This window comes from Diplotaxodon limnothrissa, linkage group LG2, assembly GCF_057381915.1.
Source record: "Diplotaxodon limnothrissa isolate DT_005_m linkage group LG2, D_limnothrissa_male_GT1.1, whole genome shotgun sequence".
Classification (NCBI taxonomy): Eukaryota; Metazoa; Chordata; class Actinopteri; order Cichliformes; family Cichlidae; genus Diplotaxodon; species Diplotaxodon limnothrissa.
Window position 1 is genome coordinate 36,111,332 of NC_140597.1, and position 105,756 is coordinate 36,217,087.

General features: G+C 40.9%; 3 protein-coding genes across 3 annotated transcripts in view; 1 reads left to right on the top strand and 2 right to left on the bottom strand.

The window, feature by feature from the left end:
- Window positions 1-7,784, top strand: part of tex11 (testis expressed 11) — an 11,086-nt gene extending 3,302 nt beyond the window's left edge. The window contains exons 10-29 of the mRNA XM_085372693.1: window positions 51-146; window positions 232-313; window positions 558-636; window positions 768-919; window positions 1,089-1,174; window positions 1,471-1,608; window positions 1,765-1,867; window positions 1,995-2,119; window positions 2,673-2,758; window positions 3,397-3,450; window positions 3,561-3,601; window positions 3,713-3,790; window positions 3,902-3,972; window positions 5,459-5,572; window positions 5,784-5,850; window positions 6,026-6,175; window positions 6,284-6,392; window positions 6,496-6,616; window positions 7,204-7,371; window positions 7,713-7,784. Coding sequence (XP_085228819.1) covers window positions 51-146; window positions 232-313; window positions 558-636; window positions 768-919; window positions 1,089-1,174; window positions 1,471-1,608; window positions 1,765-1,867; window positions 1,995-2,119; window positions 2,673-2,758; window positions 3,397-3,450; window positions 3,561-3,601; window positions 3,713-3,790; window positions 3,902-3,972; window positions 5,459-5,572; window positions 5,784-5,850; window positions 6,026-6,175; window positions 6,284-6,392; window positions 6,496-6,616; window positions 7,204-7,371; window positions 7,713-7,784 — 1,992 coding nt within the window. The remainder of the gene's footprint in view (window positions 1-50; window positions 147-231; window positions 314-557; window positions 637-767; window positions 920-1,088; window positions 1,175-1,470; window positions 1,609-1,764; window positions 1,868-1,994; window positions 2,120-2,672; window positions 2,759-3,396; window positions 3,451-3,560; window positions 3,602-3,712; window positions 3,791-3,901; window positions 3,973-5,458; window positions 5,573-5,783; window positions 5,851-6,025; window positions 6,176-6,283; window positions 6,393-6,495; window positions 6,617-7,203; window positions 7,372-7,712) is intronic.
- Window positions 7,785-9,334: 1,550 nt separating this feature from the next.
- On the bottom strand, window positions 9,335-89,637 carry dlg3 (discs, large homolog 3 (Drosophila)). The gene is made up of 24 exons (XM_085363227.1): window positions 89,354-89,637; window positions 88,380-88,511; window positions 78,316-78,401; window positions 73,263-73,373; window positions 39,586-39,639; window positions 39,032-39,082; window positions 37,778-37,902; window positions 37,223-37,392; window positions 36,929-37,065; window positions 33,708-33,852; window positions 31,876-32,020; window positions 25,314-25,470; window positions 24,636-24,738; window positions 17,606-17,720; window positions 15,256-15,432; window positions 15,071-15,146; window positions 14,356-14,455; window positions 12,845-12,886; window positions 12,584-12,634; window positions 12,399-12,500; window positions 12,139-12,311; window positions 11,911-12,020; window positions 11,733-11,824; window positions 9,335-11,347 (listed from the first exon to the last, which is right to left on the bottom strand). The coding sequence occupies exons 1-24, from the start codon at window positions 89,370-89,372 to the stop codon at window positions 11,241-11,243; spliced, it is 2,580 nt and encodes an 859-aa protein (XP_085219353.1). The 5' UTR covers window positions 89,373-89,637; the 3' UTR covers window positions 9,335-11,240.
- A 1,954-nt stretch (window positions 89,638-91,591) lies between these two features.
- Window positions 91,592-97,700, bottom strand: gdpd2 (glycerophosphodiester phosphodiesterase domain containing 2). Its single transcript, XM_085372704.1, has 15 exons — window positions 97,611-97,700; window positions 96,803-96,906; window positions 96,579-96,672; window positions 96,399-96,458; window positions 96,203-96,301; window positions 96,013-96,103; window positions 95,498-95,643; window positions 94,960-95,042; window positions 94,452-94,611; window positions 94,135-94,344; window positions 93,899-94,047; window positions 92,323-92,470; window positions 92,097-92,173; window positions 91,980-92,008; window positions 91,592-91,644 (listed from the first exon to the last, which is right to left on the bottom strand). Exons 1-15 carry the CDS (start codon window positions 97,698-97,700, stop codon window positions 91,592-91,594), a joined length of 1,593 nt encoding a protein of 530 aa, XP_085228830.1.
- Between the last annotated feature and the right edge of the window lie 8,056 nt (window positions 97,701-105,756).

A 105,756-nucleotide genomic window follows, 5' to 3' on the forward strand; every position in this document is an offset into this window, starting at 1 on the left:
CATTTAGAATTACAATTGTAATAAAAGTGATGTTAATTTCCCTACAATAGGCCAAGGCTTTGCGGCTCCTCGCCACTGTTTATTTGGAGTGGGACTGTGAGAAGTTTGCAGAGAAGGCGGTCAACGCTGTTAGCTTAGCAAACAAGGTAAAACATTAGGAATCATTTTTAGATTGTTATTTATATAAGCAGAGGAATCTTCAGCTTTTCAGCTAATTGTGTAATTTGACAGGAATGCGTGAGCACATATGGACTGTACTTAAAGATCAAAATACTCCTGAGATGTGAGTCATCAGACAGTGACTTCAGAGCAGGTTAGTTGATACCACAACCAGAACATATTGAGTTATTTAGACAGAATTTGATTGGTGCTGCAGTGGGTTGTTAGTCTCCAAAGTGATAAAACTGTGGGTTAGGTGTTCTCTTAGAGCTGTTCTGACTACAGTAGCAATAGATACTTATACCGAGAGCCTTGGAAAGAGTTAATATGTCTCTGTAGATGACTTCAGCAGAGTTACAAATGCACATTAAAAAGCATTTTTAAAAATTCATTTTCAGGACTTAATGAGATGCTGGAATCAGAAGTTTCTCTTGAGCTGTGCCTAAGCACAGTGAAACTATTAATCTCTGAAAAGAGGTAAAAATCTTTGTTTGTATGGTAATAATTCCCATTAGTTTTTTGTAGAAATATATAATACAGAAAGAAGCATCTTTTTTTTAAGTCTCAGGCATATTTTATCGATCTGAATATGTCTGTTATTTTTCTAGAGAAGCGCTGGCTTTTGAGTATTTGAAAAGTGTGTGTCAGCACTTTGAGACATCCCCTGACCTGGGAACTGCTCTTGTCTTGCACATTGAGCTGCTGCTGCAGAGAGGCAAAGAGCTGCTGGGCAAACAGAAGATTGAGGATGTTATCACTGGTACTTTATTTTTGCTATCAGTACTATAATAAATCTAAATTAAGACAGAAAAAAACTAAATTGCATGACAAATACTATATATTTATCACTGCGTATAGTATTAAAAAGAATGAATAATACTTTAAATGTGCTACTGTATTAGTATGATCATTTTTTTACACCCACATAGGCCACTGTACAGGCAAACAGCTGACCACACAGGCTCTTACAAGTCTCCATGTCTTGCTGTGGGATAAAGCATCCAAGTACTTTGAGGTACACATCTATTCACAATGCATTTTAGAGTCCATACAGACATGCATACTTATAAGCATGTTCACAATCTGCAGTGTTGCTTCACAACAGGCAGGTGGCCACAAAAAGGTCCACCTAACCCTTGTTAGGTATTGTTTGATGTTTCCTTATAAAACAGCATGTGTATGTTAGAAGTTTTCCTATAGTGTTAGTTCTTGTTTTCTGAATTTCCACCATAAGTAAGTAGTTTATTTAGCATAGGTTCAGTGTAGAGCTTTACTTTTCACATGGACAAAAGTTTAACTTTGTGTTTCCAGGCTGGAAGCTATTCTGAGGCTCTTCAGTGGTATAACTACTCCTTAAGTCTCTTCAAGGGAGGTCAAATGGAGCCCAACTTAGCCAAACTGCAAAGAAACAGAGCTTCCTGCTTCCTAAAACTTAAGCAACTGGAAAAGGTAAGAGAACTTGAGGCTGCTGTAGTTGGTAATTTTAAGAACACCAGTATTTATATGTCACTAGTGACAACTGAAGGTGTCCCTGGCATATTTTTTTTTACAGTTACTGCATGCAAATATGTTTTCATCTGTATTAAAAATCTTAATTTTTGTAAGGCCAAAGAAGCAATTAAGGAAGCACAGAGATGTGATCCAGACAACATTTTTACTCAGTTTAGCGTATACAAGGTGGCTGTGCAGGAGAATGAGGCAGAGAAAGGTACCTAAAAAAGATTACTTACTGGGACTGGGGCGCTTTATAAATCATACTAGTGTTGCCATAATAACAGCAATATTTTCACCATATTATTTTTGATGATGTGGCTGATTTATTTATTTTTTGCTAGCCTCAGGTGCATTGCATGCAATGGGACGTCTGTCCAAGAATCCTGTAGCCTGTGAGGACAGACTGCTGGTGTCGGAGGATGCTGCTTCCAATCTCCTGAGTCTGGCTGCTCAGATTGCTCTGGAGGTAGAATTTATCACAGGACTCATTGCTCGTTTCTGTACACCAGTCCTTCAGTTTAGGTCTGATTGAGTTATTATTACATTTCCCAGTCTTATGATGATATAGCGCCTCATCAGTGCTATTTGCAGCTTGGACAGAAACTGGCAGTTTTTGTGAGTGGGAAGTTGATGAGGGATTATGTCCTTGTCACTGAACTCATACTGGTTCCTGTGCAGAAGGGGCTGAGAAGAATAGCATCACTGAGAAGATGATCGAGCATGTTAAACCTTTCCAGGAAAATGTCAAAGCCAGCTGGGATCAAAGATAAAGCTTAAATATTTTTCAACTCTTGTTCGTGTAGACTTATACTGCAGTCCTTCCTCAATAGTTACATACTTTATACTATTATACAAAAAGAGGTGTGACTGTAACTTTCCCCAGCTATTATAATCAATAGTTTCAGTTATTAAATCAGCTTGAATTTTCTTTAGTGTACTATGTGATTCTGATGCGCATCGATAAGTATTGGTGGTGGGTGGCATTAATGGTGATGAGAAAGTTTCTAACTCTGTGACAGAATGGACAACAGGAAACCGCCATGAAAGCACTGGAGATTTTGTGTGAACACTCCAAAGATCAAGCACAGGTTCTGGTTGCTCTGAGGTATGTGAAAACTTAAGGATAACCTAAAAAAAAGAAGCAACATTTTAACCTCACTTTTATTAAAATAGTATCTAACATGAATGATATGATGTGACAGTATGTAGCCAAAAACAGATTGAGTACAGAGCCTTACACATAAGGCTGTTATTAAATAAACATACAGTTACATACACTCATCATGAGCACAAAGAACATTTTAATTTGGTACTTTAATAATTTGAAACCCCGAGTTAATATTCATGGTAACTTAAAAAAATAAAAATAAAGCTTCCACTTGTGAATAATTGCGTTTTTTTTTATTATGTGCTTGCATTCTTATTGTCTTGATTTGGATGCAGTCTTAGATACGTATACATTTGATGCTAATATCTAACTTTGCTAATGGATATCATGTTTGGTTTTTGAGATCTGAAAATAATGACTCATGTTTAAATCTCGAATTGGGTCATGATGGTACTGCGTCACACATTTAGTAGAGGTGGCTCAGAGATTGTATTTAGTCTCATAGTTTTCCACACACCTCTATGATCCACTGACCTATATTCCCTCACATTTTCACTGAAAGTATGTCTCTGTATAATACAGTTAGTAGGTGAAAGAAAGGAGGTCAACGCCAATTTCTTCATTCATCTTTTTAGGTGTTTGGTTCGGCTTGTTCTCTCCACAATAGAAAAATTGAGTGATGAAATAAGGTGAGGCGAGAAAGAGGGAAAATACCAAATGTTTTCATATTTCAAATTGATGCTGATTTAACTGAAAAAAACAACAACAGATCTACATTTCCTACATTCATTCCATGCAGTGATGTAAGTCTGGATGTCTTGCTGCCGCATCTAAAAAAGGGTAAGTGCAAATCCATGAGGGTTTAATTGCATTGTGAGTGGAAGTGTCTCAACTACAGTGTCATGTGTTGTGCGTCATAACCCTCGGATGTTTTCTTTGCCGTCACTTCAGCTCTGCAGACAATTTCACACCCCTCTCACATGACTGTCGATCAACGCACAGAGGAAGCTAACTGGTTCAGAAAGATTGGTGCTAAGATTCTTTCTCTTCTTTTCACTTCAATCTAACGTGGTGTGCTATGACTTAAAATCTTGCAGCACCTTCATTTTGTCTGTGTGCTCATGTGTGTCCTTGTTACAGCTTGGAACTTGGCTTTGCAGTGCGAGAGCAGCCCTGACAAAATGAGAGATTTCTTTGTGCTCTCTTACCAGGCAAGTGTCCTTTTTAGCTTTGTCAGGTGAATTAATCAATGTCTGCTCTATGTGGGTGTAGATCAAAAGCACCTGAACAGGAATAAACATTGCTTTATAAATAGAAACGTATCAGTTTACACTCACAATAATATGTGTTCCTTAACCTTAGCTTTAATGGAATACATACCATTACATTTGGATCTATAAAGTTTGATTTCTGCCAGCGATTTTCTCATGTCTGATTTACATACATGCCCTGATGCCTAAAAGTACCCCATATACAATTATTTTGATCTTATTTATAAGAAATTCAACTTACTAGTGGGCGATCGTGACTCAAGAATTGGGAGTTCGCCTTGTAATCGGAAGGTTGCCTGTTCGAACCCCGGCTTGGACAGTCTCGGTCGTTGTGTCTTTGGGCAAGACACTTCACCCGTTGCCTACTGGTGGTGGTCAGAGGGCCCGGTGGCGCCAGTGTCTGGCAGCCTCGCCTCTGTCAGTGCGCCCCAGGGTGGCTGTGGCTACAATGTAGCTTGCTATCACCAATGTGTGGATGACTGGTTGTATAAAGTGCTTTGGGGTCCTTAGGGACTAGAAAAGCGCTATACTTACTTTGACTTTTGGTTAAACGTAGTCAGAATTTAAATACAGTATTTTAGAAATACTTTCCTACATTATATGTACAAAACTATGGACCCACCTACACATTACACTTACATGAGCTTTATGACCACTGATCCCCTCTTTGCACCTATAGCAACTTCCACGCTTCTGGGAATGTTTTTTGCAAATGTTGGAGTGTGTCTGTTGGAGTTTCTGCCCATTTAACTATGACTGATGCTGGACATCACAGTCTCCATTTTACTTCAGTCCTAAAGGTGTTTGATGATGGCAGCGAAGACCTACCACACCAAAAATTATCCAGCCACACGTTAATGGACCTGGCTTTGTTCTTTTGGGAATAGTTATGCTGGAAGAGAAAAGGGTCTTTTCCAACCTCTTCCCATAGATTTGGAAGTGCAGAATTGTCAAAAATGTCTTTGTAAGCAGAAGCATTGAGATTTCCCTTCACTACTGCTAGGAGGTCCAGGCAAACCTCAAAAAACAACCCCATAGCTTTATTGAATTCAGTGAATAAGAGGTGTAGCCTAATACTTTTGTCCATGTAGCGTATCATGTGTTAGTTCCTTTGTCATACGTGCTTAAATGTCTATTCACTGTGTCTAAATGTCTATTCTGACAGTGGCTGTGCTGTGTTCTTATTCAAACTGTAAAAACTGAGTCTTTGCTGCCTACAAACGAAATGAACTACAAAAATATAAGCCCACAGATTATGATGTTACTGGAAGATTTTTAAAAGTTCTATTTGTCTATCTGTACTTTGTGCCTACCTGTCAGTCTCAAACTCTTGAAAAAGAGAACTTGATCTCAATGACAGAGCTTTTTTAAATAAAAGAATAAATAAATATTAAGGCTACATGTGTGTTTCTACATGAACCTATAGTTCTCCCAGCTGTGCCCACCTGATCGCACTCTCCTCATGGGCCAGAGGACATGTCTGCTAATGGCTGCTGCTGCTTCTTTGGAGCTCGGCAGGAAGTCTTCTCACCCTACCCAGGTGTGCCACCCACTGCCCATCTCCTACATTTAGCACACTCTCACTCCACATGGATGGAAATTTACCAAGACCAGTGGAGAGGAGAGGTGACTAACAACATCATTGGTGCTAGCGTAGGTGTTTAATTTGAATCCCCCTGCCTTTGAAAAGGAACTAAACACTAGGTGGCGATGATTAATCCAGAATGCTTTGCATGTTTGTCTGGTTCCAGGAGTTCACTCAGACTCTGGAGCACATTCAGATCTGTTCAGAGGTGTGGAAAACCCTGAAAGCATCAGGTGCATTTAGCAGCTACACTATTCAAACTAAAAGCAATTTTTATTTGCAAAGTGTAAACTATTTAAAACACAGAAAAGGAGAGTTAAACACAGTTATATGTTATTAAAAAGCTGACATAATTTTTTAAGTCTACTTCATGAAATTGAGCTATAAAAATGTATTCTCAATTTACAGGAAGCTTTCCAATGGACCCGACAGACTCTCTACTACTGCTGTATGAGTTTGAAGCTCGTGCTAAACTGAATGATCCCATAGTTGAGGCAATACTGGAGTCTGTGTTGGAGCTTGAAAGTGTTGAACCCAAAATGTTAGAGACCATGGCAGGTTAAAAAGACCCTCTATTATTAATCATGTCTGTGCTGAAATACCTAAAGAAACACATCAGTGTTTTCAGTATTCACTCTATGCTCTAATTGTCTTTCCTTTATGTAGCCTTGGCAATGGAGCCTCCAGCCTATTTCCCTCTGCTGTGCAAGAAGGCCTTGAGGGTTGCTCTCTTTCTGCACAAGAAACAACCACAGGCTGACCTGGCGCACTGCAGGCACAACCATCACTACCTTTAGCATTTCATTAATGAGCATTTTTTTTCTTTTTAGATTTTTAATGAATAGGTTATTGACTATTTTTCTGTGTCCTCATCTTAGCAAGTGTGTTCACAGCCTTATCAAGCTGTCCCTCCCAAGTGGCGTGTCAGAGGTGGAGGCCCATGTGCTCGAGGAGGTGTGGAACTACTACGAGGAGGCCCTGTCTATCATTGCAGCCGCAGTGAGTCAGCACCAATCACACACCGACATCCCTCGGCTCCCACCTCCTGTTCCCTCCAACAGGAATGCTCCTGCTATATAATTCACCCCCTCTTTTCCACTCCATGCTTGCCTGCTGTTCTAGAAGCCTCTTTTTATCAATGGGCTATCAGCCGCACTCCAATTAGCAGATGCTTCCATTCACCACCCCTTCCTGCCAATTTGAATGTTAATGCGCTGTACAAGTTGTCACACTGCCGGTGAGCTACAGCTCTGAAAGAGACATGAAATTATTGAGACATTATGCAGCTTTAGAGGCAGCGCACATTTCCCCTTTCATATTGAGTTATTACTTGAAAGATGTGGAATTCTTTGGATCAAAGTAAATGGACAAGATTAAAGTGTTGTGAAATATGAATGAACCGTCTCCACTGAGTTTGTTTCATGCTCTGTTTTTATGACTTACAAGCATAAGTAAATGTTAATATACAAATGGACAGGATTTGATGAAAGTTTACTTGGCATTTGCTGCCTCAACCCACTGAAAATGATTTGTACAAGACAGTAACCCAGGTGGCCTTTTGAACATCTTCCTGCTCTTCTCCGTAGCCGGACGACTTCCCAGAGATGGAGACCTTGTGGTTGCTGACTCAGGCTTGGAACACTGGGATTTTGCTGTACAGCTTGGCTCAATACCCCGAAGCTGAGAAGTGGTGTGGCCTGGCCATGAGCTTTGTCCGCCACCTGGGATCTCTACAGGAGAGCTATGAGACACAGGTAGAGGACTGGTGGAGAGAAGGAAGGGGATGAAACACTGGGTTGATAGTAGCTTAAATCATCCTGCTGCTTTGTTAAATACAGATTTTTGGCAGAATTAAATCTACATATCATTGTACAACTCCAGGGTTGCTCATCAAAATACACCAATTATAGTTTTGAAGTTAGCTCAAGGAACTTCAGAGGTGATCCTTTAAGTATTGCAGCTTTGTCAAGAGAAAAGTATGGCAATAAAACACAGTCTCATAAGGTTAAACTGGGACACAGCAATGAAAGTAACTGCTCCATTGTATAGAGGTATAAAAAGCTTAGTTATACAGCTGTTATTTATGTACCCACAGATGTCTGGTCTCTACAGCAAAATCCTGGACAGATTGGACAAAGCAAAGAAAAATGTCAACATGAAAGAATAGACAAACAGGTATAGGTCAGCTGTCGGGAGCCTGGTGCACGCCTGTTCTTCGGGGAAACCTACCTACGTTTATTCAGTTCAGTTTTCAACACCCTAACGTTCTCAATGTTATGAGAAACATTTACCAGAAATTCCAGTTTGGTATGTTCTTTTAAATTATTTTAACTGTGGTGTATTCTGGTAGACTAGTACATTCATTTCTGGTCTGATTCTTACCTGAACATTTGTTCTAAGCTCCTATCCATTTATACTTTTCCAACAGAAACTAAAAAAAAATAAATTAAATAAATCTACCACTGCAGTAGTTGTTTTTAAAGCCAATCTGTATCCCAAAGTAGAATAAAAGGCACATTAAAATCATATCTGAGTCACATATTTTATTTTCAAACAAATAAACTCTTGTCAAGTCCCAAAATAAAACCCAAACAAAAGTTGCAGGACTGTGTTCCCTCATGACTAGGACAGGGAAGACCATGAGGCCGAGTGTCCTGATAGGCTGTACTACCTGCAGTGACAGGAAGGAAACTACTGTACAATCAAAGGGTTCATGTTTGCAAGCACTTACTGCACAGATGTGCTATAACATAAACATATCATCACCCAAAAGTACAAACAAGAACCCTGTCCCCCCACCCAAAAAAATAAAAGTATATATGTCGTCATTTCTCTCATCAGAACAAAGACCCTCGTCAATTATACACACACAGAGGCATTCAGGTTCCATCTTATCACAACCTCAATGGAAAAGTGTAAAATGAAATCAAGTTCTTTGGGCTTTGACATGGCTGACTGAGGTATGAATACCACACACACATTGTTAACAGTCAGCTGTATTTCAACTAAACGCCAGAGTGGACCAATTCTAAACCTCTAATAATGTACTGATCAATGCTCCTGCTTCCTGTGATATTGTGTAGGTTTCTGCCTGCATCACTTTATTTTACAATATATTGTTTTTTTTTAAAAATCTATACACCCAGACACGTTCCACAAGAAATCACATGTAGACAGGCCCTACTTGAGGGAACTGAATTCCCAACTGACTAGTTAGTGTTCCAATAGGCATTTGAAGAGAAATACCAACAATACAGCACATTTGTATGGAAATTATATCTCAAGAGTAGCTCAAACTTTACTTACCTGACATTTGTGGTCTATAAAACATGTTTGTCCCAGTTTGATTCACACATGCATGAAGCACAGGTGAGGGGGATCTGCTGGGGGCTTATTTACATCGTACAGCTACCACACCCTTTGAAACAGTCTGCAAGCAGTTTATAAATGGCTCTGTTCCCTTCGGTAATTCCCTGAACTCTGGTTTTGACACAGGTAATGACAGCTGGTTTAGCAGTGGTGCCTGGCAGGTGGGCACACCTGTTCAGAAAATGCCTGCAGGTACAGGTGCTCTGTGGGTGGGAGAGAGCAAGGGACCCAGGGGTCTAGGTTAACACTTCTTGTTTGGGTCTGGCTCTCTGAGGAGAAAAAAGAAGTATATCCCTTTGCACTCTTCCCAAAAAAAAAAAAAAAAAAAAAAAAAAAAAAAAGCTGAGGAAGAAAGCAAAAGCGTTCACAGGGTCAAGGGCCACAGCACTCCTCCTTCAGACGTGCTCTCTCACATGCACACATTAACGTATAGTGCCAAGATATGCATGGAAGGATGGTGCAGGTCATTTCAATCCTGGTGACGCCACAAAGCAAACTCAAAGGTTACCAAACTGATGGCCTTGAACAAGCTCCCAGCCTTGCAGAAAAAAGACAGTACAGCCCGATTACACTGTCCACTTGGAAACAGCTTTAGCTAAGCAACAGTGCTTTTGAGTAGTTTGTTCACATTTGACAACTGTGCAATCGCCCAAACGTGGCTGTTCAGTCACGGGGAAATGGTATCTGTATGTTAAGATTCCTGAGCTGGCCAAGCTCACCCCCAGACGTGCCAAGAGCTCAACACAGTGCTTCAGCACCTGCCAACAATAGATTAAGAATTCATCGATTTATAGATGCACAAAGCGTAGGTTTTCTCAAACCCAACTTTAGTGTTTTTGGTTGGTGGACGGGGGAGGGGGATGGGGGGCAATCGAAAACAGGTTATAGTTACTCTAATATTTAGGACATCCAATACAATTATTGTCTTGTTCTACCCGTTTTAAGGCCACCATCATGGCGGCAGATACGACAGTACCGTGTGACCAATCAGAAGAGAATCCTCTGGGAAGGCAGAGAGTGTAATAGGGTGATCTGCTGCTCAACATGAGTTGGGAGGCTCTGGTTATCCAAATTGCAATCCATTGGCCAAATTCTTCTTTAATTATAAAGGAAGAGGGTTGAAATACAGGGGAGGGAAAGTGCCAACAGAGGCAATTTTTTTTCCTTCTTTTCTTAATCTATTGCACTCAAGTCAGGCCTCCTGACAGTTGGAGGTCACAAATAGGAAAGATTTTCCTCATCAATTGTGTTCAGCCTCCCTCACAGACAACAGGTAGTCACAAAACAGAATTTGTATTTGATGTAAGGCAGTTTGGTGTTTTGCAGAGAGCCCAGTTACACTTCTCTACCCCCGTCCTTTACACAGAGCAGCTAAAAACCACAAGCAAAAAAAATCCCACAAGAAAAAACAAAAAAAACAAAAACAAAACAAAAAAGGAACTAACAGCCCTCCAAATTGACAATTCTAGTGAAGTGTAAAATGTGTAGTTTTTAATATGTAGTAAAATCTCAGTAGGATTTCATCATTTATTTTGTGATTTCATAATATAAATGTAGAGATTCACAACACACTTCTTCTTGATCTGCCTCCCAAGATGTCTTTATCAGCTGCAGCACAGACAACTGGCAGATGACCAAACAGCAAGCTGGTTTGTGATAAATAGATCAGTTTGTAGGCTCCTCTACTAATTTCCTCAGTCATTATAAACAAGAGAGATGACTCCTTGAACAGTACCATCAGCAGGGCTCGATTTATCCAGTCTTTTTTAGAAAAAAAAGAAAAAACCCTTTATTGGTCTTCAACTTCTTGTCTTGCGTGTCTTTTATAATGTGATTTGATGAACATTTACAAAGTGTTCCAACTTGGTATGATTTGTCTCTGATCCCCTGAAACTTCTTTTTGAATCCCAACTCCTCTCCAGATTTCTGCAAAACCTTCTGATCTTCAGTCAGTCCCAGTTCACGAAATGTATGTATTCCTTTTCCCTTTTGTTTGCGGTTGTCAAATTCCTTTGGAATGGCATTTCCAGTCTTGAATGGATTTGTTGAGAAACTCATGCAGGGGTGTGCACAGTCACAGTAATGGTGATAAGACTTCTTTTTCATTTAGAGAGTAACATAATGATGACACTAAAACTTGATATGAAACATATCTGCAAAAAGGAGGTGAGGAGAGGGGCTATTTGGGCTTGGGTGGGGTCTCTGGGAGGCAGGAGGGGAGCTCTGTGCCGATGCAGAGAGGACGGCAGGAAGCTCAGAGTTTCTCTGAGGAGGGGATCCAGATGTAGGGCCCAGACTGCTCCTCAATGATTAGCTTGATTTTGTTGTAGATCTCCTCTAGTGAGTCACCCTGTACAATAGCTGAAGGCAAACACAAAGGGAGAGAGGTGTGTTATTTGGTTGCATCAGAACTAGAGTCCCCCCACCCCCCAAAAAGTAACCTAATCAAGAAATTCTTCTGTTGATCAATCAATTCAGTTGTTTTATGAAGCCAAAAAGCCAAATCATAAACAAACACACACCATCAGGTCATAAATAAAACTTAAAATTATGGATTGAGATTATTCACTGAGGTCATGGCTTAAGGGAGCTGGAGGGTCAATTTCCTATAGACTTACATACAACCACAGAATTCACTGACTTTAGACTTCAATGACAATAAATAACCAGATCACTGAGAAAAAAAAATCAAAACCTATATCCCAAATTGTAAGTACAAATATTTTTTGTTGGCAATGAGACTGACCTGTGAAATACTCCCCAAAGTCTTGCTCCAGTTTAACTGCCTTGTCAAAGACTTTATTGGCCTGCTCATATGTCTGCCTCTTATTCATCTCCCTGAAAGTGACAGTAGTTACGGTTAGTACGACGGACACAGACCAGCTGTGATCTTGATGACAGTATGTACAAAAGCTTCGACTTACATTAGGGCTTCAATGGATTTTGGTTTGATAAAGATGGCAATCGGATAAAGTTGTGCTTGCTGCAGTCGTTTTATGGCATTCCCAGAAACATCCAGAATGCAGTGTTTCCCCTGTAGGCAAGTAGAGAATACTTTAAAATACTCATAGTGGTGAAAATTTAACACTTTCTGATTTAACAGGCCACCCAATCTGGTAACCCAAGCTCACAGAGAAATGCTCGATGCCTACCCTCTCAGCCACAGTTCTGACAGACAAGATGCTTGTCCCATAGAGGTTCTCGTTGAACTGGCCCGCTTCAATAAACTTATTATCCTGGATATCCTTCTCCATTTGCTCTCTCGAGCCCACAAAGTGGTAGTCCTGGCCGTCAATCTCGTTCTCTCGCCTAGGACGAGTTGTATCTGCAGAAGTGAATGGAACAAGTTTATTTTTGTTGCTGCTATTTTGTTTAGCGTACTGTGTAGAGGTGTCGAGTGTTGTCAACTCACGTGGTACACACGAGCCAAACTTGTGGGGGAACTCAGAGATGAGGTCATCATTTATTCTGTCCTTCATTGGGCCCAAAATTATCACAGGTCTTGTGTAGTGGACTGAATCAAAAACAGAGAAGACAAGTGAGGATAAATGTAAAAATCTACAGCATGACAGATTGTGGAGAAGCGATTTCACTTACTTTCCTGTCGAATGACTGGCTCATAGGAAAGAATTGTGTCCTCCTGACCCTCTGTAACAAAAAAAATTTTAAAAAAATGAAATTTTACATCCTGTCTGAAGGAATTACATAAAGCTGCCACAGCTGATAAAACTCCAAAATGAAATATTAGGTTGCAGATATAATTTCACACGTACATTTAAGGACATCTACCGTGTTATTCATCTATGTGGGCAGAGTAAAAGAAACCAGAGAGACCATGAGAAATTAAAGGTGACTCACTCGAACTACTTTCGCTGTCACTTGTGTTGGATGTCAGGCATTCTGCAAAAGCAAGAGAGTTTCAGATCATTTTACAAAACCATAACCACAGTGGCATTCAAGTCAATTCTCTTCCTATGGGTGAAATTTAGTTTCACCTGCCTCAAAGGACAAAAAGGGGAAAAAGAAAAGCACTCTGTTTCTCAGCAACTAGGCCACATAAGAAAAAGGGGAATAACGAAAGCAGAAGTTTGGTTTGGTGCAGCAGCCATGCTCTGGCAGTATTTGGGAAGTGGTTTTAGGTGCAAGCAATAGGAAATTAAGTGCTTCCTGTGTTAACATCCCAAATGACCCACAATCCCCAGGCCAGTGTTTCCTATTGCTAGATCTGTGCCGGTGGCAGCTGATTTCATAGCATAGAAAAGACTGAAAACATACGGCGCTACACTGTAGAGAGAAGGGAGGCAGGAGCTGGTTGACTTTGGGGAATAAAGCAACACCCTGCTCTGGTGATGTATTGTAGCTCTGCGTGACCTTGTATGACAAAACATGTAGAAAAATGTTGTGAGACATTCAAAATAAGTGTAATGTTCACCCAGCCTCTCTTGGGAATGCTTTTTATTTAAAATATATATCCACACTGTGAATCTGTGTAGATGTGTGAGTGTGTTTTTTTCTGTGAGCACACAGGTTTGTGTGTGTCACTCTAAATTTTTTTCTTTTTTTGCATTCCCAGCTGGGCCTGCGGAGACAAAGCATTTTTCTCTGAGCTCAGGGGACAGCTGCTTGACACAGTACAACCACACACTTACTCAAACTCTTTGATCCATAAAAGTCATCGCTTAACCCTGGGAAGTCCTAGGTGTCCCGACAGGTGAGAGCAGAAACCAAGAGAAGAAAGCAGACAGGAAGAAGAAGAGGTTAGTGAGAGTTGGGGCAGGGAGAGAGAAAGAGAGAGAGGAGTGCTGTGTAGTGCTCGCCAGGCCCACTGACACACGGCGCTGTGGTACTCATTGTGCCTGAGCTCCACTTTGTTCATAGTAAGCCACGGCCTTTCAATTACACAAGCCCAATCCCATTAAAATGGGATTTTGACCTGTTAAGTGTAAAAGCTTCGGCCTGGTTAATGAGATTCTTCCTGTTGTGGGTCAGTGACTGACTGGGAAATTGATCAGGCCTTATATACAAGGAGTAGCATCACAGCATTAGAAGGCATGTGTGTTAATACAGCCGAGAACACACCCAGCTGGCAGCACACACAGTTAGAACACTCCTCCGGAGCCCACAGACAGACACACCAGAGAGAACCCCACATCTCCAGCTCAGTGGTGCTGGCTTGTGGCATGTGGGGCATCTCCCTGGGACAGTGAGAAAGGGATGAGAGTGATGCCATCGCACAAACCATCCCTGGAGGTGAGCGGAAAGATGAAAGTTGAGAAACAGAATTGAAGCATGAAGGGGAAAGAGGATGAAAACAACACCCCTCCCCCACCACTACCACCGCACACCCCAATCACACAGCTGGTACTCACGTTCAGACTCCAACTCCTGCACAATATTCTCCTTGCTCTTGTAAAACGGGAACTTGCGTGAGAGGTTGAAGCTTTTTTTGCGCTTTACTTTGACTGGCTGCTATTTGATGTGTGGGTGAGAGAGGGGAGGAAGGGAGGGAGGGAGGGGGGTTCAATGAGAGGGTGAAAACAAAAACAGAATGGGTTTCAATGAAGGTACTTCAACACCCATGCAAAATCAAACAAAAACAAATGAAATGTAAACAAACAATTCACATTAAATAATGAAAATGAAAGGCAGGTAATGGGTGGATATGAATGGCACATCAATGTGAAGGAAACAAGCATGCGTTTACCAAATTAAACATCTTCAATAAATTTAATCCTTGTACCACAGAAAATAATACAGACCAAAATTAAAGCTGATTTATGCTTCTGCAAATTACATCTGAGAGATTGTCGTCTGACAGACGTGCAGACATTTTGCAAGTGCACATTTCTTAATATCACTGAGTGCACGAGCTGTGGAGGTTGCGGAAATCTCTTCCTCTTCGCGGAGCCTCTGGGTAATCTATATAGTAATTCGAGAGCTTTTTGTGCTTGCTTCAGTGAGCAGGTGCTGGTCCCTTTCCCACACTCAGGGGGGAAGTAGGCCATCTCCCTGGGAGCCCAGCAGCAGCTCTGAAGACAGCCGCTCTGGCACCAGGGCAGGGAGCAGCTGGCCCTCTACACTTACCCTGTTAGACTCAATCATGCCTGTCCTGGCGTGGAACTTGACTGTTTTTAACCTGGCCCGCTCCTTCTTCTCCACTCTAGGGAAAGAAAGAGAAATATATCAAGTTCAGGCCGGGCATGAATAGGAGTAATCACATTAGCCTCGTCTGGCATTCGTACACCGCTGCAAATGAAGAGGAGTGATACCTTTTCTTGCTTGGAATGACCCCAATCTGCTCACTCTCTCCGTGAGGTGTGACAAGCCTCGCCTGCCACCACTCATCATCAGAAGCGTTTATGACATGAAGGATATCCCCATAAGAGAAGCTCAGGCCTTGGCTGGGCAGACAGCTGTCCCTCGTTCGATCGTAGTCAAACAAAGCTCTGCAAAAGCAAAGCCTTTGGTTACGCTCTTTCATCTTGTATCTCTGATCAAATTACTGTACTGAGCATTCGAAGTTGGCACAAAATGACAGTTCTGACTCTGCAGCATTACATAATTGCTCTTTGTTACTTTGTCTATTACTTCACATTGCTTGCATGTGGGCTGCGATTTGACAACATTTTAAATATTTGGTATTTAGAAACGCTTTAGCTGATACACAGTACTGTGCAAAAGTTTTAGGCAGGTGAGGAAAAAATGCTGTAAACAAAGAATGGTTTCAGAAATATAAATGATTGTTTATTGGCTCCAAATGTATTCTGCAGCAGGACAACGACCCCAAACATACAGTCAAAGTCATTAAGATGATCACAACATCATCGAGTGTTTCTGGGATTACATGAAGAAACAGAAGGACGTGAGGAAGCCTACACCTACAGAAGATCTGTGCTTAGTTCTCCAAAATGTTTGGAACAACCACCAGTCGAGTTCCTTCAAAAACCGTGTGCAAGTGTACCTAGAAGAATTGACGCTGTTTTGAAAGCAAAGGGCGGTCACAGCAAATATTGATTTGATTTCAATTTCTCTTTTGTTCATTCACTGCATTTTGTTGATTGATGAAAATAAATGATTAACACTTCCATTTTTGAAAGCATTCTTTGTTTTTTCTCACCTGCCTAAAACGTTTACACAGTCCTGCAGTCAGAGATGCCACTCATATTTAGTGACAAAGCCATATACAGTCACACTTGAATCCAACTCATTTATACATTCAACAATCAATTTTTAAAAAAAATGCAACAGAAAGCAACTTCAGACATTTACTAAGGCATGCCATTCATTTTCATTTGCCGTTGCCGCATACTTTCCACTTCAATAGACCACGTTTACAGTCCAGGTGCGTCACTAGCTTGTCTGACAGGTCAAGCCACAGCTACAACTGAATCTAAAACTACCTGCTTTACAGGTTTAAACTTCCCTTGACCCATAAGCCTATATCTACAGGCTACGCCATACTCTAGTGGACAGACAGACTGAGCTCAACATGCATTTTTCTCCTCTGTTCTAAAGACTTGAGCCAGTCTGCTCCTGCCAACTGAAACTGGGAACGTCAATACATAAAGACTACTGGTGAAACTGTCATGGTGCAATATAGCTTATCTCTTTGTGTGCTTACCAAGGAATCGAAAGCACCTTCAACACAGGCTGAGGAGTGATAATCAAATTCTTTCCTTTAGCTACTTTATGGTACCTTAACACAGACAGTGAGAGCACATGTGATACTTTCAGACTAAAAGATTCCTGAGACTGGGCTGGGTGGACATGGCAGCTCCCACATTAGCCGGCAAAACTAGATAGCTTTTCCTGCATAACTGCGGGCTTAGTCACCTGCACAGGAGCAGGCTAGGCTCTACATGCCTCACAGGAATCAGTGTATATGAGAGGCATTTCTCACGATACTCCTCTGACCATAACAGGCCTCCAACGTAATAACACTTATATACCTTCTGAGACATCCCGATAAGATCCGAGCTACTTTCAGGAGTAGCTTTAATCTGATAGTTAAAAACAACTGAAGAGGCGGCTTGGCCGTCAGAACCGAAAGGGTAAAGTGAAATGAATTAATGCTTCAGCAGAAATATGGGGAAGCATTTTTGACTGCGGCGTTGCATCACACGATCCTTTCACCTTGAGCCCTGCGACTCAATGCATTTATATGAACAGAAGGTTGCCACCTGTTTCAATTCCTAAATGAGCCTCAATCCAGTTTGGCAACTTGCCCAAAGTGTCATAACACAGGTCATCTCAACAAGCTCCCCTGTCAGTCGACATTAAACAAAGTCATTGTCATAGCAGGCATCAAAACAACAACAGGGAACGTCTGTTCATCTTTCTTTAGCTGGTGATGAATAGTGTGAACCCAGTAGCCTGAATTAAATGATGTCACGCGAAATGCTTAGCATAAAAAAATAATATTGTAACATGTGATCTATGACATTTATGTCGTGCTGCTACTGTCTAACAGTGTGGCCGATTTTAACAACACGTGTGTTTGGGCTTCATCTTCCCCTGCAGACGAGCTGAGGTTTGTTATGCAATAGTGAGATCTTAGAATTGCATGTTGTGAGTACAAGCATGAGTATGTGTGTGTGTGGGTGGGTGTGCCGACTTTACCTGACATATAGGGAGCGCTTCTCACTAGTGCGCAGGGAGCCTGATCCTGAGCTCATGCTGCTGTTCATCATCTGCTCCCTCAGGTCGTGGATCTTGGACTCAAAGCGACTATACTCTGCGTAGCGAGAAACAAACAAAAACTGTGTCAGCGGCGGGTTCTGGAGAATAAACTTTCCCTTTGAAGTTTTACGGTTAATGCGCTCAAAGTTAACTTGGTGCATTCGATCTTGAGTAAAAAGACCAAACGGGAGCATTGGCCTCTGCCTTCTTGTTTCACTACGGTATAATTGGAGAGCTGTGCCTCAGCCAGTGCTGCAGTGAGCTACAGTAAAGAGAGGAAAGGTTGAGCGAATCCTTAGGCTGATTAATGACCCCAGGAACTGATGGTTTATCACAGATCTGCCTCACACATCCAGTCATCTTTCATGTCAGGTGATTAATTACAGGGATTAATTAGGTTCAACACAGGCTCTTTAGTGTGGTTAAAAAAAGCGAAGGCCTCCAACAATTTCAAATGCATGACCATTTGTCATAGGTGTGTAAATCCAGTTGCTGCTCAGGAGCACAGGGATGATGTATGAATCCACCTGGACCTGCTCATTAAGAAAGCTCTCATTAGCCTGCTGTGCACAGCGAGCTCTGGGGCCGGGCTGCTGGAACGAGCAAGGCCACCGCACCATGCAGCACACTGCCAGATAAACAGAACAGCAGATGCATCCAGAAAAACAAGTAGGCTAAGGTGCTCATGTGATCACACAAAGGATGTGCTGGAGCAGTATAAAGACAGCACTGTGAACAAGCAATTTTGTCATTTAAATGTTTCCTCTACTCCAATGTTTCATGTCGCACAGCTTGCATATCCTCATGAATGTAGCTGTACGCAACTGAATCAAATTATTACTGCCATGTGATGAGATGGAATATTGCTGTAACGATGACACATCTATGCCCTAATATTAATTAACCTATGAAAGAACCAGCGGAAAAGAATCTCATCCAAATTTATTCCACATATCGAGTTGACTGGCATGCCCGCAGGGGTACCTCACAGCTTAATCATCAATAGCTGGCAACACTTCCTGTAATTTGAACAACAAGAGATCAAAGTCCATATTCTGTCAAACAAGCCTGGAAGCAGCCTTGAAAAACAAACACCTACACCTACAAAGATGATTTAGTTAGTCCAAGCTCGCGGGAAAAATTCTGAGCAGGTGCAAAAACAAGCTTCAGGTTGCTGATCTATAACCCCCTGCCGAAACCAAAAGGATTTTCAAAGCAAACATGGATCTGGCCCAGGCCCGGTGACAGCGCTCCACCCTGATCTCTGCTCAAAGGGTTAACGATACAACAGAGTGACGCTGCAAGGTGAGGTAACCAGACACCGCCTGACTGCCTGTAACCAACAGCAACAGTGTAGCACTCCTAGAACAGGGACAGCGCACACGGAAACAGCCATTCAGACTAGTCCACTTGGCTTTCAGGCACAGGAGAGAGGAGAGAAAAGCAGCACAAGAAGCTGCAGCTTGGGGAAGGAGGGGCCGAGGGAGAAGACAAAGAGTAGCTAAATACAGAGAGACCTGCTTTACAATGCCACCAACCTGAGAACTGTACCAGCAACTCAGGGCAAGTGCACATTAGACAAAGCTAAACGATTAGCTTGATCAAATTCCTAACAGCAAAATGATTCATTTAAGTTCAGTGAGCACTGAAGAGGAGCAGAACTACAATCAGTTTTAAGCCTCTGGGGGAAGATGGGGTGGGAACTATAAGATAACTACAATTTGCTGCCACACCTTCTTGATAATGGTGACACCAGAATACATGAATTCTGCAGTAAATCGGTGTACAGCACAACCCAGTAACTGTAACTGACAGGGGAAAGAAAAACACTAGCTATAATCAACTTGTGCAAAAAAAAACTAATTTCCGGCAATTTTGGAGTCAGGTCATATAAAACAATAAGGGAAGTTTAACCTGGTACACATTTGAAAGAGAACCTATAAGCTCCTATTTTAACCTCTAGCAGAATGATTCACGAGCCTTTAGATTGGCTGCCCCTCGCTAACAGAAGGTCTAAACAGACAGTGGGCGGGGCCTCTGTGCTCACAGCCAGAGCTGTAGGTATGAGACCATCATAACAGGAATATCTGCTTTCACTGACATAAAAGCAAAGTCATAGAAAAAAAACATGGAATCAAGAGTTTCGATGTGTTGGCCTCTACTCCTGTTTGTTAAGAGCACTGACCATTAATATCAGCATACCTTTAATATGTAAAATAAGGAAAAGCATTATAGCTCCCCCTTTAAAGCAAACAAACAAAAAGAGCAGGCTGTGATGGTGCTGAATGAGGGTCACAAACCTTCCACAACATCACCACAGGAGAACACCACCACTGTAGTGAAACCTCAGCCCTGTATTGATCGTTAGTCCTGCCTGAAATACCAAGCACGTGGAGCTACAGTAACGCAAACAAATCTTTCATCAGCGCGGCTTGACAGTCTGGATATCAGATGAAAATCTAATACAAATGAGAACAAGCTCAAATCTCCCATAACAACAGCATTTAAGCATGTGATCACTCACAAGTAGAGATGCAAATCAAAGCAATTTATAACTGTGTGCTAGCCATGTTAATAATCAGCCCAAGAGACAGTCTACCCACATGTTTTAGGGGGGAGGGGGTTAAAATATTACCTTGATGTCATCATGTCAAGGTAATTTGAGCAGTAGAAATCAATCCGGTATTTGACTAAGGCATTAAATAAACACCTGTAAACTGTAAAAGCAACTGAGTCACAAGCTTAAAAAAAAAAGAAAAAGTCATCACTCAAAATAGCTTCTCCTGCTGTTTCTCGGACACATGCTATTTAACAAATGACCGACAAAGCATAAAAGAAAAAACAAGAGCTCTTTCATTTCCACTGGCTACATCAAACATTACCAAAGAAACAATCTAACAGGAAATACTTTCAGAAAAACAGAAACAATCCACAATTATCTGATAAGACTCTTCATTTAAGAACAGCTATATCTGTCCGGTTAAGAACAAGTCAGGTTATTGATTGGGACATTCAAGACCAGCCCAGCTCTTGCAGGGGATCAATCCAACATAAATCATTCAGTGACATCTCTGCTCACAAGCCCATCTTTAGCCCAAAATTATAAATGTTAAATCCTGGTTTCTTAAAGCGATTAATACTCATGAGGTAGCCTGTATTTTTAGGAGTGACCCACAGGGGAAAAATAGATAAAAAAAGAGAGACACAGCTAATAGAAACTGGGACTATTCTGCACCTCTCACTCCCACTGCGTGTCCTCATTAGTCGAACAGCTTTTTTATTTTGGGGGACGGTCGCTTTGCTTTTGATCCAGTTATGCAACACAGCAAGCATGTACTTGTAATGTGAGTGTGCGTTATGTTGACAGGAATAGTCGGGCCAGTGAACGTGCACGCCCCCTTCCCCGATATTACAGCGTGGAAGGTACATGTAGACCCTGCCTAAAATATTTCTACAAAAGCCCATAATGCACACTTGTGAGTTTAATGAGGGTGCTCGGAGGGTAACATTTCCTTCACGGCCCTCCTCCCACTCCTTAAATGCAAAGATTCTGGAGTAATTACACTCATTGATGTCGGGGCAGGGCAGCAGTGTGTGGATATACACCCTTCACTTCCATCGCTTAATGTGAGTTAAAGGCCTGGCAGTGCTCCAGAAAGCCACTGAGAGTTGGGGGCCCTCCCACCACAGCTTGTGTGCCCCATTGTGGCTTCTTGTAGTTTCAGTGTTGGCCTTCGATCACAGGCCCATGGATGCTCAGGCCCCAGCACCACAGAGTATACTCCAGGCATTTTGCCTGGCACAGACTAGCTCTCACTCTCTCCACTTCCCCCCCAGATTGACTGTCCTTGTACTGCTCACTGGGGGTTCCTCCTGCTCCAAACTCAAATGAACATCATGTCTCACACACATACACACACCCCTTTAGGATGCCAGCAGAATTACTGAAAACAGATCTCAGGTCACCAGAGGGGATACAGGAAGTCAATCATTTGCCAGCACTCAACTTGTTCGTTTGGAGTAGTTTAAAACTGTATACAAACAGATAATTGTCTATCACGGAGTCACAAAGGGGGCACAGAACTGAAAGCAAGATTTGGTATGAAAAACAAAGCTTCTTCTCTTCTAACCACATCATTATTCAAGAAGCTGCCTGAATGACCCGACATGCGAGACAACATAAACTCACAGGGAAGAAACCCAACACCGCACTTTTATCGGTTTTTGATCTCAGTCTGAGCTTTTCATAGACTTTAACCCCAATCTAACTCACAGATCCCACTCCGACTCGGTTTCAGTGGCCTTGGAGAGTTACTGGACAGTTCAGGCTGATGTTTTATTGAAAGACAACGAAATATGGAGCGAGCATGCTACGACTTATGCCCCGTCACATTCCTGTCATAGTCCAACCTGAAAAGACATATAGACATAAAGCTCGCAATATCCTCCCCATTGTTGCTGCAGTATGAAGTGCAGCCTGTTCAAGTACACTTACAGAGAATGACTGAAGCACTAAGAAATACAGCCACAATTCAAAGCTTTAATTCAGCATTAAAAAGAAGGAGTGGTGCCATTTTTTTGAATCGTCTGCTAATGTTGGAAATAAGGGCAACACGTGAATTCTGCTTTTGTCAGCTTGGAAAAGGGACCTCTGGTCAGAAAGTCGTAATGCGCAGGTGAAGTCGCAAAACTGACACACACACCTGTTTGACCACACCTCTGTGCCCCCACCTATAGGTTTAGGTTACATAAGAACAGTAAAGCAAATGCTGGATGAAATCTCTCTTTGGGGTATTAATTACAACCTAAAGCGACTTCACCTACCTCCAAGTAGGTTTTACATGGAGTAAAAAGCGGTGGAAAGTCGTCAATGGAGTCCAGGTAATGGCAGCAGTTTAGCGTAGACATACTTATGTTAACCACAGTATGGGTGAGGCGATCATATGTTTGCCACTGTAAGGAATTCATATTAATGAGAGCAGGTATAATATCGCACCAAGGCTTCCTCGTGGCTTATGAATGAAGAGCTCACACTTTACTTTGTCCTTCAGGAGTCAAAGTACAGGCGAAGAGCAGCAAACTACGGGCCGTACTGGCAACCAACACAAACATGTTCTACAATGTAACTCACTCTCTTTGTTCGCTTTTCACCCCCGTCGGTGTTTGCCGACACCTTCGACCTTCGTCTCACCTTCGCTGGAGAAAACTCTGGCTATAATCTCGCTGTGGCTGCCGGTAGTTTCTTCATCCAGCCATTAGGGAGTTCATGCGGCTTCTGCTCTTCTGCTGTTGTATCCAAGCCCATCCCCCATCATCGCCCGTACTGGCTGGTAGACATAAAAGTTTGCCGCTTTCCACCTCTTCACTTCGGGTGCGTTAAAGGTTTCCCCCCCTCTGGTGTCGAAATGGAAGCGGAGCTAGCAACTTTCCGCTTAGTCGCCTCTTTCCATCGCTGTGCGGGTCTGTGTGTACAGACAGCCCAGAGTTTGAACAGGGAAGGACAACAGCGGTTTCGTTTGCCCGCCTTGCAGTTGGCTCAACACTTCGGGCTGCTGCTGCCACAAGAGCCGCCCCCGACCGAATACTCGCTGAAAGCCGGCCTATCCGCTGCGCTGCCCTCGTTTGCAGCACGATCTGAGTGCGCATGGGCCGCGGCACCAGGTAAACCCGATTGCACCATTAAATAGATATTTAATCAACATTGTTATAAAGCTGGGCTTGCGAGAGACATGTAGAAAAAGAACCAAAACACACGAAGCCGAGATATCGTGATTTTCGCTAAATGCTGTGAGTCTCAAAACAATCGTTCCTACATTTCCCACAATGCAATCCTCCAGTGCACTAGAAGAGGAGGGGGGAAAAGTACAAGACATGCCTGGACCACAGGAAATCGGAATATTTGAAAAGAAATAAACATAATGGAAGAAACATTATGGCACATCTTTACGCTGCACCACAACTGAAACATTTTATATTGAATAACTGTTTTGCAAAACAAATGTTTAGACTCCTTACTACAGCACAAGTCACAAGCTTAATCCTTAAATTAAAGTAAAACATCTCATGGTACAATATAATTATAATTATTCATTCTTTGTGTATCACTTTGATGTTCCTACGGGAGCTGATTATCTATAATACCACATAACAAAATTTATTAGCACATTTAAATTTTATAATCTGCAAAATAATAATTACCAAAGAGAAAGTAGCAATATTTGCATCCACATTAAAGTGCAGTAAGTGGTTGAATTACCTTCTAAAACTGGTTGCTCTCATAAAGTGGAGTTGAACATTATCAGATTACAAGTACTCTAGTTCGGGGGCTGGATTAGCTCACTGGATACAGCAAGTGAGTGTTATGCTGTAAGGCTATTGCAGAGGCCATGCCCTATACTGGTCTTTCTCTCAGCTTTCCTGTCATCTCTTCACTGTCGCACCACAAAACAGACTAAAACAAAAGACCCCAACATGTATTCAAATCAGTACTCTAGTTCAATTGCATTAGCGAGGACCACCAATCATGATATCAAAGGTTTAGGGGAGGAATATTTATACTGGATCTTGCTACAAGGCTGCAACTTTTTTCTAATTGGCTGGTGCTCTCAAACAGAAGGTTTGAACAGCAGGTGGATGGGGTTTCTGTGCTCACAGCGAGAGCTGTTTGCCCGAGATGACCTTATCAAGGATATCCGCCCTCTGAACTTTAGAGCGGTCTAATGTTTGAGCTCTCCAGTCACGGTTAAGGATACAAATATTTGCACTTATGCTGCCTTGATTTCATTTTATTTTTTAATTAGTCATTTCACATAAATAAGCACATTGCATTTGACTTAATATAAACTCCGAGGCATCACCATTTTCACAGGAATAGGAGCAAGATAACCTGAATGACTTATTTGATTTCAATGTAAGCCCCGTCTTGGTACAATGACATATTCACACATTACATGAGATTGTAGGGTCTTACCTTCAGGCCTGTATTGAGCAATGATGGTAACGGTCTGCCCAGCTCTCTTCAGTGCTGCAGCTGCCTGCTCATGTGTGGCATTCCTTAGATTTACACCATTCACCTGTTTAAAAATTAAATAAATACAATTTTAAAAAGCAAAAAGGGGACATTTGGTAAGAAAACTGGTTAGATTTTTAAGATGGCTGGAATCATGTGATCCTTGAGACCTATACAGAAAAACAAATGTAGCAAAGAACAAAGTCTATGCTCAAAATAGATGGTTTCAAGACTTACTAATAATAAACCGAATTACTCAATAAAATTAGTAAACAAGTATGAAAATGTACAATTTTTTAATGATGTCAGCTGATGAGTCATTAGTTATCTTTTCTGACTGACTCATTTTTTCCATACATGATGTAATATGCTGCCAGATTAAAAGCAAGCTGAAAATAAACCAGTCAAACACAGACTTCAGGGCAGAGGGCAGCTAAGCTCCCTAAGAGTCCATTTGGATTTAATGTCTTGCTCAAGGACATTTGTGAGGCAGATATTTGCTGGCTTTCTAAACACAGTCCCTCCTTAATGTTATCATCATTATTCTGACAGCAGGAGTTGGCTGAAAACCCCTCTGCCTCAGACTTGTTTTAGTTGTTGACGTGGGTAAACAGAAAGCTTGAAGCTAAAAATACTAACTGAGAGAATCCTGTCGCCCCTCCTCAGCTCCCCGCTCAGGTCAGCCGGGCCTCCAGCCAGGATGAAGGAGACGAAGATCCCTTCTCCATCCTCCCCGCCAACAATGTTAAAGCCCAGACCAGTAGAGCCCTTGTGTAGCACCACCTTCCTTGGCTCCCTGTCAAATAGAGTGGCGGTGTCAGGGTGAAGGGCGGGACAAAGAGTGTATAAAAAGAGGCCAAATTTAAAAGAGACGTGGCCAAAACTGGAATAGAATTAGCATGAACAGAGAGTACAGAGACTAGTTTGTTATGTCAATGATCCCAAAATGTCAAGTGTGTCCAGTTTAGGCAGCTACATGCAGCAGGCCTGCAGATGGTTTATTGTAGGCTCACTCTGTTTATATACTTGAATCTGAGAACTTTAAATAGAACATTTAAACGATTTATGTTCAGGACACCACTCGCTGGTAGAAAACGATGATTAACCATATAATAACCATGCATAAAAACCATGCACAACACTGTTAACTCATTACAATAAAACAAGCAGGAACATGATTGGGTCCAAATGCCTGTCATCTATTGGCTACATCTTATGGAAATGTACACACGTGTCAACACTTAAACACCCACTCGTATCAATGTACAATGAGCCGCCTCCTGCTCGACAGACCTGCTGAAGCTCTGCTTTAGCTTTACCCACTATGACTCATCCTCCAGGAGGCTATTCAGACCGCCTCAGTTTTAAGATGCTAGAGAGGCCAAACCGCTGCTACGGTCCAGGCAAAAGCCCTCTGAGAACACACTTCACACAAATGCAAACACACCCACACACACTCTAGGAAGCCCAACAGTCGACTCTCTCTCACTCTTTCACGCACACATGCCGCGCACGCACGCTCGCGCAGATTTTCTATACAGATGAACACATAAACACACATGCATGCACGCAAAATGCAGTTTCCTTTCTCAACAGAAAACACTGCATGGTTCCCATTAGTGGTTTTCTCTCGCAGTACTCAGCCTGCGGTCGACAGGAACAATTCCTGCTCCATCCCTAATGGCTGCGCTCAAAGTCGCTGCTAAGACCATTTTCCCATTGATGGCAGCAGAGGCAGCATTCCAGACTTTCAGAATCATACCCATGAGCAACTGGAAAAATGCTGGAGACTCCTGAATAGTAACATCGTGCTTAAAGAAAGACTGCTATGCATTTTAAATGAAGTGAACTTTGCAGAGATGCTAAGAGCATCACACAAGATAGATCAATATCCATATAGTAGACTCCTTACAAGCAATGTGCTTACAAAAAAAGATTCTGGTAAAGAGATTATATGACTGTGCTGATGAGACTCATAACATTGCTACATTATGCTCCAAGTTTTATCCACAGCCTTTTAGAATTAGCTAAGTGATAATTGCCTTTGAATATGCTAAAACAACTCACTCGCCTTCACACAAGTCAAGCCTAAAATAACCAGCTAAGCTAATTCATCTCAGCTTGACAAGGCACACAGATCTCCATGGTTACCTGAGGATCCAGAGCCGGTGCTTACTTCTGAAAGAGCATTTCCTAACTGTGCGTTCAGGCAGGCTCCTCACCAGCGACATGGAAGATGAGATGTTGACCGTGAACATGTTCGCTATGCCACATTGCTCAGCTCAGCACAGCATTACTCCCCGACCCCTCTTCCTGTCTGGCCTTCCGCAGTGAAGTGGAATACAGAATTAGAAACTCCTGGGATCTGGGCCTTGTGTTCCCTATCTCATTCTTGTGTGATGTGATGGGAAACAGCTCCTCTTCGGGCTGTGACAGTTGCTCGCTCCCTATCACTAGTAAGGCAACGCATTTAACCCTAACAGTCCCAAGCAAACAAAAAAACCTCTTCGATTCTACAGGAAGAAGCAAAAACCAAAACAAAACACTCTTGTCTCGCACCTGGAATAATTTGGATGGACTAGAGATTGTCCACGTTTGATCCTCTTTCAAGCAATCCCCTCGTTTCTGCTGGGATGCTACTGAAGATTCGGCCCCCCTCCAGTCCAGCACACCAGCATTCCTGTCTGTCAGCCTGGCCCTCTGGACACTAGGCAGATATATTCCCAGAAGCTCCTTGCTAATTTGTCAGAGTAAACAAAAGAGGAGCTCATGGACTGACTTTCATGACTTTTAGGCCTTTGATTTGACGCCCTCATAGTCTGTGGAAGACTTTTGACAGGTGCTTTTCTTAACAGTTGCTGCTGCTGCCCTCCAAGGAGGTATGTGTGTGTGTGTGTGTGTGTGTGCGTGTGTGTGTTGCTTGTCCATAGGATGTGAAGTGCTTGGTCAGTTACATGGAAAATGGGAGTGAATTCCTACATTTTAAAAATGCAGGGATCAAGTCCTCCCTTTCTATCACAAGACCTGCTCCCCCCATCCCATCCCAACTCCCTCCCACCCCTCCGCCTTTTTCATCCATGCCAGGAATGTAAACAGGTATTGAGCAGCAAAAAACCCTCTTCTCTCTGCCCAGCGGTTTCTTTAATTCAGAAACCACCCTCCCCTCCCCTCGCTATATTATCCCTCTGTGCTTCACTTTTCTGGCTGAGGCGGTTGCAGTGCAGTCCTAAAGCTCTGAATGGATATCTGGGCTGCAGGGTTCAGCAGGTCATGCTGCCCTGAACTCAGCCAAGTAATTGGCTCTGCTTGGCTGATTAATGGTGGACACTGCAGATGGATGCCATTTTCTCCACAGACAGACACTACCTATTGCAGCACTTTATCTCTCCCCATCTCCAAAACAGATTACATCAGCGTGTGTTCACGGGGACGCACCATCTTCCCTCTTCTTTTTCATTGTCTAAATTTTACCCATAGATTTTTCAGTGTCCACCCCCTTCTTCTTCGGGGTCTGCTCTTTTCCTTTAATTTGACAGGAAAATATTTATTCATTGCTAAGGTGATAGACTGTTCATTCTCCGTGCTTCTCACCGTGACTAAGAATAAAATCTGAGTAATAAATGAATAACACCTAAGTTGGGAACTCTGCTGTGGTTCTTTTAATTCTAAACCCCTCATTTAACTCGCAAACTAAAGGTCATTGTGTTATCCAGATTCTTGAAGAAAAAAAAACAGTCAAAGGTTGTGTTTCCATGTGTGCAAGAGACACATAACGTTACTGATTAGCTCAGCTGCTTCGACAGTACTAAGGCTTCTGTATTTACACAGGCTGTGACTAAACAAAGAGGCCAAAGCAGGAGGCATTGTTGCATACAGTAAGGGGAAAACATGCAAACTAAAAGTGAGAATGCATTTCAAAATCATGCCATAAAGTGTTTGTTTCCTTATTAACTTTACACAGAAGTCCTTAAGCTGAAAAACTAAATCAAAATATTTGGTGGGACTATAGCACCAATTCTCCTAGGTACACTTGCACATACTTTTTCAATGTTCTTTCAGCAACTTTGAAAACTTTCTTGCAGTTTTGTGTATTTAGACTGTCTTAGTGCCTTCTGTCTCTTCGTGTGATCCCAGACTGACTCAATGATGTTGAGAACAGGGCTTTGTCGGGGCCACGCCATCTGTTACAGGACTCCTTGTTCTTCTTGTTGCTAAAGATGCTTTTTTCCCCTTTTCTTGTTAATATTACTCTCACTTTATGTTTGGCGTCTTTATCAAGATGCAGGATAAATTTAGTGTTGATCAAATGCCTCTAAACATGTAAAATGCCTAAAATGTTTGCACAGTAATTTGCATCTGCAGTAAAGCCTGACAGGGCTAGTAGAGGGTTGTTGCTTGTTTAGTCATCTTGCGCCCTGTCACGACTGCATGCAGATGTATGTTTACACCAAACATGCATACTAATCTTTTCTTGAGTCCATTGTGGACGGAAACAAGGATTTAAAGGATTGTCTGATTACACCATATAATATAACATATCTCCAGAAAGGGGGGTAATATCAGATGGAGAAGGGGGTGTCGGGGACGTGTCTGCGATGACACCACTGAGGGGGATGTGCAGATGGGCAGAGGGCCGATATAAGCTCTGACTCATTCCTCACAACAAGTCTGCTCTACTTCTGTGGAAGCCTGTGCCTACTATAGCATCCATCTAAAATAACCCTTCGTGTTTGGAGCCAATGAGGAAGCTTTGGGGATTGGAAAGACGTGTCTGCCCTGTGCCCAATGGAGTAGAATGACGAGAATGATGAGATCGAGTGGTTTGTCATTTATGATGTCCTCAGAGAAAATGGCTTTTGATTCTGATACCCAAATGCATGCATGGTCACCATATGTTGGCTGCTCTCACTTGCACAGTTGGCTTACAACGTGTCCGGTGTTCTTGATCGATATGCACAGGTATGGCATGTGTCAGTGTCATAATTGCATGCTGCACTTTAAGCATGGCACGCGTGTGTTCGTGTGTGTCAGCGTACAGTAAGCATGTGTGATTGGTGCTGGCAGTACGGGTGATGAGAGGGGTAAGACCTGAGTGCATGGCCTGGTTTTCCCAGCGTGCATATGAATCATGACAGCTGCAGCACTGTCTGCTGCCCTGTACAGGATCAGGCTCTCTGTTTACATTTACATACATAGAGAAGCAGGCAAAATATTTCACCGCTCCTGTCATCCACACTAGCCTTCAGTTCGACCCTTCCTTTCAAACACCACATTTACCACAAGCATTTAGTTAGAGTAGGACTACAGTCACTCTCCTTTGCACTCACTGCAAGGCATATATGTTACACAATAAAGGTAAATTACATAAAAACAATGGTTTACACACAGACATCAGTGCAGTCATCCATGAAGTGATGGAAAATGGACAAAACTGTGGCTGTAGAAACAAATAAAAAGAAAAACATTCAATTAAATCAAACACCAGGAGGCCTTTTGCAAATTTGATAATGCCAAACAGAAAAAACCCCAAATGCAAGCCATAAATAATATGTATATTATGTCTTCAGCAGTAAGCACTAGCCAAAGTAGCTTTGGCTGGAGATATAGGCTTAGTTTTATCAATGCCTCCTGACAGATGGAATTGAGCAGCTTGTGGGAGCGTGAAGCCCTTTCGGCTGCACTCCTGCGGTGATGTGTTTGTGAAGAGCAGGTACGACTCCATTTTAAACTGCGGTGAACAAAGCACTACTGTTTGAGATTCGCACATATGAGCAAATTAGCAGGAAATCAAATATTGACCGAATGGGAGTAGGCCGTTTAAAATATGAAAAGCACAAAAAAAGCGGCAACGAAAAAAAAAGAGAAAAAAAAATGAAACAAAGGGCAATGACTATTGAGATTTTCTTTTCACTTGTTCTCTACTCAGTGTTCTGTTGATGCTTGTTTCTTGTGAAGTTGTGAAAGATAAAGTAGTGGTTCCAAATAAACTGAAAAAGCCTCAGCAAAAATTTACATGCAGACAGAAAACGAAAAGAATTCTCAACATAAATATCGCCTGCCTCGCCCTCCAGCTCTCCTTTCCTCCCTCCTCCCTTGGTTCATCTTAATCTTCTCTACTGCTATTTATGTGCACAGATGTGGCCCAACACACTACTGGTAATCCTGATGGGTTATATGCCCTGGCATTTTTCTAAGTGCCGAGCTACAGAGAGGAGGGTTAGCTAAGCAAGGTATGATGGACTAGGTTAGTACCTGCCAGAGAAGGGGAGTGGACCTTGGCACAAGGGAGCAGGGGAAGGACAGAAGCCTCTGTAGAGGGCCTGGGGCACCTTGCTGTCCCCAGGTTTGTGGATGACACTGTAAATAGGTTCAGCCCTGCTGTGGGGTACAGGAATCACAGTGAACGGGACAAGTGTAGGACACAAATAAAGCACACATACCAACAAAGATGCGACAAAATGCACATACAAGTCATGTAGACAGCTTGTACAAGGACATTACAAGGTGACGTAACACTCGGCCAGTAAGACAGCACACATAGACACCCGCATGCAATCACACAGACACACACACACACACACACACACACACACACACACACACACACACACACACACACACACACACACACAGAGGGAATATAGCCTCTTCCCTAGAGCTGTGGGTTAAGCTGACTCAAAGCCTCATGGGACACTCCAATCAACCCTCTATGAATGCTACTTCTGATCCAGTACTTGGATAGGAGGTCAAAGGGTAACACACGCTCGTAACAAGTATAAGATGTGACAAAAGACTTCTCTCAGCACACAGCTGCCACACACTGTCCAGCTATTAAGTAGTATGCACCATCGGGGCCTCGATGAGATGAAAACTGCAAGCTAAGCAGATTCTTTTGTTAATCAAACACTATAAGCTACTGTAAACAGGTGTATCCTTGAAGCCACCACAACAACGCTTGTACAAAAGCAACAAAATAGAGGCTACTGGGAACAAAATACGATCCATGTTAAATTAAAATAGTTACTTAATTTATAACCGTGTTTCTTTAATACAACTACACCAGCCAATACCAAAAAAAGCCAACAGCTGATCTCCACCAACAACCTGTGCTAAGACTTAGCCAAAGCTACGCTTATACAGCCTTATGAATGTCAGGTTATGGAGGAGGATCATTCATGGAAGAAGCCGGTCTTTAACGTACCTCGTGAAGTCTTCCTCCCCCATCATGTGGCGGGGAACGGGCGAGTACCTGGACGGGGTGACTTGGGGTGGCGGGTACACTGGCTTGGGTTCCATTCCCCCCATGTAGTTGTGGCTGACGTGGTTGTCCACCATGGTGGGGAAGGCTGGAGGGAGGGCCAGGCCAGTAGGGGGAAAGAAAGAATGATTACAACACCTGTGCAACAGGAGAACTGCACAAAACATAACTGCATAAAGCTGGTTAATCAGATATTACCGGCTCCTAAACGACAGCTTCATTACCACACCAAGACACTGCTTTATAATGATAATATTCACCCAAATATAAATATGATTTTTGTGTCTCTGTGTGAACCAAAGTGGGAACACAATGAAATAAACTGGGAAAAAAAGAATCCATGAGCAGATTAGAATACTTACTGTTATCTTGTTTTTTTTTAGCTCCATATATTTATTACTGGACTCTTATTAGACTGGCTTTGCATGATTCACAGCTCAAAATAATCCCTTTGTTAAGTATCTTTTACTGGAGCCAATCACTTCACCCATGGTCTAAAAAGAGCTTCTCATAAAGCCAGCTTTCTTCTGATTGGCTGTCCCTTGCAAACATAAGGTCAAAAAGGTAGGTTAGTGATGCTGCTCAACCCATAGCCAGAGTTGTGTGTTTAAAATGACCATAATTAAGATGTCCTCTTTCTATATGTATGAGGAAAAATCATAATTGATTTACCTTCTGGGAATGTACAGTACAACCACAGATTAGGGGACCCATGAAAAAGGGAATAATCCCTCTCTACATAACTCTTTATATCCATCTCTCTGGAGTACAGATTATCGATATAAGACAGTTTGAATTATATACGCCTCCAAACAAGTTTTTCTAACTTCTCTGTTTCTTTATAACTTGTCTGATCATCTGACTGCTTGTATTTCTGACCACATCTAACTTCTTATTAACTTCTTTCCTGCATTCCCAAAGCTTAGCAATTAACTTGGTGAGAACGATGATATTATTAGGAGTAGAAATAGTGGCCAAAACCACAAAAATAGGACCCAGGTTTTCCTTTAAAGTACCACTGGGACATTTTTTATAAGCTGGCTCGCTTTTTTATGCGAACAATGTAATCTATTGTTTCTGCTATATGTCTGTTGCAAAATGGGGAACTACCACTGACTAATATGTGAAGGCATGTGCCGCATTTTTCTAAAAACCTGTTTCCTTGTGCATGCACATAGCAGACAGATCACACACATGAACAAGCCTCTTTTTCTGAATTTACATTTTTAGCGTTAGCCGAGCGTGATAAAGCAAGTGAACTACTTCACTTGCAAATCCGGAACCACATCTAGATTCAAGGGTTAGTGAACTTAAACGCAGACGACTTCAAACATTCGGAACTTACAAAACCTTCGATAGCCCCATCTAATACTAAATCACTGTTGTGTGGAAATTTGAGATGCTGCAGCTCAAGATCGTGGGCTCTCATGAGCAGGTGGGATGTGAGAAACCATCCACACTCAGTGGGAGGCAGAGAACTGTGCTTGTTGTTGCTGTGGGAAGGATTGTGTGTCTGTGTGCGTGTGTGTTTGTGTGCACGAGCGTTCACTACATACACTATGTGGGTGTCTGGGCATAGCAGTTTTGGGGAGAGAACAGTGAACCAACAGAAAAATTCAGAAAACATCGCTGGTAAAGATGAAACTTTAAAAAAAAAATCATATAAAAAAAATTACTCTTTACCTTACATCTCTAATTTTGGAGCTTGCTGATTATTGATTAGCAAATTTACACTTATAGTACGACTACAAGAACAGGAAGAGGTAGATACGTACTGCTGGAGTAGTCTGGTGGGGCATACATGTCGTTCAAATGCACAGGTCCCGGCTTGGCCACCTTGAGGTAAACCATATCGGAGGTGTTCTTCAGCGCAGCTACTGCCTCCTCATGACGCACATCCTGTAGCACGATGTTGTTCACCTGAATGCGACGATAGTCCAGAAATCAGAAGAGGGGGAAGAAAAAAAAAATCTTTGTATCAACACCTGAAAGCCTTGTGTCTCCTGCTGCACTGTGACAACATCACGCATCACAGCAGTCATCACACCAGCCAACACAATAATGAATCATAGCTTGAAGGTATTATGAGATTTCAGTACATTTCAACAGCAAAGTGAAAGGTTGGTGTGCCGTGCAGTGATAACAGAGGTCAAAAGCAGTAGGTAGAGGTTTGAAGGATGCTCTGAATCTCTCTTTACTGTTTCTCTTTTAAGATTCAGGTCCCAGGAAATATGCTGCCAGTCAAAAGTTATTCCAGCAGTTTGGTAACATTAAACCAATGTGCTCACTTGCAATAATGCATTAGAGAACAGGAAATAATGCCATGTTTCTTGATCAGTCTATGATCTGTAGCAGCATGCCACAGTGCCACCAGATCTGCATTTTAACTACTGATGTCTTTGAGTTGACATTTTTCTTTTGTGTGCATTTCTTTCAAAGGCCAATTTTCTGCCTTGCCTGCAACTTCTTCAAAATGCAGCAGCACAGCTTGTTTAAGCAGACGTCACCCCAAATCCTATGTTTTAAAAGTGATTTTAAGATTTTACTTTTCAGTTTTAAACCACATCTAGGTCTCACCCCTAGCTACGCTGCAGAAATGTTGCAGCTTTAGATCCTCAGGTGGGGCCCTTCTGGCTGTTTCAAAGTCGAGGTTTAAATCTAAAGGTGACTTTGGGTTTCCCATCAGGGCCCCTCTGATTCAGAACAACCTTCCTGAGGAGAAGAGGTTTGTAGAATGTGGGACTTCTGAATGTCTATAGACTTTATCTGATGTCTTTTTAAAATCTTGTTTTTCAATTTCATTTTCTTTGTAAATATGATCTAAATTTTCTTGTTGTTGTCTCAACCTTGCTTTAATTTCATTCAGCTTTGTTTACTATGAGTAACACCACGTCTTATACCTCAGTATCCTGCTTCTTGTGTTTGTCAAACCATTCTTTTCCTTTTTATTTTGTGAAAAACTTCTTCTTATTATTAATGTTAGTAGTAGTAGTATTAAATAAAAAGACAGAAGCTAGGCTACAGAAGCCTAATCACTTGTCCAATCTGACAAAAAAAGGTCATGAATGTTACAAAGGTGTTAGAGAATTTCGTAAAATATATTGTGTTTGTATTTAAATAATGATTAATGACAGCTCAGTGATGAGTGCAGCGATAATTACTTGGACTTTTACTCATGAATGCTGATTAACGATAGTTTTTTTTGAAAAATATCTGCCTTTATCAAATATTTCTCTCTCATGCCCAGCTGAGGGGCTGCTTTATTGCCCCAATTCGTGACTGTGTTATTTTTCTTATAAATTATTCTAAGTGCTAATAATGTTGTCACATTTAGCTTAAAGTCACAGGATGTGACACCTAAGTAAATAATGTGATGTACCTAACATCTGAGCACTCAGTCAACCCAGTATATTTTAGTGCCATGCAAGAAGTATTTTCCACCTTCCTAATTTCTTTATTTTTTTAAAAAAAATATTTGTTACACAAACATATTTCTGATAATTAAACGAGTTTTAATATTAGACAAAGATAATTTTTTTTATAGTTTTTAAATGTTGATTTCATCTGTTAAGTATAAAAAACCTAACTGCATTCGAGTGTTTGTGATAACTGTCAATGAGTTGTTCACATCACGGAGAAGTTTTGACTCACTCTTCTTTGCAGAATTATTTTAATTCAGCCACAATGGAGGGTTTTCGAGGATGGACGACCTGTTTAGGGTAATGTCAAAAGATCTACATCGGATTTAAGTCAGGACTCGCAAACCTTCATTTTGTTATGATTGAGCCACTCAGAGGTGAACTTGCTGGTATGTTACTGATCATTGTCCTGTTGCATAACCCAACTGTGCTTAAGCTTCAGGGTATGAACTGATTGCCAAACATTCTCCTTCAGGATTTTCTGGTAGAGGGCAGAATTCATGGGTCCATCAATTATGGCAAGCTGTCCAGGTCCTGAAGCAGGAAAGCAGCCCCAAACCATCACAGTACTGCCATCATATTTGACTGTTGATATGTTCTTTTTGTAAAATGCTGTGTTCATTTAATGCCAGATGCAATGGGACTTAAACCTTTTTTTAAAAAAAAATCAGTTTTTTTCTCGCCAGCCCACAGAATATATGTTGGGAATCCTGAAGATGCTTCTGACAAATTTGAGACGAGCCTTTATCTTCTTTTCGGTCAGAAGTGGCTTTTGCCTTATGGCCATATCTGTCCATTCTCTTTCTTATTTCTAAATCATGATCACTGACCTTAATTTAGGCAAGTGAGGCCTAAAGTTTTTTAGATGTTGTTCTGGGATCGTTTGTGACCTCCTGGATGAGTCGTTGATATGCTCTTGGTTGGCCGGGCACTCCTGAGAAGTTTGCACCACCAAGTTTTCTCCATTTGTGGATAATGACTCTCCCCGTGGGTCACTGGAGTCCCAGAGCGTTAAAATAGCTTTTTAACCCTTCCAGACTGACAGATGTCAACGTTTGTTGCTTTTTGAACAAACAAAGCTTACTTTGTCTTCGGGTTCTGTTTAAGTGGTTTCTTGATTTAAGAGGTCTGGCAGTAATCAGGGCTGGGTGTGGATAGTAATGTGATTAATGCGATTACTCAGTTAATTCGTGATTTAACAAGAGGGTGGCAATTCCTATTTCCCACAGGACCAGGTAGGTTTGGATTACTTTTTCCCTTAAAAAATGAAATCATCACTTAAAAACGACATTTTGTATTTACTCTGGTTATCTTTGTTTAATATTAGAGTTATCTTGATTATGTAAAACAGGTAACTATGACAAATATGTAAAAAAAAAATCATAAAATCATAAAAGGGACAATTTTTTTCATAGCACTGTACTTGTCTGGTTATAGAAATAGCTTTATAGAATGACTGCAAGGAAAATGCTAAATATCTGTTTAACTTGCAAGTGAACCACATGAATAGCTAATGAATTCATTTGGATTCGAGTGTCAGATATGCGAGTGAGTCAGAGGAAGGTGCAGGCTCCTACAGCGAGCAGCCGGTCTCCGGTTTGCAGTCGTCCATCTTTTTGAGCAGCTCCACCTTCTATAATCTTGGTAATATAGATGCTGTTGTCTCCTGGGATATGTTGATTCCCAATCCCTCCAGCAATGCTGAATCCCAGTCCTAGGTGAATAACAAAGACAGCCAGTGCTTTAAGAAAAGGATCACCCCAGACTGCATGCTTTCATTCCAGGTCCTATTTGTAAGATTATGTTATTTATTACCTTTTAAGCAGCACTGCAATCACTTTCAAAAAGAATATGTTAACACTGACTCTAACCTTTGGGCCCTTTCAGCAGGTTGACCTCCAGAATAGTCTCAGGTGGGGCCTGTCTCCGTCGAACCAATAACCTCACCACTGGTCCTGCCTCTTTCAAGGCTTCCACCGCCCGGCTGTGAACCACCTCAGACACATCGACCTCATTCACACGCAGCACGCAGTCATTAACCCTGTGAAAGAAAAGGTTTAAATGTCACATGTAAAGTGCATGGAGTTCTGTGGAGTTTACTGACTGCATAAAAAAGGGAGACCCAAGCAAAGCCAGTATAATCAGAAACCTCAAAAGAACATGAAAAAGAACTTCCATATCATAATTTCTGCATGTTTCAGGCTTTGGTCTTCCAGTGAATCATAAGTCTGAGGAAGCACACAGAGCCTGGGGGCAGAGGGCTGTAGAAACTCTGCCTCCCACTCAGCGCTGCCTGGCGGGACGCAATGTTGGTGAGCGTTAAAGATGAGAGTAGAGAGGTTAGAATAGAGAGAGTATAGAGGAAGTAGTGGAGCTTAGTAAGAGTTGAAGAAATAGGAGGCAGCAGGAGGAAGACGGTAACTTACCCCAGCCGCCCATCCATAGCAGCTGCTCCTCCGGGGATGATCTTGGTGATGAAGATCCCTGGATCATCAGGAATGTGGGGATTGTCTATTCCTCCAGCAATGCTGAAGCCCAGACCAGAGTTCCCCTGAAAATAGGTTATGATTAACATTTTCAACATAATACGATAAACAGCAAACAAAGTAAGCTCAAGGTTAGTGCAATATATCTCTTTTAGTGTATTTAAATCATGTGATAGATGCAAAATGATCCAGAGATTTCTCCAGGCACTTCCTCATGCCCGTTTCTGTGGAGGCTCGTGTGTGTGACCGCACGTCCCCACGTGTGACAAATTGAAATGCCATTAGAAGAGGGAGCATGTACTCTATGAACCCACAGAGAGATATCTGTGTATGAAGTACATTAAAAATCTGGGGTAAAGATGAGCTCAGAGTCATCATTTCGGTTGCCTGATACAATGCTTCTCACTCTCTGCAGGAGATGGATACTGCCACCTCCTGCCGTCCCTGTCCCTGAAACGACAGAGGACCCATTTTGATCCAGCGGGACCAGGCACACTGCTGCATCTGACAGCCATGGCCACAGAGACAGGCAGCAAACAAGACAGCTGAGAAAAGACTTCGCTTTATTATTTTCTATAATTAATGAGCAACAGTCGCAACAAATTAGGACAGAGGGAGGCTGAGGCCTCCCAGTGTGCTGCTCTGGAGCCAAGAGGAGTACACTGGGCCTTACCACCAAAAGTTACACACCCACAGACCTTTTAAAGTGTGTCTGTGCATAGTTTATTTAAGCTTTCTACATGGAGAAATGCCACTTAGAGCGGAAGGGGCAAAGAAATATGCTGCATCTACCGTGGGTGGAATAATGAGAGCAGAAATGTACAGTATAGCTCTGCCAGTAAACCTGAGCCACCGCTGACAAGTTCAGTGGTGGCTGCTAAACAATTGCACAGGAAGGTGCTTTACATTTCTGGCGTCTGCTGATGACATGTGTATCAGGATTATGTAAAAAGCCATGCCTAGCTGGCGTTAATGTGGGTCACATAGGACATCACACTTACGACGTTGCTAATGCAGTGAGAAAACGCCTGTCTTCACTTGCATAAAATTTTATATAAATTAACAATCATTAAGATTTGTCTTTGGTATTCATTTAGACTGAGCTGCTTACCACCACCTAGTGGGGAGAAATCCATCAATCATCAGAATGAGGATACTGTGGGAAAAAATGCATCCACGATGTGTAAAACTTACCCTCTCCAAAATGATCTCTTCATATTTATACATCCCATCACTTCCATTAACCTGCCAAAAACAAAACACAAAAAATGAACAGCATGGTTAGTGACACCTCTGAAGACAAAGTATGTAGTTTGCCAACACGTAAGAAAAATGGGACGTGTACAAATGCTTCGGCAAAATCCTTCATTGTATGTCCAAAAATGAGAAAAAGATCAGACTGAATACGAGAAACCCAGTAAATCGGGATTAGTGTCAAAATATGGCTTTACTATATATATGAAAACCGCCACACATTCCTTAATGCTGTAAATGAGAGGTGCATTTCTTTCTTAAAATGCAAACGCTGTAAGAATACATGCGCAACTGCAGAATGCACAATCCCAACAAACGGGCAGAGTCAATAGGAAAATGGATGTCGGTCCACATGGCAAACAGCATGTTGCTGCCAGGAGGAGGCCTTTTCATCCACACACACTCGCAAACATACAAACATGTTCATGCACTGACACAGGAAGTGTGAATGAGAGGGATATATACTGTAACAGACAACGAGAACAGATACTTACATAAGGGCCTGCATCTAGTGAGTCTGCGTTGACAATGATGGGGGGAGGGTTGGCCTGTGAATATGAAGAGATACACATTATCTCAGTGTGTGAGGCTGGCAGCACGCAGACGTAATGCGGTACACACACTATCGCTTGGGAGCAAAATGAACGGATGCCACAGGAACAGGCAGTGAGTCTCCTTGGGAGTGCGACTGGGGAGAGAGATGAGGGTGGGGTGGGAGGGGTTGAAAGGGGGGTGTGAGGACTGAGAATGAGGACTGGGGCAGTGAGACTGCTGCTTATTAACCGTCACAGCCAGACATCCTGCGGTCACCTCATAAAACAAACCAGCTTGTGTTCCAGCTGTTGGCACAATACGTTTATCCCACATCTACTTCCACATAATGAAAGCACGGAGCATCGTCTAGAAAAATGCATGAATTTTGGCTTGGTGCGCTACAAGGTTTACGGAATTACACAAACTCTACACAGTAATCTCCTCTCACGTCTGTTATTCTACATGCAAACAGGTAGTTTTTTAATCTCTCTTTATGCAAAATATCTGTCTGTCGCACTTGTTTAGTGAACAGAAAATAACTGGTGCTTGGTCTGAAATAAACAGCTCATTTAAACGCATCATGATGCCAATTTTTTAATAAACTTTTTCACCTTTTTCAGTTGTCCGGACGCAACAGTTTAACAGCAAAACAGACAGAGAGGTCAGTAACTGCTTGTTGCAGGGTTACTGTCAAAAGTTAAGGGTCAAACAATTCTTGAGTACTATGATGGGTTGAATTAGCTCAAAATATAATGAATACAGACTCTAAAAGCTAATTTAGATTTCTTGGTAATAATTTTTAGGGAAATTGTTTATTCTCTTGTTTTTGTTTCCGTTAAGGCTTTTAAAAAAAGCTCAAATGTACAATAGGGAGCACGTCTTCCCAGCGGAAATATCAAAAGCAGCATTTAAAAAGCAAAACTCAAACAAGATTAAGTTTCACAGTCCAATTAACCTCCCAGCTCAGCTCTATTGTGCCACCTGGTGTTTCTTTGCCCACTTCAGGCATGCAGAGTGAAGTTTGATGGAGGGGGTTTGTGTTGGAGCAGCCGATGGCCATCCTTTACTTCTACTGATTTGATTGACTTGTGTGCGTGAGGGGGATGCAGACAGCGGTGCATGCAGGGCCTTATACTTCCAGGTCCAGCACTGAGGAGAAAATCCTTAGCTGTCTGTCCTAACACTAACCTCGCCAACCTCTCCCAATCTCACCCTATCACCTTACAGTGTACAGTGTTTAAGCAGCTGAGTTTGACTGATTCTGAAGACTTACATATTACACATCGCCTATCATACATCTTTTCAATCTGAACTGTGTTACTGTGCCATTTCCACTTTATAATTTATAACTACCTGGAGTGATGCTGCTCTACTGCTCTACAATATGAGCACATATACACAGATGTACATGATATATAATTAGATATAAGGAAAGGAAATTCAGGAATCTGGGATTTGGTTTGATAAAATGAAACTATATAAATTATTTTTTCAGTTAACTTCAGTTTGTCACATTCATGATATAAAAATCCACTTTTACTTGCTCTATTGAACAGTTACCATCAATTATTTACAAAGGCATGGATATTAAAGGGACACACGCGGGATGAATGGTAGAACAAGATGAACATTTTTATTTTGTCTTACTGTTTATATATCTACTATATTTCTTAGCAGGTCCTCAGCTGTCTGGGGTGATGCGCATTTTATTGTCAAGTCCTTGAATATACACTCACTCACACTTTATTAGGTACATATTGCTAGTACTGGGTTGGACCCCCTTTTCCCTTCAGAAACTGCCTTAACTGATCATGGCATAGATTCAACAGGGTGCTGCAGACATGATATCATCACATATTTGCAGCATGTTTGTTATCTGCACAGCCATTGTATAAATATCCCGTTCTAGCACATCCCAAAGATGATCTACTGGACTGAGATCTGATGGCTAAAAGCGGTTATCAGTAGATTGGTGCATAATTGTGGTTGTAAAGTGGTGGATATGGCCACAACAATACGTAGGTAGGCTGTGGTGTTTAGATAACTCAGTTGTTATTGAGGGGCCCAAAGAATACCCACCACCAACAACCTAAACTGTTGATACAAGGGACGATGGATCCACGCTTTTATATTGACTGAACCTAATTCTGAAACTGCCACATTAAGTGCAGCAGAAATAGTCCACTTTTGGTGACTTGTTGCCTTAGTACTTTAAGACTGTGGCCTTCTTCTGCTACAAGATGAGACGTGTATTCAGATATGCTCTTCTGCATTTCTTGGTTGTAAAAACTGGTTATTTTAGTTGCTGTTGCCTTCCTAACACCTCGAAGCAGTCTCCTCTGACCTCTGGGATCAACAAGGTATTGTTGATTGCCCGAGAACTGCTACTCACTGGATATTTTCTCTTTTTACAGACTGTTTTCTGCAAATCTTAGAGATGGTTGTGGAGAAAAATACCAGTAGATCAGCGGTTTCTGAAATGCTCTGGCTCCAAAAAGCATGCCATGTTCAAGTAACGTAAATCACCTTTCTCCCTCATTCTGATGATCACTTTAAACTTTAAAAGGTCGTCCTAACCATACCTACATGCCTAAATGCACTGGGTTTATGGGTTGATAGTTGCGGTGTAGATATTTGTGGTGATGAGCAGTTGAACAGGTGTACCAAGTGAAGTGGCAGGTGAGTGTACATCATGCTAATAAAGACATTTACTGTAAGATGTTAATCTACTTGAACAGCATTAAACAAGCCTCTGATTCAGGGTTTTCAATCAAGCTGCTTGTGGCTGCAACACATCTGTGTCTACAAAACAGTGGCTTGACACACACTCTTGACAAAAGAGTTCATCCTTTGATCAAAAGCGCCTTGCAAGATATGCATAATTTCATTCACACTTCTCAGTGTCAAGTTCCCTGGTAATGAAGGTAGGTCTCCAGACAAAGAGGAGCTGTAGTTTTAACCTGCTCCACTCAGTAATGATGTGCTATGACTCTGGACAGCTGTGGCCCTCCTCCTCCTCGTCCTCCCTCCCAGTCAGCACAATTGGGCCGTCGCTGTTATCTGCATATGGACTAACAGATGCTCACGTCTGTGCTTGTGTTTGCACATTTCTCATGAACGGCTTGAACTTTCCCTTCCCTTCATCTTAGACCCCAACTCAACAGAAGATTTTGGTGGTGAAAGCATGTTTTATGTCAGTGGCAGTCTACTGTGAATGAAAACCATGAAACCGCAGTTGACGAAACACAGCCTGGGGGCACCTCGGGGGAATACACTGGCTACTGTTGTCCCTTGGTGACTGACAGACTAAGCTACTGAATCCACTACTGAGACCACATGTGAACACACCTGTTACAGTATAATGCCTCCAGTGCTTATCGTAAGTAACACAGAAAACTAATGCTTCCCGAGGGGATCACCAAACCTACAACTCCGGCTGAAAGACAATAAACCTATCAGTGGTAAAAAATACAGCAGCATTATCCTGGCCTGGGATAGCTGCGTAATCCCTCTATCTGAATCTCGCATAACAAGCAAACAAAAAGGAATAATGGAAGATAATCTCACCCCGAGTTTGTTTAACATTTAGCAATTTACCCAGGTAACTTGGATTGGACTGGATTACTGCCCCGCCTCCCCCTGTGGACAACCTGCTCTCACCTCTATGCTAACCTCACGCACAGGAAACAAAACAGCTGGTTAAAGAAATCCGACCATAAAAGAGGATTAAAATACATAGCAGAGGTAGCATATAGCACTACCTGTGCTGTAATAGCCCCTTTAGAAGAACGACGTCTTACAGTATCTGGATTTTCCTACTGTGAGATGTAAGTTGAAAATCACACAAGTGAAGCGAAAATTCTGACTTTCTATGTCTATGCCTCTCCAAACACTCAGTGAGTCTCCTTGACACTGTAAAATCCACTCAATGTCTGAATTTTGCAGAAGAAATTTACATGGCAGCCACATTGGAGTTTTGTCTCGATCTATTATTTGGATAATTACATCCAATCCACGGGCATCTGCGTGTACACCTGGTACAATAAGCACTCTAATTATCACAATTCTTCCCACATGGGCAGTGTATTTTGTGTTTTTTTGTTAATAAACATCATTCTCCAGGTAAAAAGGAAACAACGGCATGACTGGTTTATTTTAATAATTTTTGTCGAAAAGCGGAACTTGCTAGTCGTAAGAGGTCATGTGAGGTGACCTTTTAACTTCCCGGGCAGATTGTTTTTTAATAATGTGCCCACAGCAGATGGCATTCACAGCTGGCTGGGGTCCAATCACATTGCAAGCCAGTTGATCTGATCACAGAGCTTTCAGTGAGCATTTGTACCTTTCATTTAAAAGTGCTTTTTCTCATCTAGAAAAGACACTTTGACGGTGGTCACATTAGAGTCGGGTTTCAACAAAAGCTCATTAAGGTGTATGAGTACGACTGCAAAGGACTTTTAACTCCAGACTTTAATCATTTATACAAACAGTTGCTGTTCTTTACATGTGTCCATTTACAGTGGTAAGTTCAGGCTGAAGCTTTAGCACAATCCTGCAGGGACACCCATACAAACAAGCTGCGATATGGACACAAAGACCTAATGCGCACACGAGGACAATAAGTCCAGACTGCCTCCCCAGCATGAGCTCCTTCCAACAAGTCCACACTGACCACCGGGAGCGATGATCGCCACAGTGCTTTCTTTCTCTCGCTCCCGAGGTTCATCTGTTCATGATGGTTTCCTATTCACCGATCTATCATCTTACTCTTCTGTCAGTTGCGACTGTGGCATCTGTCTCTTGTCTCTCAGCATCACAGAGCTTGTGTATCATGTTCTGGTGGCACTGCACCACACAGCACTCAACTTGGCTGCAGACCCTCAGGACAGCAAAGCTACACAGACTCCCAGTGAACCTTGGCAAGTGCAGGGCACAGGCTTCATCCAAATTGTTAAATAATCAATGTGTTCCCATGGTAACCAGCGCTCGCACAGCATTGGCCGGCAAACCGGCTTAGCCACCTCCCCTTGCTCCACCTCTCAGGGCTCTCGCTGTTACCTCACTGCAGTTTATGTGGCTCTGTGCTCACACATGCCCGGCCATAGGCTGGATGTGCCTGACTGCCTTTTCTACACACACACAAGCACATACACACCGCAGAGCCCACACACCGATTTAAGTGAATACCACAGCTTATAATTTACATGTCTATAAAGATGTGAACCCTCACCATTTAAGGCACAAATCCATTAGAAGGAATATTCTTTTTATTCTGACTATGCATACGTTTAATAGCACGCAGGCAGGCGAGTACTGAAAGGGAAAGGTTCCTTGTACAGGGTTAGATGAGATAATTGAAAACACAATAATATTGCAACAAATATGTTTATCAGTACAGCATTAACTGCTTGACTAGCACAAACTTGTCTAAAATTAACAATTTACTGTTTTATAGGTGATTTTCTTTACAGTTTTTACAGCTTTTTACTTTTTATTACTTCCTAAGATAAGTTAAAAGGCTACTGAGGGATAGTCATATCTACTGTACAAGCCTGAATAGTACAAATAAGCCACTCCAATACGAGCAGCAAAATGAGTCTAAACAGGTTTGCACATAGCCTCTCTTTAACATATAATTACTACTGTGGTAAACAAATGGCAAAAAAACATAACAAATATCAACAAATCTAATTTTAAATGTGTTGGTGAAGCTTGCATAACATATACGCAGGCAGCTGCCTCTGTTCAAAATAATCCAAAACCTTAGGAAGGTTTGACTGTCAGCATTACATTCTGTGCTTTTAAACCCTCATCTTCGTCATAGGTAGAGGGGGGAAAAAGACGGAGAGGCTTCAGCATGTGCACGGTGACAGCATGCTGACAGGGCAATAACCCTTTCCTCCTTAGCAAACATTTCCATATCAGTTCTGCTCTCACCAAGGCACGCTGACATGAGAGCTCAGTCTCCAGTGGTGAAATATGACAGTCAGCCCTGCTCAGACGATGCGCCCAGTCATTTAAATGCTTCAGCCGATGCTGAAGGAAGCTCTTCCCAGGCCTGAAGTCAGCGCTAATAGCAGATAGGAGAACAAGGTATGCTGTGACGTGCTTACGTTATCTAAAAAAGTAGATGCCTCTAGCTGTGCTGCGTTTGTTTTCTAGCAGAATGAGAGATGCAGTTGGTGCTGCTGCTCTGATCCTTCGGCTCTTATTGGCTTCTCGTAGGCCACGCTGCAGTCTAATCAATACCTGCTCAATTACCATGCGCCCAACATCTCATTCACGCTGTATCCCCTGTGCAAGCGGGAAGAGGGAGGGCGAGAAGCCAGGTGAGAGAAGAAGCATCTGAGAAGGCTGAACAGATGACAGCGAGAGATGTTTTACTTGCAGATGCTGTCAAAACTCAATGTCAGGGACAAAGGCGGAATAACGAGATGTAATAAAGAAAATCCCACAGCGGTAAAGGTCAACTGTTCCAGCTATCCCTTTACAACGGTAGCTGAATCCAGCCATTCATTTCAATAGGGAAATTAATTAGTTCGCACATAAAACAGACCAATTAAAGCTCAAAGTTTTCTGATTTGATGGCTATGATTGAGCATTTTGACTATGTTGCCCCCCCCCCCTGCTTCCAAACCCTCCCAACACACACCTATGAAGGATGGACACACATCTATGAAACTATAATTAATAGCCCGTCACAGCTGTCAGCAGCACTCCCTCCTCATCTTTATGTAATATTACAAAAGCATGCTCTGGCTTACCTCTCTGCCATGCTGAGCAGCTTCAAATGAGAGCTGGCTAGTTTGACCTTCACAAGTAGCAGCCACTAGGTAGAAGTACTGAGTGTAACGAATATTCATAACAATGTTGCTCAAGAAGGCTTTCTACAACTGATCGGGTTTGAACTTGACTGCACCTCGCTCTGTGTGCTTGTGACAGTACATCTGGCATGTAGCAAGCGTGGATTCTGACACGACAAAGTGGGAAAAGAGCAGGTTGTAAATAATAACATTAATAGTGGCTGACATTGCTCACGCTGGCTCACGGTGACAATGTCATGGCTTACTGGCACACTTGAATACAGCTGAACTTCTATTAATGTTATTACAGTGTAGTTAGACAGACCTGTGCTTTTCCAAGTGGGGTGGGTGATATTTCAGTATTATCTTTTTTCAAAAGCAACATGTTTCCACTAATGTCTTTGATTCAAACCTTTGACTTTGATTGTAGTGGAAACTAATGCAACTGAGTTATGGAGAATTTTTTCATCAATCTGCCACACAGCCGAGACACCAGCAAATCCATAGACCACACTAATTTTAAGACTCCACCTTAATTATGATGTCAAACATTCTCCTATGAAGTTTTGTGACTGCATCTTGAATGCTTGTAATGCTTTCATAATAAAAAAAACCCAGTCAAAAAACTCAAAACCACAGTAGATTTCTCTATTTTTCCATCACAGATGCACAGAGACAAACAAATGGCCTTAATAATATCATGACTTTAGCCGTTCTTTATATTCTAATATCAGTACTGCTGTGGTCTGTGTGTTTTTGGAAAAATGACAAAGCAACAAAGCAGTTGCTGCAGGTGATTATCTAAATCAAGGATCTAAACCCTCAGGGCGTTATAAATAAAGAAAACTTGAAACATTTTTTGCAATCTACAGATAATAAGGTACAGAATAAACCAACAGAAAAAACCAAGAACATTTAACAGCAGAAATGTTGAGAACGATTATTTTTAAATACATTAAATATTCGTTTTTCATTTATACATTGCAAAAAATGGGCCTGATTGTCCAGTTTAGAAACAATCAATAAACGGATTCAACTGACTGACTCAGTATCCTAACCATGTCGTTATTCTTTGCTTTTAAAGACCATACAATACATACATTCCTGCAACATATAAAGCTGCACGACAAATGATGCATCGGTGTCAGCCCTGTGACTGAGTCATCCCTGCTTTTCAGATGTTGCTGCTAATAAGTGGTAACAGCATTACAGGTGCTCTTGGAAACAGCCAACCGCTGTGCTAAAGATGGGTAATGAAAAACTTAGAAACAATAATCATCACAGATTTTTTAGCAGATACATGTACTGGGAAAATTACTAAACTGCTAATTCAAATTAGTCACTGGTCTCACAACCAGCACCACCGAGTCAATGTCACAGAAAAACAGCTCCAATGGAAACTACCACATGTGCTGTGGTGAGGCTTCACAGTGACAGGAGTCTAATAGTCATCAGCATAATCCTGCCTGCGCAGGTCACTGTAGCATGTTAGCGCTCTGCTTTTGACTGGTTATCCTGAAAAAGCCTCTGAATTTATTTCCCTCCGATGGTTTGGATTTGTAGCTCAGGACTAGCTACAGCGCACAGCTACAACCAACTGAGTGCTGCCATTTTCAAGCTTTTATGGGTTTACTACTCAGCTGCTCTGATGTGAAATATTCTTAGTTTTCATTTTTGGTTTACTTTGCATGTGCCAAGTTACTAAGGTACATCTTCAGCAAATAACTAAAAATGTGGACTTTTTTTTTTCAGTGGAGGAAACAAGCTTCCATGGAGGAAACACCCAGGCAGGATGAGGTGAGATATTTCACAATGCGAGTGCAAACACTTAAGAAAATATCCAGAAATGAGCTCTAAATAAATTAGCTAAATAAGATCTTATAAGTCTAATATCATATGAATATTTAGGTCAGTTGTTTTACTTAAAGATTTATTTTTAGTCTGTTATGCCTTTATCAGGCAGCAAATGTAACAGTAACAGAGAGATGGGACGATGGGCAGAGAAGGTGGATGAGCAGTTACCAGCCTCCAGCAGGTGAACATGCAATAGTTTTACATGAAGGTTTTTGTATGAACTAATGTGGCAATAAAATGATTTTAACTGTGAGTTTCAAGTGTGTTAGCAGATGGATTTTTAGTCATGGATAGAGCTGCATTAGCTGTTTCTAGTTGTACCTTCAAATTTACCAAAAACACAGCTGTTTATATACTAAGAAACTAAGATTTTCATCAGTCTTAAGTCTATCCTGACATCTCAAATGTACTAAAGACATGAAATCTCACAGAAGTATCATACTGAAAATCAAAGCGATCCTCATCAAAATAAATAAACACTACGAGTAGCAAACAACACTGTTTTTTAATGCTCTGTTTTCACTTTTGTCACCTTTCCTTACTTCTTTCCAGTGAACCCCAGACCACAATCTTCTGAGCTGCATTTAAACCAATCCAATTTTAGACTTTTTTTCCTTTAAATGGGAACATTGCAACTGTGATTCTGCTTCATGGTCCTAACAGTATTGCAAACACGATCCTTAAACCCCTTAAGTGCATGTTATTGCAAGAAAAGAGATTAGCTTTCTTTAATTTCCTTTACCTGCTTTTGACTACACACGATTTTGCTCACGCAGTCCTACCTTTCATCAAATCTGCTAGAATATTTTGGACCAAATGGCCGCTGCAGCTGTTCAGGCAGCGCTCGTTCACAAATCAAAATCATGATACAGTGATAAAACTATAGAGAGCAAATACAGAGTCCTTAGCGATCTACTGTAAAATAATATAGTGAAAATAACAAGCCTAACTTTGGCCTAAAGGCCAATAAAAACCATTCGTCCCCATCTCTCAGGAGCCGAGGCCTGTCTCAACACAGCGGCAGAGATCCTCCTGTCATGGTTGAGGTTTCATGATTTTCTATAAGCTCCACTTGGGAACGCCCACATGCACACAAATCTCCATTCACTACCCGTGCCTGAGTTTTGGCTCACAATAAGTGTAGGTGTTGAAAGTGATGAAGAATTACAGTAAGTAGGACACAAGCGAGGCAACAAATACAAGAGCTGCGCCTCTAGTTTCCCTCTGATAGTTATGAATACATGAGCACATTTATCCATATGCTGATGTATTTAGCGCCAAACAGCAGAGGGGAATAAAAGCAGGGCATTGTTTTAAACGTTTGTAGCACTTTGGTGATTGCCAAATCAATCTGCCTCCTGTCGAGGGTCCAGATTGCCTATTTTTCACTGCCCACCTTGGGCTGCGTTCAGGCAATACACACTGTCCCCTAAAGAATGGGTTTCAGCCAAGAGCAGAGCAGCCATATTACTGGACTGGAGAGATGACACACTGATCTGAAAACATGCAAACCTTTTATTTCTCTGACACAAAAACCCCCACTGTATACCAGCTGGCTGCTGAAACACAACAACTGATTTAATAGATGGAATATGATAGCAAAATATATGGGCTGCAGACATTAAATAAATAAAAGGAATTGATTAAAATATCTTTATCATGTTTTCTGTCAAACGTGAAGATGCATGCTTAGCTTCAAGACTATAAATAGAGAGAATAAGCCCGTTGGACTCTTTACAAATAAAGGTATGAGAGTAAACTACCTCCCAAGATGTCACCACACCCTGCTGAGAAAATCCCCCTGTGAAACCACAACTCACTGATTTGCGACTTCAGTTTTAATGCAGACGACGCAAGCAAGATTTAATATATTAATTTTATTTTTACCTCTAGGACAAGCCAGTGCAGATGCATCAGAGATATTATGAGGTCAAAGAATTCCGAGTAGAAATGCACACAAGACTTTTGGGAATGCCAGAGATGTTGATGGTCCCTCCCTTCCCCTCAAAAAGCCAATCACCATGTAGCACTGATGCATGTGCTCGGTTTCTTTGCATAAACAGGAGCTGTAGCTTTCGGGTCGTAAGATGAAGCCAGCTTTAAACCAGCATTCTATTCGAAGGCCACCAGATGGCGATAGCTGTGGCTGCAAAAAGGTTTCGGGTTCTATAGAAGTCTTTCTAACTTGACCTCTGTAACCACTTTCCTGATGACTCACTCATTCATTCATTTTGGGTTATACTGAATGAAAACTTAAAGTTGTTTTGTAAATCTAGGTATATGTGTAATATGAATTAGCATAACAGTTGCTTAGGGCTTCTGGTGGGTTTAGGTAAAGAAGCTGACTGTGTTGGCTCAGGTGGAAAAAAAAAAAACCCTTATTTTTGGGCAAATTGTTTGTAATCACATTTGACTGGTAACTCTACACTCTACACTGACCATCCATTTAGATAGATTTCTCTTGCTAGCCTAAACTTAATACCTGGAGGTGTTTTCAAGATGACTTTGTATGAGTCCACCTAACCCAAAAACTCTTGGCTCCAGCTTCTTAAATGTAAGCACAGTAAATCTGTGAGCTTTGGACTGCTGGTCAAATCATTTGCATCATCATAGAAAGGCACAGCTCATTTCTCATTTTGAAAGGCTAAAAGAACGACTAGTTTGACACTAAATGTTAATGCGGTGTGAATGACGGGCTGAATTTCTTGAAAATCCCAAATTCTGGCAGAATGTACTGATGTTGCGTCATTCCTGTCAATCACACTGTCCCTCCCCTCCCCTCCCACATTCCCACCTGCTGAGATATTCTAGAGAACATATGCAGGGCTTGGATTTGGCTGATTACATAATTGCACATTTTAATGGTGAGTATTAATCCACAGTGGCCCATATTGGGTTTTATAAGCAGGCAGATTGGGACCCGCTGGCTCTCAGAAAGCAGGGGCAGTCGGACAATGAAGCTCTGGGCTGGAAGAGCGCTTTACAGTAGAGCTGAGGACCACTACTGTGTTCCATAATGCTATTCACCACATAGCAACTGCACATTTTTATACTGCATTTTAGTCACAGCATCATCAGCATCAGAGACATATTTTTCTGCATATAAAGAAACGATTTGCATCCTGACTGCTACAGCCGTGTGGTTGAGGGAAAAATTGTCTTGGAAAACAAGCAGGCTTTGGTCGCCTGCGTATCAACATTGCAGCCTGTGGTAATTAGCTAGCTGAGCAGCAAAGCTGCTGTGCAGCTCTGACTGAGCCTGCACCATGGCAACACACAGGGCTGTGTCTGAGCACAGGCTCCTCTCTGCTTTCCTCTCCTCCCCCTTCTTTCCTCTTCTTGTTTATTTATTTATATTTTACTAGCTCATCCCTTTCTTTTACGCCAAAAACTCTCATTTCTTCATCTCTTTCTTCCTGCTTCCCATCCTTTCCTCTCTGCCCATCTCTATTCCTAATCACCCTCCCCCTGCCTACCGTCCCCTGTTGCATCATCACACAACATAAAAGACACTCGGTGGTTCACATACAGGGAGGGCTCGGCGCTGCTGCTTTCCTCGACATTCTGAATGCGGGGTGGTGAATTTTTCTGACATATGGCAATCAGTATCATGTCTTCCTGCTAAATTCCATGTTCATCTATGCTGGATTACACACAGTGTGCATTTTAAACATATTTAACAACAACATTTCTGTCAGCTGATCGAATGCAAAATGTTCATGCTGAACAAACTGCTGAAAAAAATAAGAATTGTTGTTAATATACAATTGAGTAGATTTAGGCTAAATGCTAGATTTAAAATGTGTATATGTGGTAATTAACAGTACCTATAGGCACAGCTGTAACCTCTATACCAGCTGTTCCTTCCTGTGTCTATTTTTATGCTAAAATAAACCAAGGGTGGGATAGACTTCAGCTTCTGGTTACAGTTTCACACTGAAATGGCGTACAGTAGGCTTTGACTTATAGTTTCTCTTGTTTGGTGGCTTTGTCATAAATGTTATCAAATCAGATAGCAAGTATACAAACTTCATTGGTTTAAATAGGCAGTACATGCAGTGAAAGTTTGTTACTTTTGCCAGTGCTGACCGAAGCCCTAAACTTAGCGTTCACACCACAGAGACTGTTACAGCGGGACTAAACACTTTCCTGATGAGTTTCTGGGCTCAGTTCTTACTTTCATGTTTTACTAAGTAAAACAGATGCAAGTCCATTTTTAATGTTATGATCATTTTAAGAGTCTGAACATGGTTGAAACCCTGACGTCATCTCCCCAGTCAAAACTGATCACCGTACAATGAGAAAGGCTGAACTGTAGAGAACCGTCTCTTAAAAACTGATCAGATAAATAATATAGATCTGGTTATTGCCAATTAGTTCACCAGAATGAATTTTAAACGTGTGTGGTTGCAAATTTGTGTCACTGCTCAGATGTGGTCGTTCTCCTCATCATTTTTAATCCAGAAACTTTCCAGAAAAAGAAAATTGTTCATCTACCTTTATTCTAATCAGTAAAGCAAACATAGAGACACAGACTTATCTTACTAGAAAATCAAACGTCGCCCAGGTGATGTTTAAGATGTGCCTCAAACATGGTTCGACTTTCATTTTGGAACTATTTTATAAGCATGATTTATTCAACACTGAAATGTTTCTTGGTCTATCTAGGATAGGAAGACTTTTCAGTCACTGAGCAGTAGCCACCGAGGCTGTGGCTGTAGCATCTATGATTAGCATCCTGCATACAAAGGCAAATCAAGATTTATAAAGTGTCAAAGTGTTATGCTCTGTGCACACAACCCTGCAGTTAAAGACTACAAAGAAAAGTCATCCAGTCAAGTTTTGCCCATCTGACCCTGTTACACCTGGAAAAGCACAGTTTTGTGAAAAAAGGCAGTTTGCACCTTTGAAAGTGTTGATAAGACACCTTCCACACTGGTAATAAAGAGATCTGAATGATTTCTAGCTGCTATGCTTAAACATTAAACATAAATGTTTCCTTTGTTCTCTCCTTGCATGCCTCAGCTCGTGTTGCTTCAGCTTAAAGTCAACAAAAATGTCGGAGGCAGATCTTTTAAGCGGCTGCTTATGATCATTTCTATATAATGTTTACAGAGTTTTGGTAGAGTGAAGCATCTGTTTCAAGGTTTTCGTTTTTTTAAGAGCATTTGGGGAATTCAGAAAAAGCTGGGAGCTGGGAGAGTAGTAGTGGGAAGTTTTATCGAACGCCTCACCTGGGCGAGTGATTTCAGGTTCAAGTTTAAAATGAATGCAGCAGATACTTAACTTTACTATCAAATAATTGTTGTAAGCATTAAGCTGCCATGCTATGCTACTGGCTGCGACTCGTGTAACAAGTCAGTTTTTTAGAGAAGAAAGAAAGCTGAATTATTTTGGAAAATCCACTCGGCGTTTTGCTCTACTTATCTCGTGGTCTAGGAACACCTTTTCTGCAACTTAAAGATTTCCTTTGAGAACTCTGATACACCATGTGATCATTGTCCCTTTAATTGAGAATCTTGAGTCTAACTGATAAGGACATAAGTAAGTAAAATGTATTTATATAGCACTTTTCACTGATAAAAATCACCCAGATCTATGTGATCAGACTGACATGAGAGTATTTTTGCTGCTAATACTAAAATGAGAAAATGTGGATGGCTAGCTCCTCCAGGAAAACAAGAAACCTAAACATTTATACGGGTTGATTCCCCCAACAGGATTAGCATGTGTTCCAATGGTGAGAATCAATGTTTCATTAAGCTACTGTGCATCTGTTTGACTAATAGGTACAGGTACCTACCTAAATCGCTTTAATCTGGGCAAGTAAAGACAATGATATGTGGTAGAGTTTGTATTTGGTATGTAATTTGGTATGTACTAGAAGAGCACGGCAGATATGATAAGTGTCACGGGACAAACAAAAAATAAACTCTAAATCTTCTAACGGCAGTATAATAACAAGTGACTCATTTTTTCCCGTCTCTGTGATTTAGATGTGTCTGTCTGTTTTTCCAAAATTGATGTAGATAGAAATGATTTTCCCTTATGAAAATAATATTATTATATAATATAATAATTTGTATATACAACAGACAGAGGCCTGGATAATGCTGGCTGTCAGCTTGGTGGGTGGAAACAGGAAGCCCATGTGATATAAAAATATGCTGTATGTTCATGTAACAGGAAGCTGCAGATGCCCCATGCAGGTTCTGGGGCTTGGAGAGAACCTTCTGCTCCGCATGTTCCTTCAACATACAGACATATTAAATAGGAGAAGAATATACATGGTTCTTGTAACATGTCGGCGGCCAACACCAGAGCAGCCTCAGTGCTTCTTGGCATTGAACATCATGTTTTCATTTACATCTTCTGCCACAGGTGTCCAAAGCTTTGGCAAAGGCTATGACACATGGGCCATTTTCATCTCGGACTAGACCACTCACATCAGGAGAGACATTTTTTACTGTAGGATAAGGATGACTACTCTGAATAACTTTGTATAAAACTGCAGTGACCACTTCGTCTAAGCACCGGTTTATGTTTGCCACTGTGGGAATACATCGCATGGATGGCAAAAGTGGCATCACATCCACTGGCGCAAAATGGACGAGCCTGAGGCAAGACCACACCGCCCGTATGGGCATTTATATGACACACGTGTGCAGGAGCACAGGGATTCCCAGATGGCACAGAACTCATGTAGGGAGATTTCTGCAACACTGCTGCAGAAGACTGCAAATGGATAAAAGCGCCATAATGGTGAGTATAAATGCATGTGGCTGTGTGATGATGTCACATCGACAAGGCAAGGGACCAATGCAGGGAGCATAAATGTAATTTTGGCAGCAAAACTAAGCCACTGGACTGCCTCACTGGGTCAAGGTTTCTAATTCCACCTTTATTTGTCAACCTTCTGTATATTCTTATATGCAAATCAGTAAACAATGCAAAGAATCACATATGAGCCATCTATTCATAGTCTGAGTGTCTAACAAAAATTTTCCTTAAAAAGCTCTAAAATAGTTTATTAATATAGCTTTAAAACTGCTATATTGTGGGGTTTCTTTTATAAAACATATAAAAAGCCTGGACACATTTATCAGGGTTATTAAATGATTCATGTGGAATAAGGAGGCTGAGAATTAGCTGCCTTTGAGGGCAACGAGACCTGAAAGAAAAAAAAAATTGCTGCTGCATCTTCTCCGAACACTGCTCGTCACCCCAAGATGAAACCTTTGATTCATGTGATGTATGAAAAAAGAAAAAGCGGAGGAGGCGAAGGGCAGTGGGAGACAGGAGGGGGATGATAGAAATGAAGAACACTGAACAACAACACAGCACACACACACACGCACACACACACACACACACAAATGAGAGGCCAGACCAAATGGCTGAAGGGCTGCTTGGATAATGCATTAGACAGAGATGGCACTCAGAGCAGCTACACATGGTAAGAAATGCACTGCTTTGCCAAATGTCCTCCACACACACACACACACACACACACACACACACACACACACACACACACACACACACACACACACACACACACACACACACACACACGTGCACGTCGGTGTAACTAGAAAATGGAACACAGACGCAAAAAAGTCTTCATTATTCTGTATGATGAAATCATGAATTCTCATCACTAAGTAAAGCTCAGAGAATTTCCTGTAGAACAGAATTTTAACTACTTGGTCATCAGCTCTTAGTATTATAATTAGTTATACCATCGGAGATCCATATATACCATGCATACATAAAGGCAAGGCGAACACTAAAACGTGGAATGAAAGCAAAAATATCCCTTTGTAGATTACTATGAATGAGTGAGAACCAAATCAGTGAAAGTAACCCTACTGCTATTATATCCTTCCTGAAAACTCTAGCAAATACTAGACAACCTACTTAACTGGTTAAAGAACCTTTTAGGAAGTGCCCATTGAAGGAATTCATGCTGAATTAGATGAATTTTAAATTTTGAGCCAAGCCAAGAATTGCAACTCAGTTGCTCCTTTGCGACAAGCAGACACGTACAAATCTGAAATATGAGCACTAAAGCTGATTCATATACATCTGCCCATTTACTTTATCTTCATTATTTAGTTAAAGCTTTCCATTTAGGCAACACTTCATTTCTCAGCTTATTTCGCAACAGGAAAAAGTTGCTCTTTTAAACAGATGGCATTAGATTTCCTTCCGTTTCCTTTGTGCTCCATCGTGCAATGTAGAGTCATATTTACAACTATGTTTTCTTGTATATCAGAAATACTCTCTCCAGTTAGTAATGCCAAGTCTTTCCCTTCTGTCATAATGTATCGTGTGAAAATGCTGAGTACTAAACTAAACATGACTTGAAGATATATACAAGTAAAAGCTTATTTAGACAGGTAGTGATTAAGCCCTTGGAGCCACAAGAGGGCTTTTAATTTAAAAGGCTTGAGCAGGAAGTATGGGTATCATTAGGAGCGTCTCAAAAACTGCAAAACAGAAGTGTAGGAAAATAATTAGGAGACTGAAACAAAGTTCCTTCTGCAAAAGAACCTTAGGTTTGGCATGACTAAGCTGCTGTAGGTACACATTTATTTATTTTTTCACAGAAAATGCTAATCCTGATTATACTAGCACTTATTTTAAAGTATTCTTTTATAACTATTCAGTAGTTACATCCTGTTTCATTGGTTGGACAACTCAGGATTTTGTGTACCTTATTGTAAAGTGTTACCAAAATAACAGCCGATATGGCGGTTGAATAAAAGCAATAAAAGCACAAGCGTTGTTGAAAGCACCCACACACCCCCACAAAAATGAAGAGGAGTCAGAAGGCTTAGGGACTAGCTCTTCACTGATATTGATTGGATATACACGTATTTCATGTATTGCAGCATGTGGGTGATGGAACTGGTGTACTTTGCTTAGGATGTTAGCACATTCTTACTAAAAGGAGTCACGGGGGGGAAAATACGATACGATCTATCACAACGTTTGATTCTTTTAATAAACAACTACAGGGGTACAGGATCACCAAAATCTCATTCCATCAAAAGGCCCGCATCCCTCGCTCCATCGCTGATTCAGACGTCCAGTCTGCCCTGCACAGCGCAGCACAGTCGCATTTCTAGGCCAGTCTCTACTGTGATCAGCAAAAACCCCTTAAATAAAACAAAACAGGCAAGCAAACAAACAAATAGCACTCCCCTCCCTTCTCTTTTCTCTTCTGCTCTCCTCCCCAGCTGGCAGCGAGTGCCAGAGAGGGGAATGGGCGAGCTGATACGGGGCTGAGCCCTGGCAGGGCCTCTGACAATGACCATATGGATCACAGGGGCACGACAGCCTCGGCTTCCAGCAGGACACACACCTCCACACACAGGATCTGCCGCTTCGGGCTACTGCACCTGTAACGCTACACTAAAGCCTCTACATACATCACATAGCTGTAGAGGGGTTGCGCTAATGAGTAAACCACTTGATGAGCTTAAATCTGTGTTGGCAGAAGACACAAGAAATTTCTCTGATTCCAGCGTTTCACACTGAACCTCCATTATGAAAGCGTACGAGCTGATTCAGCTTGGTAACGCAGCAAACGGGGGAAAAAAGAAAAAAACAACAACAACCGAGTAGAGGCTTTTAAGAGAGGTGTAGGAGGTGGGATTAAACACAGTTCAGCTTTTGGGTCACAGGTATAGCCGCGCTATATCACAGGTCTTCAGCTCCTATAATGGTGGCTGGCTTGTCAAAGTCTCCACAATTTGCTGACGTCAATGTCTGACTAGCCATTTCTCCGACGCTCTGTGCTTACCCTCTTTAACAGCATAAAAAAAAAGCTAACTTTTGTCAAAGTGCACATAAATATTGCAGTACGCCTTGTTTCCCTTGTAATGTAGTGCATTTCCCATGGTTCACTGTTCTCTCTTTACCCTCACACCGCATGGGTACAGAACACTGTGTTTTTGGGAAAAGGTTGGGGGTGTGTGCTTATAGTATATGTGTATATAGTTATATGAAACAGTCTGTCTGTTACAGCCTGTAGCAGCGTTTTTAATCCATTGTTTTCAATCCAGTGGAAAGATCAGTGTAAACTGTCAAATACCACAGCTGCAAGTACAAAAGAATAGTAACCAAACATCTATGCACCATTTCAGTAGCAGAAACATGTTCATCGACATTTTTTTCTCCTATCCTATGTTGTCATGCTGCCAAGTGAGCATGCCAGGGTGAAATATTAAGACACTAAAACACCGCTAAGAGGCAGCAGCTGCTGCTCCTTGAAATGTGCAACAAAGTGAAAAGCTTGGTGCAACAAATCGTGGACCTGGAATGCTGAATTTGCACGTTTGTATCGCAGTTTTCAATATACTGGATGATAACACACAATAACATCCTTGAGCAATGTCACGCAGTGCCTTAACATGTTGGAACATCGTAGCAGTTCCGAGATTATGAAGAAGCAATTTCTTTGTTCTACTTCTTGAGTTTTTACTTTGTAGGAAATTCTAGTGGGTTTTTTTATTGATTGCAAAACAAATAGAAATATAAAAAAATACAGTTGAGAAAAATCAGTCAATACTAATAGTTAAATTAACAATTTAGCTATCTGCCAATGCTGGCGCTTTTTGTTTGCATTGTTTTTGCTGTAGTTAATCTACCTTTTGGTCTGCGGAAGCACAGAATTCTTCATTTAGCTCCCTAGAAAACTATAAAAATATATGAAGCATAGCAATGATGTCAAACAACAGATACAGATTGGCGAGTACCACATTTTAAATGTGATCTTATTGGAAAATAAACTCAGCCAATAGGAAGCACTAAATCTTTCATATCTCATGTTGATTTCATATTTTTCGGTTTGGCTAGATGGTTTAATATACGCATTCACTTGCACTGAACTGATCGCTGTAATGCAGTAATTTGGGTAGGAAAATGTAAAACATTTCACCTCCTGCATGGTTAAAGCAGGCAAATCAGTTTGAGGAAAAAGGTTTTGAAACCTTCTACATTGATTACTCCAAATATGTGATTTAATTTTCACTTAACTCATGAGTGAGTGAGAATCTCCTTCCTACAAACATTTTTCTGCTCATCTGTATTTCAGGGATGCCTGATTGAACAGCCTTGCTCAGGTCATGCCAGTCTCCATTAGGTTAAAATAACCGATTTTTGTTATTTTAAAACATGAATTTTCTTCTTTGTGTGTTTCCTTGTGTTGGTCGTTGTCTCTGAGTCTCTGAGTTAGCAAAACAGCCCCAAACCATGGTGCCCCCTCTCCTGTAAGTCCAGGTGTTTTTTTCTTGTAGTGGACACATAAACAAATATAAAGTTGTAGGCATTTCTGCAGGTGTTTTAACGTTACTCTCGGGTTCTTTTTCACCGCTTTCACGCTTGCATGTTGTGCTCTTGGTGTGATCTTTGCAGGACGCCCACACTAGGGAGAGTAGCAAGAGCTCTGAATTTGCTCCATTTGTAGGCATGTAGATTTATGATGAACACTGAGTTATAGAAACACTTGTGTAGCTGTTGCAGCTGCCTGAATCTTAATGACTACCACACTGATAGCAACAAATAGTCTCAGGGTTTAGGTTAGGTTCTGGTTGACATCTACTCGTTTTTTGTTTTTTTTTTAAATCAGAAAAAACTGTAGTGCCAAAACGTATGAGAAATGTTCTAGGCTGTGAATATTTGTCTAATTTAGGTTGTGGCTAAGCCAAAACCCAATTCTTTTAAGCCACACCGCCAATCTCATCTCATTCAACAGCTGAGCTTTTGGGTTCACTTACTTTTCCAGCTTGGACTTTAAGTTATTACTCGATACAGTCGAGACAGAAACTGTGTAAGCGTTCTTCATTTAGCGCGTTAGTCCATAGTTAAGACTTACAAAAAGATCAGATCACATACATCCTGATAACTCTAAACTTTTTCCTGAAAAATGCAAGCTGTGACTCCAATTGTGTGACGTTACAATGAAAAGCAAACGCATTAAAAAAAAAACAAAAAAACAACCAAAACTGAGCCCTTGTTTACAGCAGGTTCCGAAACGCTTCACAAGGTTAAAATGAACACAGGACCTGAGCTACACATTGAAAGATTTCAGAGAGTAATTACCAGTACACTATATCTGCCTGTTTCTGCCTCCTACTAAATTTAAAATGCTGCTTGGGGTGAGTGTGGGAGAGAGGGAGGAACAGGCTAGGAACGAAAGGTCTTCAGATGAAATGTTAATTCAACACTGACGCTAAAGAGCGATGTCTAAAAGCACTGACACTGTAGGGTGGCAGCAGACAAGCAAATAAGTGGGCTTTTATAGTTTTATCGGTACATGATACTGATTCATAAGGGTTTAAACTATAAAACATAATAAAGCTTGGAATAAAACACAGAACACAAATGTTAAAACCTGGAAAACAATAAAAAATAGATACAGACTTGAATGAAGTCATCCAAAGTTGATGATGGCACTTTTTCTTACTAGGTTAGGAATCTGTGTTTCAGACTCAGATATCAGACCAAGAAAGATGCAAAACTACTTCTACTGCAAACCTTTTTCAAAAAGATTTGGGCCGTTGTGTAAAGTGTAAATAAAAATAGAATGATTCTCAAACATTTAAACCCTATATTTATTTGAAAGTAGTAGATGATAAGAGATAAAAAATGATCAATTTTGTTGTTTTCTGAAAAATGTATATCTTTGGTTTGAATTTGATACCAGCAACATATTTATAAACAGCTGTATCATGGGTAATAAAAGACAAAACTCACATGTAAATTTGCTTAAAATTTCAGGTTATTAGATAAGAATTTTGAGTTGGGGGTCTCAACATAACTCAAGCATTAGACATAATAATATGAAATTGAGAAAATAACTTGAAATTTTAGGTTATTAATCCATTACTTTAAGAAAAGTACCAGAATTTTTTCTCTTACGGATGGCATTCTTTTTCCAATAGTAGAAAAAAGCTGAATTAAAATGTGAAATTTGTTTTGTAAATGATGGATGATGGAGAAAAGAGTGAATGCGTTTGATCAGTAAACATTTCAAAAATCAGTACTGGTAATGGGGGGCATTAGGGCTAAAAGCTGGAGTAGTTTCCATATCCTTTAAGGCACCTTTAATGAAGAACAATATATACCAGCATTAGAGCATCTAATGCTGCCATCCAGCCATCCTTATTTTACCAAGACAATGTCAGACATTGTTATCACATGCTAGAGCAACATGGCTCTGTAGACTGCTATTATTCACCTTCTAGAGTTGTCTCAACCTCAACCTTTATAAATTTGCTTCTTGCATCATACTGAAAATAAGTTTGCATTTAAAATAAAAACAGACAAAAGAAAGTGCTGCAGTTTGAAATTCATGTTACCTTTGTACTAACTTCTAATGAAATATATAGTTTAAATTATAAGCAAATAATTGCAAAACGTCACAACTTTTAAGAACAGCTGTGTGTTAATTTTGTATAAAACTGGGCTGGAGACGATAACATCTCCTGCAGGTGCAATGATGAAAAATGCCATCCATCATGCATTAACATTCACACCAAATTTCTAAGGAAACACATGGACATAGTGAATGCTGTTTCATCCAGATTACACACTGCTTTTCTTTTTCCTAGACAAGCTCATAGATAAACCCCTCCTTGATCTGATGAGGAAAATTCCAAGCCTTAGACTAAGCCTTTCGAGATCACAGTTAGAGGATCCAGCTCAAGACCTCTGGACGTGGAGCACACGCAAATCCCATCCGTTAATGCTCTCTGGGTTGCTGTCACAATAATGGCAAATCAAATCAGACTGAACAAAATCTCATCAGACAGATGTAGAAACCAATGATACCGATAAATCAATGCGACTGTAAAAAGACGCACGAACACACACATGCACAAATTTCAGATTGAGGCCTGAAAGCTCCCAAGTCGTAATCACCTATGGGAGTGTTTGGCATGGAACGCCCACCACGTCTGTGCATTCATTTAAAATGCCACAACCACTACAGAGACATGTTATAAACAACAGGTCTGGCAAAGCGTTCTGGACTAAATCTTGATGCTAATAAATAAAGTAAAATCCAATTAATATTTAAAGCTAATCATAGCCACGGAGTTGGAGAACACACAAAGACAGATTGAAGCCCGCAGGGGGAAGAAGGAGCTTTCTGACTGATGCTCCCAGTAGACTGAGGTCTCTATTTTTCTCAGATTTAAATTCAAAAGCTCTTGTTTTAAAGAATGTTCTTATAATCCCAGCAGAAATCATCCATAATTAAACTAGCAAGCTCATGACAAAAGCAACACAATCATTCCCTAAATAGATGACAGAGGTGGGGTTGCCTGATCATTTCCTCACATATGCATGAAATGTTCATGGCTACAGGAGCCATTTAAAAATGTCAATGATCCAGCTATAAAAAGCCAGCTCATACAATTCTCAATGACTGTGCAAGGTTATTACTTTTCATGCTAGCATGCCCAAAACATGAGTTGTTATGAAAGCTATAAGCTACAAGGATGTTGGGCGTGTGTGTTACTGCCCTGCTCTCTCTGGCTGTGTTATAGGTAGTGGGGGAGGGGGAACGTTCACTTTTCCCTAGCTAGGATGAGCAACGGTGAGGAGGGCCAGGAGGGCGGGGGTTATGGTGGGTGTGCATTTCTACCCATGCTGTGCTATAGCTCGTTCATGGGATGGGAAGCGCATATATGTAGGCCATTCACATGCCTGTTTTAGGAGATGGAGGGACAGATGCTTGTCCACAGTGTCAGTGCCTCTCCTGCTTCTCTCTCTGACAGCACCACCAACTGCCTCCTCTTACATAATCCCCTCCCCCTTCTTCAGGGCTGCTGCCTGCATTTATTGGCTTATTTCTCTCTTTTTTAACCTTTGCATTTTTACCCCACTAACCCCCGCTGCATGCCCCATTCCCTGACTCATTATCCGCAATTCCGCTATTTTTATTCCAGTGAAGAAATGTAAGAAATGTAGACACTCGTATATTCAAGCCATGAATGCCGGGTTGGATACGCTTTTTTGCAGAGTTTTTATGCTGGTATGTATTCACACGACAGAACGAGAGAGCAGGGATCCTTCGAAAGGATAGCACAAGCCAGGATTCGACTGAGGGGTTTATCCATTAATGGTGCTGTTTCAACAGGATAAGATCACTACATGAATCACGATGCAGTCGAAAGAGATTTTTCATCAAGCAGATGCTAATTTGCTCCAGTTGTAAGTTGAATATTGAACAAATACGCTGGAAAACCAAGGGGTAACACTGACGGAGAGTAAAATTCTCCATGTAAGGAATAAATGCTTACATAATCACATCTGCTTTGAGCTTTCAAATGTGTGAAACATGAAATACGCATGACTGATCTGGATGTGGCTGTAATGGAATAGATTTAAATGGATCATGCACAAGACAGAGAGAATGTCCATTTTCTTTTTTTCGCCTCCTCAAAGCTAAAGCCTCTCCTCCATGTAGTAATCTGCTAATATCAACCAGGTTGCAGCTCATACGAGGGCTCAGCTCAGGAGGAGCTTTCTCCACTGTGCTGCTGAAATTTCAGCCTCCATTTTCTTCTCACCTTCCTCACTTCTTCCTATTCTTCTTCCAAAACCAGGCTCAGACACAACAGGGGGTGAAATACAAATAATGCAGTGGCTTCACTTGCCGCAAACACAGGACTGCACAGGCACATACTTATGCACAGCAAGATCCATTCCTTGAATCTCATGCTCACCGAGCAACCCTTCCCCCACCCAAGCTCAATCTCATGCTCACATACATGCACCTTCCTTAATTAAAGCCTGTGCTCCTGAAGCTATTCTGACCTTCCATCAACTGTGATTTACAAATACATGTAAATAAATGGAGGCAACAGACACAAAATGGTGCACATGTAAAGAGGCAGTTTCATTCACACTGTGCGACACATAAAACAGGCAGCATTTAGATTGCGTCTCATTCTCTGTTTGTATTACACAACACAGTCTATTGTGATGCTTTGAAGCACAATGGCCTGCAAAAAATACAGGGACTGGCATCAGAGATGGATTTCATCATCCCTTCCTCCACTCTAAGCTAATTAGACAAAATCTGTTTTTTACATCTAATTTCTTTGAGTCAGCTTGTAATGTCAGGGTTACCGACTAGAGGGCTAATTCACAATAATTGCAAACTGCCTCTCGGTGCTGCTTCCATGAATGAAAATGCACCATTTCTTTGGCCTGTGGTAACTGCATCAGCATAAGCCTTTGACGACACACACACTTGGTGTGTTAAACCTATAAGCATTAGTCATCTGCGCCCAATCCAAAAATGAAGATCATCTACATGCATGTGCCGTGAAGCTAGATCAGCTCTATTCTGCTCTACAATGCGAAATACACAAGCGACAATTAGGAAAGAGAGGGCTTGAGAAGAATACTAAATCTGAATTTTCTTCCTTAAACCGACAGCTTCAGCTGGCACATGATCATTTCTGTTTTACTATGGCAACAGCCCCTCTGATCTGCCTCGTCAGGTCCCACGAGCCTGAGCTATGTAACAGAGTGAGGAAGAGGAGTTACCTGGTCATACCACTCCCGGTTGGTGCAGGTGCACTCGGGCCACCATCCTCCTTGTCCACTGGAGTTGTTGCCATTTACTTTGGGGCCACCCTTGGATTGGCCCTTTGGGTTGGGGCCTCCAGGGCCCCCACCAGACATAACCTTGCCCTTACTTCTCCCTAAAGTGCCCCCTCCTCCTCCCATGCTTCCACCTCCCCCTGAGGCTGGAGGGGGTAAGGTCTGGCCTCCACCATACCCAGGTGGGTATCCATAGGGCTCGGCCTGCCAGTCTCCTCCATACGACGGGGCGTCCATCCTACGCAGGGCAGCCATACGGGTCACCTCATAACATTCTGGGCACTTGCAGCAGTGGTGGTGTTTGTGCATGCTGGCTGTGCTGGCTGGGCTGACGCTGAGATGAGCGGCGTGGCACTCTGTCTCTGCTGCCTCCTCAGATCTCACACAGCACGCTGTGATCGGCTCACAGAGCGCTAATGCCGATGGAAATAACACTAATCACAGGAATTTCTACAGATTTTCCCTTTTCGTCAAATCCTGTCACTCTCCAGTTTATTCCTTCCGGACGCAGAAAAAAAAACGGACTGAGAGGGATGGGAAGCAGCGACAGGAAAACAAAAATACAAAATGGGCACGTAGTCTTTGTCCTCTTGACGTTGAAGATCAAAGGAAATATTTAAAATATTGTATACCGCCACACAATCAGAGACCAGCCCTGATGATAGAAATTTCCTCTTGCTTCTCTTGGTTCACAGTGATACGCATATAAATTCATAGATATATAGATATTTTTTGTTTATATATCATATATATTTACACACACAAATACATATAAAAATATTAATATAAACAGACAAGCACAGATACAGATATGTACAAGGATAAATGTATATATATATAAATATCTATATGCGTGTGTACAAATATATATATATAGATATATAAACAATATGTATAAATAAATGATATCCGCAGATGAAAATCTTCAGTTAATTCTTGGTATCTTCCTGTTCTTGTCAAAATCTCACGGCTTTTTTTTTCCTCCTGCGTTGAAAATCGTTGTCTTTCGCTCTCTGTCTCTTTTCTCAGCCTGCAGAGAGGAGCTGAGCACTGGATTGCCTCTCAGCCAGCTTGCCCTAGATGTGGATTATTCAGAGGGATGTGAGCTAGCAAGAGCGAGATAGTGAGAGAGAGATATAGAGCAAGAGAGAAAGAGAGAGAGGGAAGCAGGAAGGGACGGAGGGGGTGGGGAGGGGGAGATATGTAGCAGCATCCCTCTAGCACCTCAGCCCTGACAGCCACAGCCAATCAACTTGCAGCGCCGCCATCAGCAGCAGCAGCAGCACCAACAGGACTGAGCGCTTCAGTAGCTGCTCTTAAAGGGACCGCAGCACCCAAATCTCGCTGCTTCCTGCCTTGAGTGAAAAGGCACTTCTTCCCTAATCAAAACACAATAAAACATTGTGTGTGTGTGTGTTTTTTTCCTCTTAATATTTTAAAGAGAAAAAGGTCAGGAAGTCATAGTCTGCAATCTGCCAATGCAGTACTCAGCCTCTGATCCGCAAATTCTGAGTCTAATCCATGTTTTCATCAGACCAATGCAGCTGAAATCCAACTTGCAATGAGCACCCCTGTCATTCTGATCACTGGTCATCTCCACGGTCATCCTTAGTTCAGCTGCAGCCTGAACAGCTTTCTTGTGCTAGTAATTGTCAACCTCAGGCTCTGTGTCACAGTACACATCTGTAAATACTCTTGCAGTGGAAGTAGGTGCAGGAGATGAAAATCCCTTTTCTCCTCAATATCATGGCTCTCAGCAGAGGATGCATTTGAATCACGTTGCATTACTTTAAAGCGTTCTTTCGTTTCAAAGCGGCACCGCTGTTGCATTATTTTAATGGCAAGTCCTGCGCGTGTGCAGGACTGGGTCAAAAATAAGCACGGCGAGGGAAAAAGTGCACTCCTGATGCCTCGTATAAGAACCATAGGGGAATTATTTCATGTTCACAATGATGACATCAACACATGTGTACGAAACCAACACGATTACACGCTCGGGCTTTCAAGTGGGTGCAGGAAGAGATTGAGAGTGAGAATGTGTGAGCGGAAAAAAACCCCCACTATATGGCTTTCATGTATCTGTGGCAGTTATATTTTCAGTAATGCGATAGGACTGCTTGTGAGCCATTTTAAATGCTTGTGAACTCGTGGGCTGATCACAGCTAGATACAAAACATCCTGACACTGAGGGTGAAGGGTTTTTTTAGTGAACTGAGAGGGAATGTTACAATGTCGCCATTAAAGCCCTGTATACATGCATTATTAATGAAATGTGACGGGGAACAGAGCTGGGTGTGTCTGCATGGGGGAGAGGGTATATTTATACATAGTCTGCATGTTACAGTGCATATATACATTAAAGCAAGAAGCCTTTAAAGTGTGTTGATAGACACCATATTGCCATATTGAAAATCTGACATATATAAATGCCTATCCGTGCAACCTTCCCGTTAAACTGAGCAGGACTTTGAGGGCAAACTGGATTGTGTTGCAGCCCTACCAGGAGGCACACACAGCAGGCTCAGGCTCACTTAATTACATGCAAGAGTAACTCACTTCATTATAATGATATCCTCTCACTCTAACCTGCAGAGATTTTCATTTTCAAGCAAAGAGCAAAAAGAGGCATTTTTAAACAGATGCTGGAAACCACTGTATGAGTTACATCGTAGGATGTGCAGCCACATATGCCGCTGAATTGAATTAGAGCGGCGAGGCGGGGCTTTGAAGCAGCAGCCTGGAAGACCAATGTAAGCATATCGATCACACTACACATGACAGATCACATGTTGCAAGCATCCTTTCCTAAAACCCCTTTCTCCTGTCTCTTATAAACTGTCCACACTGCATTTACCAGTCAGTGCAATCATGGGGTGTGCAGTAAGAAGCTACCTTTATACATACATATATAAAGGTAGGTATGGGCAGGACAAGAAAAGAATAACCACAGATTGGTAATCGTCCACATACAAACACATGAACAGGTGTGACCAGTTCACATATGCAGACAAATCTTAGTACCTCAAAGAAAAGGAAACTGTTTCAGTTCCATATTACAGATGGGAAATACAATTTAAGAGCTGCTTTTCTGTACAGTTCAGTACAGAATACAGAATTAATACAGGAAAATGATTTTGCATGAATTAAATTGTACTGGGCAAGAAATGTCTTGATGGATAAAGCACTGTCTGTACTGATTGTTTAAAGTTTATAAATGGAGGATAACGGACGCATTAGTGAATATAGTGTACTCAAATACCATTGCCCTGGATTAAATGCAGCTTTTGCAAAGAGTATGTTTGCAGAAGATGGCCTCCCCTCCCTCAGCCTGGTTCTGCCGGAGGTTTCTTCCTGTTAAACGGGAGTTTTTCCTTCCCACTGTTGCCAAGTGCTTGCTTATTCTTTACCTTACAATATAAAGCACCTTGAGGCAACTGTTGCTGTGAACTGGTGCTATATAAATAAAATTGAATTGAACTGAATTAAATGTGTCCAGAGTGTGTAAGAAAATCCTTGTTAATATTGTGTTCAGGCAAACAGCATTAGGTGATTTATGGCTAAAACTAAGACTGCGACCTCTGACCCTCTGCTTGAGTTATGACACACGGGAGGAGCACATAATTTGCTTTTTGAACAGAGATGCTTCATTTCAGCTTTCGGCACCCCCGACACAATCAGCTCAGCAGCAGCCTTCACAGCTCTCTTATTACATGAACCCACCTGGACACCCTGTAACAAACACACGCTATCATAACGAGCATTACAACCCCCCCTCCCAACCACTGCACGGACCATCTATTGAACTTTTCAGTCATTTCTAGGCATTTCTCAGAGAAGCTGTGTAACTGCTCCTTCGTCACCTGACCGGATTTAGCACCATAAAAGGACAATCGGTAGTGAGGCAGTCTTAAAGAGGCAGCTCCCAATCAACACATAATAAGATCTTGTACTGTAGCCTTAACCAACTGTAATAGGGGATGAAGAAACAAGTCTCTCGGGTATCATTACATCCACTGAAAGGAATTCCCAGATTATAGAAGAATATGTGAGATATATATTTCACTGACAGGTGATGTGTTGATGGGAGGCAAGTAATTCGCACAGGGTGAGAAGACAGCAAGTCAGTCAGTCTAATTCAAATGAGTGAGATCATTTAGATTCGCCACAATGCTCTCCCAGCATTTCAGAAGCAGAAAACTGAGGCTACATGCCTAAGACTCCTATTAATAGGCCTTAGTGGCAGAGAACAGCTGCTCCACCACACACATGAAACTCCAACTGATGGAATAATGAGAGAGAGAAGCATACACATGGAGATAAATGAAGGAGACAGGAAAAGAGGAGAGTGAGAGATTTTATCAGAGCTGCAAGGATAAGGAACAGTGTTTATGCAGATTTCGTACACGCATAAAGAAGAGGCAGGAAAAAGAGCAATAAGAAAAGGGGGGGTTGGTTCAAGTAGGAGGTTATAGGATCAGGTGAAAGTAGCTGATAAAATGTGATGAAGGTGGTTGAGGTCCACTGCAGATGCCGTAACAGAGGAGAAACCGAGCTAAGGTGCCCTGTGTGTGGGCAGAAATGCGATGACTAGAGGGGGCATTACTGAAGCATGGTGCTGAACAGAAGGGGAAGTAAAAATAGAGAGAAGAAAAACAGAGAGATGCTGAGAAAACAACAAAGTGCTTATGCATCCGTGAGTGCATGGGAATGCAAAATAAACTGTGTAATTACCCATCCACCTTGCCACAGAGTGCAACGCTTCTGAAATCACTGTGCTTGCTGAGTGTGCATCATCACGAATGTGCTCAAAGCATGTACGGCATGACAGCAGAAGAGAGCGAGATGGAGGGAGAGAGGAGAAAGAAAACAAAGACGCAAATTAAAAGAGGAATGAAAAAGACGGGATAAAACATAGAGAAGAGCGAGGGGAGAGATAGATATGGAGAGAAAGAGAGTCAGAGCAGTCTGTAGGGATGCAGGCGGGGGAGGAATGTGGTTTCCATGGCAACCCGCGGAAGGCTGAGCTCTGGGTGTCCGTTCCAGCTCTGCACTGCACCGGCCCTCGCCTCTCAGCCGCCTTGCTGTCTCTCTCCAGCCTCCCCCACTATAGCTTTCTCTTTACACCCCCATTCTCTCCCTTACAGTCCCTCCCTTCCCCTGCGCCTCCTCATCTCCCTCCTTCATGTGAAAGAGGGAGTCTCACACACACACACACACACACACACACACACACACACACACACACACACACACACACACACACACACATACGCAGCCAGCTCCATATTATCCATACCAGAATCAACCTGTGCTGTCACTGTTTTATTATGCAGGCATTATCATACAAGCACAATGAATCCATGTGCTCGCAGCCACAGCCTGCATCACCTCATCTTTTACCTGGTCCAAGTCCACTAATCCAAACGCCCCCCTCACATACACCCACACACACACACACCTACTGCACTAGTTCTGGGCTTAGCTCAAAAGCCAACGCCTGCAGCCACTGTGCTGCCATGTGCCTCTGGCCGTGCTGTAATGGGGAAATGCGTGTGAACACGGCGGCCTTTAAAAGCACTGAAGAACATGGCAGCCTACTGAGACATATCTCTCACATGAAAGATGAGGACTGAGCATGTTGCTCGTGTAAGCATCAGATGAGCCACAATCCTTTAAAGAGACCGCTTGGCATTTGGAGAAGCATCATTTTGGTATCACTTTGGCAAGAAGCTTATCTGCTGTCTTGCCAAAAGTTACAGCACAATAAAACAAGAGGTGCCAGGTAGAGCAGGGCGATATGGCCAAAAATATTTATCACGATATATATTTGAAAATTTGCGATAACGATATAACTGACGATATAATTGATGCGAGACAAAATACAACTCCACAACATTACTAGCGCAAAAAGACAACCTATCATTTATTTTCACTTAAACAAGAAGCTGGTTTTTATGTACATTAAAGCTTTATAAAAATGTAACAGTGCAAATGCAAATTCCTTGCTGAAAGTTTAACCAAAAGGCATTTCCAGTAGAAATGGGCTGACATATCCTGAGCATAACCATGTATAATATCCACTGAAGTTAAAAAGAGGTGCTTTGCAACATTAAACTGCAGTGTGCAGTACGTATTTTTCGGACCATAAGGTGCACGAGATTATAAGGCACATTAAGCGAAACAAAGCAGTCAGATAAATCAAACTTTATTAAACTCATTCTTCTTGCTTCCTCCACTTCTGTACCATTGATTCATTAATGTTGAATTCTCTGGCAGCTGCTCTATTCCCATGTTGTTGCAGTATATTAATGACTAACCTCGTATTGTGGATGGATTATCTCAGTTGTTCTCCTGACTGAAGATTGGTCCTTTTACAGCATCCTGCCATGCGATTGCATTTGTCTCTAACCATGAAGAACCTTCACGTTAACTTTTATAAGTGGAAAAGTGTTAGTGTTTGTCCTCCAGCTTCACTGTTTATGTTATGCTAACATAGCTGTGTCGCTAGCGATCACGTAGCACATAATTATATACCAGCTAGCCCAACTTCAGTAACCCTACAAACGTCACTGCTGTTTAGTTTCCTGTCTTCATTTATGTTGGAAGTGATAGCAGAGCTGTACGTTTGATTTTTTTTCAGAAATCTCTCAGTCAGAACATGCAATATCATGCTTAGGTAACTAGCGAAACTAGCGAGCTAACTTCCGCTAGCTTCCTGCTAGCTTCTAACTCCGTTAAATGTAATACATTTTGTTTTCATGGATGCCTGGAAGTTAAACTTCATAGTTACACCTGGTAAAGCAGCAATGCTGATCGTTTTATTAAAGATGAAAGAATTTAGACAGTTTTTAACTCTTAGTGATGCTGCAGTGTTCGTTTGACCTGAAGCATACGGAGTTTAGGACCCAGATTACTCCCAGATTTAAGGGCATCTTAGTCCGACGGCCGCTTGCATGTTCTGCAAAAAAATGTGCTTTGTCGTGTATCTGACGGACAAACACCAAACCAGTTCCACATCACTGAAGTTGCACCATTTTTACAAACCAATTCTGGTTCATCTGTTTCACTCAACAATCGGCCATGTGCGTATGAAAACAAAGGCACTGCGCATGCACGTTTTACTCATATTCTATCGCGATATTTCATTTTCCTATCGTAGCCTAACATTATACCGGTATTACCGTGAACGGTATAATATGGCCCAGCCCTAGTGCCAGGTAATTAGCTTCTTTTAGCAGGACTGAAAACAGCACATTTAATTTTTTCTATCCAAACAAAAATCATAATCCACACAATGTAGTTTTTACATTTTTTTTCACTTAGAGATCAAACAAAGAGAAGGTGTTAATCTGTGAAATTTATACATGTTGGTAATATGGATTTTGTGACATTTTGACAAGCGAAGCCAGTTTTTTCCCACTGTTTCTAGTCCGAAACCAAAGTAAACTTCACATCTAATAGACAGACATGAGGGCGGTATTTGCCTTTTACCTCATAGCAAGCTAGTTAAACAAATAGTACTTTGGGCTTTTGTCTATCTATCTGAAAACATGTGCTGCACTTTTGTTAACTCATAAGAAGGACTGACATCCAAGGTTGAGTCATACTCATGCAGCAAAAAAAGTTAAAAAATAACCCTGTTTATAGTCAGCCTATATGATAAATCAATGCATTTTGTAACTTTTGTCAAGACATGCTCACTTGTTACAGTAAAAGTTGCATGTATACCAAGAGGTCAACAACTGATATTGGTTAAGAAGACACCAGAGCAAATCTTTCTCTGGTGGGAGAAGTTTCACCTCTCACCGTACTGTCTAGAAAATAAAGGACTAAGCAGAGCAATTAAAGATGGCTTTCGGGAACCAGTGAACGTTCTCCAGGAGTCAAATGTTGTCAGGTTAGGGATAGTCCAAACTTAGAGACTGTGGACAAGAAACCAATGACTACATTGACTGAAGTACGGTAGTCTGACATTAAACTGTGTGGAAAAAAAGAACTATCATAGTGAATAACGAGTGACTAAGAAAACGCTGATTCAGGGACAGCATATATTGCACAGTCTTAAATTACTTATTTAAATCTTTTTAAAACCAGCCCGTAGCTACAGTGAGATCCTCAGCATGGTGAATTATATGACCACATATTTTAGGCCTTTAAGTGTTTTATGATATACTATTAACCACGGTGTTCAGTATTACCATAATAAAAAGCTCAATAACTGTCGTGGAAATTTTGTAAGCATCACATCATCAGTGTCACAGTATCGTCTTTCTGACGTTTAATGGGATCATTGAGCAAAAGTTGAGTTCATGACAGTCCATGGAAGCAAATCTTTGCTTTGCGTAACTCACCTTTGGCACGTCGACATGAGAACGAGCCACCAAACCAGAAACTCGCTCCACTTTTTGAGGGCTGCTCCTGCTGGTCACTCGGACCCGGGACACACTCTGTCCCTCTTGATCCTGCAGGGGACACACATAGTATTTGTTTTTCAGACAAGTAACGTAAAAATATTGTCTTGCAATAACATGGACACGCTTGTGGATACCAGAAAAGATAATCATATACATTAATTTTCAAATGGCATTAAGTATATAGGTAAATGATGCTCTTCTGCATAATTTGTTAAAGCAGTCTGGTCAATCTCCACTGACCTCTGACATCAACAATGCACTTTCTCCCTGAGAACTGCTGCTCACTGGATATTTTCTCTTTTTTGGACCATTTTCTGTAAAAACCTAGAGATGTCTGGGAAAATCCCAGTAGACCAGCAGTTTCTGAAATTGCTAGACTAGCCCGCCCAGCAACAACAACCATGACACATTCAGAGTCACTTAAAATCACTTTTCTTGTCCGTTCTGATGCTCAGGTTGAACTTGAGCAGGTCATCGTGACCATGTCTACATTTCTAAATGCACTGAGTTGCTGCCATGTTGGCTGACTAGAGATTTGTGTTAGCAAGAAGTTGAACAGACATGTCTAACAAAGATAGTGAGTTTTGTTGAATATATTATTATTATCATTCATAATAAATCCTATGAAAAAGATGTGTAATATGTTATACAGATTTACAAACTGTAGTACTAATTTAACCAACAGGAAATGCTAAATATGAAAAAATCACTCTGAAATCTTTTTGAAAACAATTGCAGAACTCAAAATTTTGAAGTGTGCATCTATTTTTTAAACAAAGTATTATGTTTTCTGTATTAGGTATTCGGAGTAGATTACATGTCTTGTAATCCAAACATAACATTACTGATCCTAAACATGACATTAACTGCATTTGTAAATAATCTGACAACACCAACAGAGCTAGGACGAACAAGCTAGCTTAGTTTAGCATAAAGAGCTAACAGCTAATCTAGCTATGTCTCAAGTATAAATTTATCAGTCTACCAGCACCTCTACAGTTTACCAATACAGTATATACTTTTTTTTTTTTTACCTTCTTTTGTATTTTTAAATTATTTAGTCTGTCAAAGATGCTTCCTGAACCCTAAGCAGGACTTCTGACAGACATTTAACAATACCAGGCTAGCTATTTTCCAAGTCTTCAGGGTTTATGCTAAAAAAAATAGTCACCTACTAGCTCTTGTATCATAAAGAGAAATGAGCACATGTATCCTATTAGTGTTCTTAGATTTCTGCAAGGAAACAAGTTTGCTTATTTAAAACTTTTTATGTAATAATTTTAAATACTTTTTAAATTTAAAAAACAGTCAGGAGTGACTCCCATTCTTGTGAAATAACATTGTGTTGAAGAGAGAGAGTAGCTTTGGAAAATCAGAAAGTTAAGAAAAAAATGCAGCACAGCACTGTTTGTTGTAAAAAGGGCGCAAGACACAAGACAGCCAAAGTTTAGCAAATATATTATATGAGGAAACTAAACACAGTGTCCTAAGCCTGGACATAGACTGAATAAAGACCCTTAACTGACAGCAGAGGGCAGCCTTTAGAGCAGGCCATCACCTGTGCAAATCTGCAACCACGTGTTTCCACCAATTTTTCAAATTCGTTTTCAAATAAAAGCTCTTAACTTCCTTCCGATGGCTTTAAATTAAAATGAAAGCTCCTCTTTTGCTCAAGTTGAAAAGATAATATATATACACCCACACGCTGAAGCATGCGGGCAGCTGTACCTGGCATCTATGTAACCAACTGGAAGAGAGTTGGAAGGCAAAATTCAACCATCAGAATTACATCAATGTGAAGTTTGCAGTCTTCTCACAACATTTTCTTTACATTAGTGAGGCTCAGTGAGTGTGTCCTTTGATGGCACCTTCTCCACATTTAGGACAGGCAGGTCAGCTGACACTGGCAGACAGTGCAGCTGTAGCCCCTTCTAATGCTGGAAGCTAACAGTATGCCTTTTGCACAGCACTCATAGCCAGACATCTGCAAATTGGTGCAGTCATTCAATTAATTACTTCAAGTCCTATAACACTTGGAATTCATGATATATTTAAATTCTATTCTTTTGATATTTCATGATTATATCCCAATACAACCAAACTAGTGACATCACACTTAGCTTGGAACCAAAACATTAAATAACCACTATGAAATCAATCACATGAAACTAACTTGTTCTCTTATGGTTTCTTTTATTTATTTTCTAAAGGAGCCATTCTCCACTCTCACCTGCTACTCTGCACCAAATCAGGGAATTTGCAGACTCATTTAGTTTCCCTCCCATCCTCCACTCAGGTGATCGTATGGCTAGAATACTGATGAGCACCTCGTCGGGTGTCCATTAAGCAGCTCTCTTTCTCTCCCTTAAACTTCCCACTATGACTGCTGCATCCTTCCAGCAGCTTCTCTCTTTCCAGGACTGTGCCTATAGGCCTCACAAGCAGCTGGGATCCAGACAGTGAAGGATGGGGGAATGGATCAAGAGGCATGTTGCACTGAATTAGAAGCTGAACAGGGTGGATCACAGATGCACAGAGACGAGCTTAGGATGTTGGACTAAAGTTCAAGCCACAGTCATAATTTATGGTTTAGATCCTCTACCATGGGGAGTGACAAAGTTTGAACACATGGCCCTGCAATAAGCAACAATTTATGCTTGAATAATCCAGTGATTTCAAACCAGGGCTACTTTTTTAACTGCCCAGCAAGGGGGAAGGTTGTAAGAAAGGACGGTTAATTTTTAAAAATGACTATTTTTTGGAACAGATGATTGTAAAAGAAAAAGTCTTCTGCTCTGCAGCATCAGTTCAATACAATCAAGTGGATGACAAGTTTAGTGCAGTTCCTCTGTTCAACTGACCAGCCATAATCCAGTTCAGAGTTATGAAAATTTAAAAAAAAAACCACACTGACATTAAGTGATTGACTTGGGGGAAGGGCTGTTAAGCATAAAGGAATAATGTTAGATTAAACCTTAGTTCCCATGTTGAATGTTGAATTACTCTCACCTTCCTTTACATAAACCAAAAGGCACTGAAAAAAGTCCTACATGATGTAAAGCCACATGAGGATTCATAAAAACAGCATCAATCGAATTATTGGACTGTGGATGAAAGTTATTATTGATCCCATCACACCAAACACAAAGAGCAGCTGGAGTGGATCAGAAATGTGACGACCATCCTGAGAAAAAATCTATGCTTATTTTTAAAATGAGTCATCTAGGAGGTATAGCGTGAGCCATCAGTTGTCATACATAAACCACCGTTTACAATTTAATGTCTTTTCTACAGAGTTGGCTCTTTTTTGGACTGCTTAATTTATTTGTATAAACCCCATATTGACATATCTCCCCTTTTTTACACTGAAAACTGTGTAACATGGGATCTGGGACAGCACTTAGTAAATAATAAACAGCAAAGAAGCTGCATCAGGCAGCAAATTAATCAGCAGAAAACAATAAACAGAAAAAAGCACTAAAGCTAAATAAACTATGAAGGATCCCCATTTATGGTAAAATGGGTCCTGAGCAAAATTAGGGAATCAGTGTTTCAGTCAGGCAGCTTGGTCGAAGTAAATACTTTATAAAAGTAAATATGGAGATTAAAGATACTATATCTGCTAAAAATGAACTAAGTCTGATCTTATCTGTGGTCTATGTCAAAACAAACAGTCATATGTAAACTCATACGCCTATCGAGTTTGCCATGATGGCTTGTGATGACTGGCAGAGGGAGCAAGTCTGTATTTTCCAGCATACTTCCTCTCTGTAGCTCACCAATGAATTCAAAATCACACATTATATTTTGTAATACATTAAAACTGAGAAAAGCTTTAAAACCAATGTTGAGGGGGCTTTTGTCACCTCTGAAGTATTTTGATGGCAGCTAATGGTCGTCTTTCAACGCTACCAAGACTCCAGTCACCTAAAGGCAAAGTAAGTGCTCATTCAGTTGATGTTTGAGCAGATCTGAAATCATCTCCTAATAATCTATCACTAAACTGCTCCACACTCACAAGGTGAAATACAGTCTTGGTTTTACTAAGCATGTTAATTAGCTGGATTAAACGACAACAGTGTCTTTGAAGAGTATTTCAGGCCAGTGTAATTGTATTAGTCTGACATTTCAGTTCAAGAATCTGGTTTCTTTGCTTAAAAGAATGAAAGCTAGCCATTGTGCCTCAAATTACATTTTTTAAAATTACATTTAAAAATTTGGTGCTGAAATTGAAATCATGTTGTGCCGGTCCAGCCTGCGTGGGGACTCAAACTGCAAACAAATGTGTAGGCACACTCATGTCGTCATTATTATACAGACGCTATAGCATATCTCTCTTGGCTACAAAGAAAAAGAACAAAGGCCATTCAGCTAATGAGTTATTGAAGTCAGCCAAAGATCAATTTCATTAACATTTTGGCATAGCTCAAGGAAAGTTGCAAAGCAACATTAAAGCACACAAGTGATATCAAGTGAGCAGTTCCAACCCATCTAAAGGCCATTAGGGGATAAGTGACAAAAAAATGTCTGTATATAACCAGAATGTGTGGATTTGTTTTACATCACTTGCCTCCACGATGCTGTACATTTAAAAACATTTAGGCCTACATAAAATCTCCCTTCATTCTGCGTCCCACACTAAAAATATTCTAAATAACCATGCGACTATAAACACTTGTTATAATGACAGGACTGGCTGACTCCCACTGATGAGCAAATGGTAATCAGCGCTCTTTTGACTCTGTCTAATTTCCTCTTCTCCCTCTACCCATGGGTGCCCCCGTCCAACTTTTTCTCTGTCTGACACTCACTCACCAGGTTGAAGTCATAGCTACTGTGACTCATGGTGACATGTTATCCGTGTAGGAGTGCGAGGGACACAGGTAATGACATCTAGCGTTGCCTACTGAGTAACAGCAAAGTGCACAACAGCACGTGTGAACATTAAGCTTATTTTCTTGAAATATATAATGTAAAGCAGGAAATTTACCTCCCACACATCGCGCCTGTTGTCTTCTTTCACAACAGTTTGTTCTGTGTTCAGTTGCAAGGTCACCTCGTAACACTCTTGAATATCTGCGAGGAAAAGAAAACTATAATAAGCATTTTTTTTCCCTTTACTTGGACCACAACAAACATTACAGCAAAAGACTTTCTTTTTTTTACTTTGTCATCTCTACATCTTTGTAAGTTCTCAGTCGTCTAACTGCTTTGGATGCGTTAAAGAATCCGCCGATCAATCACCGGCACTTGGGGAGAAGTCTGTTTTTTGTCCTCAAGGGTACAGTTGGTAAAAATGTGGGGGTGGGAGTCGTCTGTTTACATGGAAGCTATGTCTCCATATTTGCAAGTGTTCTTCTTATCTTCTTGCTGAACTACATGACTCAGGTACTGACTAAGTACATCATCAAGTCTGTGTCTAACATTATAATTTATCATGCTACCTGACAAGAGTGTGTCACAAAAAAAGAAAGAAAAACATCCTGCACGTTGTTATTTGTCAGTGTCACAGATCACTTACACGACACGTGATTTTAAGATCTCTTTGCTTTGAAACTCGGTTTTACGCCAAGACTTCTACACATATTAACGAATCAATACATGTAGTTCACTCTAGCTGACTGATGGGACAATTTATAAACTCTTGCATTAGCAAATTTGGCCACTTCAACACATGAGCATCAGAAAGGGACAAAAACAACTCGATATCACAGCAAAGCATGTAACCCTGGCCCACCATGTGGATGTCATGCTTTGCTTCTCCTAAGTGTGAAATAGGCACGCATGCAGAAGTTGCAGTACCAGGATGCTTTACTGTTATGTTGGGTTGGGAAAAAAATATGTGATTTAACTGAATTTGAATCTGTTATGGTTGCTGGACTGTGAGTGAGTGTTTTATAAACTGACGATCTACTGGGATTCCCCACACAACCATCTCTCGGGTGGTCATCTTTACTGAGTATGGTCTGAAAAAGAGAAAATATCAAGTGAGCAGCAGTTCTCTGCCAAAGGTCAGAGGAGAATGGTCAGAGCTGACAAGTAATTCAAGAAACTCCTGGTTACAACCAAGACAACGCTAATATAGTTATTATTCAAGGATAGTGTAACCATGGTAACCATCTTTGATTAGCATGTACTAACATGACAGCTAAACATAAAGAACAGCTAATAATAACGACACCGTAAAGCCACCAGTGGTGCTAATAAAAGAACTTAGGAGCATTAATGTCTATATCAGATTTTCCCCGGAGCCACACGAGTTCTTTTTTCTAGACTTTTAGGAAACAGGGATCCCCCAAAACTACATGCATGGGCAGGGCTAATCAAGAATTTGCCATTAATTGTTAGGCAGCATGAAATTCAATCAAAAGTGAGTAAGTCTCAGCGCACTCGTTTAACTCCTCCCCCCTTCTTCTGAAGTCTTCTCATCACTTCTTGGCCCATGTCCCACGGTCAGCCGCTGAGTGGCAGCCGTTTGACAAGAATGCGCTGAGACAATTTTGCTGATGCCAAGTGAGCGCCTGGTTACTGCAGTGTTGACATAAAGAGGTTGCAGAAGAGTTCATCAACTTCGCACAGTTCACTGTCAGGACAAAAATGGGCTGCAAAACACTTTGGAGGTGAAACGTTTTAAACATGTCTTTCAAGAATGTGCACCTCTTATTGAAACGGGGCCTCAAAGTCTATGTGCATGTGTGAGATGGAGAGACAAGAGTCAGTATGTCCCAACAAGACGCTGTAAGAACAAAAGTGTAAGAATGGAGCATGTGACTCATCACTGTGTCTGAATGTGGAGGAGTGAAGCCATGTGTGGGCAGAGCAGTTTGATGACCAGCTGACTAAAGAGCAGCCTCACTTACACAAACTCTTATGCACATGCAGACACGCAAACATGCTGTGGGCCTACCTGCAATAACCTAATTCCATATAGATGCAAATATCCACAGTCACGCAAATGAGCCTCCTTACTTTACCTCATTATTTTCTACACATATTGTAGTACGCCACACTGTCACTGTGTTTATTATCTCTCTGTGTTATATAAGCATCCCAATAGTGAATGGATACAGTGCATGCAACATAACTAAAACGTCCTCAGCTTAATTCCAGCTGAGAAACCGACTGCATTTTACACCCCGCCTCTGACTGCTTGTTTTCCAGTCTTCCAGGTCACTGTCCAATAAAAGAAAAAAATGCCTAAAGACAATCATTTGAAAAAAAAAAAAAGGTATCCTCATATCCCCACACAGAGTAGTTGCTGAAAATTTATTGTTACTGATGGTTGAGCAAAATTTTTATTTAAAAGTGACTTCTCTCTACCTGAAAAGTCTAAATCCAATACAAGATCAACTCTTATAGTAAAGAATTTTGCTTTGCATCTGTGTCTGCTGGTCTGGGTGTTTTAGAAACTGCTGATCTACGAAGATTTTTGTGCACAGCTATCTCTAGGGTTTATAGTCCGAAACGGGGAAAATATCCAGCGAGCTGCAGTTCTCTGGGTGAGAATGCCTTGTTTATGTCAGAGGTCAAACAAGAATTGTCAGACTCCTTGGAGCCGCTAGAAAGACAACAATAACTCAAACAAAACTTGTTACAAACAAAGTATGCAGAACTGCACCTCTGAACACACAACATGTTGAACCTTGAAGTAGATACAACAGCAGAGGATCACAGCTGGGGCCACTCCTGTCAGCTACAAAGAAACAGAAAAGAATATTGGAAAATGTTGCTGGGTGAGAATTTGTCATAAACAACACGTCTTGTATCAGTGGTATCCTCCTAACCTGAACATAACAAAGCACAATCGGCTTCCACGGTCATCAGGTTTCAATTCATTGCGATGTGGTGGAACAGGAGACTGACATCATGTATGTATGGTCAATATGGACCAAAAGCTCTGATAGATGTTCCCCAACCTTGTTGAACCTTGTGAGTTCTGAAGGCAAAAGGGAGTCCAACCTGGTACTATCAAGGTATACCCCAATAAAGCATCTGGTTAGTGCGAGCTACTGCTGTACTCAAAAAATATTCAAGCCCAAAAAGGGCATGAATATTTTCCATGTCAATTTTCCAATTAATTTTATACATCAGTGTAATGTAAAACATAAAATTCAATGGAATCTGTTCTGATCTGAATATGTTTCTTAATGAATATTTATATAACTGAATAAAACTATTCATTTCTGTTGCGTTTTATTCGAAATAGATGTTTATGAAGGTAAAGAATCATTTGTTGACTTTATATAGCAGGCAGCTATGCCACTTTCTACCTTTTAGCTGTATAAAGCTAATCTAAAGATGGAATTTAGGAAGTGAAGCTAAAGATAGTCATCAGCTTAAATTCAAACTGAAGACTACCACCTGACCTTTGACCTAACCTCACAGAGACATTGGACACCACAGGCTGCCATGCACAAGCTAGGATAGACTATTACTGTGAGTAATAACCAAATATCTAAGCAGCAGGTCGTGTAGAGATCTACTGTGACACAAAAACCCAAACAAACATAAATTACTCAAGGCAAAAGTCTACATTTTATAGGGTTATCAAATGTCACTTCCTGAGCAGTACTCAGCTTTCTAACATATTCGCTCATCTTTCTTTCCAGTACTGTCTCTCACACATTCATGTTTTTTTCTTCCCTTGAAGATACAGCCACAGTACCTTTAACTAATAGACAGACTGTGTGCCAAACTGCACAGAAACAGTGTTAATTAATATTAAAAAAAAAAAGTGTAACTCCACTTGTGTTCCTGCTCCAGTTCTACAGAGCTAGATAGATGCTGAAGTACTGAAACCACAACTTTACTGACATCTGCACACAGGATTTTAGGAGTTGCAGGTATAGGACAATCAGGTGACACAGGAATATCAGGCTGCTTATTTACAAATATCAAATAGTTTGAAGTTATTGTGTATTAATACTTTTGGATTTCAACATTAAAATGTATACAAATGCTAAATGGAGTCAATTACTTTTTAAATAAAGTCAAATCTGAAACGTAAAACTAATGCAAAGCCATCACTATAATTCTTACTGAGGAGCTTAGATTACAGGAAGTCTCTGCGCCAGGCGGAAAAAGATCCGAGAGACTGAGCCGCCAGTATTGCTTAATATTTTTCCTGACTACTGATCCTGTCAATGACACAGATCCGGCAAAGATGCATGGTTTAAAGCAATCATCTGGTTCATCTAGCTCAACAAAGGCTCTCAGAAGAATTCCCTTTTTTTATCAACAGCTTTTACTTGCCTTGTTTGCTGAGGTTGCTGCTTTTACGATTGAGAGACAGACAGACAGCAAAGGCATGCCCTGCTTTATGACAGTAGTAACATTGTTTCTCTGGCTTTGGACTTGGTGGACCACCTTTAGCTTATTGGGGCTAAAATGCAGCATTTTTCTACGTATGCTCACAGTTGGATCTTTCACATTTACTCACACAAATACTCTTGTAGGTCAAGGCAAATTTCTGCAGCAGAACTTTAGCCTGCTGTAGGGTGGTTACATTTTATTCATTCAAATGTAGCACAATCTGCTCTGAGACACAGCTCTCGAACTGTTCAAACAACATCAGCTCACTTAGTGTTTGAAAGCCAGTAACTTTGCTTGGTACATCCCATCTGTCAAAGCAAACTTAAAAATTGTTTGAAAAGAGGTTCTCTTCATTTTACAAGAGAGCAGCCTCGGGTACCAACTCTGGTACCTTTAAATTTGTCGTATATGATGCTATCTTCAGTTGAGGGAGCTGCACAAGCCTCTTGTGCCTTATCAACCAGCTTGTAGTGAAACGGAAGAGACCAAAGATACTTTGGCTAATGCAAAGCAACAGCAATGGAAGCACAAAAATGAAAGAAGGTCTCTGCTTCAGTTTCCTGAAACCGAAGGAATAGACCAATAGTCTTACTCACAATGAAGAAGAGAGATGAGGAACAACAGAAGGACCAGTAGTACCTTCTTGACTTTGTTAAGGAGGCACAGAAAATGGCTCAGTGTTACTCTTTTGACACTAACTCAAGCTGGAGGATCCTGATATTCTAAAACTCAATTTCCCTTTGGGATTAATAAAGTTTCTCTGATTCTGATTCTAATAGCAGCCTTCAATCTTACGGCAGTTTAATTTGAACTCAAGCTCATCTTTACATGTATTGTCTTTTGCCTCAATTTTAAGATGGGCTAGGTGCATTAAAGCATAAATAAACTTTAGACAAAGGTGAACAATCAAGAGAAAATGAGGCCCGAAGCCCCTGCTGAGACCCTGAGGTGAGCAGCAGCTTCACCGGCCTCCTCCCCCACCCTTTCTAAGGAGCAAACCATTCTGTCCACCATTAGGAACAGCAGACTTAAACTCCTTTTCTGTAGTGCATTCTTTCTAATGGTCGACAAGGGACAACTGGTTGCAGATATCAGCTTGAATGGGTACATTCTAAGAGAAAATAGCTATGCTGCTGCCTTGATTGAAAACCTCAGCGAGTCCTTTTATAGTTTTGACATAGTTTATGATTATGGTAGATGGTTAAGGCCAAAACACTCAACTTGAGGCTTCAAAATGTAGGAGCACAAACTAACGAATGTCCACCTGTCTATGTATTTAAGAAAAGTACCGGTAAGTTCAACCTTGATTAAATCTTGAAAAATATTAGTTTAGTTAAGTTTTGCAGGCCATGCTTCAGCTGCATCTTGGACACCTGGCTTGTTTTCACACAGCTAACACTTCTAATTACATCACTCATCTATTTTTGGCAGAGTTAACAAGTGAGAGAAAGGTGCTCAATCACATCTTGAAGTGTTCTGAGATCAGGATTCACAGGCACACTTCGTACAGGGCTTTCGCTTTTTTCCACTTCAGCGACCTTCCAAACAAAGTTAAAAAAGAAATCGTTGAACTGTTCCAACCCTCACAGACCACATAAATTCCTGACCATAAAACACAACACACAATCCAGACCAGAAGTCTCTTTCACAGGACCGATTTCTGGGTCTATTTTGGGGCGTCTGGTCGAAAGCTTTTTTTGTCACAGTTTAAGGGGGTTTTCCCGCATTTCCCCCCTCATCCACAGTCCTCCAAAATATCTGCATGCATGATCGGTGCATTGCAGGCCTCTTCTTTTTGTCATGTACCTATTTAATTAGACTGACATCATCTCTGTACTTCCTGCCTGGTTGAATCACAAACAAAAAAAGACAGTGCCCCTGGTTCTTTACATGATGATGAGCAACCCACTGCTCACCAGAGCAATACATTGACAGAAAACTAGGTCACAGTTTTAAGGCAGGGCAAACAATTCCCTCCCTTGTCGCTGTTTAAATGAAATATTCCCCAGGAATTTAGGCTCCACTGTAATTGAAAGTGTGTCGGCCTGTATGTTTGCCCCAACTCACAGCGAGCAGCACCCCGTGCTCCCCACTGTATGTTTGTACGTTGGAACAAAAGGGTAGATGCGCAGTTAAGGCAACCTTTGTTTGTGACTGTGCAGCCATGCTGACATCCAAATGGATGAACGCTGAACCTTCCCACGGGACGTGCAACACCTCTTTACTTCCCGCAGAGTATCAAAGTTAAAGAAACTGTAAAGACAGAATACTTTACTATGCATCAATTTCTTTAGAGTCTGAAAATGGCAGATTTTCAGACTCAGGTCTTTCATCTCTTCTGAACAACACAGTCCCTGCTCCAGAAAATTTCCTCCCACCATTAGACTAAATGGCCCATATGAACCAGTTCACATGGCCCTGAGCATGTGAAGGCAAACACAACAGGAGCGGATAAGAGGATGAGTAATGTTTATACTGCACTGTATTCCTATTAGTGCTATGAACCGGCTGCTCTTCCACTCCGCCTGCACTGATGAGAACCACATGTTGAATGAGGGGCCAGTCTTCTTCAACCATTCACCTGAGACACAGCGACCAGACGGCTCTTCTACTTCTTCTACCCTCACACATTGTGCAGATGGTCCAGAGAGCCAGGACGGCCTGGAAGAGGCTCGCATGGGAGCCTAGAGCTATTTATTTTCCTGTCGGCCTCAGGCTCGGCCCTGATTGAACATTCTTTGCGAGGAATGTTTGGAATCCTGAAAGCTAATCCTCTCCGAGTCTCCCTCACCTCAATAAATAATAAAATACATTAGATCTGATTTCAGGTTGATTACATTAAAACAGTGCATGGTCAAATGTCCACTAATACCTGGAGAAATGGTCAGTAACCACATGGGGTTTTTTGGTGACTTTCTCTCTCAACTTTAGGGTGATTTTTTTAACAAGTTAACCAAGTTCAATAGCTTTGGTTAGCATTCTAACAAAAGGGTGACATCTATCCAGTACAAAGTAACACATTACTGTAATCACATTACCATTTATGGTAGCGTGGAATGGTAGCAGCACAACTGTAAAGTGCAAACTGCATTCAGGACAGAAGTAGTTTCATTATGTCGTTCAGTTCATAATAATTTAAAGAGCTTGGAAAGAAAGTGACTGGATTTCTTTAAGTTTCGTGAAGATGCTTCTTCAGTTCCAACAACCAAATGGTGGAGAGTCCCAGGTAAACCCTACTTGGCGTTGTCTCTTAAGAGGGTCGTTGAACTACTGTTGATCATGTGACTCATCACATGAGCCAAGGTGCAGGAAAAGAACCAAAAAAGCTGATGTTGCTAGCACAACATTAGCTCTTTGCAAACATCTGCACAGACAGCATGCTAATCCAAAGGTAGAGAAGAACCCTGAATGATACTAAACCTCCACCCAGCAGCTACAGGCTGATCTTCAGTAGGGAACAAAACGAGTAAAGAGCACTAAGGCTTGCAACATTGTAGCCTCGATGCAAACCAGTGGTGTCATTAATATAAAGCCACTAAACTGTGCAATCAACAGTTATTTCATTGTGATGAAAAAACCCCAACTGCATATTTAAGCCTGCACCACAGTGCAATAAACTTTTAATCCCTAAACTCAGTGAGTATGGATAAAAAAATCTTTTGAGACTCAAGAAAACATCAGTATCTACAGACAATTTCAGAGGTTATCGTCAGCACAAGCATGATAGACTTCTTGCAATCAGTGCATCAGATTAAAAGCAAGTATTTCAATTGCTTTTCTTCATGTGTTACACGTTGTGATTGACTTAACAGCACATAAAGGCAACACCGGTTACATTTAGATCCATGATTTGTTGGAGAAAGACACAAACATTCTAGTTTTACTTTTGTACACCTCAATGGTGGACTGAATTTGTATTTTATAGCTTTTCACTACAATTTTAAACACAAGGTCCAAGGAGATGTCAGTGCAAGTGACACAACATCTAACCAAGTCAAGAAAACTCTTGATAAGGTGCGTGTATCATTATTAATATATGCAATCGTTAGATGCCTTCATGAATGGAAATGCAAAGAGTTTACAACAAGATGCAAACCCAAGAACAAGAAGAGGAAATTAGACCTGTCCAGGAATCACCTAAAAGAGCCTGCTGAGAAAATCTTAGGAGATGAATGAATGAAGATTACCTTGTGCCAAAATGATGGGAATAGAAAAGTATGCATAAGGAGAGAAACAACTCCTAATCCAAAGCAAATCACGTCATCGGACACACATGATTGAAGCAATTTTATGGCATGGGCATGTATGGTTGCCAGTGAAACCAGGTCACTGGTGTTTACTGATGATGTGACTCCTGATAGAAGCAGAAGGATGAATTCTTCAGTATACAGGGCTACACTCTCTGCTCAGATCCAATCAAATGCTGCAAATGCTGCCAATCCCACAGAGCTTCACAGTGCAAATTGAGCCTCTGAAAATGAGGGACTACATATTCTTTTTTAAATTCTCTACTTCCTAAACCATTCATGCAAACTCAGTCACATTTTTATGGTTCTATCCACCATTTGCTCCAGCCTACATTTTTAGAAACCATTCAAATGAGACTTAACAACTCATTTGGTCTTAAAATGTGGACTCTGGGTGATGAGGTACAACAAATTAGTCTCTATAATGAGCCCCTTACCTTTGACAAGACGCAAAAAGAGCAATACATTTTATCTTTATGTTTAAAGGGTTCATCAGTCAGCACAAGAAAGTATACCTTAAACTCCCTTCAGTATACATCATTAGCAAAACGAGCCACACCGTATCATTTTTAACTGCTGCCTGAGTCATAGCCGCCCTTCCCCCCTTAGATCCCCAGCAAAGAAGCAGCAGTGGGTCAGCAGAAGCAATAGCAGACCCAGGGGCAAGCATCATTATAACATGGCTGTGGTAATTAGAAGGACCACTCAACCATTTGCTAAACTGAAGTAATGTGCCTTATCTGCTCTAAAAGGAAGTGAGGATAAGGTTCACACAGGCTCATTTCCAAAAACACAAAACACACCACACTCAGCTTGTCATGGAGGTGTAGCTGGTTACAACTAACATTAACTCATGATTCACTATTAGCAAACACTTTAGCCAGAAGCAGTTAACATTTGCTTCTGGCTAAAGTGAATAAAGTTTTCTGACTTTATGATCTATACCCTACTGATACAGTTTTATGAGACATAAATGTGCCTATTTTTGTAAAACTGAAAGGAGGAATTGTGTTTCAACAGTGTGACAGGTCAGAGTTTATAACAGCACAGTCTATAGATAGACTGAGTTGAGCGTGGCTTTAATGGGATTTTATTACAATCCGAGTATGCTACAGAGGTGGTTAAACAGCAAACCTTTGTGAGGCAGACTGAAAGGCCTCTTTCATAAGACTTAATTGGGAAACATTTAGACTCAGTTAACTTCCCATACAAATTAATACAACCTGACCCCGTCTCCATCCTGTGTCAGCCTTCAGCCAATCACACGGCCACGCAAATCAAACTATACCAGCTGCACTAAATCTAATACTGATAGTGTGTGGCAACAGCGCACAGTAAATTAAAGGAGATCAAGAAAAAAAATACCTCCCATTCTTAAGAAGATAGACACATGAAGAGGAAGCGTTGTTTGGAAAGGACATCCTGAGAAAGGTCTGATGCAACATAAGCTAGAGGGAAAAGTTTCGAAAGACTCTCTTCTTCAAAACAAGCTTACCGAGAAGGGCTTGAAACAGCTGGCTGCCCAAGATGGAAGACACTTTGCCCACGCTGGTCTTCAAGGCCTGTTCCTCTGGACTGGTCAGGTTGGACTGGTACTGCTTGAGCAGCCTCACTGCCCTAGCTGTGTCTGCCTCACAAAATAAATACATGTCTCAGAACAACAGCAGCAGCAAAGCTACATAGAGACAGGGGAAATGAAATAACAGTGTTATGAACCTGTATCCCATTTGAGAGGCTAGAAAAAGACATTCGTGGAGTTGCAATTTTCAAAAATGTCAGCAATTAATCAGTTCATACAAAAATTCCTGACTACTCTAAACTTACCTCTTTATTTTAGCTCTAATTAAACTATTATTAAATGTAAATACATGTAGCCAACAATACTGCCACTACTGCTTTTCTTTGCACAGACACACACTGTTATAAGAATTTAAATAAATAATAAAATACGGAAGATTTCTCCTTTTTTTAAACTAAACGTATCACTGCTGCTGCCTGTTATAGTCTCCTGCAGAGCACTTTAAAGGCATTTCTCTCTTTCCCATCAGGACTGTGCAGCTGGTTGTTGAACCCGGTGGGTGGTGAGGAGCACAGAATGCAGAGTTGATGCACATCACGAAGGTAAATCTACTACTTCACAGTTTCCTACCTAATCCTGAACATTATGATCGAGTAGGAGAATAACATCTCAGAAAACAACAACAACAACAACAATAATAATACCAACAGCACGGAAGCTGACAATTTCCACTTACTCTTAACTTTCTCATTCCCTGAGGGCTAAAACAACAGTCTGGTTTCTCGAGGGGATTACAGCGGAGGTTCGTGGGACGTTGAAAAGCCGTGCAATAACTTTGATGGCGTAATGAGCTGGCATTAACCTAAAAACTTTAACTTTACCCGAGTATATAAGAAAAAATGTGACACGTGGGGGAAAAAAAGATATAACGTTACATGAACGGTACTCACCATATTTATGCACCATCATGTGGCCGACTTGAAAAGTCACATAAGTTATAATTTCGGGGTGTTTTGAGGGTTTAAGAAGCAAGAATAATAACTGCGATAGTTTCGGATAATTTTATAACCGGGACTGTCGCTCCTTCCTCACAACAGATTTTTTTTTAAATCCAGTCGCTGACACTCGCAGTCTGTCTGAAGTGTCGCTGCAGCGGTCCGCAGTGTGGTCCACACCCACTGACTGAGGTTAAGATGTGAAAAAGCAAAGACTGTTTACTTCATGTCAACTTTTCCAGAAGTTTTCTTTTTGGGGGGGCAAAACGGCTCCAGAGCGTGACATGTTCACGTTCCTCCTCCCCTCTCTCACACACGCCTCGCCTCCGTGGAGAAGGCCCACCGGTCCGGCCATAGCGGCCCCATTCGCACTGTCAGTATTAACGCTTTAAACACTGACACCTGCAGATAGCTTCAGCACATGACATCACTAGTAATGATCAGCGTGTTACTTACGCCGTTTTTGTCTCTCGTTGCATGTTTATCTGGTAAGTCGCCTGTTTCTCGATTTTTTTTTTGTAGTTGGTGACATCTTGTGGTGCGATAAGGTGGTGCTGGGAGTCCGTCATTAAAGGAAAAGTACACTATGCAGACGTGTTTTGGACATGTGCAGAGAAGAGATATTCAGGGTGCGGAAAATAGAGCTACTGGGCAGGTGGAAAACAGGAAGACCTCAGAGAAACATTTCAACTGTTCAAAATATAATCTATTGATCAGATTCAGTCATGTTAGAAAGAAAGTACACCAGCTGTCAGCTCTATGGCTTTACATGTCAGGACATAATAGAAATGATCCATTTTTTAAATTAGGTGGACAGACCCTAGGGCATGCTACACTGTCATTATTTAATGAAAAAAAAAAAACTGCTTGAGATAAAACACTGAAGCATTATATCTGACTTTATCGGTCTCTTGCAGCATGGTTGGAAACGTTAGAGATGGGTTCATTCGGCAGCTCTCTTAAGTTCCCGTCGCAGCATTTCAGTCAGGTTTAGGTTCGAACTTTAACTGGGCCTCTGAAACACTTTTGCTTTTCTTTTTCAGATATTCTGTTGTAGATTTGCTGCTATGCTTGTGATCATTACCCTGTTGTGTGACCCAGTTTTGGCCCAGCTTTAGCTGTCAGACACATTGATGTATATAGGAATTTATGGTCCACTCAATGACTACAAGGAGCTCAGGTCTTGGGCTACAAAATAAACCCAAATTATCACCTCTCCGCCACCGTGCTTGACAGTTGGTATGAGGTGTACGCTGGTTTTCATCAAACATGGACCTGTGTGCATTGTGGCCAATCATCTCCACTTTGGCCTGATCTGTCCAAAGGTGATTTCTCGCAGTGTCTTTTGTTTTTTTAGATGCAAATTTATAGATCTAAGTCCTGCTAACATGTTCTTTGTACATAATCAAGTCTTTCCCGTGCCAGCCCTTGCAAACAAGCCATACTTGTTCATTACTGTCACAAACTTTAACATTTAACATGCTAACTGAGGCCTGTAAAGTCTGAGATGGAGCTGGTATGAAGCACCTCCGTTATATAAACAGTTCATTCTTAATGCTCCAGCCACAACTATCTGTGTCCAACTTTAACAGCTTTTCTAATGTGCTGATTTTATTAAATATAAATCACAGTTGTTAAAACGATTTTTTCGATATGTCACCTGTTTATTCAAAATTAAAATTTTACCTTCGTGTTCAGTAGATGCGGAAATAAAGCGACACAAGTTACCATAAAAAATATAGTTTTATTAACGTTGGCTCAGATTACAAATGTTTATTTAATGCAGTAGTTTTGTTTTTTTTTACTCATTGGATACAAATCAATGTAATAAAATGCAAAAGGTAATTCAGATCTACACACCATGTCATATAGTTTCATCAAACTGTCAGTAGTAGCAAAAGAACAAACAAGTATTTAAAAAAAACCAACGAAAGATAAACCTGTGTAACTAGTTTTCTCTCTCATTGTCAAACACACACACCCCCACACACCAAAACTGTGTATACTGGCATCATACTGATATGTAAAAAAAAACAACAACAACAACATTATGGCCTGCATAATTTTATAAAACAGTGCGTGTCAGTTCACATTAACTTGCTGTCCTCCCGATTTAGGTCCAAACCCCGGTGTTAGTGCAGAAAAGGCTGCGATTGTGAGCTTCAAGACTGAAACATCTGCAGCTGAAGGCTGTCAGGGTAGCCTGGTGAGGAAGACTTCCAGCTCATTGTCATTGCTCGGTCCATCTGTCACAACAAACAAGGGATACATTATTATGTGATCTGTTAACTGTTATAAAATAGAACATTCAAGCTGTCAGGTTATGAAAATAACTTTTTTTTAGCTATCATGTGATATACTTTCTATTTGCTTTTGATGGTTTTATAATGGTGCTTTCCTTTGTGTTTCACTTTCAGCAAAACCATGCCAGGGATTTTTTTTTACATTCTATCTGCTGTTGCAAATGTTTGTTTTATAGGTTTGCCAATAAAGGGGAAGATAACCAGTGATCATCATTTTATTTTTTAAACTTAAATTTCAAATATTCAATGGCAAAAAACCCATGATATTGATACAGTACCTGCATTATGGCAAAGACTGTGTTTTGTCCTATGTGGAAGAGAGACATTGGTTAGTCAGCTTGTTAACTTTCCTCCTCATTTTTATACAAATTTGTAGACTAAACCTCTGTTCTTACCAGTGAAAGAGTGCCATCATCACAAGAGCAGATGATATATCCACTAAAATCCATGTTATCAGGTATGTAGAGCGTGGCTGAAACACAAGCATGTTCAAAGTGTGTCACAAATCCTGGGAAACACTGCGACGAAGATGTGAGCGCCACATCCAAAATCTTGAAATGATAATATTTCTTGCATCATAATGAAATAAACAGTAAAACGCCCAGCTACTGCATTGCTCACCATGACCCAGTCAGGGCGCTCCATTTCTTTTAGGAGGTGGCAGGCGTTGGTAGTGACAGAGCTGGCTCCTGCACACCACAGCATAGAGAACAGCCAGCGCTCATTAACCACGTACAGGTTCACTGTAATGTTTCGTTTGCGAAGGTCGCTGTCAAATACGAAGACAAGCACATCGTTTAGAAGTGAACAAGAAGAATTTTGAGAGATTACAGAGCACTTAAAAGAAGCACGGAGAAATATGTGAAACTGTAAGACGGGTATCGATTGCTATGCATGTGCATATTGGTAAATGCATGGATGAGGTAGGAAAGTTAACTCTTAAAGTCTCTGGAGATGACTGGAGAACTGCATTAAAAACATCCAACATCTCTCATAGATCATAAATAAGATCTGGTGGCTATATCCTAGGATTCCCATTTGATACTTGAGCTACTCAGTGATAGCTTAAGCCTTAATCTTTGGAGCAGTGCCATCCTGGAAAAGTCCACTTCTACCCAGAATGCTTCAGCAGAGGATAAAAGCGATTACTCATTGACCCTTCCTTGTAAAAGTCTTTTGATGTATGACAAATGTGCACTTCTCAATATGGTGAAGCATGATTCATTTAGCTGTATCGCTAATACCTGTCAACCAAAACCAATTAAATGCTTCGGTGACCATTTATCTTTGTGATTAGAGGTTTAAGCTCTGCAAACCTGCTGTAACATCACTCCCTTTGTAATTACAAACAGGCTGTTTTTGCAGAAACAGTCTGAACACGTCCTGCACAGGCGTTCTCAGTCACCTCTGACTCCTTGTATGTCAAACTAATGCCCAATCATTATATGCCACTCTTGCTCTCTTGTTACATAATCATATTTAAATGGGACTGCTCAGCATCTTTAGACATGATTGAATGTTAACTGTTACAATGCAGTGCACCCATGTGGAGGCACCCCCATTCACTGTGCTTCTCTGCTTATTTATTCAGCTTTCTCAAAACTCTTTAGATGAGTGCATACATGAGCGTAGACTGTGCATCAAATATGCAGAAAACTTTCCTATGTTTTTTTATGTATATATATATTTTTTGACACATGAAATGACAAAATGTGGTTGAGTGCAAGGATAAGGATAATGAGTTATGTACGCCCAGTCTGCACATTACAAATCCCTGATGACCCCTAATAAGTCACACATATTTGAGTAGTACTTATGCATTAATTGTGCCACCCAGGAATAGTTTTATTTTGCGAGACATGTAGCAAGGCCACGCCACGGTGAGTTTGTTTTGCACTCAGTGAAGCGCTTCAGCGACTTCTTAAAACATGTTGCTACACTGCATTTCATTCTTTAGGCCCCCTCCCTTTTATTTCCTATGGTTCTTTTGCTAAGCCATTGAACAGAACACCTGGGTTGGGACATTATTTGAATCTTGTATCCTCGAGGCCAATCCTACGCCCCTATATTGAGTGTCAGAGCTGTGTCTCAGCATGCTACACGCAGCTTTAATTAACACACTGCTGTGCATGGCCCCTGGCACCAACATGTACTGTAGATAATATTGAGATTTCTTACCCACCTATTTATTTCTTACCTGATGTTTTTCATTTTTATTTCGCTGTATTTCACATTTAGGTGGCTCCCGTTATTTTTTTCCAAATCCGTTTCATTTTCATAAACCTGGATAAAGTCTGGGGCCTGCTTCTTTACAACTTCTCGTTCTTTAGAAGGAAGCCAAAGAATCTATGAAAAGGAGAAAGAAAACTCTTAAAAATATGCTTGATTGTGAAATGCTTGAATCCCACAATTGATACAAGTGAGTAGACTTACCAGACTTTGAGGAATGCCAAACTCTAAGGTGATATTTACTGTGTCATTTGTGTCAATTTCTTCTGTTTCTTTATTTTTCAGGTCAAATATCACTGAGGTATTGTGCTGTGTCGCAAATTCAAGAAGGTCTAGCAAGGAGGGTATGACCTGTGTCCTGGCTGTTTCTTTCTCCTCTTCTGAGAGCAGGGACACTGTGCTGTAAGGATCATTCTGCAAAGCCAGATAATTTCACATGTTTCTTTAGTCTGACACATGATAATACATAAACCTCTGCGGGCAAATGTGCGCTCACGCATAAATCAAAGCACAATTACTACCTTGAGGAACTGTTCTCCTGCGTTTAGAGTCCGTAATTGTTTGAAGGTTAGGTCAGTGCTCTTATTGAATGAGGAGCCGTTAAACTTGTCTTTAACATTTGTCGTTCTCAGCAAGAAGTCAGGTCCATGGTCATGCATCAAGAAAGGTTTTCTATCTCGACTAAATTTAAGCAAGAGTTAAACAAATTTTAGTATCTGTGAAGTCAAAATAATCAGTTTTTCATATTTATCAGTGAAGACAACAATAATAATGATGAAAATAATGTTCTAAAAATGTAATAATTAGTTAGTTATGTTTCCCAAGAACCAAACAGCATGCTTATAAAGATCACTGCTACATTTGAGGTGATTAGTAGAATGACATGCCCCCACTTGCAGGACTGTAATCCACGGTGATACATTTGTCTCATATTTGTGCGCATGAAAAACCGAACTAAAAGCAAAAACACATTCCTCTTTCAAGAAAGCAACTGTGAGTCCTCCTAAGCGTAAATCATTTTCATTGTACCTGAGCTGCACGTCCGTTTCAAAGGCTATCACGCCGCACTTGAGGCTTCTGTTGAACGACATGATGGTGTTCTCTGGGGCCAGCTGAACACAGGGAGGACAGATGGGTGAGACACACTGATGTGCTTAAGTGCCCTTCCTACCCCAAAGCGGTGTGAGCACAGACAACCCCCGTATGCAGTGTTAAATGGAGCTTATTATTGACCCAGCAGCAAAGCAAACTAACAAGGGCACAGTAGCGTGGCATATGAGGACGTCACATGACTGGACCTTTGCTCACACCTGAGCCAGGGACAGTCTACTTTTTTATATTTGACAATATATGAAAATGGATTGTGCTTATAATATTAGCATTAAATATTTCTCAAAGAACTGAACTGCGTTTTTAAACGTTCTTTAAACTTGTTTTAATCAACTGAAAAACTTGAACATGACTGCAATCTGTCAACAATAGCAGCTCTATCCAAAGGTGTAATGTCATCACTCTATAGTTATAATGTTTATTTGCAGGGTGGTGCCAAGTAAAACAGGACACTCACCATCGGCGCGCCTCTGTGGCCGATAAGTTTTGGTTTTTCAGGTAGTTCCTGCACTTCTATTAGACAAGGAGAGTGGATGAGCAGGGGACACAGGAAGATGGCTGCTGAGACCACTAGAAACATCCCTGCAATGACCATCTTAGATCCTGGAATAAACACAAATCAGACAATAATCTTTAAATATTTAAAATGCTCCAAGCGTGAATTTGTAAAGAAGCCCTTTTTATTTATTTCCCCCCTGCAGGAATTGACTTTTATTATATTTAAATATATAGATTTATAAATGTATATTTATACATTTGTATATCTTTCTTGTGTATTGAACTAATGCTCATCATGCAGAATCAGTTTTCCAGTGACTGCCAGATGAACCTCAGCTTCAAAGTTCACCAGTACATTTGTTTCCAGTGTTAGCCCTGTAATTAGGTTTGATACAATAGTGTGTATATAAAAGGATTATGTAATTGCCTTTGAATCGTGTCTGTGTGTATGCCGAAACTAGGTCTGACACATACGTGTTTTGGCCAAGTGGAAGCGATGAAAGACAAACGGGCTTAGCAGAGTCAACGCTCCAACAGCACCAAACTGCAGGAAGGGAGCCGTGGCCTGCCAAGAGGTTGACACAGACATCAAACACATGTGATATTCCACTTAGAGCCATTTAAAAAAAAAAAAAACTAAAAAGTTTCTGTACTCTAACTCTACCTGGAGTAGAGTAAGAACTGTTGGCCATTCTTCCCTCCCCTTTATGCTTACTCCTGAAGCCAAAGCTGTGATGAATATTACACAAAAACAGAAAATGATCTGTGCAGGAAAAAGGGGGAAAAAGCAGAAAGAAAATATAAGATTAGACGATTTTAATAAAACTATAGACTGGACAGGTAAATGTTTACATGCTTACCTTATGAAGCCAGTGTAAGTGGAGTTGCTCCTCTAAGGCAACTTGGATCAAGGCAAAGAGCTGTAATCATCGGAGAACATTTTAAAAATGGCGGCTTCTCATTCTTAGGTTTAATGATCTTTGAATGTGGAGCAAGATTTGGTTCCCCTGTGTGGTAAACGGACAAAACTGTATTCTTACCAGCAGCAGGATACAGTAGCTGGCCAGCACTGCAGAAATGATCACCACTACCAGGAAGTAGTTTACCCACGTCTTCAGTGTCCTGAATATTACCCTGATAAGGGTGAAGCACATAGATAAAAGAATGAAGGACATCAACAAAGACAAATAAATATTCAGTGTGTGTGTGTGTGTGTGTGTGTGTGTGTGTGTGTGTGTGTGTGTGTGTGTGTGTGATCACTCACTCATTAACATTCTGTTGGTCATTAGAGATGGCAAAACAAATATACAACCAGCACAGGGAAAGCAGAGACATCAAAGTGACAACTAAGAGCGACAACCATCTGCACTGAAATGAAAAGAAAAGGAGGAAAATTGATTACATTTTTGTAGCCTTAAAAAAATTGTGTAGTTGTCCAGAGAGCTATCCCCGTGCGTGTCGATGTGTGCACAAATTCCAATAGAAGCTCAAAGTGAGACCAATGGAACAAATCCAACATTTTTTCATAACTGGTTGAGTGCTTTGCCCGCACTGTGTCGTGAGAACTCGGCGCAAACAACCCCAGCACCCCCACCACCGCCTCCCAACCACCACCATCGCCACCAACAGCACACCTCAAGTGTCATTTCCCTCACAGATTTACAGAGCTCCTGCATCCTCCTATTCCCTTTCATATAAGTACATAGCTTGTTAGGGCCTGTGAGTTTGTTTGTTTCTCTTGGCACATAAATGAATTTTTTTTTAATGCAATCACCACGTCGGTTATTGTGTTTATATTTCCTAACAATTTGTCAATGACTGTTTTGCAATAAAAGTATCAGGTTCACAAAGCAACAGTTCATAAAGCAGCATTTTATATTTCGGATTTCAGTCAGGCAAAAATTTTAATCCCGGATTACTGGGATTTATAAAGGTTATGCTGAATGGAAATAAACCAAACAAAAAAACCCTAAAAAATCAAATAAAACATGGTTATTTAAACATTACACACTCCTGTAGAGAGATAAAGAAAAACTGACTTATCATAAGAAGAAAACAGACATTAAAACTACCTTTCTCCTTTGACTACTTGACTCCGTCCAGCGGCAGCTATAAAAGCCCCTGCTGAAGAACAGGCAGCACAAACAGACTTGAGACAACATTTCTCCTTCTCATCCACAAGCGTAGGAAATGCAGATCTGGTTTTGTGCTGTGTGGACACTGAAGAAACTAATGCTTTTCTCTGGATGCAGTGACGAACTTTGGGCTGATTGATCTCACCAATCCTGTGTGCTGGAGGGGAAAGAAAAAGACGACTGTGACAGAAAGCAAATGAGGGGGTGATGGGCAAACTTTCTTTGGGGTATTAAGGCAATCCCTGCTCAATAACCCCCCACCCTCCACCACCCCCTACTCCCACCCCTCAATAGAGCCTGTGTCTAAAATAGCAACTGGCTGCATTTACAATGGCCAACACCACGGGGTATTGAAAGTGGTGCACAGACCAGCCTGAGAGTGAATTCAGACCATTGGACACAGTGACAGGCACAGCCATGCGCAGAGAGCGGGTGGAGGAAATAAAGTGAAGACGACAAATAGTTTACAAATGGAAAGAATGAAAAAGAAAACAACATAAACTATGACAGAAATGAAAATGGTTTCGATTGCCAGACACTTTTCCATTGACATGAAGTAAACTGTGAACGGGTCACAGCAAGATTGTTGTCAACGTGTTGGGGCTTATCATTCTACAGTTGTGTCAGGCTTTGGTCCCCTTCCTTGAAAGACATGGGAATTTACACACAATGTCACCCACTGAAATGCTGAACAATAAAGGTTTCTATTGTGCACAGCCAACTTTTCCTTGTTGAACTAGATCCCTGGAGTTTTGCCAAATATCTCTTCACCTGAATTGTTCATCTTGTTTTTACAAACAGGTACCAGATGACAAACACGTTCAAGGTGAGGGCACAATAAACTTTGAGTAGTAAAAATGAAACCTAAAAATTACTTATCACTCTTAATTATTCTGTAAAAGTAAATAGCACAGTGCAATCAGCATTAGGACGCAGTTGCCAACAAGAGCCTGTTTGGACAGGTCCACAGGTCTAATTGTGACATGGAAATGTAAGAAGGCTTGTTTCACTCCACAGACGCTTGCTTTACCAGGAAGTTATGAGCTAAATATTGAGCAATAACCGTAATATGTGACCAACCATGGCATCAGTTTGTGACAAGGTAACTAAAGAAACATAAAGGTCACTGAAAGTCACGGCTGAGTTAAAACATTGTCCTTTTCACGTCCCTGCCTAATATAGTAACTGGAAGCTATCGCTGTTTATCTTATGGTATTTTAATTGCTGCTCTAAACCTTATACTAAGCCCCACTTCAGAGTACAAGGAAATCCTCTCATAGTGGATAAACCCCAAGAAATCCACAGCACACACTGCCACCTGTATTGTTTGGCAGATTTAATGATATCAGTCAGACACACCTTTCCAATTTGTTTAACCAACGTTTACACTGTTATAATGTAAACTGTAATTAGGCACACGAATGATGTGAGCATGCTCCATTAATAAAAAACTGATGAGGGGTGAAATTTTCAGGTAATTGTTTACCCTGAAAAGGATAAGCGGTAGCGAATGGATGGATGGATGTTTATAAAGATTTTTTTTTAACCCCACTAGATACAGATTAAGAAGAATATTAAAGAAACAAAGACTTACTGCTTTCACACTCTCACTATCTATGAGCTGGCTCATCTTTCACGTAGGTTTTATTTCCTTTTTGGACAAAGATTTGTGCACTTCTTTACTGGGCTTCCATTATTAGTTATGCCATCAAGCTTGTCCTGCGCCCTTCATCATTTCTATTTCGATTTATATCCAGGAAAAAAGGCTAATGATGCAATTTTTATTAAGTCTGATTTATAAGCTCTCAGCAACCCAGTTCAACAGTAACGCAACCCAGGAACCAAATTTTGGCAGAAGTTATGAATAAGACGCATATAGATTTAAACATAGGTCAGCCAGTTGTGCAATCTTGAACTGCTCAAAAACAAGAACACTTGAAAAATGTTCAAACTGATTTTCATTTGGTTTCCACTGACATCATTTTGTTTTCAGCTTGAATATTTCATTCATCAGATTTGATGTGTGATTTTAATGCCCCCTTAATTATATATTTTTCTATCTCCTTTTAGTCTTGCGTTTTCATTTTATTACTGGCATCTTGGAAAAAGTGCTGTTTAAAATGCTTTGATATTATTTGATATTTCCCATGTCTCTCACACAGTATGGGAATAATGTTGGATGGTCCCAACTGTTCCGTTCATCTTGCTGGTTTTCAGTGTTCTTCACTGTGAAGTGTCACAATCATAGACTGTGTATTATTATTTTTGGCTGACGTTAAGTCTGACAGATAAGCAAATAACAAACCTGACAATTGCCAAAGAGGGAATCAAATAAATACTAGAAATAGAATCAGAAATCACAGGGGAATACACGGATGACATGATGAGAAAAGAAGGCTGATGCGGGAGAGACAGGTGACGGCAATCAGACAATCAGGACGGGGAAGTGAAACTCAAAAATTAGAGATACTGGCAAAGGAGCGCAGTAACAGATAACTGAGGAAACAGCACAAAACAGTAAAATCCACAAAAGTAATCTAGGATTACAATATAGTACACACACACAAACTAAAGCATGACTCACAATGGTGCGGGGAGAAAACAGACAACCAAAGCTCCTCAGAGGAACAACAGGGGAAACCGAGGATAAAGGGATAGGGGAATATGCTGACAAAAAGACTGAACAATAAACCCCGGAAAGACAAACTCAGACTTCATTATATCAGCTGAGTGCTCACAAACTAAAACAAGACAAAAGAGTCAGGTGCATGCCACTACACAAGGAGAAATCTATGTTTGTGGTGGCTTAATGAAACTGTAGAACTGATGCTAAGTCAATGATTTCAAGATGACTCAACAGGGGAAATGATTTAGCTTGAGTCTGTGTGGTCCACGGGGCTTTGTTCATAACCTTTGTCACCCTTTGAATCCGGAGGGGAAAACAATTATATATTCAATCACTTTCCTGCGCACTGATTTACACGAATAAGGCGCTTGTTGTTTTTAAAACATCTATCTATCAGGACACTAATTTAAAATGATGCAAAATTAGATCTGATCCTATTACCCTGCTGTTGTCTCCATGTAAATATTCTTCCAAAATTAACCTAGATATCAACGAGTTATACACCTGTCCATGAAGGTTTGGGTGGATGCTGACGGAAGTGCTTGACCATGCGTCCTATTGAACACATGCCTATTTCGTGTTCAACATCTTCTGGATTGATGGAATAAACAGTTTGTATAAATCCAAGTTCACAGATCTGTAGTGATAGTATGTAGTCAGAAGTTGTGTGAACCACTGTAGTTACATTTGCACTGCATCTTGTGCTCGCTTGGATCTGTAGCGCTTGCTCACATTTGCCAGCGCTTTACTCCAGCAGCTTATTGCATTCTGTACACAACACTTCTGAACACTAGAAAGTTTGCATAATACATACCATGTAACCTGTGCAGGTAATGTCTTATATATTTCTCAGATCGGAGAAGTGTGCGCGCAAATTTAATTTTAAAACGTTGTTCGGAATAAAGACCAGTCTCTCTGTCTGTCTGCCGCAATGAAACCCATGCGGTAATTAAAAACGACTCACCAGTCAATCTAGGTCATGGAGATCTTCGCACGCCGCGAACTGGCAAAGACTTGGTCTTGGAAAAGACCCTCTGTCGCCACCCTCTCTTTCCACCATCCCCTTTACTTGCCGTGAGTCTGTGGGCTGAATGTAAATGGGGTTCACGAATAGGGACGGGCAAGGGGTGTACCGTCAAAGTGAGGAAAGATAGTGTGAGAGAATACCTGCACAGCGATTTGGCGTCCGCGCCGCGTGTGGCCACGCCTCATCCAGTTTCTGATTATGATTTTTCTAGGTACCCAGAAAAAAAAAGAAAAAAAAAAGATAATACTAACCGACATAATATATTTAAATAGTCCTCAGATAATTTATATATGAATATATGTGAATTACCTTTTGTGTTTCATCATCTGCTCCTATTGTAAACGAGGCTATTTCCAGTAAACTCTCACTGCTGTACCTGAAGCAGCCCGGAGCTTCCTCACATACAGATGACAAGTGGCTTTAGATTGTTTTTTATGATAATGTCGTTACTTTTATATGGGCCTAATCGACAAATCTTATAAAGGGGTAAAATAAGTATCTAGTTGGTCAGCTGCAACATCATCTTTATTTATGTATGGATGCATCAGCAGTTTCTGTATAATGCGCAGATATACAAGATCCATGCGTGATTCTGAAAGAGGCTATCTGATGCCAGATTATTTTCGATTCTTCTTATCTATTCATCAACACGCTCTAGTTTCTGAGTCAATGAGTGAGTTATTGCCATTTGTCAGAATCAGTGGACTGTACTTAAAATGGCATGTGTGACATTTTGAATGCTTGCTGTACCAGACTCTCTTTTTTCTAAGGATTCCCTGCTATGTCCAGCTGAATAGTGTTCAGATGCTGATTTCAAGAACACATGCCCCCCCTCCCCCCCTTTTTTTAAAGAAAAAAATTGTTTGAATGTAATAAAAAGAAGAACATTTGCATTTTTACTGCATAAACTCACACAGAACAGAAAGATATGCGAGTTCAACTGTCAGTAAAAAAGGGGAAAGCTGAAACGACACATAACTGGGTTCAGTATGTAGTAAGGGCATCATGCTGTGCAAGTTTGCCCATAGATTCTCACCACCTCATACATAATGCTCTCACTTACGTTCTAACAGAAGAAGAACCATCCTCTTCATTCATGTGCATCTTTCTATATATCTTTCTTTCATCAACCACACTCCTACATGTGTTAATCCTTCCTCCTCCTTATTGTCCCTGTAAAATATTTAACTGGGTGAGCGCGTACGTGTCAAGCTCAATAAATATGTTTTACCTGATGTTTATACCTGCGAAATAACTGGACGGCATGTGGGTGATGTGGGAAATTCCACCCCTCCTCATGGTAGTTTTACCTGGAACACAAACATATGAGTTTAGCAGACTTTACTCCTGTTGTGGAAAAATAATCTGTTGTTACACTATCTCTTACCGTACATTACTAAATCTCCATTTGCACTATTTGCCTATTTGCACTACTCTGCCTGGTTTACACCCAATGTCATTTACCCATTATATTGTATATTGTATAGCTTTCTTGTTATATGTAAAATTGTATTGTATTTATTTAAATTTTTACTTTTTAATTATTTTACCTGCATTTTTTAATCACTCTTATATTTAAATGTTCATTTGCTATTTTATCTAGGGATTGAGAGTAACGTAGTTTCTATTCTCTGTATGTCCTGTACATGTGGCAGAATTGACAATAAAGTTGACTTTGACTTTGACTTTGACTTTGATAAAATCGCGGTTGAAAGCAAAGCCTGTAGAAAAGGAGCAACACAGCATGAACAGTATTCATTCCAGCTCTGATACAAAATATGTGCACCTTGTGTACTTGGGTGTAGATACAGTGTTTCTGTGAGGCCGTATGCTGTCATGACCTCTTGTGCTACCTTACCGATCAGCTGATCATGCTTCTTTTTGTATCTTTTCATGGATACCCTTGGTACAAGAAAGCTGCTTTAATATGAGCATGAAACTGGAAACATTACAATGACCACTCCTTATCCATGTCGTTTGTGTACAGCTTGGCAAATTTTTTATGATTTGATGGAATATTCTGCACCTCACGACTTACGCAACAAACTAATTCTAATATAATTTTGGAGAATATAACAATTTATCTTATAAAAAAGATTTTATTTAAATATTTTTAAAGACAAAATCAAATTGTAGACACATGTGCCATTAAGAATGATTCATGTGCTTTTAGTTGTGCAAGAGTAACAAAATCCTGTCAACTATGATGTACTGTTTTGACAACTTCAACGATCATTTGAGAATTAGTCAAACTGAAAAAACCTGTACTGGATCAGCAGTGTTAGAACGAAGTCACGCAGGCATAATGTACTCTGATGGTAAATGGAAAGGACACCCCTCACTGTAACTTGTAAGGTTTTACACATTTGGGCATAAAATTTAAATGTGTGGTCTTTAGTTGGTCCTAAAATTAGATAAGCATAACCTCAGATAATCAACAAAACGTGACGTTTACTCTGTGTTATCACTTATTTAACAAAAACTTGGTCAAAATGCAAGAAGCAGCGTGTGAAAAACTCAGCATGCCCTAACTGCTTTCACAGGAATCAAGACTTAAAATAGCTGCCAGGTGCTGCTAATCAAACGCACTTGATTTATTGATCTTCGTAAAAATCAAAGCATCTCTATAAAACAGAGGTTTTGGCAGTTTGCTGGTATGGAGCCTCCAGGTGTGTGTTAACACAATGTCAAGATGAAAAGACATCAGTGACGATCTTGCAAAGGAAATTCCTGCTCAGTCTGGGAACGGTTACGAGGTCATTTTCAAATAATTTGAAGCCCATCATTCTATAGTGAGAAAGATTATTCAGGGGTGAAAAACATTCTAGACGGCTGCTAATCGTCCCAGGACTTGACGTCTGACTAATTCCACCTGAAATCCAGACAGTGCGGTACTCAGAAACTGTAATAAAACCTGGACGCTATAGGCCTCAGTAAGCAAGGTAAGCAAGGATTATTTTTTGGGGGGGATCTCCAGGAGAAAGTCTCTTCATTCTACAAAAACCAAAAACCTAAAACATGGTTGCAGGGCTCAAGTTCTCAAATTTGCATTTGATGAAACCACATGGCTTCTTGAACAATGTCCTTTGAAGAGATGAGACCAAAGAGATGCTTAGCTATAATCCTCAGCACCACTTTTGTGTGTGGACCTCGTACTTAGTTTTTCACGCACTGCTTCTACACATTGGTTTAGTTCTCTCTTAAATAAACAATGACACACTATAACAGATCCTTTGTTGTTGCTCATCTCCCATTGTATTTATCTAATCTGAAGACCTTGGTAGGAATGATTTTGATTATGTCCTGATATATAAAAGTTTAGAATTGACAGAAGGTGGAGTTTCTTTTTTCTTTTTCTTTTTTACTATGACTTTATTTAATGTTACTTTGGTTATAATAGTACTCAAGCAATGCTCCAGCAGCAATGGAACTCTTGAAAGTGGTTTCGGTATGCTGACATATTTAAAAGACAAAAAAGAAAAGAACAAAAAAAAACTTGCCATAGTTTTGTTTATCTATCTTGCAAAGTTTCTGTGTTTTCATTCCAATCTGTCAACACGTGTTTCATTTCATTTAATTGCAATGTCCAACTTGCAGAGACCTGAAGCCTTCTTAAACCGTCTCAGTGAACAGTAAACATTGTGCATGATTTACTATCGTCAAAGTCATGTCTGAGTGCTGAAAGCATTGTTAATCTACAATAATAAAAAAATTGTTCATGCTTCACTATTTGACTGAAGATAATAAATGCAGTTACAGAGTATGCACTATAAAGCTTTAGCATAATGGAGCCCATATCACGCGTCAAGTTTCTGCAAAGCAGCTTCACACAAACTTTCACACAAAGTGGGTGCATTTCGCAACACACATTTTTCACTTGGTTTTTTTTTCTGCTCAAGTTAGAAAGAAATGCAAACATATGCAACTGTAGTCACAGTTCACATTTAGAATGTGTGTGATCTTAATTTCTGATTATTTTTTCCCCACATAAGATTATATGTAAGAATATGACTATCCAGACACGGGACACGGGGACATAAATGATGAGCAAACATAATAAATATGTCTGTGTAGGTTCTCAGTCATCCATGTCATGGCAGTCTTAAAAATTTGGCTGATAGGATGATGCATATGATCACTAGTAGGTCAACTACCCCCACAGGGTCAACCACCACTAGGGGTAAAATACCTGAGACTCTCCACCTTTTAGAACTGAAGAAGGCCCTTGGAGGAGAGGTGAAACTTCTTTTTTCAAGCTCTTAACACCACAATGAATACAGAAGTTTTTGCTGCAATGATAATTATGAAACTGCAAACTTTTTTTTGGTCAGACTGCAAGATATCACCGAGGTGTTTTACTTCCCAGTTGATTTTACAGCTAGCCGCCATTAAGATCTCCATCTGCAAGAGCTTTCAGGAGGTCAATATGC

Bases quoted from the DNA above. Each gene is read 5' to 3' on its own strand.
- dlg3 (XM_085363227.1), bottom strand. The intron at 37,393-37,777 runs GTAAGTTACCGT...TTTCTTTCACAG, and splicing joins GCTATGGATGGGCGGCTGGG to GGTTAATGACTGCGTGCTGC. The intron at 37,066-37,222 runs GTTAGAGTCAGT...TTATTCACCTAG, and splicing joins CCTGCTGAAAGGGCCCAAAG to GACTGGGATTCAGCATTGCT.
- gdpd2 (XM_085372704.1), bottom strand. From the start codon at position 97,700: ATGTTGTCTCAAGTCTGTTTGTGCTGCCTGTTCTTCAGCAGGGGCTTT. The intron at 96,459-96,578 runs GTAAGAATACAG...CGATGATTACAG, and splicing joins GCTACTGTATCCTGCTGCTG to CTCTTTGCCTTGATCCAAGT. The intron at 95,644-96,012 runs GTATGTGTCAGA...TGTTTATTCCAG, and splicing joins CTTCCACTTGGCCAAAACAC to GATCTAAGATGGTCATTGCA.